At 47.8% G+C, this 128584-nt stretch overlaps 1 protein-coding gene across 1 annotated transcript; it reads left to right on the forward strand.

The window, feature by feature from the left end:
• Positions 1-38659: 38659 nt before the first annotated feature.
• Positions 38660-116604, forward strand: slc6a7 (solute carrier family 6 member 7). Its single transcript, XM_063054792.1, has 15 exons — positions 38660-39146; positions 78177-78405; positions 80670-80801; positions 81525-81673; positions 84590-84639; positions 85020-85158; positions 86369-86503; positions 87122-87225; positions 88093-88217; positions 89315-89427; positions 99717-99851; positions 101531-101630; positions 106200-106318; positions 114379-114552; positions 115147-116604. Exons 1-15 carry the CDS (start codon positions 39063-39065, stop codon positions 115273-115275), a joined length of 1917 nt encoding a protein of 638 aa, XP_062910862.1. The 5' UTR covers positions 38660-39062; the 3' UTR covers positions 115276-116604.
• The last annotated feature ends 11980 nt before the right edge of the window (positions 116605-128584 follow it).

Genomic DNA, 128584 nt, shown 5'->3' on the forward strand with positions numbered 1-128584 from the left:
TAACATAACTGACCCATACAGTCAAAGGTGTTGTTCCTGCAGCAGGAGTACAGTGTAATAAAATACAGAAGTGTAATACTTAAATTAAATTAAAAAAGTAATGTACACAGAAAGTAGTGAGTCATGGGTTCAATGTCCATGCAGAGATCTGATGGCAGACGGTCTGAAACTCCCGTCATTTTCTGTCCCTTCTCCCTTCAATTACCGATGAGCTGAAACAGAGCCAGCGCTGAGGGCTGGCTGCTGATCACGTTCAGAAGTGGCAGCCATGGGGTACGTTGGGTACCTGGCGCCACAGGCAATATGCTGGGGATCGAGCAGTGTCTGTGACCGGTTACACCCTTCATGATTTTATAAAGCTCCAGAAAGTCACTCTTCAGCCTCCGTGGGCACAAGCTCCATCCAGTCTCTCCTCGTAACTCAACACTTCCCGTCTCTTCCGCTATCTCCAACAGGGTCCCATCACCAAGCACATCTTTCCCTCCCCCGCCCCACTTCCTGCTTTCCGCAGGGATCGCTCCCTACGCGACTCCCTGGTCCATTCATCCCACCCCACAGATTTCCCTCCTGGCAAGCGGAACAAGTGCTATTCCTCCTTCCTCACGACCATCCAGGGCCCCAAACAGTCCTTCCAGGTGAGGCATCACTTCATCTGTGAGTCTGTTGGGGTCATATACTGTGTTCGATGTGGCCTCCTGTATATCGGAGAGACCAATGTAGATTGCTTCGCAGCGCACCCATGCTCCGTCAGCCAGAAAGAGCGGGATCTCCCAGTAGCCACCCATTTTAATTCCACTTCCCATCCCCATTCCGATATGCCCATCCATGGCCTCCTCCACTGTCGGGGCAAGGCCACACTTAGGTTGGAGGAACAACACCTTACATTCCGTTTGGGTCGCCTCCAACCTGACATCGATTTCTCGAATTTCCAGTTATGCCTCCCCTCCCCCTTTCACCATTTCCCATCCCCTTGTCCCTCTCTCATGTTAGCTCCTTGCCTGCCTATCACCTCCCTCTGGTGCTCCTCCAATCCCCCTTTTCTTTCTTCCATGTCCTTCCGTCTCTTTCACCAATCAGCTTCCTAGCTCTTTGTTTGATCCATCCCCTCCAAGTTTCACCTATCGCCCAGTAGTTCTCTCTCCTCCCCACTACCTTGCAAATCTACTCTTCAGCTTTTAATCACAGTATCGGAGTACCCCAGAGCAGACACAATCAGAGTATCGGAGTACCCCAGAGCAGACACAATCAGAGTATCAGATTACCCCAGAGTAGTCACAGAGTATCAGAGTACCCCAGAGTAGGCACAATCAGAGTATCATATGACCCCAGAGTAGACACAATCAGTGTATCGGAGTATGCCAGAGTAGACACAATCAGAGTATCAGATTACCCAAGAATAATCACAATTAGAGTATCAGATTAACTCAGGGTAGTCACAAACAGAGTATCAGATTACCCTGGAATAGACACAAACAGAGTGTCAGATTACCCCAGAGTAGTCACAATCAGAGTATCAGATTACCCCAGAGTAGATACAGTCAGAGTGTCAGATTACCCCAGAGTAGTCAAAATAAGAGTATCAGATTACCCCAGAGAATACACAATCAGAGTGTCAGAGTACCCCAGAGTAGGCACAATCAGAGTATCAGATTACCCCAGAGAATACACAATCAGAGTGTCAGAGTACCCCAGAGGAGGCACAATCAGAGTATCAGATTACCCCAGAGTAGTCACAATCAGAGTATCAGAGTACCCCAGAGTAGACACAATCAGAGTATCAGAGTACCCCAGAGCAGAAACAATCAGGGTATCAGATTACCCCAGAGTAGTCACAATCAGAGTATCAGATTAGAAACAATCGGAGTATCAGATTACCCCAGAGTAGACACAATCAGAGTATCAGATTACCCCAGAGTAGTCACAATCAGAGTGTCAGAGTACCCCAGAGTAGTCACACTCAGAATATCAGAGTACCCCAGAATAGACACAATCAAAGAATCATATTATCCCAGAGTAGACACAATCAGATTTTCGGACTACCCCAGAGTAGACACAATCTGAGTATCAGATTACCCCAGAGTAGACACAATCAGAGTATCTGATTACCCCAGAGTAGACATAATCAATCAGAGTATCAGAGTACCCCAGAGTAGACACAATCAGAGTATCAGAGTACCCCAGAGCAGACACAATCAGGGTATCAGATTACCCCAGAGTAGTCACAATCAGAGTCTCAGATTACCCCAGAGTATTCACAATCAGAGTATCAGAGTAGAAACAATCGGAGTATCAGATTACCCCAGAGTAGACACAATCAGAGTGTCAGATTACCCCACAGTACTCACAATCAGAGTGTCAGAGTACCCCAGAGTAGACACAATCAGAGTATCAGAGTACCCCATTGTATGCACAATCGGGGTATCAGATTCCCCAGAATAGTCACAATCAGAGTATCAGATTACCCCAAACAGACACAATCAGAGTATCAGATTACCCCAGAGTACTCACAATCAGAGTGTCAGAGTACCCCAGAGTAGTCACACTCAGAGTATCAGAGTACCCCAGAGTAGTCACAATCAGAGTATCAGAGTACCCCAGAGTAGACACAATCAGAGTATCAGATTACCGCAGAGTAGACACAAGCAGAGAGTCAGATTACCCCAGAGTAGGCACAATCAGAGTATCGGAGTACCCCAGAGTAGACACAATCAGAGTATCAGATTACCTCAGTGTAGTCACAATCAGAGTATTAGAGTACCCCAGAGTAGACACAATCAGAGTCTCAGATTACCCCAGAGTATTCACAATCAGAGTATCAGAGTAGAAACAATCGGAGTATCAGATTACCCCAGAGTAGACATAATCAGAGTATCAGATTACCCCACAGTACTCACAATCAGAGTGTCAGAGTACCCCAGAGTAGACACAATCAGAGTATCAGAGTACCCCATTGTATGCACAATCGGGGTATCAGATTCCCCAGAATAGTCACAATCAGAGTATCAGATTACCCCAAACAGACACAATCAGAGTATCAGATTACCCCAGAGTACTCACAATCAGAGTGTCAGAGTACCCCAGAGTAGTCACACTCAGAGTATCAGAGTACCCCAGAGTAGTCACAATCAGAGTATCAGAGTACCCCAGAGTGGACACAATCAGAGTATCAGATTACCGCAGAGTAGACACAAGCAGAGAGTCAGATTACCCCAGAGTAGGCACAATCAGAGTATCGGAGTACCCCAGAGTAGACACAATCAGAGTATCAGATTACCTCAGTGTAGTCACAATCAGAGTATTAGAGTACCCCAGAGTAGACACAATCAGAGTATCAGAGTACCCCAGAGTAGACACAATCAGAGTATCAGATTACCCCAGAGTAGTCACAATCAGAGTATCAGATTACCCCAGAGTAGTCACAGAGTATCAGATTACCTTAGAGTAGTCACAATCAGAGTATCAGAGTACCCCAGAGTAGACACAATCAGAGTATCAGATTACCTCAGAGTAGACACAATCAGAGTATCAAATTACCTCAGAGTAGACACAAGCAGAGTATCAGAGTACCCCAGAGTAGACAAAACCAGAGTATCAAATTACCTCAGAGTATTCACAATCAAATTATCAGATTATCCCAGAGTAGTCACAATCAGAATATCAGATTCCCCAGAGTAGTCACAATCAGAGTATGAGAGTACTCCAGAGTAGGCACAATCAGAGTATCAGATTACCCCAGACTAGTCACAATCAGAGATTCAGATTACCCCAGAGTAGACACAGACTATCAGATTACCCCAGAGTAGACACAATCAGAGTATCGGAGTACCCCAGAGTAGGCACAATCAGAGTATCAGATTACCCCAGTGGAGATACAATCAGAGTATCAGAGTACCCCAGAGTAGTCACAATCAGAGTATCAGAGTACCCCAGAGTAGGCATAATCAGAATATCAGATTACCCCAGAGTAGACACAATCAGAGTATCAGATTACCCCAGAGTAGGCACAATCAGAGTATCAGATTACGCCAGAGCAGACACTATCAGAGTTTCAGATTACCACAGAGTAGGCACAATCAGTGTATCAGATTACCCCAGAGTAGTCACAATCAGAGTACCCCAGAGTAGGCAGAGTATCAGAGTACCCTATAGTAGGCACTATCAGAGTATCAGATTACCCCAGAGTAGACACAATGAGAGTATCAGATTACCCCAGAGTAGACACAATCAGAGTATCAGATTACCCCAGAGTAGACACAATCAGAGTATCGGAGTACCCCAGAGTAGGCACAATCAGAGTATCAGATTACCCCAGTGGAGATACAATCAGAGTATCAGAGTACCCCAGAGTAGTCACAATCAGAGTATCAGAGTACCCCAGAGTAGGCATAATCAGAATATCAGATTACCCCAGAGTAGACACAATCAGAGTATCAGATTACCCCAGAGTAGGCACAATCAGAGTATCAGATTACGCCAGAGCAGACACTATCAGAGTTTCAGATTACCACAGAGTAGGCACAATCAGTGTATCAGATTACCCCAGAGTAGTCACAATCAGAGTACCCCAGAGTAGGCAGAGTATCAGAGTACCCTATAGTAGGCACTATCAGAGTATCAGATTACCCCAGAGTAGACACAATGAGAGTATCAGATTACCCCAGAGTAGACACAATCAGAGTATCAGATTACCCCAGAGTAGGCACAATCAGAGTATCAGAGTACCCCAGAGAAGTCACAATCAGAGTGTCAGACTACCCCAGAGTAGACACAATCAGAGTATCAGAGTACCCCAGAGTAGACACAATCAGAGTATCAGATTACCCCAGAGTAGACACAATCAGAGTATCAGAGTACCCCAGAGTAGGCACAATCAGAGTATCAGATTACCCCAGAGTAGACACAATCAGAGTGTCAGATTACCCCAGAGTTTGCACAATCAGAGTATCAGATTACCTCAGAGTCGTCAAAATCAGTGTGTCAGATTACCGTAGAGTAGATACCATCAGTGTATCAGATTACTGCAGAATAGTCACAATCAGAGTATCAGAGTACTGCATAGTAGTCACAATCAGAGTATCAGATTACCCCAGAGTAGTCACAGTCAGAGTATCAGAGTAGAAACAATCGGAGTATCAGATTACTTTAGAGTAGACACAATCAGGGTATCATATTACCTCAGAATAGGCACAATCAGAGTATCAGATTACCCCAGAGTAGACACAATCAGAGTGTCAGAGTACCCCAGAGTAGACACAATCGGAGTATCAGAGTACTGCATAGTAGTCACAATCAGAGTGTCAGAGTACCCCAGAGCAGACGTAATCAGAGTATTAGATTACCCCCATGGAGATCCAATCAGAGTATCAGAGTACCCCAGAGTAGTCATAATCAGAGTATCAGAGTACCCCAGAGAAGTCACAATCAGAGTTTCGGACTACCCCAGAGTAGTCACAATCAGAGTATCAGATTACCCCAGAGTAGACACAATCAGAGTATCGGAGTACCACAGAGTAGAAACAATCAGAGTGTCAGATTACCCCAGAGTAGGTACAATCAGAGTATCAGATACCCCAGAGTCGTCACAATCAGTGTATCAGAGTACCCCAGAGTAGGCACAATCAGAGCATCAGATTACCCCAGAGTAGTCACAATCAGAGTATCAGAGTACACCAGAGTAGACACAATCAGAGTATCAGATTACCCCAGAGTAGGCACAATCAGAGTATCAGATTACGCCAGAGCAGACACTATCAGAGTTTCAGATTACCACAGAGTAGGCACAATCAGTGTATCAGATTACCCCAGAGTCGTCACAAACAGAGTACCCCAGAGTAGGCAGAGTATCAGAGTACCCTATAGTAGGCACTATCAGAGTATCAGATTACCCCAGAGTAGACACAATGAGAGTATCAGATTACCCCAGAGTAGACTCAATCAGAGTATCAGATTACCCCAGAGTAGACAGAATCAGAGTATCAGAATACCCCAGAGTAGGCACAATCAGAGCATCAGATTACCCCAGAGTATACACAATCAGAATATCAGATTACCCCAGAGTAGGCACAATCAGAGTATCAGATTACCCCAGAGTAGACACAATCAGAGTATCGGAGTACCCCAGAGTAGACACTATCAGAGTGTCAGATTACCCCAGAGTAGGCACAATCAGAGTGTCAGATTACCCCAGAGTAGACACAATCAGAGTATCGGAGTACCCCAGAGTAGACACAATCAGAGTATCAGATTACCACAGAGTAGTCACAATCAGAGTATCAGAGTACCCCAGAGAAGACGCAGAGTATCAGATTACTCTAGAGTAGACAAATCAGAGTATCAGATTACCCCAGAGTAGACGCATCAGAGTTTCAGATTACCCCAGAGTAGACGCAATCAGAGTGTCAGATTACCCCAGAGCAGACACAATCAGAGTATCAGAGTACCCCAGAGTAGTCACAATCAGAGTATCAGATTACCCCAGAGTAGACGCATCAGAGTTTCAGATTACCCCAGAGTAGACACAATCAGAGTGTCAGATTACCCCAGAGCAGACACAATCAGAGTATCAGAGTACCCCAGAGTAGTCACAATCAGAGTATCAGATTACCCCAGAGTAGATACAATCAGAGTATCAGTGTACCCTAGAGCAGGCACAATCAGGGTATCAGATTACCCCAGAGTAGTACAATCAGGGCATTGGAGTACCCCAGAGTAGACACAATCGGAGTATCAGATTACCCCAGAGTAGTCACAATCGGAGTATCGGAGTACCCCAGAGTAGAGACAATCAGAGTATCAGATTACCCCAGAGTAGACACAATCAGAGTATCAGATTACCCCAGAGTAGACACAATCAGAGTATCAGATTACCCCAGAGTAGTCACAATCAGAGTACCCCAGAGTAGGCAGTGTATCAGAGTACCCTATAGTAGGCACAATCAGAGTATCACATTACCCCAGAGTAGTCACAATGAGAGTATCAGATTACCCCAGAGTAGACACAGAGTATCAGATTACCCCAGAGTAGACACAATCAGAGTATCAGATTACCCCAGAGCAGACACAATCAGAGTATCAGATTACCCCAGAGTAGATACAATCAGAGTATCATATTACCCCAGAGTAGGCACAATCAGAGTATCAGATTACCCCAGAGCAGAAACAATCAGAGTGTCAGATTACCACAGAGTAGGCACAATAGGTGTATCAGATTACCCCAGAGTAGTCACAATCAGAGTACCCCAGAGTAGGCAGTGTATCAGAGTACCCTATAGTAGGCACAATCAGAGTATCAGATTACCCCAGAGTAGTCAGAATCAGAGTATCATAGTACCCCATAGTAGGCACAATCAGGGTATCAGATTACCCCAGAGTAGTCACAATCAGAGTATCAGATTATCCCAGAGTAGTCACAATCAGAGTATCAGATTACACAGAGTAGACACAATCAGAATGTCAGATTACCCCAGAGTAGTCACAATCAGAGTATCAGACTACCCCAGAGTAGTCACAATCAGAGTATCAGGTTATCCCAGAGTAGACACAATCAGACGGTCAGAGTACCCCAGAGTAGTCACAATCAGAGTACCCCAGAGTAGGCAGAGTATCAGAGTACCCTATAGTAGGCACTATCAGAGCATCAGATTACACCAGAGTAGACACAATGAGAGTATCAGATTACCCCAGAGTAGTCACAATCAGAGTTTCAGAGTACCCCAGAGTAGACGCAATCAGAGTATCAGATTACCCCAGAGTAGACGCATCAGAGTTTCAGATTACCCCAGAGTAGACGCAATCAGAGTGTCAGATTACCATAGAGTAGACACAATCAGAGTATCAGATTACCACAGAGTAGTCACAATCAGAGTATCAGAGTACCCCAGAGTAGGCACAATCAGAGTATCAGATTACCCCAGAGTAGACACAATCAGAGTATCAGATTACCACAGAGTAGTCACAATCAGAGTATCAGAGTACCCCAGAGTAGGCACAATCAGAGTATCAGATTACCCCAGAGCAGACACAATCAGAGTGTCAGATTACCCCAGAGTAGTCACAATCAGAGTACCTCAGAGTAGGCAGAGTATCAGATTACCCAGAGTAGACACAATCAGAATGTCAGATTACCCCAGAGTAGACACAATCAGAGTGTCAGATTACTCCAGAGTAGTCACAATCAGAGTATCAGATTACCCCAGAGAAGATACAATCAGAGTGTCAGAGTACCCCAGAGTTGTCACAATCAGAGTGTCAGATTACCCCAGAGTAGACACAATCAGTGTATCAGATGACCTCAAAGTAGTCACAATCAGAGTATCAGAGTACCCCAGAGTAGGCACAATCAGAATATCAGATTACCCCAGAGTAGACACAATCAGAGTGTCAGATTACCACAGAGTAGGCACAATCAGAGTATCAGATTACCCCAGAGCAGACACAATCATGGTATCGGAGTACCCCAGAGTAGACACAATCAGAGTATCAGATTACCCCAGAGTAGTCGCTTTCAGAGTATCAGAGTACCCCAGAGTAGACACAACCAGAGTATCAGATTACCCTAGAGTAGACACAATCAGAGTATCAGATTACCCCAGAGTAGCCACAATCAGAGTATCAGATTACCCCAGAGTAGGCACAATCAGGGTATCAGATTACCCCAGAGTAGACAGAATCAGAATGTCAGATTACCACAGAGTAGGCACAATCAGAGTATCAGATTACCCCAGAGTAGGCACAATCAGAGTATCAGATTACCCCAGAGTAGACAGAATCAGAATGTCAGATTACCACAGAGTAGGCACAATCAAAGTATCAGAGTACCCCAGAGTAGACACAATCAGAGTATCAGATTACCACAGAGTAGGCACAATCAGGGTATCAGATTACCCCAGAGTAGTCAGAATCAGAGTATCAGATTACGCCAGAGTAGACACAATCAGAGTATCAGATTACCACAGAGTAGTCACAATCAGAGTATCAGATTACCCCAGAATAGTCACAATCAGAGTATCAGAGTACCCCAGAGTAGACACAATCAGAGTGTCAGATTACCACAAAGTAGGTACAATCAGAGTATCAGATTACCCTAGAGTAGACACAATCAGAGTATCAGATTACCACAGAGTAGTCACAATCAGAGTATCAGAGTACCCCAGAGTAGACACAACCAGAGTATCAGATTACCCTAGAGTAGACACAATCAGAGTATCAGATTACCCCAGAGTAGCCACAATCAGAGTATCAGATTACCCCAGAGTAGGCACAATCAGAGTATCAGATTACCCCAGAGTAGACAGAATCAGAATGTCAGATTACCACAGAGTAGGCACAATCAGAGTATCAGATTACCCCAGAGTAGACACAATCAGAGTATCAGATTACTCCAGAGTAGACACAGAGTATCAGATTACCCCAGAGTAGACACAATCAGAGTATCAGATTACCCCAGAGTAGACACAATGCCTTGCTTATCAGTTTATCATATTAGCCGGGGCAGTCGTGTTAGCCTCATCCATGGAGATGACAATGAACTTGAAGTTGTACACCTGCAACATAATGTACCAACTGATGTACCCACTGTCCCAACCAATGAAGGTAAGCACGCCAGGGGTGTGCACACCGGAGGTTGCAGATACTGGAACCCGCAGGATGAACTCACCACCGACAGGGGGAAATAAATTGTTGCATGTTTTGGGACCTTCACCACCACCCTGTCTACCTGTGTTGCCACTTTCAGAGAGCTGTGTTCATGCACCCCTAGGTGTCTCTGTTGTACAGCTGTCCAGTGCCGTACCATAGGACATACAACACAGAACACAGAACACTACTCCACAGTGTGGGCCCTTTGGCCCACAATGTGTCTGACCCTTTAACCTACTCGAACCCTTCCCTGCTGCAGAACCCTCCAGTTTTTGATCATCCATGAGCCTACCTAAGAGATACTTAAATGTCCCTAACGTATCTACCTCTACCACCAGCCCCGGAAGAGTGTTCCACACACCCACCATTCTCTGTGTAAAAAAGCCTACCTCTTATATCACCCCCCCCCCATACTTTGCTCCAATCACGTTAAAATTTTCCCCCTCCTGTTCTCTATTTCCGCTCAGGGAAGAGTCTCTGGATGTCTGGATGTCGCTCGATCCATGTCTCTATGGAGAGAGGGAGCAGTTTCAAGTTCCTGGGTGTCAAGATCTCTGAGGATCTAACCTGGTCCCAACATATCGATGCAGCTATAAAGAAGGCAAGACAATGGCTATACTTCATTAGGAGTTTGAAGAGAATTGGTATATCAATTAAAACATTTAAAAATTTCTATAGATGTACCATGGAGAGCATTCTGACAGGCTGCATCACTGTCTGGTATAGGGGAGGGGAGAGCCTCTGCACAGGACTGAAAGAAGCTGCAGAAGGTTGTAAATCTAGTCAACTACATCTTCGGCACGAGCCTACAAAGTACCCAGGACATCTTCAGGGAGCGGTGTCTCAGAAAGGCAGATTCCATTATTAAGGACCTCCAGCACCCAGGACATGCCCTTTTCTCACTGTTACCATCGGTGTCCCAACCAATGAAGGTAAACACTCACTCAGCAATTCAGGAACAGCTTCTTCCCCTCTGCCATCCGATTCCTAAGTGGACATTGAACCCATGAACACGGCCTCACTTTTTAAATATATATTATTTCTGTTTTTGCATGATTTAAAATCTATTCAATATACATATATTGCAATTGATTGATTGATTTATTATTTTTTTCTTCTATATTATGTATTGCATTGATCTGCTGCTGCTAAGTTAACAAATTTCATGATACCTGCCAGTGATAGTAAACCTGATTCTGATTCTGATCATCATCTTGTGCAATTATATCAAGTCACCTCTCAACCTACCTTCTCTCCGAAGAGAAAAGTCCCAGCTCACTCAATCATTCCTCAAAGGATGCGTCCTTGTTAATCTCCTCTGCACACTCTAAAGCTTCCGCATCCTTCTTATATTGAGAAGACCAGAACTGAACACAATATTCCCAGGGTCTAAACAAGAGTTTCAGCATTTCCTCACAGCTTGAACTCTATCCTCCGGCTGATGAAGGCTGACATACTATATGCCTTCTTAATAATCTTATCAAATCGAGCAGAAAATTTGAGGGATCTATAGACATGGACCCCAAGATCCCTCTGTTACTCTATGCTGCTAAGAATTTTGTCATTAACCCTGTATTCTGCCTTCAAATTCGACCTTTCTAAGTGAATCACTTCCCAGTTTTCCAGACTGAACTCTATCTGCCACTTCTCAGCCCAGCTCTGCATCCTCTCAATGTCCCGTTGTAACCTACGACAACCTTCTACACTATCAGGAACACCACCGACCTTTGTGTCATCTGTAAACTTACCAACCTATCCTTCCACTTCCTCATTCAAGTCATTTACAAGAATCACAAGGAGTAGTTACAGATCCCTGTTGACTGACTTCCACTCACCGACATCCTTGTGAATCTGCCCTGTACCCTCTCTTGCTTAATCACACTTTCCTTGAGATGTGATGACCAGAACTGCAGACAATAATCCAAGTGCAATCTCACCAACATGGTGCACACCTGTAACATAATATATTAACTCTTGTGCTCAGTGCCACAACCATTGAAGTAAAACATGCCACAGAGGTGGAAATGTCAGATACTGGAATTTGAAGGAATAGGCAGTATGAACTCAGCAGGTTGAGCACCATCGACAGGGGGAAATAAATTGTTGCATGTTTCGGGACTTACTTCACCATCTGTCTACCTGTGTTGCCACTTTCAGAGAGCTGTGTTTATGCACCTGTAGGTTTCTGGATCATTGGGACCTCTTCTGGGCCAGGTGGGACCTGTACAAAAGGGACGGGTTGCACTTGAATCTGAGTGGGACCAATATTGCTGTGGGCAGATTTACTGGAGCTATTCGGAGTGGTTTACGGCGGGGGGACAGGAACCAGGTTGATAGAGCTGAGGATGAGCCAGCGGGTTCACAAGTAGATGAAGGGTGTAACATGAATGTAAGGAAGGACAAGCCAATGATTGGGTACAAATACAGACAGAGTGAACAGTTAAATTGTACCATAAAGACAAAATTCAAAAGCGCAAAGAATGCAGGACTGAATGTGCTGTATTTAAATGCATGTAGCATTCGGAATAAGGTGGACAAACTCGTGGTATTTGAGATTGGTCGGTATGACGTTGTGGGGCAACAAACAGTCGTGGCTGAAGGAAGGATGTAGTTAGGATCTTAACGTCAAAGGATGTACTTTGTATCACAAGGATAGACAAGAAGGCACCGGCAGTGACTCTGTTGGTAAGAGAAAGAATTGCAATCTTTAGAAAAAGGAGATATAGGGTCAGAGAATGTCGAATCTTTGTGGGTGGAGTTAAGAAATTGCAAGGGTAAAAAAACTATTATGAGAACCATATATAGGCCTCCAAATAGTAGCCAAGATGTGGGGTTGAGATTGCAAAGGGAGCTGGTAAAGGCGTGTAATAAGGATGATGACACAATTGTCATGGGGGACTTCAATATCAGAATCAGAATCAGGTTCATTATCACTGGCATGTGACATGAAATTTGTTAACTTAGCAGCAGCAGTACAATGCAATACATAATCCAGCAGAGAAAATTTTTTAAAAATTAAAAAATAATAATAAATAAACAAGTAAATTAATTATGTATGTTGGATAGATTTTTTAAACGTGCAAAAACAGAAATACAGTATATTAAAAAAAAAGTGAGGTAGTGTCCAAAGCTTCAAAGTCCATTTAGGAATCGGATGGCAGAGAGGAAGAAGCTGTTCCTGAATCGCTGAGTGTGTGTCTTCGGGCTTCTGTACCTCCTACCTGATGGTAACAGTGAGAAAAGGGCATGTCCTGGGTGCTCATGGTCCTTAATAATGGACGCTGCCTTTCTGAGACACCGCTCCCTAAAGGTGTCCTGGGTACTTTGTAGGCTAGTGCCCAAGATGGAGCTGACTAGATTTACAACCTTCTGCAGCTTCTTTGTGTCCTGTGCAGTAGCCCCTCCATACCAGACAGTGATGCAGCCTGTCAGAATGCTCTCCATGGTACAACTATAGAAGTTTTTGAGTGTATTTGTTGACATATCAAATCTCTTCAAACTTCTAATAAAGTATAGCCGCTGTCTTGCCTTCTTTATAACTGCATCGATATGTTGGGACCAGGTTAGATCCTCAGAGATCTTGACACCCAGAAACTTGAAGCTGCTCACTCTCTCCACTTCTGATCCCTCTATGAGGATTGGTATGTGTTCCTTCGTCTTACCCTTCCTGAAGTACATAATCAGCTCTTTCGTCTTACTGATGTTGAGTGCCAGGCTGTTGCTGTGGTACCATTCCACTAGTTGGCATACCTCACTCCTGTACGCCCTCTCGTCACCACCTGAGATTCTACCAACAATGGTTGTATCATCAGCAAATTTATACATGGTATTTGAGCTATGCCTAGCCATACAGTTATGGGTATAGAGAGAGTAGAGCAGTGGGCTAAGCACACACCCCTGAGGTGCACCAGTGTTGATCATCGGGAAGAAGGAGATGTTATCACCAATCTGCACAAATTGTAGTCTTCTGGTTAGGAAGCTGAGGGTCCAATTGCAGAGGGAGGTACTGAGGCCCAGGTTCTGCAACTTCTCAATCAGGATTGTGGGAATGATAATAGTAATATGCAAGGAGATTGGGAAAATCATGTTGGTACCAGATCACAAAAGAGGGAATTTGTTGAATGCCTACGAGATGGCTTTTTAGAGTTTGTGCTTGAGTCTACCAGGGAAAGGCTATCTTAGATTGGGTGTTGTGTAATAACCCTGATCTTATAAGGGATCTTAACGTAAAGGAACCCTTATGAAGCAGCGATCATAATATGATTGAATTCATACTGCAGTTTGAGAGGGAGTAGCATAACTCACATGTATCTGTATCACAGTGGAATAAAGGGAATTACAGAGGCATGAGAGAGAAGCTTACCCAGGTGGATTGGAGGAGGATACTGGCAGGGATGACGGCAGAGCAGAGATGGCTGAAGTTTCTGGGAATAGCTCACAAGGGGCAGGATAGATATGTCCCACAGTGGAAGAAGTTCTCAAATGGCAGGAGTAGATAACCGTGGCTGACAAGGGAAGTGTCATGGTGCGGTCCGTAGTCCACATTCCGGTCCATTGTTCCTTATTCCAGGTTTTCCGGTTTTCCCTTACTCTGTTGGGTGCTCTAATTGAGGCACCTGATTCTCATTTTGGGTTGGCTACGTACATAGCTCCTTGGTTCAGCTTCATTTGCTGGCTGGTGGCTGAGAAAGGTATACGATTGCGGTGAAATTGAGCAAGGTGGTGTTAGTTGGAACTGCTGTGGTGACTGGAAAATGGTGGAGAGAGAGAGAACATCAAGGAAAGAGCCAAGCTGTGAAGGAAGTTTTTGGCGAGAGTGGAAGTTATTACAAGGATACAAAAGGAAAAGGAATTTGTTGCAAAATGAACTATCTACATTCAGATTACAAAATGAAAACATGGAAGTAAATGAAGAGGAACTCTGAGGTCTCAGTAAACAACTGCAGGCTATGATCCAAGAAAAGGAAAACATGAAAAAGCAGATTAAGCATTCATGGGGAATTGCAACTACTGAGTGATGCTAATAGAGAACTGCAGGCTGAACTAGATTGTCTGAAGTAGAGAACTCCAGGACATATTTGGTTGGAACACCACAGTCTAGCAGGTGGTGGTAATGCACTGAAAACTGGTTGCCAACCGCCATAAAACAAAAAAGAAGAAGCATCATTTGCTAAATTGAGGAGAGGTCTGCTAGGTATAATTTTTCTTTGGCCCATTGGGATGAGTACCAGGAGAAAGCTGTGGATATAATAGAAGAGATTAATAGCGAGGGCTCCATAGACGATTGGAATGAATCCCTCTGTTCTATAATTCATAAAGTTGCTCAGTTGACTATTCCGCTACGGAATGTACTTAAGGCTCGAGCATTAGTTCCGTGGTGGAATAAAAATTGTGATATAGCAGTAAGAAACAGAAATAGAGCTTACAGGAAATTAAGAAAGTACCCAGTGTTAGGTAATGTTATGGAGTATAAAAAGGAAAGAGCAGTAGTAAGGAGAGTAATTAAAAATGCAAAGAGGGATAGTTGGAGAAGATTTTGTGGAACCCTGGGCCCTGAGACACCTATAAAGCAGCTATGAACGATCATTCACAGAATGTCAGGGATATACAGGAAACCATCTATCCCAGCTTTGCTGGAAGGGGATATTGAAGCTGTAACCAATAAGGAAAAGGCTGATATGTTTGTTGAGGTGTTCCAAGTGTTACACAGTTCTGGACAGTTAGGTGACTTGAGAAAGGAAATTATGTTAAAGGATAGTTAGAAATTGGACACGAGTTTAGAACCATAGAACCATAGAAACTACAACACAGAAACAGGCCTTTTGGCCCTTCTTGGCTGTGCCGAACCATTTTCTGCCTAGTCCCACTGACCTGCACACGGACCATATCCCTCCATACACCTCCCATCCATGTATCTGTCCAATTTATTCTTAAATGTTAAAAAAGAACCCGCATTTACCACCTCATCCGGCAGCTCATTCCATACTCCCACCACTCTCTGTGTGAAGAAGCCCCCCCATAATGTTCCCTTTAAACTTTTGCCCCCTCACCCTTAACCCATGTCCTCTGGTTTTTTTCTCCCCTTGCCTCAGTGGAAAAAGCCTGCTTGCATTCACTCTATCTATACCCATCATAATTTTATATACCTCTATCAAATCTTCCCTCATTCTTCTACGCTCCAGGGAATAAAGTCCTAACCTATTCAACCTTTCTCTGTAACTGAGTTTCTCAAGTCCCGGCAACATCCTTGTAAACCTTCTCTGCACTCTTTCAACCTTATTTATATCCTTCCTGTAATTTGGTGACCAAAACTGAACACAATACTCCAGATTCGGCCTCACCAATGCCTTATACAACCTCATCATAACATTCCAGCTCTTATACTCAATACTTCGATTAATAAAGGCCAATGTACCAAAAGCTCTCTTTACGACCCTATCTACCTGTGATGACACTTTTAGGGAATTTTGTATCTGTATTCCCAGATCCCTCTGTTCCACTGCACTCCTCAGTGCCTTACCATTAACCCTGTATGTTCTACGTTGGTTTGTCCTTCCAACGTGCAATACCTCACACTTGTCAGTATTAAACTCCATCTGCCATTTTTCAGACCATTTTTCCAGATGGTCTAAGTCCCTCTGCAGGCTCTGAAAACCTTCCTCACTGTCTACAACACCTCCAATCTTTGTATCATCAGCAAACTTGCTGATCCAATTTACCACATTATCATCCAGATCATTGATATAGATGACAAATAACGATGGACCCAGCACTGATCCCTGTGGCACACCACTAGTCACAGGCCTCCACTCAGAGAAGCAATTCTCTACCACCACTCTCTGGTTTCTTCCATCGAGCCAATGTCCAATCCAATTTACCACCTCTCCATGTATACCTAGCGACTGAATTTTCTTAACTAACCTCCCATGCGGGATCCTGTCAAAGGCCTTACTGAAGTCCATGTAGACAACATCCACTGCCTTCCCTTCATCCACTTTCCTGGTAACCTCCTCGAAAAACTCCAACAGATTGGTCAAACATGACCTACCACGCACAAAGCCATGTTGACTCTCCCTAATAAGCCCCTGTCTATCCAAATGCTTGTAGATTCTGTCTCTTAGTACTCCCTCCAATAACTTACCTACTACTGACGTTAAACTCACCGGCCTATAATTTCCCAGATTACTTTTCGATCCTTTTTTAAACAACAGAACAACATGAGCCACTCTCCAATCCTCCGGCACTTCACCCGTAGACAGCGACATTTTAAATATTTCTGCCAGGGTCCCAGCAATTTCAACACTAGTCTCCTTCAAGGTCCGAGGGAACACTCTGTCAGGTCCCGGGGATTTATCCACTTTAATTTTCCTCAAGACAGCAAGCACCTCCTCCTTTTCAATCTGTACAGTTTCCATGGTCTCACTACTTGATTCCCTCAATTCCATAGATTTCATGCCAGCTTCCTTAGTAAATACAGACGCAAAAAACCTATTTAAGATCTCCCCCATTTCCCTTGGTTCTGCACAAAGCCGACCACTCTGATCTTCAAGAGGACCAATTTTATCCCTTACAATCCTTTTGCTCTTAATATACTTGTAAAAGCTCTTTGGATTATCCTTCACTTTGACTGCCAAGGCAACCTCATGTCTTCTGTTAGCCCTCCTGATTTCTTTCTTAAGTATTTTCTTGCACTTCTTACACTCCTCAAGCACCTGATTTACCCCCTGTTTTCTATACATTTCATACAACTCCCTCTTCTTCTTTATCAGAGTTGCAATATCCCTTGAGAACCAAGGTTCCTTATTCCAATTCAATTTGCCTTTAATCCTGACAGGAACATACAAACTCTGCACTCTCAAGATTTCCCCTTTGAAGGCTCCCCACCTACCAATCACATCTTTGCCAGAGAACAACCTGTCCCAATCCACGCTTTTTAGATCCTTTCTCATTTCTTCAAATTTGGCCTTCTTCCAGTTCAGAACCTCAACCCTAGAACCAGATCTATCCTTGTCCATGATCAAATTGAAACTAATGGTGTTATGATCACTGGAACCAAAGTGCTCCCCTACACAGACTTCTGTCACTTGCCCTAATCCGTTACCTAACAGGAGATCCAATATTGCATCCCCTCTAGTTGGTCCCTCTATATATTGATTTAGAAAACTTTCCTGAACACATTTTACAAACTCTAAACCATCTAGACCCCTAACAGTATGGGAGTCCCAATCAATGTACGGAAAATTAAAATCCCCTACCACCACAACTTTATGTTTCCTGCAGTTGCCTGCTATCTCTCTGCAGATTTGCTCTTCCAAGTCTCGTTGACTATTGGGTGGTCTGTAATACAATCCCACTAATGTGGCCATACCTTTCCTGTTTCTCAGCTCCACCCACAAAGACTCAGTAGACAAGCCCTCTAATCTGTCCTGCCTGAGCACTGCTGTAATATTTTCCCTAACAAGCAATGCTACTCCCCCACCTTTCATTCCTCTGCCTGGAAGGACTGTCTGGGGCCCTGAATGGTGGTAAGGGAGGAAGTGTAAGGGCATGTGTAGCACTTGTTCTGCTTACAAGGATAAGTGTCAGGAGGGAGACTGGTGGAAAGGGATGGGGGGGACGAATGGACAAGGGAGTCGCGTAGGGAGCGATCTCTGCGGAAAGTGGTGAGTGGGGGAGGGAAAGATGTGCTTAGTGGTGGGATCCCGTTGGAGGTGGCGGAAGTTACGGAGAATAATATGTTGGACCCGGAGGCTGGTGGGATGGTAGGTGAGAACCAGGGGAACCCTATTCCTAGTGGGGTGGTGGGAGGATGGAGTGAGAGCAGATGTGCATGAAATGGGGGAGATGCATTTAAGAGCAGAGTTGATAGTGGAGGAAGGGAAGCCCCTTTCTTTAAAAAAGGAGGATATACTGCGAGTCCTTCCAGGTGAGGTAACGCATCACCTGTGAGTCGGCTGGGGTGATATACTGCGTCCGGTGCTCCCGATGTGGCCTTCTATATATTGGCAAGACCCGACGCAGGCTGGGAGTCCGTTTTGCTGAACCCCTACGCTCTGTCCGCCAGAGAAAGCAGGATCTCCCAGTGGCCACACATTTTAATTCCACATCCCATTCCCATTCTGACATGTCTATCCACGGCCTCCTCTACTGTAAAGATGAAGCTACACTCAGGTTGGAGGAACAACACCTTATATTCCGTCTGGGTAGCCTCCAACCTGATGGCATGAACATTGACTTCTCTAACTTCCGCTAATGCCCCACCTCCCCCTCGTACCCCATCCGGTATTTATTTATATACACACATTCTTTTTTCTCCCTCTGTCCCTCTGACTATACCCCTTGCCCATCCTCTAGGTTCCCCCCGCCCACTTGTCTTTCTTCCCGGACCTACTGTCTCATGATCCTCTCATATCCCTTTTGCCAATCACCTGTCCAGCTCTTGGCTCCATCCCTCCCCCTCCTGTCTTCTCCTATCATTTTGGATCTCCCCCTCCCCCTCCCACTTTCAAATCTCTTACTAGCTCTTCCTTCAGTTAGTCCTGACGAAGGGTCTCGGCCTGAAACGTTGACTGTACCTCTTCCTAGAGATGCTGCCTGGCCTGCTGCATTCACCAGCAACTTTGATGTGTGTTGCTTGAATTTCCAGCATCTGCAGATTTCCTCTTGTTTGCAAATTAGTGCAATGTGACTTCTCAATCACAAAGTCTGCAGATTAGCCGAAATTAGCCCTTGTATTTCCAAACACAAGTAGATTCTTGTCTCTCATAAACCCCACCGGCAAGTTACCCACCACTGGTGTAAGATTCCTCAGCTTGCAGCCCCCAGATTTTGTGTGTTGCTCTTCTTAAATAAAGGTTTAGTATTATCCACCCTCCAGTCTTCCAGTACCTCATGACTGGCTAAAGGAAGATACAAAGGCTGTGGTCAGATCCTGAGGAAGTCACACATTTAGGTATCTCAAGATCATAGACACATCCACCTTTTTGATTAACAGTGATGTGTTTCAGGACTTCCCTGTTCCCTACCATGTATTAATTAGCTTCCATGTTCTTCTTCATGATAAATACATGGGGAGGTTTTCATTTAAGTCCTCACACACCTCCTGTGGCTCCACATGTAGATGACTACACTGGTCCTCGAAGGGGACACGTTCTCTCCCTGGTCACCCTTTTGTTTTTAATCTACTAATAGAACCACTTGGGGTTCTCCTTTATCTTGTCTGCCAAGGATGTCTCATGTCCGTTTTTGTCCTTCTGTTTTTCTTCCTAAGCTTGCTCTTACATTCCTTGTACTTCTCAAAGGATTCACTTGATCCTATTGGCCTGCACCTGTTCCATTCTTCCTCCTCCTTCCTGACACAGCCTCAATATCTGCAATCAGAATCAGGTTTATTATCACCGGCATGTGTCGTGAAATGTGTCAACTTAGCAACAGCAGTTCAATGCGATACATGATAATATAATATGCAATACATGATAACACGAGAGGGCACTGTTTTAAGGTGCTGGGGAGTAGGTACAGAGGAGATGTTAGGGGTAAGTTTTTTACTCAGAGAGTGGTGAGTGCGTGGAATGGGCTGCCAGTGACGGTGATGGAGGCGGATACATAGAAACATAGAAACATAGAAAATAGGTGCAGGAGTAGGCCATTCGGCCCTTCGAGCCTGCACCGCCATTTATTATGATCATGGCTGATCATCCAACTCAGAACCCAGCCTTCCCTCCATACCCCCTGACCCCTGTAGCCACAAGGGCCATATCTAACTTCCTTTTAAACATAGCTAATGAACTGGCCTCAACAGTTTGCTGTGGCAGAGAATTCCACAGATTCACCACTCTCTGTGTGAAGAAGTTTTTCCTAACCTCGGTCCTAAAAGGCTTCCCCTCTATCCTCAAACTGTGACCCCTCGTTCTAGACCTCCCCAACATCGGGAACAATCTTCCCGCATCTAGCCTGTCCAATCCCTTTAGGATCTTGTACGTTTCAATCAGATCCCCCCTCAATCTTCTAAATTCCAACGAGTACAAGCCCAGTTCATCCAGTCTTTCTTCATATGAAAGACCTGCCATCCCAGGAATCAATCTGGTGAACCTTCTTTGTACTCCCTCTATGGCAAGGATGTCTTTCCTCAGATTAGGGGACCAAAACTGCACACAATACTCCAGGTGTGGTCTCACCAAGGCCTTGTACAACTGCAGTAGTACCTCCCTGCTCCTGTACTCGAATCCTCTCGCTATAAATGCCAGCATACCGTTCGCCTTTTTCACCGCCTGCTGTACCTGCATGCCCACTTTCAATGACTGGTGTATAATGACACCCAGGTCTCGTTGCACCTCCCCTTTTCCTAATCGGCCACCATTCAGATAATAATCTGTTTTCCTATTTTTGCCACCAAAGTGGATAACTTCACATTTATCCACATTAAATTGCATCTGCCATGAGTTTGCCCACTCACCCAACCTATCCAAGTCACCCTGCATCCTCTTAGCATCCTCCTCACTGCTAACACTGCCACCCAGCTTCGTGTCATCCGCAAACTTGGAGATGCTGCATTTAATTCCCTCATCCAAGTCATTAATATATATTGTAAACAACTGGGGTCCCAGCACTGAGCCTTGCGGTACCCCACTAGTCACCGCCTGCCATTCTGAAAAGGTCCCGTTTATTCCCACTCTTTGCTTCCTGTCTGCTAACCAATTCTCCACCCACACCAATACCTTACCCCCAATACCGTGTGCTTTAAGTTTGCACACTAATCTCCTGTGTGGGACCTTGTCAAAAGCCTTTTGAAAATCCAAATATACCACATCCACTGGTTCTCCCCTATCCACTCTACTAGTTACATCCTCAAAAAATTCTATGAGATTCGTCAGACATGATTTTCCTTTCACAAATCCATGCTGACTTTGTCCGATCATTTCACCGCTTTCCAAATGTGCTGTTATCACATCCTTGATAACTGACTCCAGCAGTTTCCCCACCACCGACGTTAGGCTAACCGGCCTATAATTCCCCGGTTTCTCTCTCCCTCCTTTTTTAAAAAGTGGGGTTACATTAGCCACCCTCCAATCCTCAGGAACTAGTCCAGAATCTAACGAGTTTTGAAAAATTATCACTAATGCATCCACTATTTCTTGGGCCACTTCCTTAAGCACTCTGGGATGCAGACCATCTGGCCCTGGGGATTTATCTGCCTTCAATCCCTTCAATTTACCTAACACCACTTCCCTACTAACATGTATTTCGCTCAGTTCCTCCATCTCACTGGACCCTCTGTCCCTTACTATTTCTGGAAGATTATTTATGTCCTCCTTAGTGAAGACAAAACCAAAGTAATTATTCAATTGGTCTGCCATGTCCTTGCTCCCCATAATCAATTCACCTGTTTCTGTTTGCAGGGGACCTACATTTGTCTTTATCAGTCTTTTCCTTTTTACATATCTATAAAAGCTTTTACAGTCCGTTTTTATGTTCTCTGCCAGTTTTCTCTCATAATCTTTTTTCCCCTTCCTAATTAAGCCCTTTGTCCTCCTCTGCTGAACTCTGAATTTCTCCCAGTCCTCAGGTGAGCCACTTTCTCTGGCTAATTTGTATGCTACTTCTTTGGAATTGATACTATCCCTAATTTCTCTTGTCAGCCACGGGTGCACTACCTTCCTTGATTTATTCTTTTGCCAAACTGGGATGAACAATTGTTGTAGTTCATCCATGCAACCTTTAAATGCCTGCCATTGCATATCCACCGTTAATCCTTGAAGTGTCATTTGCCAGTCTATCTTAGCTAATTCACGTCTCATACCTTCAAAGTTACCCCTCTTTAAGTTCAGAACCTTTGTTTCTGAATTAACTACATCACTCTCCATGTTAATGAAGGGACAATAGGGTCTTTTAAGAGACTACTGGATAGGTACATGGAGCTTAGAAAAATAGAGGGCTATGGGTAACCCTAGGTCATTTCTAAAGTAAGTACATGTTCAGCACAGCATTGTGGGCCAAAGGACCTGTATTGTGCTGTAGTTTTTCTGCGTTTCTGTGTTTCTATGTTTCTACAGAAAAAAAAATCAGGGAGTCAATTACAGTAAATATATTTATGTCTATTAAATAGTTAAATTAAAAATAGTGTAAAAACCAAAATAGTGAGGTAGTGTTCACAGATTCAATATCCATTTAGGAATCAGATGGCAGAGGGGAAGGAGCTGTTCCTGAATCGCTGAATTTGTGATTTCAGGCTTCTGTACCTCCTTTCTGGCGGTAACAATGAGAAGAGGGCATGTTTTGGGAGATGAGGGTCCTTAAACCACCTTTCTGAGGCACGACTCCCTTGAAGATACTACAGAGGCTAGTACCATGATGGAGCGGACTAACTTTACAATTTTCTGTAATCTTCTGATCCTGTGCAGTAGCAACACCTCCTACCTCCCCCCCCAACCAATACCAACCAGTGATGCAGCCTGTCAGAATAATCTCCACTGTACATATATAGAACTTCTTGAGTGTTCTAGGTAACATACCCTAATCTCCTCAAACTCCGACTGAAATATAGCCACTGTCTTGCATTGACATGTTGGGACCAGGTTAGATCCTCAGATCTAGACACCCAGGAACTTCATTCACAAGCATTTTTGCACATTCATGTACATATTTGCATTGATGTAATAAAGTTGAAATGAAAGATAGCGGATGGAATACAGTTTCGGGAAGTCTATGGTCATGTTCAAAGTTCAAAAGTAAATGTTATTATCAAAGTACATATAGGTCACCACCATTCGTTTTGCTGTGGGCATCCTTAGCAAATCCATAGCCTAGTAACAATGACAGGATCATTGAAAGATCAACCAGAGTGCAGAAGACAACAAACTGCAAATGCAAATATAAATAAATAACCATAAATAATGAGAACGTGAAATAACAAGATAAAATGTCCTTAAAGTGAGATCATTGGTTGTGGGAACATTTCAACCCGAGTGAAGTTATCCCCCTTTATTCAAGAGCCTGATGGTTGAGGGGTAGTAACTATTCCTGAACCTGGTCGTGTAGGACCTGATGGTTGAGGGGTAATAACTGTTCCTGAACCTGGTGGTGTGGGACCTGATGCTTGAGGGGTAATAATTGTTCCTGAACCTGGTGGTGTGGGACCTGATGGTTGAGGGTAATAACTATTCCTGAACCTGGTGGTGTGGGACCTGATGGTTGAGGGTAATAACTGTTCCTGAACCTGGTGGTGTGGGACCTGATGGTTGAGGGTAATAACTATTCCTGAACCTGGTCGTGTAGGACCTGATGGTTGAGGGGTAATAACTGTTCCTGAACCTGGTGGTGTGGGACCTGATGGTTGAGGGGTTATAACTGTTCCTGAACCTGGTGGTGAGATACATGAGACTTTTGTTCCTTCTTCCTGATGGTAACAGCGAGAAAAGAGCATGGCCTGGGTGGTGAGAATCTCTGATGATGGTTGCTGCTTCTCTGAGACAGTGTTTTGTGTAGATGTGTTTAATGGTGGGTTGGGCTTTACCCGTGATGGACTGGGCCAAATCCACTACTTTTTGTGGGAATTTTTTGTTCGAAGGCATTGCTGCAGCCCATCAATATACTCTCCACCACACATCTGTAGCATTTTGTCAAGTTTTCAATGTTATGCTAAATTTACGCAGACTCCTAAGGATTCCTAAGCACTGTTGTGCTTTTGGTGCAATTGCATTTACATGCTGGGTCCAGGACTGGTCCTCTGACATCTGAGATGCAGAGGGACTTGGGAGTTCTCGTGCAGAACACCCTAAAGGTTAACTTGCAGGTTGAGTCAGTGGTGAGGAAGGCAAATGCAATGTTAGCATTCATTTCAAGAGGTCTAGAATACAAGAGCAGGAATGTGATGCTGAGGCTTTATAAAGCACTGGTGAGGCCTCACCTTGAGTATTGTGAACAGTTTTGGGCCCCTCATCTTAGAAAAGATTTGCTGACATTAGAGAGGGTTCAGAGGAAGTTCACAAAGATGACTCCAGGAATGAAAGGGTTATCATACGAGGAACGTTGATGGCTCTGGGTCTGTGATCACTGGAATGTAGAAGGATGAGGGGGAATCTCATTGAAACCTTTCAAACGTTGAATGGCCTAGACAGAGTAGATATGGAAAGGGTGTTTCCCATGGTGGGGGAGTCTAGGACAAGAGGGCACAGCCTCAAGATAGAAGGGCGTCCATTCAAAACAGATGCAGGAACACTTCTTTAGCCAGAGGGTGGTGAATTTGTGGAATTTGTTACCACAGACAGCTGTGGAGACCAGGTCATTCGGTGTATTTAAGGCAGAGATTGATAGGTTTTTGATTGGCCACAGCATCAAAGGTTACAGGGGAAATGCCAGGGAGTGGGGATGAGGAGGGGGAGAAAGGATTGGCCATGATCGAATAGTGGAGCAGACTCGATAGGTCAAATGGCCTAATTCTGCTCCGATGTCTTGTGGTCTTCTGGTCTTACGGAAGTACTAACACCCAGGAATTTAAAGTTGTTAACCCTCTCCACCTTTGATCCCCCAATAAGGACTGGCTCATAGACATCAGGTTTCCCTCTCCTAAGGACTACAATCAGTCCCTTGATCTTGCTGAGTGAGAGGCTGTTATTATGACAACACTCAGCCAAATTTTTAATCTCCCTCTTGTTGGCTGATTCATCGCCCCCTTTAGATAACAGCCCACAACAGTGGTGTCATCAGCAAACTTGAATATGGTGTTGGAGCTGTGCTTAGCCACATAGTCATAGGTGTAAAGTGAGTAGAGTGGGGGGATAAGCACACATCCCTGTGGTGCTCCTGTGCTGATGGAGATTGTGGAGGAGATGTTTTTGCCAATCTGAACTGACTGGAAACTACAAGTCAGGAAATCCAGGATCCAGTTGCCCAGGGAGGTATTGAGGCCAAGTCTTGGAGCATATTGATTAGTTTTGAGGGGAAGATGGTATTGAATGTTGAGCTGTAATCAATAAAGAGTATCCTGATATATACACCTTTGCTGTCCAAATGTTCCAGGGTTGTGTGAAGAGCCAAGGAGATGGCAGCTACTGTGGAGCTGTTGCTCCGGTAGGCTAACTGGAGCAGATCTAAGTTCCTCTCAGTCAGGAGTTGATATGTTTCATCACCAACCCCTCAAAACACTTCATCACTGCGGATATTAGTGCACTGGGCAATATTGACTGAGGCAGGTCACCATGCTCTTGGGCACCGGTATAATTGAAGCCTGTTTGAAGCAGTGGGTACCACACGCTGCTGCAGCGAGAGGTTAACGATCTCAGTGAACACACCAGCCAGTTGGTCAGCATGGGACTTTAATACACGGCCAGGTACCTCATCTGAGCATTGAAGGCATTGAGTTCATACAGAAGCAAAGCCCTGATGTCTCCATGCCCTTTAATTTAACATTGTTGTTAATTCCAGTTTGGTCTGGAATCTCCACTTTGCCAGTAAATTGGTTTTCTGGACATCATACCTGCTCTTTGTACTTTGGTAGAAGGAATAAAGGCATAGACAATTTTCTAAAGGGGGAGAAAATGCAAAAATCAGGAGTGCAGAGGGACTTGGAAGTCCTTGTGCAGAATTTGCTAAAGGTTAATTTGCAGGTTGAGTCAAATACAATGTTGGCATTAATTTCGAAAGGACTAGAACATAAAAGCAAGGATGTAATGTTGAGGCTTTTTAAGGCGTTGGTCAGACTACACTTGGAGTATTGTGAGAAGTTTTGGGCCCGTGATCTAAGGAAAGATGTGCTAGCATTGGAGAGGGTTCAAAAGAAGTTCATGAGAATGATCCTTGGAATGAAAGGGTTAACATATGAGGAACGTTTGTTGACTCTGTGCCTGTGCTTTCTGGAGTTTAGAAAAATGAGAGGGGGACCTCATTGAAACCTATCAAATATTGTAAGGCCTAGATAGAGTGGATGTGGAGAGGATGTTTTCTAGAGTGGGGGTGAGGACACAGCCTCAGAATAGAGGGACGCCCATTTAGAACAGAAATAAGGAAGAGTTTCTTCAGCCAGAGTGTGGTGAATCTGTGAAATTCATTGCCACACACAATTGTGGATGCCAATTCATTACGTATATCTAAAGTGAAAGTTGATAGGTTCTTGATTAGTCAGGATGTCAAAGGTTACGGGGAGAAGGCAGGAGAATGGGGTTGAGAGGGATAATAAATCAGCCACGATGGAAAGGAAGCATAGACATGATGGGCCAAATGGCCTAATTCTGCTCCTATGTCTTATTGTCTTATGGTCTTAGGCAAAGAGTTGTGGTTGGGTTTGAATTAACTAGTAGTCGTGTGGTTATTTTTCTAACCTAAGTTAGTTGACCGAGGTAAGAGTCAACACTTAGCTTTCACCCCAGCAGGAACATATTCAAAGTTTAAAGTTCAAAGCCAATTTATTATCAAAGTACATATGTATATGTCACCATATACAACCCTGAGATTTGTTTTTTTTGTGGGCATTCACAGTAAATACAAAGAAATGTAATAGAATCAATGAAAAACTGCACCCAACAGGATGGACAAACAATGTGCAAAAGGCAACAAACTGTAAAATACAAAAAGAAAGAAAAATAAATAGTATTAATAATCAATAGGAGGTAAATATCTAGAACATGAGATGAAGAGTTCTTGAAAGTGAGTCCATAGTTTGCAGGAACAGTTCATTGCTGGGACGAGTTAGCTTATCCACTCTGGTTCAAGAGCCTGATGGTTGAGGCATCGCAGAGGATGTAAATGCTACTGAATGATAGTCATCGAGGCAGGTTACCATATTCCTCTTAGGCACTGGTGAAATTGAAGCCTGCGCGAGGCGGGTGGGTACCTCAGACTGCTGAAGTGAGAGGTTAAAGATCCAGCCATTTGATCAGCACAGGTCTTTACCTTAAGACCAAAAGAGATAGGAGCAGAATTAGGCCATTTGGTCCATCAAGTCTGCCCTGCTATCAATCATGGCTGATCCTTTATTTCCCCTCCTCTACCCCATTCTCCAGCCTTTCCCCCATAACTTTTGATGCCGTGTCCAATCAAGAACCTATCAATCTCTGCCTTAAATACACCCAATGACCTGGCCTCCACAGCTGCCTGTGGTAACAAATTCCACAAATTCATCATCCTCTGGCTAAAGAAATTTCTCAGCATCTCTGTTTAAAATGGACACCTCTCTATCCTGAGGTTGTGCTCTTTTGTCCTAGACTCCTCCACATGGGAAACATCCTTTCCACATCTACTCTGTCTAGGCCTTTCAACATCCGAAAGGTTTCAATGAGATCCCCCCTCATCCTTCTGAATTCCAGCGAGTACAGACCCAAAGCTATCAAACATTCCTCTTATGATAACCCTTTCATTCCCAGAATCATCCTTGTGAACCTCCTCTGAACCCTGTCCAATGCCAGCACATCTTTTCTTAGATGAAGAGCCCAAAACTGTTCACAATATTCAAGGTGAGGCCTCACCAGTGCCTTATAAAGCCTCAGCATCACATCCCTGCTTTTATATTCTAGACCTCTTGAAATGAATGCTAACAATGGAATTTGCCTTCCTCACCACTGACTCTACTTGGAAGTTAACCTTCAGGTGTTCTGCATAAGGACTCTCAAGTCCCCTTGCATCTCAGATTCCTGGATTTTCTCCCCGTTTAGAAAATAGTCTGCTCATTTATTTCTACTATCAAAGTGCATAACAATGCATTTTCCAACATTGTATTTCATTTGCCACTTTCTTGCCCATTCTCCTAATCTGTCTAAGCCCTTCTGCAGTCTACGTGTTTCCCCAACACTACCTGCCCCTCCACCAATCTTCATATCATCTGCAAACTTGGCAACTTATTCCATCATCTAAATCATTTATATACAGCATAAAAAGAAGTGGTCCCAACACCAACCCCTGCAGAACACCACTAGTCACTGGCAGCCAACCAGAAAAGGATCCTTTTATACCCACTCACTGCCTCCTTCCAATCAGCCAATGCTCTAAACATCTTAGTAACTTCCCTGTAATACCATGGGCTCTTAACATGGTAAGCAGCCTCATGTGTGGCATCCTTAACAATTGACTCCAACATCTTCCCAACCACTGAGGTCAGGCTAACTGGTCTATAATTTCCTTTCTGCTGCTTCCTCCTTTCTTAAAGAGTGGAGTGACATTTGCAATTTTCCAGTCCTCTGGCACCATGCCGGAGTCCAATTTTTGGAAAGATCATTTCTAATGCCACCACAATCTCTAACACTACCTCTTTCAGAACCCTAGGGTGCAGTTCCTCTGGTCCGGGTGACTTATGTACCCTCAGGTCTTTCAGCTTTTTGAGCACCTTCTCCTTTGTAGTAGTAACTGCACTCACTCCTCTTCCCTTGTACCCTTCAGCATCTGGCACACTGCTTGTGTCTTCCACAGTGAAGACTGATGCAAAATTCTTTAGTACTTGGCCAGGTAGTGTTTGCACGTTCAGCCTCCTGAAGGTTACTCTCACATCGGTCTCAGAGACTGAAATCACAGTGTCCTGACTTCTCCCTATGTCACTTTTAAAAAGCCTCCCATTTGCGATGCATCTATTTATCTGCAAACAGACACCCACCCCCCCATTGAACTTAGCAAGGTTCTGTTCAACACCATCAAAATTACTCTTAGCTGAGAACTTTGATCAGAAAGTTAAAGAAAGGGAATGGGGACAGAGACGGCTGGTGGATTAGTAGGAAGTGAGGGTGAAATGTAGAGGCAAAGTGTTTAACAAGACTGAGTGAGAGGGACAATTCTAAGGAAGAGGTACTTTAAGGCACACGACAAAATAGGCTGAAGTCAGCATGGTTTCCTTAAGGGGAAATCTTGCCTGACCAATCTGTTGGAATTCTTAGGTACTTGATTAGCAAAGGTGTCAAAGGAGAAGGCTGGGTTGAAGGGTAAAATAAATAGTCATAATCAAATAGTGGAGCAGACTCGATGGGCTGAATGGCCTAATTCTGCTTCTACGTCTCATGGTCTTATGGATGATCCAGGATTGTACGGAGGGTATTAACCTGAAAAAGGTAACAGATAAAGAGGCGTAAGTTACTGGTAGACCTTGTCTAATCCAGCCAAGAATATGATAGATACTGAGTCCAGCAAAGGAGGACAGAGAGGATAGCAAAGCAAGTTCAAACGAACTGGGGATTTAAACACAAGAATTCCATTCAGTGTGCAGCAAGGTGAGAGAGAGCTCCAATTAACTCAGGTCTTTTGAAGAATGAAGGTGAGAAACCAGGTAGTTCAACAGATACCGTCCATCACTCTTTATGGTAGAAGATAAGTAAATATTTCTTTTGTACTGATGAAAGGGTCAGAGTTCAAAGGTCAAGGTAAAATTATAATCCAAGTATGTATATGTTACCATCTACTACCCTGAGGTTCATTTTTAACCTATCATGTTTAACCTATCCCTCAATGTCAGCAAGACGAAGGAATTGGTTGTTGACTTCAGAAGGAGTAGCAGACCGCACGACCCAATTTACATCGGTGGTGGGCAAGTGTAACAGGTCAAAAGCTTTAAGTTCCTTGGGGACAATATCAAAAATGACCTGACTTGGTCCAACCAAGCAGAGTCCACTGCCAAGAAGGCCCCCCAGCGCCTTTACTTCCTGAGAAAACTAAAGAAATTTGGCCTGTCCCCTATAACCCTCACTAATTTTTATAGATGCACTGTAGAAAGCATTCTTCCAGGGTGCATCACAACCTGGTATGGAAGTTGTCCTGTCCAAGACCGAAAGAAGCTGCAGAAGATCGTGAACACGGCGCAGCACATCACACAAACCAATCTTCCATCCTTGGACTCACTTTACATCGCACGCTGTCGGAGCAGTGCTGCCAGGATAATCACGGACACGACCCACCCAGCCAACACACTTTTCGTCCCTCTTCCCTCCGGGAGAAGGCTCAGGAGCTTGAAGACTCGTACGGCCAGATTTGGGAACAGCTTCTTTCCAACTGTGATAAGACTGCTGAACGGATCCTGACCCGGATCTGGGCCGTACCCTCCAAATATCCGGACCTGCCTCTCGGTTTTTTTGCACTACCTTACTTTCCATTTTTCTATTTTCTACTTATGATTTATAACCTAAATTTTTAATATTTACTAATTTTTACTACTTTTAATAAAAAAATATTTGTAATCCAGGGAGCGAAAGCGCAGAATCAAATATCACTGTGATGATTGTACGTTCTAGTATCAATTGTTTGGCGACAATAAAGTATAAAGTATTTTCTTGCAGACATTTACAAAAAAGAAATACAATAGAATTTCTGGAAAACTATCCACGGATAACCGAAGTACAAAAGAAGTCAAACCATGCAAATGAATGAACAACACAAAGAATATAAGCTGCAAAGATTCCTTGTGCGGCTGCAGGTTGTGGAATCAGTTCATTGTTGACGTGAGTGGAGTTATGCACGCTGGGTCAGGTGCCTGATGGTTGTAGGGTAACAACTGTTCCTGAACCTGGTGGTGTGGGGCCTAGGTCTCCTGCACCTCCTGCCTGACGGTAGCAGTGAGAAGAGAGCCCGGACTGAAGGTGGGGGCCCCTGATAATGCATGCTCCTTTCTCGTGGTTGTGCAGCTTGTAAATATGCTCAGTGGTGGGAAGAGTTTTGTCTGTGATGGACTGGGCTGTTATCACCACTTTCTGAAGATATTTCTGTTCCTGGGTATTGGTATTTCCATACTAGGCTGTGATACAACCGGTTAGTATACTTTCCCTTGTACATTTATAGCAGTTCGCCGAAGTTTTCAGTGACATGTTGAATCTAAACAAACTTCAAAGAAAGTAGAGGTGCTGCCCTCCCTTCTTTGTGATGTCATTTAGACATTTGTCTCAGGACAGAACCTTTGACATGATAACACCAAGAAAATTAAAGCTACTGATCCTCACAAATGCATTAAGTTACCAGGGCAACATGGTCTGTTGAAGATGGCCTCTCCCACAGTGTGACCCTCCCTCAGTACCATCCCTCCCACAGTGTGACCCTCCCTCACTACCACATCTCCCACAGTGTGACTCTCCCTCAGTACCACCCCTCCCACAGTGTGACCTTCCCTCAGTACCACCCCTCCCAGAGTTACCCTCCCTCAGTATCACTCCTCCCTCAGTGTGACCTTCCCTCGGTACCACCCGTATCTCAGTGTGACCCTCCCTCAGTACCACTCCACCCACAATGTGACCCTCTCTCGGAACCACCCCTCCCACAGTGTGAGTATCCCTCAGTACCACCCCTCCCACAGTGTGACCCTCCCTCAGTACCACCCCTCCCACAGTGTGAGTCTCCCTCAATACCATCCCTCCCACAGTGTGACCCTCCCTCAGTACCACCCCTCCCACAGTGTGACCCTCCCTCAGTACCACCCCTCCCACAGTGTGACCCTCCGTTGTTACAGCCCCTCCCACAGTGTGACCCTCCTTCAGTACCACCCATCCTGCAGTGTGACCCTCCCTCAGTACCACCCCTCCCACAGTGTGACCCTCCCTCAGTACCACCCCTCCCACAGTGTGACCTTCCCTCAGTACGACCCCCCACAGTGTGACCCTCCCTCAGTTCCACCCCTCCCACAGTGTGACCCTCCCTCAGTACCACCCCTCCCACAGTGTGACCCTCCGTTGTTACAGCCCCTCCCACAGTGTGACCCTCCCTCAGGACCACCCCTCCCACAGTGTGACCCTCCCTCAGTACCACCCCTCCCACAGTGTGACCCTCCGTTGTTACAGCCCCTCCCACGGTGTGACCCTCCCTCAGGACCACCCCTCCCACAGTGTGACTATCCCTCAGTACCAGTGTGACCCTCCCTCAGTACCACCCCTCCCACAGTGTGACACTCCCTCAATACCATCCCTCCCACAGTGTGACCCTCCCTCAGTACCACCCCTCCCACAGTGTGACCCTCCCTCAGTACCACCCCTCCCACAGTGTGACCCTCCCTCAGTACCACCCCCCCACAGTGTGATCCTCCCTCAGTACCACCCCCCCACAGTGTGACCCTCCTTCAGTACCACCCATCCCGCAGTGTGACCCTCCCTCAGTACCACCCCTCCCACAGTGTGACCCTCCCTCAGTACCACCCCTCCCACAGTGTGAGTCTCTCTCAGTTCCGCCCCTCCCACAGTGTGACCCTCCCTCAGTACCATCCCCCCCACAGCGTGACTCTCCCTCAGTACCACCCCTCCCACAGTGTGACCCTCCCTCAGTACCACCCCTCCCACAGTGTGACCCTCCCTCAGTACCGCCCCTCCCACAGTGTGAGTCTCTCTCAGTTCCGCCCCTCCCACAGTGTGACCCTCCTTCAGTACCATCCCCCCCACAGCGTGACTCTCCCTCAGTACCACCCCTCCCACAGTGTGACCCTCCCTCAGTACCGCCCCTCCCACAGTGTGACCCTCCCTCAGTACCCCTCCCACAGTGTGACCCTCCTTCAGTACCACCCATCCCACAGTGTGACCCTCCCTCAGTACCACCCTTCCCACAGTGTGACCCTCCCTCAGTACCACCCCTCCCACTGTGTGACCCTCCTTCAGTACCACCCATCCCACAGTGTGACCCTCCCTCAGTACCACCCTTCCCACAGTGTGACCCTCCCTCAGTACCACCCCCCACAGTGTGACCCTCCCTCAGTACCACCCCTCCCACAGTGTGAACCTCCCTCAGTACCACCCCTCCCACAGTGTGACCCTCCCTCAGTACCACCCCCCCACAGTGTGATCCTCCCTCAGTACCACCCCTCCCACAGTGTGACCCTCCCTCAGTTCCACCCCTCCCACAGTGTGACCATCCCTCAGTACAACCCCCCCACAGTGTGACCGTCCCTCAGTTCCACCCCTCCCACAGTGTGAGTCTCCCTCAGTTCCGTCCCTCCCACAGTGTGACCGTCCCTCAGGACCACCCCCCACAGTGTGACCCTCCCTCAGTACCACCCCTCCCACAGTGTGACCCTCCCTCAGTACCACCCCTCCCACAGTGTGACCATCCCTCAGTACCGCCCCTCCCACAGTGTGAGTCTCTCTCAGTTCCGCCCCTCCCACAGTGTGACCCTCCTTCAGTACCATCCCCCCCACAGCGTGACTCTCCCTCAGTACCACCCCTCCCACAGTGTGACCCTCCCTCAGTACCACCCCTCCCACAGTGTGACCCTCCCTCAGTACCGCCCCTCCCACAGTGTGACCCTCCATCAGTACCACCCCCCCACAGTGTGACCCTCCCTCAGTACCACCCTTCCCACAGTGTGACCCTCCCTCAGTACCACCCCCCACAGTGTGACCCTCCCTCAGAACCACCCCTCCCACAGTGTGACCCTCCCTCAGTACCACCCCTCCCACAGTGTGACCCTCCCTCAATACCATCCTTCCCACAGTGTGATCCTCCCTCAGTACCACCCCTCCCACAGTGTGACCCTCCCTCAGTTCCACCCCTCCCACAGTGTGAGTCTCCCTCAGTACCGTCCCTCCCACAGTGTGACCCTCCCTCAGTACCACCCCTCCCACAGTGTGAGTCTCCCTCAGTATCACCCCTCCCACAGTGTGACACTCCCTCCATACCACCCCCCCACAGTGTGACCCTCCCTCAGTACCACTCCTCCCACAGTGTGACCCTCCGTTGTTACAGCCCCTCCCACAGTGTGACCCTCCTTCAGTACCACCCCTCCCACAGTGTGACCCTCCCTCAGTTCCACCCCTCCCACAGTGTGACCATCCCTCAGTACAACCCCCCCACAGTGTGACCGTCCCTCAGTTCCACCCCTCCCACAGTGTGAGTCTCCCTCAGTTCCGCCCCTCCCACAGTGTGACCGTCCCTCAGGACCACCCCCCACAGTGTGACCCTCCCTCGATACCGCCCCTCCCACAGTGACCCTCCACAGTACCACCCCTCCCACAGTGTGATCCTCCCTCAGTTCCACCCCTCCCACAATGTGACCCTCCCTCAGTACCACCCCTCCCACAGTGTGACCCTCCCTCGATACCACCCCTCCCACAGTGTGACCCTCCTCAGTACCACCCCTCCCACAGTGTGACCCTCCCTCAGTACCACCCCCCCACAGTGTGACCCCCCCCTCAGTACCACCCCTCCCACAGTATGACCCTCCCTCGGTATCACCCCTCCCACAGTGTGTGTCTCCCTCAGTTCCGCCCCTCCCACAGTGTGACCCTCCCTCAGGACCACCCCTCCCACAGTGTGACCCTCCTCAGTACCACCCCTCAAACAGTGTGACCCTACCTCAGTACCACCCCCCACAGTGTGACCCTCCCTCAGTACCACCCCTCCCACAGTGTGACCCTTCCTCAGTAGCACCCCCCCCACAGTGTGACCCCCCCATCAGTACCACCCCTCCCGCAGTGTGACCCTCCCTCAGTACCACCCCTCCCACAGTATGACCCTCCCTCGGTATCACCCCTCCCACAGTGTGAGTCTCCCTCAGTTCCGCCCCTCCCACAGTGTGACCCTCCCTCAGTACCACTCCTCCCACAGTGTGACCCTCCCTCAGTTCCACCCCTCACACAGTGTGACACTCCCTCAATACCATCCCTCCCACAGTGTGATCCTCCCTCAGTACCACCCCTCCCACAGTGTGACCCTCCCTCTGTACTCCCCTCCCACAGTGTGACCCTCCCTCAATACCACCCACCCCCACAGTGTGACCCTCCCTCAGTACCACCCCCCCACAGTGTGACCCTCCCTCAGTACCACCCCTCCCACAGTGTGACCCTCCTTCAGTACCACCCCTCCCACAGTGTGACCCTCCCTCAGTACCACCCCCCCCACAGTGTGATCCTCCCTCAGTACCACCTCTCCGACAGTGTGACCCTCCCTCAGTTCCACCCCTCGCACAGTGTGACCCTCCTTCAGTACCACCCATCCCGCAGTGTGACCCTCCCTCAGTACCACCCCCCCCCACAGTGTGACCCTCCCTCAGTACCACCCCTCCCACAGTGTGACCCTCCCTCAGTACCGCCCCTCCCACAGTGTGACCCTCCCTCAGTACCACCCCCCCACAGTGTGACCCTCCCACAGTACCACCCCTCCCACTGTGTGACCCTCCTTCAGTACCACCCATCCCGCAGTGTGACCCTCCCTCAGTACCACCCTTCCCACAGTGTGACCCTCCCTCAGTACCACCCCTCCCACAGTGTGACCCTCCCTCAGTACCACCCCCCCACAGTGTGATCCTCCCTCAGTACCACACCCCCACAGTGTGACCCTCCCTCAGTTCCACCCCTCCCACAGTGTGATACTCCCTCAATACCATCCTTCCCACAGTGTGATCCTCCCTCAGTACCACCCCTCCCACAGTGTGACCCTCCCTCAGTACCACCCCTCCCACAGTGTGAGTCTCCCTCAGTATCACCCCTCCCACAGTGTGACAGTCCCTCCATACCACCCCCCCCCACAGTGTGACCCTCCCTCAGTACCACTCCTCCCACAGTGTGACCCTCCGTTGTTACAGCCCCTCCCACAGTGTGACCCTCCTTCAGTACCACCCCTCCCACAGTGTGACCCTCCCTCAGTTCCACCCCTCCCACAGTGCGACCCTCCCTCGATACCACCCCTCCGACAGTGTGATCCTCCCTCAGTTCCACCCCTCCCACAGTGTGACCCTCCCTCAGTACCACCCCTCCCACAGTGTGACCCTCCCTCACTATCACCCCTCCCACAGTGTGACCCTCCCTCGATACCACCCCTCCCACAGTGTGACCCTCCTCAGTACCACCCCTCCCACAGTGTGACCCTCCCTCAGTACCACCCCCCCCACAGTGTGACCCCCCCAGTACCACCCCTCCCGCAGTGTGCCCCTCCCTCAGTACCACCCCTCCCACAGTATGACCCTCCCTCGGTATCACCCCTCCCACAGTGTGAGTCTCCCTCAGTTCCGCCCCTCCCACAGTGTGACCCTCCCTCAGGACCACCCCTCCCACAGTGTGACCCTCCTCAGTACCACCCCTTCCACAGTGTGACCCTCCCTCAGTACCACCCCCCCACAGTGTGACCCTCCCTCAGTACCACCCCTCCCACAGTGTGACCCTCCCTCAGTAGCACCCCCCCACAGTGTGACCCCCCCTATCAGTACCACCCCTCCCGCAGTGTGACCCTCCCTCAGTACCACCCCTCCCACAGTATGACCCTCCCTCGGTATCACCCCTCCCACAGTGTGAGTCTCCTTCAGTTCCGCCCCTCCCACAGTGTGACCCTCCTCAGTATCACCCCTCCCACAGCGTGATCCTCCCTCGATACCACCCCTCCCACAGTGTGACCCTCCTTAGTACCACCCCTCCCACAGTGTGACCCTCCCTCAGTACCACCCCCCCACAGTGTGACCCCCCCTCAGTACCACCCCTCCCGCAGTGTGCCCCTCCCTCAGTACCACCCCTCCCACAGTATGACCCTCCCTCGGTATCACCCCTCCCACAGTGTGAGTCTCCCTCAGTTCCGCCCCTCCCACAGTGTGACCCTCCCTCAGTACCACCCCTCCCGCAGTGTGACCCTCCCTCAGTACCACCCCTCCCACAGTGTGACCCTCCCTCAGCACCAGCCCTCCCCACAGTGTGACCCTCCCTCAGTACCACCCCTCCCACAGCGTGACCCTCCCTCGATACCACCCCTCCCACAGTGTGACCCTCCCTCAGTACCACCCCTCCCACAGTGTGACCCTGCGCAGTACCACCCCCCCACAGTGTGACCCTCCCTCAGTACCACCCCTCCCACAGTGTAACCCTCCCTCAGTACCACCCCTCCCACAGTGTGACCCTGCGCAGTACCACCCCCCCCACAGTGTGACCCTCCCTCAGTACCACCCCTCCCACAGAGTGACCCTCCCTCGGTACCACCCCCCCACAGTGTAACCCTCCCTCAGTACCACCCCTCCCCACAGTGTGACCCTCCCTCAGTACCACCCCTCCCACAGTGAGACTCTCCCTCGGTACCACCCTTCCCACAGTGTGACCCTCCCTCGGTACCACCCCTCACACAGTGTGACCCTCCCTCAGTTCCACCCCTCCCACAGTGTGACCCTCCCTCAGTACCACCCCTCCCACAGTGTGACCCTCCCTCGGTACCACCCCTCACACAGTGTGACCCTCCCTCAGTTCCACCCCTCCCACAGTGTGACCCTCCCTCAGTACCATCCCTCCCCACAGTGTGACCCTCCCTCAGCACCACCCCTCCCACAGTGTGACCCTCCCTCGGTACCACCCCTCACACAGTGTGACCCTCCCTCAGTTCCACCCCCCACCCCTCCCACAGTGTGACCCTCCCTCGGTACCATCCCCCCACAGTGTGACCCTCCCTCGGTACCACCCCTCACACAGTGTGACCCTCCCTCAGTACCATCCCCCCACAGTGTGACCCTCCCTCGGTACCACCCCTCCCACAGTGTGACCCTCCCTCAGTACCACCCCATTTTTTTTTACAAAACTACAAAAGTTTATTTACAACACGTACAGAAGGTATAGAGATTCAATATTTACAAGACGGTAAGTATAGTCAAATTAAAAAATGGTCACTACTATCTATAAAGCAGTCAGCACCCTGCAGGACCCATCGCTCATGTAAGTCCCCCACTGTACCCATCGCGACCGCATGCTCCCTCTCCGAGGACAGACGGGCACCGACGTATCCTCAGAAGAGGGGCAGGCGGTCGTCCCGGGCAGCAGCCTCCACTTTCCGCCACCGAGACCCATGAATGGTCATCTTGGCCAGACCCAGGACCAAGCCCACCAGGAGATCCTCCTCACGACCTGTCCCCTTCTGTACTGGGTGCCCGTATACAAGGAGCAAAGGACTAAAGTGCAGCCAGAACCTCAGCAGCACCCTGAGAAACTCAAACAGGGGCTGAAACCTCTCACGTTCTGTGTACGCATGGTACACTGACTCCTGGCCACAGAATGGACAGGTGGACGGGGTGTCAGTGAACCTGCTCAGGAACCCGTTGTACAGTGCCCCACTCTCCCACAGTGTGACCCTCCCTCAGTGCCGATTCTCTCACACAGCAACACTTCCTCTTTCTCACAGAAGGTGTGTCAGTCCGGTCTTTCACCTCTGCCCTGTGCCTGGGCGGCCCTCCTGTTGCTGTGTGAGCCCTGGCTGTGTTGGGACCTGTTTTGTTTTCTTTCCCCCCCCGCCTCTCAATTCTGATGTTCTGCCGACACCAAACGCAGAGCTGAGCCAGCAGAGTGTGCGTGAGAATAGCACTTTCCCTCCCTCCGCATTGTTCCTGATGTGATAAACATAGTGGCCTCCAGGTATTTCCTTCTGGTATCCCTGGCGACGAGCGAGAGATCCAGGTGAGCCACTCGTCTCGGGCCGCTGCCGCTGCCGCTGCCGGCTGGGTGACAGCTTCCTCTGTCTCGCTGCCGCCGGACTCCCCCCTCGCCTCAGTCCCTGTCCTGGATGAGACCAGCAGCACCCTCCTGCCCTGCTAAATGGGAGTCTTCGAAAAAGGGGCCAGTTCTATGAAGAGAACAGACGGCACCGACCAGGAGGGGAAGACATCCGAGGCTCCTCAGGTGAGGAAAATTTCCATTTTCTCCAAAAACCTGCTTTAAACAGTAAATAAGTAACGCTGAGAACGAGTTGTAAAGTCCTTGAAGGTGAGTCTATAAGTTGAAGAATCCGTTCAGTATTGAGACTGTAAGACATAGGATCAGAATGAGGCCATTCAGCCCATCGAGTCTGCTCCACCATTCCATCATGGCTGATTTACTATCCCTCTCAACTGAGTGAGGTTCAGGAGCCTGGCGAACAAGAATGGAATTGGGTGTTCAGACCATGTGCTGGGACTGGGACTAGGACTGAGTGCTGGGACAGGGTCTGGGTGCTGGGACTGGGTACCGGATCAGGGTCTGGGTGGCGGGAATAACTGGGTGCTGGGACTGGGTGCCGTGCCGGGACAGGGTCTGGGTGCCGGGACTGACTGGGTCTGGGTGCTGGGACGGGGGTCTGGGTGCTGGAACTGACTGGGACTGGGTGCTGGGTGTTGGGAATAACAGGGTGCTGAGACAGAGTCTGGGTGCTGGGACTGGGTGCCGGATCAGGGTCTGGGTGCTGGGACTGACTGGGTCTGGGTGCTGGGTCAGGGTCTGGGTGCTGGGACAGGGTCTGGGTGTTGGGAATAATGGGGTGCTGAGACAGAGTCGGGGTGCTGGGACTGGGTGCCAGATCAGGGTCTGGGTGCTGGGACTGACTGGGTCTGGGTGCCGGGACAGGGTCTGGGTGCTGGGACTGGGACTGCGTGCTGGGACAGAGTCTGGGTGCTGGGACTGGGTGCCGGATCAGGGTCTGGGTGCTGGGACTGACTGGGTCTGGGTGCTGGGTCAGGGTCTGGGTGCTGGGTCAGGGTCTGGGTGCTGGGACAGGGTCTGGGTGTTGGGAATAACGGGGTGCTGAGACAGAGTCGGGGTGCTGGGACTGGGTGCCAGATCAGGGTCTGGGTGCTGGGACTGACTGGGTCTGGGTGCCGGGACTGACTGGGTCTGGGTGCTGGGACAGGGTCTGGGTGCTGGGACTGGGACTGCGTGCTGGGACAGAGTCTGGGTGCTGGGACTGGGTGCCGGATCAGGGTCTGGGTGCTGGGACTGACTGGGTCTGGGTGCTGGGTCAGGGTCTGGGTGCTGGGTCAGGGTCTGGGTGCTGGGACAGGGTCTGGGTGTTGGGAATAACGGGGTGCTGAGACAGAGTCGGGGTGCTGGGACTGGGTGCCAGATCAGGGTCTGGGTGCTGGGACTGACTGGGTCTGGGTGCCGGGACTGACTGGGTCTGGGTGCTGGGACAGGGTCTGGGTGCTGGGTCAGGGTCTGGGTGCTGGGTCAGGGTCTGGGTGTTGGGAATAACGGGGTGCTGGGACAGAGTCTGGGTGCTGGGACTGGGTGCCAGATCAGGGTCTGGGTGCTGGGACTGACTGGGTCTGGGTGCCGGGACAGGGTCTGGGTGCTGGGACAGAGTCTGGGTGCTGGGACTGGATGCCGATCCTGTGCTGGGTCTGGAGGGGCCTACACTGAATCTTGTTGTCTGAGGGATGATGTCCCTCTGCTGCAGCCTCTGTCAATCTGAGAGCTGGGCGTCACTCACGTAACTGCAGAAGATGCTGAAAATCTTCACCAAGAAGGCAGCCCCTGGGGAGGACTGATAATTCGCCACAAAAATCTTTGACCATTGATATTGGATTCCCGGTCCCTACTGTCCTGCCTTGGTGAAATATAAGTAGAGGCTTCCTCTCAAAGCCATGCCGGGAGGAATGGCTTTGGTCATTTCTCCAGGGACACAGGTGAAAACTGCTCGGGAGCTGCTGTGACTTCTGAGAGCAGCCAGGAGCCCGGGCAGCTGCCACAAATGTTCTGAATCCAGACAGAAAGCTGGACAACTCTCGGGGAAACAGAGATGAGGCGGGAGGGCAGAGATGAAATTTGTGCTTCTGAATTAAAGTTTGGAATATAACAATACGTTGTATTTAGATGTCACAGTTCTCTGTCGAGTACAGAATCCGATAGTTTATCACCGGCATACTGTATGTAACCAAATTTGATGTTTCGTGGCAGCAGTGCTGTGCAGGTCATATAAGTTACTATAGGTTGTAATAAAATATATTTAAAAATAAATAGATAAGTAGAGCGAAAAAGAGAGCTAGCTGGCGAGGTAGTGTTGATGGGTTCATTGTCCATTCAGAAGCCTGGTGGTGGAGGGGAAGGAGTTGTTGAGTGTGTGCCTTGGTTACTGCGATGGGAAATGGCCACGTCCTGGACGGTGAGGGTCCTTAATGATGGATGACAGCTCTCTGAGGCCTCACCTTTTGAAGATGCCCTCATGCTGGGGAAGCTGGTGCCCATGATGGAGCTGGCTGAGTTTACAGCTTCCTGCAGCCCTTTCTCATCCTGTGCAGTGACATCAGCGACCCCCCCCCAATACCACAGTGCTGCTCTCCAATCAGAATGCCTTCACAACATACAGCATATTGGTGATAACAAATCTGATTCCAAACGATCGTACTGATTCCTCAGCTGGATGGCTATGAATGGCTGCTGGCGCTAAGGGTGGGGTCGCAGGAAGTGGTTAGAGAACTTGACTCGATTCTCATTGGTGGCCAAGACAGACGTCAGTGTAATTGTGGGGGTAAACCAGTTGAACCACTGGCTGGTTCCTGTTTGTGTGCCTGTGGGTGGGTCTGACATCAACTGCAAGACCTGTACAAGCCCATCTGTCGTGACGAGTAGCAACAGGCTGAACTCAGTACATCGGCAGATGTCTCAGGGTCAGATTTGTTCCAAATCCTTGCAACAGTTGTTCAGTCACTCAGTGGAACATTCAGCCCCTCTGCCTCTGTGGGGTCTGTGCTAAATTTTCAAGAATGCTCCAATCAGTCTCTCTTCCGACAGCTCTTTCACACCTGCTTGCAAATATTTCCTGCTCAATGACTTGCCAACCAGCTCTTGCCAGGTGAAGGACTCCCATCGCAGCAGAGATAGGAGAGCACGTTTGTGCTCTCTGCTTCACCCTGTAAAAACACCAGGGCATCTCAGTTCCCCACCCACACCACCAACACTGACTCGATACAGTCAATTTTACAGATTCCTCTCAGACACAGATTCCTAAAAATGTATTCCAGAGAACTTTATCAGAATCAGATTTATTGTCACCAACAAAAGGCAAGAACTCCTGGTGTCAACCACTTCAATTCCGCTTTCCATTTCCATTCTGACATGAGGTTCTGGTGCTTTTCTGGCATATATGACCAATAAACTCTTCTCGGGTCTCTGGCCAGCTACAGGTACCTGCTACCCTGCGCCCAGCTGGGAGCCCGAGAAGAGCTTATTCACCATTCCGACATGTCAGAATTAGAAACGAGAGGAAAATCTGCCGATGTTGGGAATCGGAGCAACAGACACAAAATACTGGGGGAACTCAGCGTCCATGGAAAAGAGTAAACAGTTGATGTTTCAGGGCGAGACCCTTCATCAGGACTGGAGAAAAAAGATGAGAGGTCAGAGCAAGAAGGTGGGGGAGGGGAGAAATAAGTACAAGCTAGTAGGTGATAGGTGAAACCGGGAGAGCGGGAGGGATGGAATAAAGAGCTGGGAAGTTGATTGGTGAAGGAGATGAAGGGCTGAGAAGGGGGAACCAGATAGGAGAGGACAGAAGGCCATGGAATAAAGGGAAGTTGGAGGAGGACCAGAGGGAGGTGATGGGCAGGAAAGGAGATAAGATGAGAGCGGGAAAAGGGGATGGGGAATGTGAAGGGGTGGGGGGCAATTACCTGAAGCTTGAGAAATCGATGTTCATGCCATCAGGTCGGAGGCTACCCAACAAAATATAAGGTGTTGTTCCTCCAACCTGAGTGTGGCCTAATCACAGTATTAGAGGAGACCATGGACTGACATATTGGAATGCGAATGGGAAGTAGAATTAAAATGGGTGGCCACTGGGAGATCTTGCTTTTTCTGGGCAGATGGAGATGGAGAAGTGGTCTCCCAACCAACTTCACCCTCCCCATGGAAAGTGGAAAATGGTGGGGTGGTGGCGGGAGGGAAAGATGTTCTTGGTGGTGGGATCCCATTGGAGATGGCGGAAGTCCTGGATGCAGAGGCTGGTGGGGTGGGAGGTGAGGACCAGAGGAACCATATTACTGGTGGGGGGGGAGGGGTGGAAGGGGTGAGGGAAGACATGCACGAAATGGAAGAGATGCGGTTGACGGCAGCATTGGTGGTGGAGGAAGGAAAGCTCCTTTCTTTGAAGAAGGGGAACATCTCCTTAGTTCTGGAATAAAAAGCCTCATCCTGAGAGCAGATGCAGCAGAGAGGGAGGAATTGAGAGAAGGAGATGGCATTTTTCCAAGAAACAGAGTGGGAAGAGGTATAATCCAGGTAGCTGTGAGAGTCCGTGTGTTTATAAAAGATATTAGCAGATAAGCTCTCTACAGAGATAGAACGTAGAACATAGAAATCTACAGCACATTACAGGCCCTTCGGCCCACAATGTTGTGCCAAGCATGTAACCTACTCTAAAAACTGCCTAGAATTTCCCTACCGCATAGCCCTCTATTTTTCTAAGCACCTTGCACCTATCTAAGATTCTCTTAAAAGACCCTATTGTATCCGCTTCCACCACCGCTGCCAGCAGTGTATTCCACGCACCCACCACTCTCTCCCTCTGAAAAACTTTCTCCTGACATCCCCTCAGTACCTTCTTTCAAGCACCTTAAAACTATGCCCCCTTGTGTTAGCCATTTCAGCCCTGGGAAAAAGCATCTGGCTATCCATGCGATCAATGCCTCTCATCATCTTATACACCTCTGTCAGGTTGCCTCCCATCCTCCGTCGCTCCAAGGAGAAAAGGCCAAGTTCACTCAACCTATTCTCATAAGGTACACCCTCCGATCCAGGCAACATCCTTATAAATCTCCTCTGAACTCTTTATATAGTATCCACATCCTTCCTGTAGTGAGGTAACCAGAACTGAACACAGTACTCCAAGTGGGGTCTGACCAAGGTCTTATATAGCTGTAACATTACCTCACAGACCTTGAACTCAATCCCACGGTTGGTGAAGGCCAACACACTATAAACCTTCTTAACAACACTGTCAACCTGTGCAGCAGCTTTGAGTGTCCTCTGGACCCGGACCCCAAGATCCCTCTGATCTTCCACACTGCCAAGAGTCTTACCATTAATACTATATTCTGCCATAATATTTGAGCTACCAGAATGAACCACCTCACACTTATCTGGGTCGAACTCCATCTGCCACTTCTCAGCCCAGTTTTGCATCCTATCAATGTCCCACTGTAACCTCTGACAACCTTCCAGACTATCCACAACACCCCCAACCTTTGTGTCATCAGCAAACTTACTAACCCATCCTCCAACGTCTATATCCAGGTCATTTATAAAAATCACAAAGAGGAGGGGTCCCAGAACAGATCCCTGCAGAACACCACTGGTCACTGACCTCCATGTAGAATACGAACCATCTACAACCACTCTTTGCCTTCTGTGGGCAAGCCAATTCTGGATCCACAAGGCAAGGTCTCCTTGAATCCCATGTCTCCTTTCTTTTTGAAGGAGCCTCACATGGGGAACCTTATCAAATGCCTTACTGAAATCCATATGCACCACATCTACTGCTCTACCTTCATCAATGTGTTTTGTTACATCCTCAGAGAATTCAATCAGGTTTGTAAGGCATGCCCTACCCTTGACAAAGCCATGCTGACTACCCCTAATCAGATTATGTGTCTCCAAAGGCTCATAAATCCTGTTTCTCAGGATCTTACCCAATAACTTGCCCACCACTGAAGTAAGACTCATGGGTCTCTAAATTCCTAGGTTATCTCGACTCCCTTTCTTGAACAAGGGAACAACATTTGCAACCCTCCAATCCTCTGGTACTTCTCCTGTCCCTATTGATGATGCAAAGATCATCGCCAGAGGCTCAGCAATCTCCTGCCTCGCTTCCCACAGTAGCCTGGGGCATATCTCATCTGGTCCCAGTGACTTATCTAACTTAATGCTTTTCAAAAGCTACAGCACGTCCTCTTTCTTAATAACTATATGCTCAAGCATCTCAGTCCAGTGTAAGTCATCCCTACAATTGCCGAAGTCTTTTTCCCTGGTGAATACTGAAGCAAAGTATTCATTAAGTACCTCCGCTACCCCCTCTGACTCCATGCACTCATCTCCACTGTAGCACCTGAGTGGTCCTATTCTCACATGGCACATCCTCTTTGCTCTTAACATACTTGTAGAATATAGGGATCTTGGGTTTGGGGTTGGGGTGTTCCTTAACCAGGTTCATTTCTCAATACCAGATCAAGTACAGCTTACCAAAGCCTTCTCGTGGCACCTTGTGGCTCACTTAATTCCATTCTTAAGCTCCTTCCTAGCAACCTTGTCATTTTCTAGAGCTCTAATAGTACCTAGTTTCTTGAACCTTTTGTAAGCTTTTCTTTTCCTCTTAACTAGATTTTCTACATCCTTTGTACACCATGGTTCTTTTGCCCTAACATCCTTCCCCTGCCTCAATGAAACACACCTATGCAGAGCGTCATGCAAATATTCCCTGAACATTGCCATATTTCTGCCGTACATTTCCCTAAGAACATCTACTCCCAATTTATGCTCCCAAATTCTTGCCTAATAGCATCATATTTCCCCCTACCCCAATTACTTTTTTTCCCAAATTGTCTGCTCCTATCCCTCTCCAGCGCTATGGTGAAGGAGATAGAATTGTGATCACTATCTCCAAAATGCTCTCCCACCGAGAGATCTGACACCTGACCAGGTTCATTTCCCAATACCAGATCAAGTACAGCCTCTCCTGTAGTTGGCTTATCTACATATTGTGTCAGTAAACCTTCCTGAACACACCTAACAAACTCCACCCCATCTAAATTCCTTGTGCTATTGAGATGCCAATCAATATTAGGAAAGTTAGAATCTCCCATCACAGCAGCAACTCTATTATTATTGCACAGATAGAGACAGAGAGATTGAGAAAGGGGAGGGAAGTGCCGGAAATGGATCATGTAAATTTGAAGGTTGGGTGAGATTTGGAGGTAAAGTTGAAGGAGTCGATGAGCTCAGCCTGGGTGCAGGAAGCAGCACCAATGCAGTCGTTGATATGGCGTAGGCAAAGTTGGGGCGTGATTACAGTGTAGGCTGCATTCGATCCGGTTTGTTATCACTGACAAAAAGTCAGATTTTCTGATAGTCACCCACTTAAATTTGATTTCCCTTTCCCATTCTGACATATCAGAATCAGGTTCATTATCACTGAAATATTTCATGAAATTTATTTTTTGTGGCAGTAGTATTAGTAACAAGATTCACTGTTTTTTGAACACAAACACACAGCTGACACTAATTAGAAACTGTTCAGCAAGTCTCGTCCCAATTAACCAGCATAGTGTCCCAAATAAACAAAGGAAATCCCGGCTATCTTAATTATTTGATTTTGTCCCAAATAAGCGGCTTCTCCAATTAACCAGAATCCACTGTATAAATAAGGTTTAAAAATATATTTTATCATCAAAGTACAAATATGTCACCATATACAACCATGAGATTCATTTTCTTGTGGGCATACTCAACAGATCTATAGAATATTACCCAAAACAGAATCAATGAAAGACTGCCCAACTAGGGAGTCCAACTGGAGTGCAGAAGACAACACACTGTGCAAACACAAAATAAGAAACAATAATAATAAATAAACAAGCAATAAATATCGAGAACATAAGATGAAGAGTCCTTGAAAGTTGAGCCCATTGGTTGTGGGAACATTCAGTGATGGGTCAAATGAAGTTGAGGGGAGTTATGCCCTTTGGGTCAGGAGCTTGATGGTCGAGGGGAAGTAACTGTTCCTGAACCTGATGCTGTGGGTTCTGCGGCACCTCTACCTTCTTCCTGTGAGAAGAGAGCGGAACACAGCCTCAGAATTGAGGGGCATCAATTTAGAATGGAGATGAAGAGGAATTTTTTTTAGCCAGAGAGCAGTGAATCTGTGGAATTTGTTGTCACAGGCAGCTGTGGAGAGCACGTCTTTATATGTACTTAAGGCAGAGGTTGATAGATTCTTGATTGGTCGGGGCATGAAGGGATACGAGGGAGAAGACAGGAGATTGGGGCTGAGAGGAAAATTGGATCAGCCTTGATGAAATGGCAGAGCAGACTCGATGGGCCAAATGGCCTAATTCTGCTCCTACACCGTATGGTCTTATGGCCCTGGGTGGTGGGGCACCCTGATTTCCCGGGACAGCACTTCATGTGGGGAGGGGAGGGCATTACCCATGATGGATTGGGACATGCCCACTACACTTTGTAGGATTTTCCATCCAAGGACTAAAATACGTAGCAGGTAAGTAATAAATAAAAATTAAATTAGTGCATAAAGAGAGTGAAATCCCTGCTAGCAAGGGAGATGCTACGCTTGGCTCTCACCTCCATTCAGGGCCTCAGACACTTCCCCTGGGTGAGGCAACACTGGACCTGAAAATCTGCAAAATTGTATCTGGGGCTCCCGCTACGGCCTCCTCTTCATTGGTGAGACCCAACGTAAATTAGGTAAATGGTTTGTCAAGCACCTCTGTTCCATCTGCTAAAAATGGAATTTCCTGGTGGCTAGACATCTTAATTCCTATCCCCAATCCTGTTCCAACATATTGGTCTAGAAACATAGAAACATAGAAAATAGGTGCAGGAGTAGGCCATTTGGCCCTTCGAGCCTGCACCGCCATTTATTATGATCATGGCTGATCATCCAACTCAGAACCCTGTACCTGCTTTCTCTCCATACCCCCTGATCCCTTTAGCCACAAGGGCCATATCTAACTCCCTCTTAAATATAGCCAATGAACTGGTCTCAACAGTTTCCTGTGGCAGAGAATTCCACAGATTCACCACTCTCTGTGTGAAGAGCTTTTTCCCAATCTCGGTCCTAAAAGGCTTCCCCTTTATCCTCAAACTGTGACCCCTCATTCTGGAAGAGGGCTTCCTCTTGTGCCATGTTGAGGCCACCCTCAGGGTGGAGGAGCAACACCTCACATTCCATCTGGGAAGCCTCCAGCCTGATGGCATGAACATCGATTTCTCCTTATGGTAAATTATTTTCCCTTCCCTCTTCTTCTTTTCCCTTCTATGGCCTGTTACCCCTTCTGCTCACCTGCCTGTCACCTCTCCTTCGTGCCTCCTTCTTCCCTTTATCCCATGGTCCACACTGCTCTCCTGTCAGATTCCTTCTTCCCCAGCCCTTTACCTTTCTCAACTCCCTGGCTTCACCTATCACATTCTAGCTATCCTCCTTCCTCGCCCCCCCCACCTTTTTATTCTGCCGGTTTCCCTTTTACTTTGCAGTCCTGAAGAAGGGTCTCAGCACTCCTCCACAGATGCTGCCTGACCTGCTGAGTGCCTCCAGCAATTTGTGTGTGTTTCTCTGGATTTCCAGCATCTACAGAATCTCTTTTGTTTTATGAAGACAGTGAGGTAGTGTCCATAGGTTCATGGTCCGGTCACAAATCTGATGGAAGAAGGGAAGAAACTATTCCTAAAACAGTAGGGGTCTTTGGTGTGGTTATACATATTCTGATCGTTATTGCTGTGATCTGCAGTCTGTAATTTCCCTTTAAGAAATATACTTTCGATCCGTCTGAACGCACTAGTGATTTTATAATCTCCTGAAAGATTTGGCGAACTTGACTGTCAGGAATGCAAGTACTGTACCGTACCTTGAAGGCTGGCCATTGCTGAAAGAAAGGGTGCCAGGCTGGATTTCAAAGCCTGGTTTAATATCACTGGCATATGTCGTGAAATTTGCTCCAAATTACCTCTCTGTAGCATATTGCTGGCTAATACAGCCACTGGAGGGCAAGATAGAGGAGCAAAAGGCAAGATGGCTGTATTGGAGGGAAATGAGGGATTGCTGTATTCTGCGTTTCACGGAGAGATTGATCATTCCAGACACACCTGATATGGCAATCCAGCCCAACAGGTTCTCAATTGAACTACAGAACATTTGGGGAAGGCAAGAGGTGTGGGGCTATGCTTCATAATAAACTCTTCACGGAGTCAGATGTAGTGCCCACCATTCTGCTTACCGAGAGAGTTCTCCTCTGTGATCCTGACGGCAGTTGATGGACCACTAAAGGCTGATGTCCACGAGGCATTTGATGCACTGAGTGCCACGATTACCAAACAAGAAACTGCCTACCCTAAAGTCTTCCCATTTACCATCAGCACACCCACTAAGCACCAGAGGATCTGTGAAAGCACCTAATCACTACTATATGACCATCAGGAATGTGTACCAGACCATAACCGGACCAGGTTTTGGGAAATCTGATCATCTGGCTGCCTTTCTCCTAGCTGCATATAGGCAGACACTAAAGAGCAAGCCTCTGGAGGTACAGATAACAGAGATGGCTGTGCAAGGCAGAGGAGTGACTACGGGATTGCTTTCAGTTGGTGGACAGGGCCATGTTCATCAGAGGATCTGAACGAATATGTCCTAAGACCATAAGACACAGGAGCAGAATTAGGCCATTTGGCCCATCAAGTCTGCTCCGCCGTTCAATCATGGCTGATCCTTTTTCCCTCCTCTGCTCCACTCCCCAGCCTTCTCCCCATAACCTTTGATTCTGTGGCCAATCAAGAACCAGTCAATGTCTGCCTTAAATACATCCAACGACCTGGCCTCCACAGCAGCCTGTGGTAACAAATTCCACAATTTCACCATACTCTGAATCTCCGCATCTCTGTTTTGAATGAATGCCCCTCTAACCTGAGGCTGTACCCTCTTGTCCTAGACTCTCCCACCATGGGAAACATCCTTTCCATATCTACTCTTTCTAGGCCTTTCAACATCCGAAAGGTTTCAATAAGATCCCTCCTCATCCTCCTAAATTCCAGTGGGTACAGACCCAGAGCCATCAAAGGTTCCTTGTATGATAAACCTTTCATTCCCGGAATCATCCTTGTGAACCTCCTCTGAACCCTCTCCAATGCCAGCACATCTTTTCTTAGATGAAGAGCCCCGAACTGTTCACAACACTCAAGGTGAGGCCTCACCAGTGCCTTATAAAGCCTCAGTATCACATCAATGCTCTTGTATTCTAGACCTCTTGAAATGAATGCTAACATGGCATTTGCCTTCCTCACCACCGACTCCACCTGCAAGTTAAGCTTTAAGGTGTTCTGCAAAAGGGCTCCCAAGTCCCTTTGCATCTCAGATCTTTGGATTTCCTCCCTGTTTAGAAAATAGTCTGCACGTGTATTTCTACTACCAAAGTGCATGACCATGCATTTTCCAACATTGTATTTCATTTGCTAACTTCTTGTCCATTCTCCTAATCTGTCTAAGTCCTTCTGCATCCTACTTGTTTCCTCAACACTACCTGCCTCTCCACCAATCCTTATATCATCTGTAAACCTGGCAACAAAGCCATCTATTCCATCATCTAAATCATTGATATACAGCACAAAAAAAAGTGGTCCCAACACCATCCCCTGTGGAACACCACTAGTCACTGGCAGCCAACCAGAAAAGGATCCTTTTATACCCACTCATTGCCTCCTACCAATCAGCCAATGCCCTAACCATGCCAGTAACTTTCCTGTAATACCATGGGCTCTTAATGTGGTAAGCAGCCTCATGTGCGGCACCTTGTCAAAGGCCTTCTGAAAGTCCAAATATACAACATCCACTACATCCCCTTTATCCATCCTACTTGTAATCTCCTCAAAGAATTCCAACAGGTTTGTCAGGCAGGGTTTTCCCTTAATAATCATACTGACTTTGTCTTATCTTGTCCTGTGTCAGCAAGTACTCCATCATCTCATCCTTAACAATTGACTCCAACATCTTCCCAACCACTGAGGTCAGGCTAACTGGTCTATAATTTCCTTTCTGCTGCCTTCCTCCCTTCTTAAAGAGTGGAGTAACATTTGCCATTTTCCAGTCATCTGGCACCATTCCAGAGTCCAATGATTTTTGAAAGAATATTTCCAATGCCTCCACAACTTCTAATGATATCTCTTTCAGAACCCTAGGGTGCAGTTCATCTGGTCCGGGTGACTTATGCACCCTTATGTCTTTCAACTTTTTCAGCACCTTCTCCCTTGTAATAGTAACTGCACTCACTTCTCTTCCCTCACACCCTTCAACATCTGGCACTGCTAGTGTCTTCCACAGTGAAAAGTGATGCAAAATACTCATTTAGTTCATTTGCCATCACCTTGTTCTCCATTATTATTTCTCCTGCCTCCTTTTCTAGTGGCCCTATATCCACTTTCATACCTCTTTTATTTTTTACTTGCCTGAAAAAGATTTTACTATCCACTTTGTTATTTTTATTAGTTGCTAGCTTGCTTTCATATTTCATCTTTTTCCTTCTGACGATTCTTTTAGTTGCTCTCTGTAGATTTTTAAAAGCTTTCTAATTCTTCCGTCTTCCCGCTAATTTTTGCTTTGTTGTATGCCCTCTCTTTTGTTTTTACATTAGCTTTGACTTCCCTTGTCAGTTATGGTTGTACTATTTTGCCATTTGAGTATTTCTTCATATTTGGAATACAGATGTCCTGCACCTTCCTCATTTTATCCGGAAACACACACCATTGCTGCTCTGCTGACGTCCCTGCCAGCAGCTCCTTCCAATTTACTTTGGCCAACTCCTCTGTCATACCACTGCAATTTCCCTTACTCCACTGAAATACTGTACATCAGACTTTACTTTCTCCCTATCAAATTTCAAGTTGAAGTCAATCACATTATGATCACTGTCCTCTAAGGGTTCTTTTACCTTAAGCTCCCTTATCGCCTCTGGTTCTTTACATAACACCCAATCCATTATAGCTGATCCCGTAATCAGCTCAATAACAACAGCTCTAAAAAGCCATCTCATAGGCACTCAACAAACTCACTCTCTTGAGATCCATTGCCAAACTGATTTCCCCAATCAACCTGCATGTTAAAATCTCCCATGACTACCACTTCAGGAGGACACGGAGTGACCACTCTCCACTGAACATCGACGACTCCTCCGTACAGATCGTTAACAGCACCAATTTTTCTTGGTGTTCACCTGGCGGAGAATCTCACCTGGTCCCTCAACACCAGCTCCATAGCAAAGAAAGCCCAGCAGTGTCTCTACTTTCTGCGAAGGCTGAGAAAAGTCCATCTCCCACCCCCCATCCTCACCACATACTACAGAGGTTGTATTGAGAGCATCCTGAGCAGCTTCACCACTGCCTGGTTCGGAAATTACACCATCTCGGATCGCAAGACACTGCAGCGGATAGTGAGGTCAGCTGAGAAGATCATCGGGGTCTCTCTTCCCGCCATTACAGACATTTACACCACACGCTGCATCCGTAAAGCAAACAGCATTATGAAGGACCCCACGCACCCCACATACAAACTCTTCTCCCTCCTGCCATCTGGCAAAAGGCACCGAAGCACTCGGGCTCTCACGACCAGACTATGTAACAGTTTCTTCCCCCAAGCCATCAGACTCCTCAATACCCAGAGCCTGGACTGACACCAACCTACTGCCCTCTACTGTGCCTATTCTCTTGTTTATTATTTATTGTAATGCCTGCACTATTTTGTGCACTTTATGCAGTCCTGGATAGGTCTGTAGTCTAGTGTAGTTTTTGTGTTGCTTTACGTAGTTCAGTGTAGTTTTTGTATTGTTTCACCATAGTCCTGAAAAACGTTGTCTCGTTTTTACTGTGTACTGTACCAGCAGTTACGGTCAAAATGGCAATAAAAAGTGACTTGACTTGACTTGATTGCCCTTTTGACACGTCTTTTCTAATCTATGGTCCACATCCCAGCCACTATTGGGGGGCCTGTATATAACTGCCACCAAGGTCCTTTTACCCTTGCAGTTTCTTAACTCACCCAGAGGGATTCAACATCTTCTGATCCTATGTCACATCTTCCCCACTAATTTGATGCCATTCTTTACCAGCAGAGCCACACCACCCCCTCTGCCTACCTTCCTGTCCCTCCGATATAATGTGTAACCTTGGACATCCAGCTCCCAACTACAACCATCCTTCAGCCACGATTCAGTGATGGCCACAACATCATACCTGGCAATCTGTAATAGTGCAACAAGATCATCCACCTTATTTCTTATACTCCGTGCATTCAGATATAACACTTTGAGTACTGTATTTGCTACCCTTTCTGATTCTGCATCCCTAATACACCAATACTCACCCTGCTGGCTGCAATTTTGTCCTATCATCTGCCTGCCCTTCCTGACAGTCTGATTCCATGGTATCTTTGATTTTTTTACCATCCATCCTATCCTGAGTCCCTTTGTTCTGGTTCCCATCCTCCTGCCAAATTAGTTTAAACCCTCCTCAATAGCTCTAACAAACCTGCCCGTGAGAATATTGGTCCCCTTGGGCTCAGGTGCAACCCATCACTTTTGTACAGGTCATAAGTCTCCCAGTAGAGATCCCAATGACTGAAGACCATGAAGCCCTGCCCTCTGCACCAGCTTCTCAGCACTCTCTAAATTCTCTCTTCAGGACCTCATTGCTTTTCCTTCCTATGTCATTGGTACCAATATGTTCTCCCTCCCTCTTTAAAATGCTGTGGATGCGATCCGAGACATCCCTGACCCTGGCACTTGAGAGGCAACATGCCATCCGGGTGTCCTGTTCACGCCCACAGAATCTCCTGTCTGTTCCCTGACTATTGAGTCCCCTATCACTACCACTCCCCTCTTCTCCCTCTTTCCCTTCTGCACCACGGACCCACGCTCAGTGCCGGTAACCTGGTCTCCGTGGCATTCCCCTGAGAGGTCACCCCCACAACAGTAACCAGAGCGGTATATTGAGGGGAATTGCTACAGGGATGCTCTGCTCTAACTGCCTATTCACATTTCCATTTCTCCTGACAGTCACCCAGCTACTCGCCTCCTGCAGTTTCGGGGTGACTACCTCCCTGTAACTCTGATCAATTATCTCCTCACTGTCCCGTACAAGCCGAAGGTCATCCAGCTGCTGCTCCAGATCCCTAACACGGTCTCCAAGGAGCTGCAGCCGGATGCACTTCACGCAGATGTAGCTCCCCGGGAGACTCTGGGTCTCCCAGGACTCCAACATCCAGCATGAAGAACACATGATGTCCATTTACTACAGTAGGAATTGTAAGAGAGACAAAAGGGAACCTTAACAGAAAATTACCCAGAGCCAACACCTCCTTCGTGCTGAAGCCTCCTTTGAGCCTAAGCCTGACCCTCCTACTCTCACCATTTACCTACTCCCAACAATGGCTATCCGGACAATACCACCTTGCTTGTCCCTTCTGTTCTTTTATTTATTTTGCTGTGCCCTGCTCCCACCGCTGATTGGGCCTCCGGAACGTCCAAATGCTTGCGACGCTCTGCTTTTAAACAAATGCCGCTGACCCGTGTGAATTCTCATTGTTGAATATCGTGGCTGGATCATGGGAAAGCAGGTCATGGTTGTGATGGACTTCATAAAGACCCTTGTGGATGAGTGTGTCCCCACAAAATCACTCAGAGTCTTCCCCAAACGTAAGCCCTGGATGAACCATGAGATGCCAATCTGCTGAGGGCAGATCAGAGGCGTTCTGGTCTGGTGAGCAAGTTAGATACAAGAGGTGCAATCTCTGAAAAGCCATTTTACAGGTGAAATGGCGATTCAGGACCAAACGTGAATTGACTGCTCTGGCAAGACTTGAATGCTATCACCTGCCACAAAGTGAAACCAAACAACATAGGTACAGTAACGTTTCACTCCCAGATGAGCTCAATGCCTTTTGCGTTCACTTTGACTGACAAAACATGGAAGCAACTTCACAAACTCCCACATCCCCTGATGACCCTGTGATTTCAGTCTCTGAGGCTGACATGAGAGAATCCTTCAGGAGGGTGAACCCAGGGAGATCACCTGGCCCAGACAGGGCACTTAGCTGAGTTCTGAAGACCTGAGCTGCTCAGCTGGCCGACGTGTTTAATGACATGTTCAGCCTCTCACTTCAGCAATGAGATACCCACCTGCTTCCAGCAGGCTTCAGTCATATCAATGCCCAAAACGAATGAGCTAACCTACCTCAATGTCTATTCCCCGGGAGCACTTACTTCAGTTGTGATGAAATACTTCGAGACGTTGGTCATGAAGCTTATCAATTCCTGCCTCAGGAGAGACTCGAATTTGCCAACCATCACAACAGGTCAATATTTCATAGGCTCTTCACTCAGCTCTGGAACTTCTGCGCAGTGAAGATGCATATCTGGATGCTCTTCATTGACTAAAGTAAAGGCATCCATTAGTCTTGTGAGACCATGGATCTGTGCCTGGAAAGTCTTCACTCTGGGCAAGATTGTATGGAAGACCAGCAGTTGCCCATGCTGCAAGTCTCCCCTCTCCACGACACCGATGTTGTCCAAGGGAAGGGCATTAGGACCCATACAGCTTGGCACCAGTGTCATCGCAGAGCAATGTGTGATTAAGTGCCTTGCTCAAGGACACAACACATCACCTCAGCTGGGGCTCGAACTCACAACCTTCAGATCACTAGTCCAATGCCTTAACCACTTGGCCACTTGCCCTTATTGACTACAGCTCAGCATTCAACACTATGGTCTGAACTGTGTGCAATACTCCAGGTGTGGCCTAACAGGAGTTCTGTAAAGTTGCAACATAACCTCTTGACTTTTGAACTCAACTCCGTGACTAACAAAAGCAAACATTCCACAAACCTTTTGAACCGCTCTATCGACCTGTGTAGCCACTTTCAAGCAGCCACAGTTTTCGGTGAGATACCAAAGCTCCTCAGTGTGCCGATGAAATACATCTGCTGGCATGTCTTCTTGGTAAATACATCGATGTGTTGGGCCCAGGGTAGATCCTCAAAGATGATGACACCCAGGAACTTGAGGCTGATTACTCTTCCCTCGAAGAGGACAGTTGGGTGTTTCCTCAACTTCCCCTTCCTGAACTCCTTGGTTTAACAGACTTAACTGGTAGTCGAAGGGCAGATGATTTCGGCCTATATAAGACCATAAACTATAGGAGCAGATTTAGGCCATTTGGCCCATCAAGTGTGCTCCGCAATTTCATCCTGACTGACCCACTTTCCCTCTCAGCCGCAATCTCTTGCCTTCTCCCCACATCCCTTCATAGAAATATAGAAAACCTACAGCACAATACAGGCCCTTTGGCCGATAATGCTGTTCCGAACATGTCCTTACCTTAGAAATTACTGAGAGTTACCCATAGCCCTCTATTTTTCTAAGCTCCATGTACCTGTCCAGGAGTCTCTTAAAAGACCCCATCGTATCCGCCTCCACCACCGTCACCAGCAGCCTGTTCCATGCACTCACTACACTCTGCATAAAAAAATGTGCCCCTGACATCTCCTCTGTACCTACTTCTAAGCACCTTAAAACTGTGCCCTCTCATGCTAGCCGTTTCAGCCTCTGACTATCCACGTGATCAATGCCTCTCATCATCTTATCTCTCTATCAGGTCAACTCTCATCCTCCATCGCTCCAAGGAGAAAAGGCCGAGTTCACTCAACCTATTCTCATAAGGCATGATCCCCAATTCAGGCAACGTCCTTGTAAATCTCCTCTGCACCCTTTCTATGGTTTCCACATCCTTGTATAGTGAGGTGACCAGAACTGAGCACAGTACTCCAAGTGGGATCTGACCAGGGTCCTATATAGCTGCAACATTACCTCTTGGCTCTTGAACTCAATCCCACGATTGATGAAGGCCAATGCACCGTATGTCTTCTTAACCACGGAGTCAACCTGTGTAGCAGCTTTGAGTGTCCTATTGACTCGGACCCCAAGACCCTCTGATCCTCTACACTGCCAAGAGTCTAACCATTAATACTATATTCTGCCATCATATTTGATCTACCAAACTGAACCACATCACATTTATCTGGGATGAACTCCATTTGCCACTTCTCAGCCCAGTTTTGCATCCTATCAATGTCCCACTGTGACCTCTGACAGCCCTCCACACTATCCACAACACCCCCAACCTTTGTGTCATCAGCAAATTTACTAGCCCATTCCTCCACTTCCTCATTCAGGTCTGTTATAAAAATCACGAAGAGTAGGGGTCCCAGAAAAGATCCCTGAGGCACACCACTGGTCACTGACCTCCATGCAGAATATGACCCGTCTACAACCACTCTTTGCCTTCTGTGGGCAAGCCAGTTCTGGATCCACGAAACAATCTCCCCTTGGATCCCATGCCTCCTTACTTTCTCAATAAGCCTTGCATGGGGTATGTTATCAACTGCCTTGCTGAAATTCATATACACTACATCTACTGCTCTACCTTCATCAATGTGTTTAGTCACATCCTCAAAAAATTCAATCAGGCTCGTAAGGCATGACCTGCCTTTCACAAAGCCATGTTGACTATTCCTAATCATATTATGCCTCTCCAAATGTTCATAAATCCTGCCTCTCAGGATCTTCTCCATCAACTTACCAACCACTGAGGTAAGACTCACTGGTCTATAATTTCCTGGACTATCTCTACTCCCTTTCTTGAATCAGGGAACAACATCTGCAAACTTCCAATCCTCCGGAACCTCTCCCGTCCTCATTGATGATGCAAAGGTCATTGCCAGAGAAGCAACAATCTCCTCCCTCACTTCCCACAGTAGTCTGGGGTACATCCCATCCGGTCCCGGTGACTTATCCAACTTGATGCTTTCCAAAAGCTCCAGCACATCCTCTTTCTTAATATCTACATGCTCAAGCTTTTCAGTCTGCCTTAAGACATTCCTACAATTGCCAAGATCCTTTTCTGTAGTGAATACTGAAGCAAAGTTTTCAATAAGCACCTCATTAATTCAGGCCCTGACCAATCAAGAATCTATCAACCTCTGCCCTAAATATACATAAAGACTTGGAGTCCACAGCTGCTTCGGGCAAAGAATTCCACAGATTTACCACTTCTGGCTGAAGAAATTCTTCCTTATCTCTGTTCTAAAAGGACACCCCTGTATTCTGAGGCTGTATCCTTGGTCTTAGTCTCTCCCACCATAGGAAACATCCTCTCCTCACCCACTCTATCGAGGCCTTTCATCCTTTGATAGGTTTCAATGAGGACACCGCTTATTCTTCTGAATTCTAGTGAATACAGGCCCAGATCCATCAAATGCTCTGCATGTGACAAACCATTCAATCCTGGAATCATTTTCGTGAGCCTCCTTCGAACCCTCTCCAATGTCAGCACATCCTTTCTAAGATAAAGGGCCCAAAACTGCTCACAATGCTCTCAGTGAGGCCTCACCAGTGCTTTATAACGCCTCAACATTACATCTTTACTTTTATATTCTTGGCCTATAATTGATAAATAGAGAGTAGAAATCTTGAGGTGGTGATCATGCGTTCATTGTCTGTTCGGAAATCTGATGGTGGAGTGTTTCTAAAACACTGAATGTTTGTCTTCGGGCTCCTGTACCCCCTCCCTGATAGAAGTGATGAGAAAAGGGTGTCTGCTGGATGGTGAGGTTCCTTCGTGATAGATGCCGCCTTGTCGAGGCACCTTCTTTCGAAGGTGTCCTTGATTCTGGGAGGCCGGGAGCCAGCTGAGTTAACAACTCTCTGCAGGTTTTTCTGGTCCTGTGTAGTGACCCCCTCCCGCCCCACACCAGATGCAACGAGTTCCAATGTTCCATGTTACATCTACATCCCCATGGAATGGAAGTTCTTCACTGGGTGGTGATGTCAGTGATCCCGAACAAGAAATTAAGCAGACGACACGCTGCTGTGGAAAGAATTAAAAATAACTCACGGTGCTGCCTTCTTTGGAGCACTTTGATGCTGTCACAGATTTCTCTTGAACCGGTTATTCTCCATTCCAAACAGATTACGAGGCCGACTTTGCACATTGAGAACATTGGAAGTCTCCAACTCAAAGTGCCAGAACTTAGTGTTCTACTCCAGAAGCTAGGGTCCTAAAACAGGCCTACTGTATTACACTGCACTGAGGGAGGGTGATATTGTGGGGGTGGGGGCAGTACTGAGGGATGGGAACCTTGAAAGGAATTGAGGAGAGGACAGATGATGCAAGAAGGGAAGATAAAAATTGCGGTCAGTGTAGTGCAGAAATGACAAAAATAGAGTCGATGCAGACAAAATTGATGGCATTGAGGGCAGGTAGCATTTGCAGAGGGACAGCCAGAACTCTTGGAGCTTAGAGAATGACGGCTCCAGAGTGGCTGCTGGACATTGCGAGGGGCTGGACACTGAGGAAGGAGAGGGGGATTTGCAAAGGAGCTGGGACAGCTCTGCTGGTGGATACGGTGGTCAAGGCGATGGTGAGGATTGATCTTGCTCTGAGAGTGCCAGTGTAGAATTGGGATCAATTTGGGCACAGTGAGGATGTTTCCCATTGTCTGAGGATTCCAGGACTAGGGATCTATGCCTCGGGATATGTGGAACAAGGTTTAGACGCAGGATCAGGAGGAATTTCCCAGGGGGGATGAAACTGTGGAATTCTCTCCCACACAAGGTAGCAGCAAGTATCACTGACTCTGTCGCACGTAGAGGAAGGTGCATTTCCCATGGTCAGAAGGATGAAGGGAGAGGGGAAGAAGGAGGGAGCAAGAGACTGGAGTAGTTGGTCAACCAGGAGGGTCTTCCTGCTGCCTTCTGTCTTTTAATGAGTCGTTAAAAATAGCAAAGGACAGGAAGTATTGATGGGGATTCATTACAAGCCACTAAATTGTAACGGTAAGCACATGAGAGACTGCAGTTGCTGGCAGTCTTGCTGAGGTGAGGCCACACTCAGGCTGGAGGAGCAACACCTCATATTCCATCTGGGTAGCCTCCAACCTGATGGCACGAGCATGGGTTTCTGGAAGTTATGGTAAATTTTTACCGCCTCTAACCTTCTATCTTCATTGTCCATTCTGGTTCCCATCCCCACTCCTCTTCTCATCTGCCCAGCATTTCCCGCTGGGTCCCCCCCCCCTTCCCTTTCTCCCATGGTCCATTGTCCTCTCCTATCAGATTCCTTCCTCTTCAGCCCTCTGCTTCTTCCACCTATCACCTGCCAGCTTCTTCCTTCATCCTCCTTCCTCCCCCACCCATCTTCTCCCTCAGCTGGTCTCACCTATCACCTGCCAGCTTGTCCTCCTTCCCTCCCTCCAGTTCTCATTCCAGCTTCCTTCCCCTTCCTTTCCAGTCCAGACGAAGGGTTTCGGCCCAAAACATCCACTATTCATTCCACTCCATAGATGCCAAGTTCCTCCAGCATTTTGAGAAAATTTTAATGGTATTAATGGGGCCAGCATAAATGAAGGATTTAGGGTGTGCAGAACAGATAATGTGGTAATCAACCTCTGAATTCAAAATTACTGCTATAAGCTGGAGGAGGAAAATGAAATGTGTTCAAGAGACTTTTCTGCATCAGTAGGTTGAGGAATAAAAGATAGGGTAAATGAAAGTGGGGTTTTTCCAGGTGAAATATTGTTTTAAACATTTTGAAAGTGAAATATTAAATGGGAAGCTGAAATGAACCTTCTTCTCTCTGAAGGTGGTGAGTGTGGAATGAGCTACCAGCAGAAGTGGTGCATGAGGGTTGGATTGCAACATTAAAAGAAATTTGGAGAAGTACAAGAAAAGTGGGGAGGGTATGAAGAGCTATGGTCTATGTGCAGGTCAATGGGACTTGCCAGAATAACAGTACAGCACAGACTAGATGGGCAGAAAGGCCCGTTTCTGTGTTGTAAATGACTCTACAAATCAGTTAGAGAGAGTTGATTTAGATCTTGTTTGTACAGCAAGAATTGAATCAAGGTCTTGTTGTCAAGGCCTTAGACAGAGAAGAACCATTTAAGGGTATGCTTTTGTATTGGGTTTCAAAGCGATGTGATTCAATGCAAAACTGGGATCTTAAATCTAAAGAGCGAACTTTGAAGAGAAGAGGGGAGTTTTGGCTGAGGTTAAATGGGAGAGCACTTGGTGACAAGTAAAGATTAGCCACTGAGGAAATTATCCGCTGGTTGAAGGAAATATGATCCTTTAAGCATGAGAACATTAAAGGAAAAGAGATTCATCATGACTGGCTAGAGAAATTAATAACAATATTAAATCAAAAGATGTATGAAGTTGCCAGAAATAGGAATAGAACACAACATTTATAAACTCATAAACAAGAGATTCTGCAGATGCTGGAAATTCAGAGCAACACACTCAAAATGCTGGAGAAACTCAGCAGGTCAGGCAGCATCTCTGGAGAGGAATAACCAGTCGACATTTTGGGCTGAGACCCTTCATCGGGACTGGAAAGGAAGGGGGAAGAAACTCCATCCAGAGATATCCAACCTGATTGCATGAATGTCAACTTCTCCAACATTTGGTAACTTAGCAATCCTCCCCCTTCTCGTTTTCCCATTCCCCATTCTGGTTCCCTGTTACCCCTCCTCTTTTCCTCACCCGCCCATCACCTCCCTCTGGTTTCCCACCTCCTTCCCGTTCTCCCATGGGTCCACTGTCCTCTCTAATCAGATTCCTTCTTCAGCCCCCACTTCTTCTACCTACTACCTCCCAGCTTCTCACTTCATTCTCCCTTCCCCCCACCCATCCACCTTACCCCCTCCCTGGGTCTCACCCTTCACCTTCTTGCTTGTACTTCTCTCCCTCCCTCCACCTTCTTATCCTGGCTTCCTCCCCCTTCCTTTCCAGGCCCGATGAAGGATTTCAGCCCGAAATATCGACTCTTTATTCCCCTTCTTAGAAGCTGCCACACCTACGTCCTCCAGAATTGTGTGTATGTGTTGCTCTGGATTTCCAGCATCTGCAGAATCTCTTGTGTTCAAAGCCTGCCTTATATGTCAAAAACTCACAGGTCCAGGGAGAATAAAGGACTTCAGTGTTCATGAAAAACCATACCAGGGAAGTTAGAGAGGCAGTACATCCTAAGGAAGGAGGTGATCTGCATCCCAGAGCTGTGAAGGAGGTGGCTCTGGAGAAAGTGAGTGCTCAGAATCAGAACCAGGTTTATTATCATTGACATAGGAGCAGAATTAGGCCATTTGGCCCATCGAGTCCACTCCACCATTTCATCATGGCTGATCCAATTTTCCTCTCAGCCCCAATCTTCTGCCTTCTCGCCATATCACTTCATGCCCTGACTGATCAACTTCTGCCTTAAGTATACATAAAGGCTTGGCCTCCACTTATCTTTCTAAGATAATGGGCCCAGACCTGCTCACAATACTCGAAATGAGGCCTCACCAGTGCTTTGTAAAGTCAACATGACATTCTTGCTTTTATATTCTAGTCCTCTTGAAATTTGCCTTCCTCACCACTCAGCCTGCAAATTAACCTTTAGGGAATCCCGCACAAAGACTCCCAAGTTCCTTTGTCCCTCACTTTTTAGTATTTTCTCTCCATTTAGAAAATAGTCAATTTTCATGTTTGCACTTTATCCCATTGTAAAGCTCTTTGAACTACATTGTTTGTGTGAAAAGTGCTCGATAAATGGTTATATTTATTGGTGTGTGCATATATATAAAATATGAAAGAGAGCAAATATAGAAAACAGAATATTTAGGTAGTGTACATGGGTTCATGGACCGCTCAGAAATCTGGTGGTGGAGGGGAAGAAGCAGTTCCTGAAACATTGAGTGTGTGTCTTCAGGCTCCTGGACCCTTCTCCCTGATGGTAGCAATGAGAAGAGGGCACGTCCTGGGCCGGCTTGTCTGTGAGTCTGGGGACAATGACTACATGTGAGTGGGTGGGAAAGGGCTTGTTCTGCTGTTGTTTCCTGGTTTTGTTGTAGTTCTGCTCAACACTATCAACATATCCTGGTGGTGCCGGAATGTGTGACGACACTGGTGGGCATCCTTTGGAGCGTGGGGTAACACTGACATCACACTTCACTGTATGCTTTACTTTACTTTATCCTTTATTGTCACCAAACAATTGGTACTAGAACGTACAATCATCACAGTGATATTTGATTCTGTGCTTCCCGCTCCCTGGATTACAAATATTAAACATTAAAGATATTAAAAACAGTTAAAATTAGTTTTAGGGGACAGGCCAAATTTCTTTAGCTTTCTCAGGAAGTAAAGGCGCTGGTGGGCCTTCTTGGCAGTGAACTCTGCTTGGTTGGACCGAGTCAGGTCATTTGTGATATGGACCCTGAGGAACTTAAGGCTTTTGACCTGTTCCACTTGCGCACCACCGATGTAAATTGGGTCGTGCGGTCCGCTACTCCTTCTGAAGTCAACAACCAATTCCTTCATCTTGCTGACGTTGAGGGATAGGTTATTGTCTTCGCACCATGCCACCAAGTTCTTAATTTCCTCTCTGTACTCAAACTCATCATTACCCGAGATACATGTACATTGATAATATGGCCTGGATGACAGGGGTCCTTAGTGATAGACGCCACTTGCTTTGAAGAATCGCCCTTCAAAGGTGTCCATTTGTCGCCATCCAGACGGTCCAGGTGAAGGGTCTCAACCCGAAACATTGACTATCTATTTCCCTGACCCGCTGGGTCCACCCGGTGCCAATGAAGTGGGTTCATTGTGTTGAAATGGCTAACCCATCTTGCTGGGAATGTTGGAAACGCTCCACAAGTCAGGCAGCGTCTGTGGGGGAGAAGCATTTTGTGCGTCTGGCCGGGGAGACTGGACAGGGAAAAAAAGACGGGCTTTAGATTGCAGGGAGGGATGGAGAGGATGGGGTGGAGCTCCCTGATATGTCAAACTTGAAAGCAGAGTACAAGGCTAATGGATTAAACTTGAACCCTGATTCCTAGCAGAGTGGATCTTGGGGTCCACGCCCACTGAAAGTCAAAGTTGGTTACAATGAGCCACTGGCAGGATGCAGAGCTGGGCTGACAGGTGACAAATACAGTAGAGTCAACCTGGAAAAGCGCGATGTGATTCACTTTGGAATGTCAAATCTGAAGGCAGAATTCAGGGTTAATGACAGAAATGGAGAAACAGAGGGATTTGGGGGTCTATGTCCACAGATTCCCCCAGAGTTGACGTTCAGGTTGATAGGGTGGTTAAGATGGTGTAATTCAGGGGATTGAATTCAAGAGCCGTGAGGTAATGTCACAGCTCTCTAAAACTCTGGTTAGACCACACTTGGAATATTGTGTTCAGTTCTGGTCACCCCATTATAGGAAGGATGTGGAAGCTTTAGAGAGGGTGCAGGGGAGATTTGCCAGGATGCTGCCTGGATTAGAGAGAATGTGTTTTGAGGAGAGGTTGAGCGAGCTGGGGCTTTTCTCTTTGGAGTGAAGGAGGATGAGAGGTGACTTGATGGAGGCGTACGGAATGATAAGAAGCATAGATCAAGTGGACAGCCAGAGACTTACCCAGGGCGGAAAGTTTAGAGGGGTGGAATTCAGAGGTAGTTCTTTACACAGAGAGTGGTGGGAGTGTGGAATGCCCTGCTGGGGTGGTGGTAAAGGCAAATGCATCAGGGACATTTAAGAGACCCTTAGATAGGCACATGGATGATAGAGAAATGGAGGATATGTGGGAGGGAAGAGTTCGATTGATCTTTAAGTAGGTTAGATGGTTGGCACAAAATCGTGGGGGCCTGCGTTGTGCCGTACTGTTCTATGTGAGACTGTTGCTGTGGGGATGATCTGTGATGAAGGCATGGATCCACCGGGGCAGTAGTGGTTTTGGAATGTCCCAGTTGCTAAAACACGGGTCACCGTTGACGTCACCTGGAGAACTGGTTACACATACCGCACGTAAAGGGCAACAGAAGTTTAGCTAAATTTAGAAACCTGTCAGAGAGGCACCCCTCCCTGATGCAGGACCAGTTACAGGGTAGGGTGTATGGCTCAGTCACAGAGAATCAGACTCCTAGAGTCATACAGCATCAAAACAGGCCCTTCAGCCCAACTAGTCCATGCTGAACTGATATTCTGCCTAGTCCCATCAACCTGCACCGGGACATTGCTGTCCATAACCCTCCCATCCATGTACCTATCCAAACTTCCTTTAAATGATACAATTGAACCTGAATTCACACTTCCGCTAGAAACTCGTTCTATACTCTCACTACCTCACCTTCCCCTCAAATATTTCACCTTTCACCCTTAAGCTATGACCTCTATGTACTGTGAGACTGTTGCTGTGGGGATGCACTGTGACGAATGCACTGATCCACTGGGGCAACAGTGGTTTCGGAATTGACGTCACCATTGACGTCATCTGGAGAAATGGTTACACACAATTGATCTATATCAATGATCTGGATGATAATGTGGTTAACTGGATCAGCAAATCGGCAGATAACACCATGATTGGGGATGCAGTGAACAGTGAGGAAGGCTATCATGGCTTGCAGAGGGATCTTGATCAGCTGGAAAAATGGGCTGAAAAATATCAGATGGAATTTAATGCGAGGAGTTGCACTTCAGTGGGACCAACCAGAGTAAGTCTTACACAGTGAATGGGAGGGCACTGAAGAAACACAGAAAAAACATAGAGAATATACAGCACAACACAGGCCCTTCGGCCCACTAATTTGTGCTGAACATGTCCCTACCTTAGAAATTACTAGACTTACCTATAGCCCTCTATTTTTCTAAGCTCCATGTACCTATCCAAAAGACCCTACCATATCCGCCTCCACCACCATTGCCGGCAGCTCATTCCACACACTCACCACTCTCTGAGTAAAAAACTTACCCCTGACATCTCCTCTGTACCTACCCCCCAGCACGTTAAACCTGTGTCCTCTTGTGGCAGCCATTTCAGCCCTGGGGAAAAGCTTCTGACTATCCACACGATCAATGCCTCTCATCTTACACACCTCTATCAGGTCACCTCTCATCCTCCATCACTCCAAGGAGAAAAGGCAGAGCTCACTCAACCTATTCTCATAGGGCATACTCCCCAATCCAGGCAACATCCTTGTAAATCTCCTCTGCACCCTTTCTATGGTTTCCACAACCTTCCTGTAGTGAGGCGACCAGAACTGAGCACAGTACTCCAAGTGGGGTCTGACCAGGGTCCTATATAGCTGTAACATTACCTCTTGGCTCCTAAACTCAATCCCACGATTGATGAAGGCCAATACACCGTATGCCTTCTTAACCACAGAGTCAACCTGTGCAGCTGCTGTGAGTGTCCTATGGACTCGGACCCCAAGATCCCTTTGATCCTCCACACTGCCAAGAATCTTACCATTAATACTATATTCTGTCATATTTGACCTACCAAAATGAACCACCTCACACTTACCTGGGTTGAACTCCATCTGCCACTTCTCAGCCCAGTTTTGCATCCTATCAATGTCCCGCTGTAACCTCTGACAGCCCTCCACACTGTCCACAACACCTCCAACCTTTGTGTCATCAGCAAATTTACTAACCCATCCCTCCACTTCTTCATCCAGGTCATTTATAAAAATCATGAAGAGTAGGGGTCCCAGAACAGATCCCTGAGGCACACCACTGGTCACCAACCTCCATGCAGAATATGACCTGCCTACAACCACTTTTTGCCTTCTGTGGGCAAGCCAGTTCTGGATCCACAAAGCAATGTCCCATAGTCATAGTCATACTTTATTGATCCCAGGGGGAAAGTGGTTAAATTGATCCCCTTCGATCCCATGCCTCCTTACTTTCTCAATAAGCCTTGCTTGGGGTACCTTATCAAATGCCTTGCTGAAATCCATATACATTACATCTACTGCTCTTCCTTCATCAATGTGTTTAGTCACATCCTCAGAAAATTCAATCAGGCTCGTAAGGCATGACCTGCCCTTGACAAGGCCATGCTGACTATTCCTAATCATATTATACCTCTCCAAATGTTCATAAATCCTGCCTCTCAGGATCTTCTCCATCAACTTACCAACCACTGAAGTAAAACTCACTGGTCTATAATTTCCTGGGCTATGTCTACTCCCTTTCTTGACTAAAGGAACAACATCTGCAACCCTCCAATCCTCTGGAACCTCTCCTGTCCCCATTGATGATGCAAAGATCATTGCTAGAGGCTCAGCAATCTCCTCCCTCGCCTCCCACAGTAGCCTGGGGTACATCTCATCCGGTCCTGGTGACTTATCCAAAAGCTCCAGCACATTCTCTTTCTTAATATCTACATGCTCAAGCTTTTCAGTCCGCTACAAGTCATCACTACAATCACCAAGATTCTTTTCCATAGTGAATACTGAAGTAAAGTATTCATTAAGTACCTCTGCTATTTCCTCCGGTTCCATACACACTTTCCCACTGTCACACTTGATAGGTGCTATTCTTTCACGTCTTATCCTGTTACTCTTCACATACTTGTAGAATGCCTTGGGGTTTTCCTTAATCCTGTCCGCCAAGGCCTTCTCATGGCCCCTTCTGGCTCTCCTGATTTCCTTCTTAAACTCCTTCCTGTTAGCCTTATAATCTCCTAGATCTCTAACATTACCTAGCTCTCTGAACCTTTTGTAAGCTTTTCTTTTCTTCGTGACTAGATTTATTACAGGCTTTGTTCAGCACGGTTCCTGTACCCTACCATAACTTCCCTGTCCCATTGGAATGTACTTATGCAGAACTCCACACAAATATCCCCTGAACATTTGCCATATTTCTTCTGTACTTTTCCCTGAGAACATCAGTTCCCAACTTAAGCTTCCAATTTCCTGCCTGATAGCCTCATATTTCCCCTTACTCCAATTAAACTCTTTTCTAACTTGTATGTTTCTATCTCTCTCCAATGCTATTGTAAAAGAGATAGAATTATGATCACTATCTCCAAAATGCTCTCCCACTGAGAGATCTGACACCTGACCAGGTTCATTTCCCAATACCAGATCAAGTACAGCCTCTCCTCTTGTAGGCTTATCTACATATTGTGTCAGGAAACTTTCCTGAACACACCTAACAAACTCCACCCCATCTAAACCCCTTGCTCTAGGGAGATGCCAATCGATGTTTGGGAAATTAAAATCTTTCATCACGACAACTCTGTTATTATTACACCTTTCCAGGATCTGTTTCCCTATCTGCTCCTCGATATCCCTGTTACTATTGGGTGGCATATAAAAAACACCCAGTAGAGTTATTGACCCCTTCCTGTTCCTAACCTCCACCCACAGAGACTCTGTAGACAATCCCTCCAGGAGTGTGGTGGAACAGAGGGATCTGGGAATACAGGTACATAATTCATTGAAAGCGGTGTCATGGGTAAAATGGTGTTAGGGTTGTAAAGAAAGCTTTTGACACATTGGCCTTCATAAATCGAGTTATTGAATACAGATTGTGGGATGTTATTTTGAAGTTGTATAAGACATTGGTGAGGTCAAATTTGGAATATTGTGTGTAGTCTTGGTCACATACATACAGGAAAGATGTAAACAAGGTTGAAAGAGTGCAGAGAAAATTTACAAGGATATTGCCAGGTCTGGAGGACCTGAGTTATAAGGAAAGATTGAATGGGTTGTGACAGTTTTCTTCAGAACATAGAAGATTGAGAGGAGATTTGAAAGAGGTATACAAAATTATAAGGGGTATAGATTGGGTAATTGCAAGCAGGCTTTTTACACTGATGTTGGGTGGGAAAACCAGAGGTCATGGGTTAAGGGTGAAAGGTGAAGGTTAAGAGGAACATGAGGGGAAAATTCTTCACTCAGAGTAGTGAGAATTTGGAACAAGCTGCCAGCACAGGGTGGTGCATGTGAGCTGGATTTCAACGTTTGAGAGAAGTTTGGATAGGTAGGGGTGTGGAGGGCTGGGGTCCCAGAGCAGGCCGATGGGAGTAGGCAGTTTAAATGGCTTCTACATGGACTAGATGGGCCAAAGGGCCTGCTTCTGTACTGTACTTCTCTAAGACTCTAGTTCTAGTTTTCACCCAACTGAGGGGAAAAGCCTGCATGTATCTACCCAATCTGATAATTCACAACCCAAAGGGAGACTGTTTGGCTCGGCTCGTCTGTGCTAGTCAAAAAATGAAAATCTGAATCGGAATCTGGTTTATCATCACTGACGTACATATGTCATGACATTTGCTGTTTTGTGGCAGCAGTGCAGTGTGATGTATAAAAAATTACCCACAAGTTACATGAATTAATACATTAAAAGTACATAAGCAGAGCCAGAAGACAGCAGCATTGTGACATTGTGTTCGTGGGTTGATGAACCATTTAGAAAGCTGATGGAGGAGGGGAAGAAGCTGTTCCTGACCTGCCGGGCGTGTGTCTTCAGGCTCCTGTACCTCCTCTCTGTCGGCAGTAATGAGACTGAGGAATTTGAGGTGTGACGTAAGTGTGGTGTGAGACCGGTTGACAGACTGCATGTAGTGCAGGAACAGGCTCTTCAGACCATCACATCCATACTATCTCTCGAGGCTCTGGCAGACTGGGGAAGGTCTGACCTTCACAGGCCTACACCTGAACCCAAGGGGCTGAGGATGGGGCAGTTAGTTTACAGTACTTACTAAGCTGGTTTACCTGTACTGGGACTCCGAGCAAGGAGAGGCTGATGATAGGGAACACTTGCAGTCAACAGGATGAGTTGTAAAAGGTGGACAAAATCAAAAAGGGTGAATACAGGACTGAAGGTGTTATATCTGAATGTGCTCAGTATACGGTATAAGACTGATGAACTTGCAGCACATTTGCAGATTGGCATGTATGATGCTGTGGATATCACTGAATCATGAAGGTTATATTTGGAAGCTTATCATCCAAGGATACAGCGCATCGAAAGGAGAGGCAGGATGACATGGCTCTGTTGGTAAAAAATGAAATCAGATCCTTTGAAGGAGTTGCCATAGGATCGGAAGATATAGAATCCTTATGGGTTGAGTTAGAAACTGCAAGGGTAAAAAGACCCTGATGGGAGTTATATACAGGCCTCCGAAAAGTAGCAAAGATGTGAACTACAAATTACAATGAGGGATAGAAAATGCATGTCAAAAGGGCAATGTTTCGATAGCCATAGGGGATTTCAAATTGCAGGTAGATTGGGAAGATCAGGTTGGTGTTGGATCCCGAGAGGGGGGATTTGTTGAGTGCCAATAACATTAAACAAGATACAAAATGTTTTTCTCAGATATACTGTATAAGGAGTAAGAAAGAGACAAAGTGTAGATATCAAACTGCTAGAAAGTGATAGAATGAGGACAAAGAAAGAGCGAACATACTTTCTAAGTATTTTGCATGACTCTTCACTGTGGAATACACTAGCAAAAATGGGAGAGTGTTGGGACAGAAGTGAGTTGTATTGCTATTACTAAGGAGAAGCTGCGTGGGAAACTGAAAAGTGAAGGTAGATAAGTATCTGAGGCCAAATAGACTGTTTACTTAATTAAGAGTTTGAGTAGGTTCGACATGTTAATTAAAACTTTGACCAACATCTACAGGTGTGAGGTAGAGAGTATATCGACTGGTTGCATCACAGCCTGGTATGGAAACACCAATGCCCCTGAAAGGAAAATTCTACAGAAAGTGGTGGATATGGCCCAGTCCATCACGGGCAAAGCCCTCCCCAGCACTGAGCACATCTACATGGAGTGTTATTGCATGAAGGCAGTATCCATCGTCAGGGTACTGGAGCGTCAGGACCCAGGAACAGTTATAACTGCTCAACCATCAGGCTCTCAAACCAAACTTCAGTCACCGGTTCACTGAGCTGTCCTCACAACCTGTGGACTCACTTTCAAGGACTCTTCATCTCATGTTTTCAGTATTTATTTCTTTATCTATCTCTTTATTCTTTTGTATTTGCACTGATAATTGTTCTTGGACATTGATTGTTTGTCCATCCTGTTGGGTGCAGTATTTAATCGATTCTATTATGTTTCTACTGTGAATGCACGCAAGAAAATAAATCTCAAGGTTGTATTATGGTGATAAGTATGCTATTTGATAATAAATTTACTTTGTACACCTCAGGGTTCTGAAAGAGGGGACTGAAAAGAGTGGGGAGGCACTAGTAACTATCTTTCAAGAATCACTAGATTCTGGGATGATTTCGGAGGACTGGAAGATTGTAAGTGTCACTTCACTTTATAGGAGGGAGAGAGGCAAAGGAGAGGAAGTTACAGGCCAGTTAGCCTGACTTCAGTGGTTGGAAGGATGTTACAGTCTATTCGTAAGGACGAGGTTTTGGGGTGCTTGGAGGCACATGACGAAACAGGCAGCCTGGTTTCCTTGAGGGAAACCTTGCCAGACAAATGTGTTAGAATTGTTTGAGGAAATAACATGTAGGATAGACAAAGGAAAGTCAGTGGATGTTGTGTACCTGGTTTCTTAGAAGGCCTTTGACATGGTGCTGCACATGAGGCTAACGAACAAGATCAGAACCCATAGTGTCACAGGAGAGATGCCAGCATGGCTGGAGATTGCTGATTGGCAGGAGGCAAAGAGTGGGAATAGAGGGAGTCTTTTCTGGTTGGCTGCCACAGGGGCTGGTGTTGCGATTGTTTCTTTTTATGTTATATGTCAATGATTTGGGTGAAGGAATTGATGGCTTCATGGCCAATTTTGTGGACGATACAAAGATACTGTAGGTGGAGGGGCAGGTAGTGCTGAGGAAGCAGGGAGTCTGCAGAACGACTTGGACAGATTGGGAGTATGGACAATGAGGGAGCAGATGGAATATAGTGTTGGGAAGTGCATGGTCATGCACTGTGGTAGAAGAAATAAAAGCATACACTGTTTTCTAAATGGGGAATAAATTCAAAAATCTGAGGGGCAAAGGGACTTGGGAATCTTTGTGCAGGATTCCTTAAAGGTTAGCTTGCAGGCTGAGTTGGTGGTGAGGAAGGCAACTGCAATGTTAGTATTTATTTTGAGGGGACTGGAATACAAAAGCAAGGATGTAATGTTGAGGCTTGATAAGGTATTGATCAGTCCATACTTGAAGCATTGCGAGCAGTTTTGGACCCTTTATTTAAGAAAAGGTGCTGTGGCAATGGAGAAGGTCCAGAGGAGATTTACATAAATGATCCTGAGAATGAAAGGTTAACATACAAGGAGCACTTGATGGCTCTGGGCCTGTACTCACTGGAGCTTAAAAGAATGAGGTGGGGATCTCATTGAGACCAATCAAATATTGAAAGATCTGGACAGAGAGAGGAATGGGGAGGATGTTTCCTACAGTAGGGAGTCGAGGACCAGAGGGCATGGCTTCAGAATACAGGAAAGTCCATTAAGAACAGAGGCGAGGAAAACTTTCTTTAGCCAGAGGGTGGTGAATCTGTGGAAGTTATTACCGCAGATGACTGCAGAGGCTAAGGACCCTCACCACCAGGTTCAGGAGCAGATATTACCTGTCAACCATCAGGATCCTGAACCTGATGGGGTAACTTCACTCAACTTGACTTGCCCCATCACTGAAATGTTTCTACAACCTATGGACTCACTTTCAAGGATTCTTCATCTCCTGTTCTCAATATTTATTGCTTATTTATTTATTATTATCTATCTATATACTACTAAAACTCTAGTGCTCTGTCTGTCTGTCTGTTTGTGACCTCCAATTAGCGCAAACAGTGCATTACAGTGGCACTTCTTTTGGCTAAATTTAATTAAAACACGCTAACTTACAGAATGCAGGCAAAGTTCAGGGTTATATATTCGTATAAAATTGCTCATTTGCCAAAAACCTACAGACTGGTTTTCACCCAAGAACCGATCCACCATCATGGAAATTGGGACGCGACCGCCCGACACATGCACACGGCCAGCCTCAGCAGCGACACCTAGTGGAGCAAAAGGGCTGGGCAGCTCTATTTCGAGGGGTCACATTCTGCTAATCAACATCAGCATGTGCAGGATTGGGACAGATCTAACTGCCACCCATCAATAAGCGATAATTAAATCTTATTGTAATGATGTACTTCAAGACACCCATAAAACCCTTTGCTACAGTCAAAGGACAGTGGTGACTATATCACATCCATTTAGGCAAGCGCCAACCATATCATCAAGAATAATCAGCATCCTTTGGTGTTACTGCTTCATATCTTCTATCCAGCATTAGGGTAAAAAAAATGGTCAGCCTAATTATGCCGCGTGGAAAGGGAAGGGGGACGTTATGGTCAAGGGATGATGCCAAATGTCGTCGGGAAGCGGCAAGGAGAGGGAGAGAACAAGAATCGGATGAGGCCAGGGCCGTACGACTCCAGGATCAAAGAGTCAGGACAAAAAAAGATGAGAGAAGAAGAGACAGAGGAGGAGAGGCATGCACGTCTCCAGGATCAGAGACAAAGAACAAAAAGCAGAAGAGCTGAAGAGATGGGGGATGAAAAGGCTGCATATCTCCAGAATGACAACGAGAGGCACAAGGGTGGCAGATAAACCAGAAGTGATGCCACCAAAAGTGTCCTTCGTTAAATGACGAACAGCTATATTTGCTTTGCTACACGTCGTTCTTCTTTAATAAACTGAGGTTTTCTACTTCAGTTTCCAAAGCAAAGCAATACCAATAGCATTCAAGAAAATTTAATGTTCATTCTGGTCACATCAGACTGCGCTACCCTTCTCTCAAAGGGTCACCCCGCTGTCTAGTTATTACTATTTCTTTCTATTTTATTTGCAGTTTGTTACCTTTTGCACACTGGTCATTTGTTCCTCATGGTGGGGGTGGTCTTTCATTGATTCTATTATTTTCCTTGGATTTACTGAGTATGCCCGCAAGAAAACAAATGTCAGGGTTGTATGTGGTGACGTATATGTACTGTACTTTGATAATACATTTTCTATAAATTTTGAAAGTTACAAACTTATCCAGTTCTATCATGGGCAGTACCCTCTCCAGCTTGAAGATATCTTCAAAAGGCGATGTCTCAGAAAGGCAGCGTGCAATATTAAGGTCCCCAATCACCCAGGACGTGCCCTCTCCTCATTGCTACCATCAAGGGGGAGGTACAGGAGCCTGAAGACACACACTCCACATTTCAGGAACAGCTTCTTCCCCTCCGCATCAGATTTCTGAATGGACAATGAACCCATGTACACTACCTCATGATTTTGTTTTTTTGGGGGGTTTTTTTGCATTACTTATTTATCTTTTCTATACTATTATATTGTAAGTTATGTATTGCAGTGCACTGCTGCTGCAAAATAACAAATCTCACGACATATGCCAGTGATATTAAATCTGATTCCGATTCAAAGAGGCAGGTCATACCTCACGAGCCTGACTGAATTCTTTCAAATTTCAAAGTTGAAAGTAAATTTTATTATCAAAGTACATATATGTCAGACTGTACAGCACTGAGGTTCATTTTCTTGGAGGCATACTCCATAAATCCAATGACCATAATACAATCAACGAAAGCCAGCACCAAGAGGGTGGACAGCCAATATACAAAAGACAACAAACTCTGCAAATACAAGAAGAAAAATAAAGAAATAATATTGAATAAATGCATTAAAGGAGCATTAAATATTGAGAACATGAGATGAAGAGTCCTTGAAAGCGAGCCCATGGGTTGTGGGAGCATTTCAGTGATGGAGTAAGTGAGGATGAGTGATGTTAAGCCCTCTTGTTCAGGAACCTGATGGTTGAGGGGGTAATAACTGTTCCTGAACCTGGTGATATGGCTCCTGAGGCTCCTGTACCTTCTCCTCCTTCCTGATGGCAGCAGTGCGAAGAGAGCAGGTACTGAGTGGTGGGGGCATTGATGATGGATGCTGCGTTCCTTCAACAACGTTCTAAGTAGATGTGCTTAATGGTGGGGAGGGCTTTACCCGTGATGGACTGGGCCGTATCCACCACCTTTTGTTGGATTTTCCATCCGGGGCATTGGTGTTTCCATCCCAGGCTGTGATGCAGCCGGTCAGTATCCTCTCCGTCACACATCTAAGGATGTAGCAAAACACAATTGATGAAGGTAGAGCAGTGGATGAAATGCACATGGATTTTGGATTTGTTTGAACCACGACCTCCATGGTGTGGCTGATGGAAGATGACGACACACACCATGGCAGTGCAGGGAGAGTCCCCAGTCCACTGGTCCCTGACCCTGATCTCTCAAGGATCACATGGTGGCGGCCTGTGCGTCAGCCTCCCCAAATTAAACTCAGTCGCGCACAGACACTGAGATGATCTCCTTTGGGAGAACATCATTCTACACTCTCTAACAATATGGATTTTTAGTAAGGTGTTGGTCAAGGTTCCCCACGATAGGTTCATTCAGAAAGTCAGGAGGCATGGCATCCAGGGATGCCATCTTGGCTGTGTGGATCAGAATTGGCTTGCCCACAGAAGACAGAGGGTGGTTTTAGGTGGAATGCATTCTGCCTGGAGTTCGGTGACCAGTGGTGCTCCTGGGGAGCTGTTCTGGGACCCCTGTTCCTTGTCATTTTTATATAACTGACTTGGATTAGGAAATGGGAAATGAGAGAATCTGCAGATAACACACATAAAAATTGCTGGTGAACGCAGCAGGCCAGGCAGCATCTCTAGGAAGAGGTGCAGTCGACGTTTCAGGCCGAGACCCTTCGTGTGGGTCCTGACGAAGGGTCTCGGCCTGAAACGTCGACTGCACCTCTTCCTAGAGATGCTGCCTGGCCTGCTGCGTTCACCAGCAACTTTTATGTGTGTTGCTTGAATTTCCAGCATCTGCAGAATTCCTGTTGTTTGAGAATCTGCAGATGCTGGAAATCCGAGCAACACTCACAAAATGCTGGAGGAACTCAGCAGGTCGGGCAGCGTCTAGGAAAAGAGTAGAGTTGATGTTTCAGCTGAAACCCTTCGATTAGGAAATGTTAGGTGGGTTTGTATGTTTGCAGGTGACATGAAGGCTGGTGGTGTTGAAGATTGTCGAGGGTTACAATGGGACATTAACAGGATGGAGCGATGAGCTGAGAATTGGCAGATGGAATTCAACCCAGGAAAGTGTGCAGTGATTCATTTTTGAAGGTTGAAACTGAAGGCAGAGTTTTTAAGTTGTGAAGATAGAGTCTGGAACGAAGACCCAAAGACAGAATGGTTAAATGATGAAAAGCTGCTGGAACTTACAGTAAGAGAGGAAGATTTATAAAGATGATGAGGAACACATTCTACACAGTCGGGAAGGTTCACCAATGCCTCTACGTTCTGAGGAAGCTGAAGAGAGCTGGACTATGAACTCACATCACTTTACAGACGTGCAGTAGCGAGCATCGGAACAAGCTGCATCACTGCATGGTACGGAAACTGCACTGCGACAGACAGGGAGCCTCTACAACGGACAGTCAAAACTGCCCAACACATCACCGACACCAGCCTACCCGCTATCAAGGACGTATATACAGAAAAGGGCCAGTAACATCATGAAGGATCCCACCCACCCTGCTCATGGACTGTTTGTCCCACTCCCATCAGGGAGGAGGCTATGTCACATCCACACCAGGACCACCAGACTCAAAAACAGAAGCGTTCCCCAAGCAGTGAGGCTGATCAACACCTCCGCCCACCACCACTATTCATCATTTCCTGTCAGAATCACTTTATGTACAGACACTCCATAAGACCATAAGATATAGGAGCAGAATGAGGCCATTTGGCCCATCGAGTCTGCTCCACCATTTCATCATGGCTGATCCATTTTCCTCTCAGCCTCAATCTCCTCTCTTCTCCCCGTATCCCTTCATGCCCTGACCAATCAAGAATCTATCAACCTCTGCCTTAAATATACATAAAGACTTGGCTCCACAGCTACCTGTGGCAAAGAATCCCAGAGATTCACAATTCTTTGGCTAAAGAAATTCCTCATCTCCATTCTAAAATTATGCCCCTCACTTTATAGACATACAATCTCTGTGTATAAGCTATCTTATGTATTTAAATTTATTGCTTTTTTATTGTTGTGTTCTTATCTTATTGTTTTTTTGTGCTACATCGGATCTGGAGTAACAATTATTTCATTCTCCTTTACACTTATGTACTGGAAATGACATTCAACAACGTTGAATTGAATCTTGCATTACATCGAAGCATGCAGTGAAAGGTGTGATTTATGTCAATGGTGAACACAGTCCGAGGGTGTGCTGGGGGCAGCCCGCAAGTGAACACACACTTCCAGTGCCAACACAGCTCGCCCATGACTCACTGACCCTAACCTGTACGTCTTTGGAAAGTGGGAGGGAAACGGAGCACGCGGAAGAGAAACCTGCTGTCACAGGGCGAACGGACAAACTCCTTACAGACAGCGGCGGAAATTGAACCCGGGTCACTGGTGCAGTACAGCGTCGTGCTGACAACGAGCTGTACAAGACCCATGTTAGGTCATTGGCTGATGTGAAATCTGTTGTTTTGCATTAGCAGTACAGTGCAATGCATTAAAAATGCGCTAAGTTATAAAGAGAAGTATAACAATATAAACAAGTAGCGGAAAAAGAGCAAAACAGTGTGGCAGGGATCGTGGTCTGTTCTGAAATCTGATGGCGGAGGGGAAGAAGTTGTTCATAAAAAGATTAAGTTTGTGTCTTCAGGCTCCTTGAGTAGTGAGAAGAGGATGATGGATGGCTCTGTTCGAAGATGTCCTCGATGCTGACAGTCTAGTACTAATGATGGAGCTGGCCGAGTGTGCAAATTTTCTGCACCTCAATTTCCTTCCACCTCCATGTGCCTATCTGAGAGTCTCTATCACGGCAGTGCACCACCAGCCCCGAGGGTCTCTATCACGGCAGTGTACCACCAGCCCCGAGGGTCTCTGTCACGGCAGTGTACCACCAGCCCCGAGGGTCTCTGTCACGGCAGTGCACCACCAGCCCCGAGGGTCTCTGTCACGGCAGTGCACCACCAGCCCCGAGGGTCTCTGTCACGGCAGTGCACCACCAGCCCCGAGGGTCTCTATCACGGCAGTGTACCACCAGCCCAAGCAGCCGTCACTCTCTCTGCAAGGACTTACACCTTATTGTTACCCTTTTGGTCGTGTTACACTTGATTCTGTATGGTTATTGGCTTACCATGTCCCGCCTCGAGGCACTGTGTAGTGATCTGATCAGGATGAACGGAACGCAAGACCAGCTTTTCACAGTATCCTGATACAATAATAACCAGTATCACAATAGTCACATTGACCAATTCCTGCTTCTTGTCCATCTTCTCCCCAGACACAGGCTTCCTGGACACTGAGCAATGGGACCGTGGAGAACAGTGTAGGGGCCCAGGATGGGAATGAAGCCTTGCCGCAGGCTCAGCCTCCAGCACCCGGTCCCGAGGCCCCCGACAGCCGGGGCAGCTGGGGGGGCAAACACGAGTTTCTGCTGAGCTGCGTCGGGTATTGCGTAGGGCTGGGCAACGTTTGGCGTTTTCCCTACCTCTGCTACCGCAATGGAGGAGGTGAGCTCCTGTTACCCACCCCGTCAGCCTCTGCGTTTACAATGGCGTCCCTGACCCTGTTCCCTGTGTGTGTTTCTGACCCTGTTCTGTACATGTGTATGCGTGTGTGTGTGTGTGTGTGTGTGACCATGTTCTCTGTGTGTCTGTGTGTGTGTCTGACCCTGCTCTGTGTGTGTGTGTGTGTGTGTGTGTGTGTGTGACCATGTTCTGTGTGTGTGTGTGTCTGACCCTGCTGTGTGTGTGTGTCTGTGTGTCTGACCCTGCTGTGTGTGTGTGTGACCATGTTCTCTGTGTCTGTGTGTGTGTGACCCTGTTCTCTGTGTGTGTGTGTGTGTGTGTGTGTGTGTGTGTGTGTGACCATGTTCTCTGTGTCTGTGTGTGTCTGTGTCTGTGTGTCTGACCCTGCTCTGTGTGTGTGTGTGTGTGTGTGTGACCATGTTCTCTGTGTCTGTGTGTGTGTGTGTGACCTTGCTCTGTGTGTGTGTGTGTGTGTGTGACCCTGCTGTGTGTGTGTGTGTGTGTGTGTGTGTGACCATGTTCTGTGTGTGTGTGTGTGTGTCTGTGTGTGTCTGACCCTGCTCTGTGTGTATGTGTGTGTGTGTGTGTGTGTGTGACCATGTTCTGTGTGTGTGTGTGTCTGACCCTGCTGTGTGTGTGTCTGTGTGTCTGACCCTGCTGTGTGTGTGTGACCCTGTTCTGTGTGTGTGTGTGTGTGTGTGTGTGTGTGACCATGTTCTCTGTGTCTGTGTGTGTCTGTGTCTGTGTGTCTGACCCTGCTCTGTGTGTGTGTGTGTGTGTGTGTGTGTGTGACCATGTTCTCTGTGTCTGTGTGTGTGTGTGTGACCCTGCTCTGTGAGTGTGTGTGTGTGTGTGTGTGTGTGTGTGTGACCCTGCTCTGTGTGTGTGTGTGTGTGTGTGTGTGTGTGACCATGTTCTGTGTGTGTGTGTGTGACCATGTTCTCTGTGTGTGTGATGTGTGTGTGACCATGTTCTGTGTGTGTGTGTGTCTGACCCTGCTGTGTGTGTGTCTGTGTGTCTGACCCTGCTGTGTGTGTGTGACCCTGTTCTGTGTGTGTGTGTGTGTGTGTGTGACCATGTTCTCTGTGTCTGTGTGTGTCTGTGTCTGTGTGTCTGACCCTGCTCTGTGTGTGTGTGTGTGTGTGTGTGTGTGTGTGACCATGTTCTCTGTGTCTGTGTGTGTGTGTGTGACCCTGCTCTGTGAGTGTGTGTGTGTGTGTGTGTGTGTGTGTGTGTGACCCTGCTCTGTGTGTGTGTGTGTGTGTGTGTGTGTGTGTGTGACCATGTTCTGTGTGTGTGTGTGTGTGTGACCATGTTCTCTGTGTGTGTGTGTGTGTGTGACCATGTTCTGTGTGTGTGTGTGTCTGACCCTGCTGTGTGTGTGTATCTGTGTGTCTGACCCTGCTGTGTGTGTGTGTGACCATGTTCTCTGTGTCTGTGTGTGTGTGACCCTGTTCTCTGTGTGTGTGTGTGTGTGTGTGTGTGTGTGTGTGTGACCATGTTCTCTGTGTCTGTGTGTGTCTGTGTCTGTGTGTCTGACCCTGCTCTGTGTGTGTGTGTGTGTGTGTGTGTGTGACCATGTTCTCTGTGTCTGTGTGTGTGTGTGTGTGACCTTGCTCTGTGTGTGTGTGTGTGTGTGTGTGACCCTGCTGTGTGTGTGTGTGTGTGTGTGTGTGTGTGTGTGACCATGTTCTGTGTGTGTGTCTGTGTGTCTGTGTGTGTCTGACCCTGCTCTGTGTGTATGTGTGTGTGTGTGTGTGTGTGTGTGTGTGACCATGTTCTGTGTGTGTGTGTGTCTGACCCTGCTGTGTGTGTGTGTCTGTGTGTCTGACCCTGCTGTGTGTGTGTGACCATGTTCTCTGTGTCTGTGTGTGTGTGACCCTGTTCTGTGTGTGTGTGTGTGTGTGTGTGTGACCATGTTCTCTGTGTCTGTGTGTGTCTGTGTCTGTGTGTCTGACCCTGCTCTGTGTGTGTGTGTGTGTGTGTGTGTGTGTGACCATGTTCTCTGTGTCTGTGTGTGTGTGTGTGACCTTGCTCTGTGTGTGTGTGTGTGTGTGTGACCCTGCTCTGTGTGTGTGTGTGTGTGTGTGTGTGTGTGTGTGTGTGTGTGTGTGTGTGTGTGTGAGAGAGACCCTGTTCTCTCTGGGCGTCTGTCTCTGACCCTGTTTCTCTCTGTGTTTGTGTCAGTGTGTGTCTGACCCTGTTCTGTGTGTCTGTCTCTGACCCTGTTTCTCTCTGTCTTTCAGGCGTGTTTCTCATCCCGTACCTCATCATGATGCTGGTGACGGGCCTGCCGCTTTTCCTCATGGAGCTCAGCCTGGGACAATACGGCGGGGCCGGTCCCATCACTGTGTGGAAGTGCTGCCCCCTGCTGAAAGGTCCGTACATTGCGCCGCCCGTGGCAACAACACTGGTGACCACGGTCAGATGGGCACTGGAAGTGAGGAAGGTGGAAGGACTTGGCCCGAAGGCCAGTAGGCAGAAGCAATGAGTTTAGTTGGCAATTTGGGTTGGCACAGTTCTGTGCTGGACAGTTCTATGTTCAAAATTACAATAAGAATGCATACAAAAATGTGCAAAATAGAGCAAAATATTGAGGTAGTGTTCATGGACCATTCAGAAATCTGATGGTTGAGGGAAAGAGGTTTTCCTAAATTGATGAGTGTGTGTCTTCCAGCTACTGTACCTCCTCGATGGTAGAAATGAGAAGTTACAGTAACTAATTATTTTTACAGTACAAACTTTTAGTATCGTGAGCTGAAACATTGACAATTCCATCCCCTACTCCACTGACAGACCTCAAGCCTCTGAGTTCCTCCAGCACGTTGTTCGTTGATGTAGATTCCAGCAGGTGGTGCCCATGTCAGATGTCCAGATCTGCACCCAATGCTCACATCTCTCTGAATGAGCCCATCCCACCGATAAACCATCTGTTGTCTCTGATGTCCAGTCTGTCACGCTGAGCCTACACCCTCAGGATCAGTTTGAGCTCTGTGCTGTCCCTGTGTGCGATGTGCAGGGCTGCTGGTGATTGGGACTGTAATCAGCTCCCAGCCTTGCTGTACCTCTGACTGACAACCCTCTTCTTCCTGCTTTGCCAGGGATTGGAATCGGGATGCTGGTGGTGGCCTCCTTGGTCTCACTTTACTACAATGTCATTATTGCTTGGACCTTCTACTACCTGGGCAGTTCCTTCCAGAACCCCCTGCCCTGGTCGTGTGAGGCCCCGGCCAACATTCAGTTGTGCCAGGTAGGTGGTCCTTCCCTCCCCATGGGGGCGATGGGAATTCCCGAGGAGAGTGAGCGAGGACATAGAGTGGGATTTCTGAGCGGGACAGGAGGGTGGGATCGCAAGGGGTATGAGCAGGGTTGGGTGGGTAGGATTTGTGAGGGGAATGAGTGGGAACAGGAGGGTGGGATTCCCAAGAGGAACGAATGGGAATTGGAGGGTGGGATTCCTGAGGGCAACAAGTAGGGATGGGAGTGAGAGATTCCCGATGGGAACAGAAGGGTGGGATTCTTAAGGGGAGTGAGTGGGGATGGCAGGATATCTGGGAGAGAAACACTGGGAGGACATCTCAGGTGCCAGACCAGAGGACAGAGGGATGGACACAGGCCAGGAACAAAACTCTGGCCGAGAGAATACAGAGGGGTTTTAGAATCGGAATCAGAATCAGGTTGAATATCACAGACATATGTCTTGAAACTTGTTATTTTGTGGGACCAGTATAGTGCAAGAAATAAAATAATTACCATAAGGTACAGTACAACAAAACATAAAAATATAAAACGTGGAAAAATAGAGGAAAAATGGTGAGGTAGTGTTCATGGGTTCATTGTTCATTCAGCAGTCAGATGGCAGAGGGGGAGAAGCTGTTCCTGAATCGTTGAGTGTGTGTCTTCAGGCTCCTGTACCTCCTCCCTGATGGTAGCGATGGGAAGAGGACATGTTCCAGCTGCTGAGAGCATGGCTTGGATTGCGGGATTTCAGTTACAGCAGGAGATTGGGAGATTGGACAGGCTGGGTGTACTGTATCCGGTGCTCCCTTTGCAGCCTCCAGTACACTGGTGAGGTCCAACGTAGACTGCAGGACCACTCTGTTTAGCACCTCAGCTCCATCAGCCAAAAGCAAAACTACCTGGTGCCAACCATTTTAATTCCAATCCACATTCCCAGCTCACATCCTCCACTTCTGCCACAACGAGGCAACTCACAGGTCGGAGTAACAACACCTTGTATTCTGTCAGGGTAGCCTCCAACCTGATGGCATGAACATCGACTTCTCCAACTTCTGGTAATTTCTCCCCTTCCCCCTCCCCCTCTTCCCCCGCCCCCACTTGAATTCCCCACTCTGGCCTCTTGCTGCTTCTCCCCACCTGTCCATCACCTCCCACCTGTCCATCACCATCACCTCCCCCCGTCCATCACCTCCTCCCTGTCCATCACCTCCTCCCTGTCCATCACCTCCCCCCCGTCCATCACCTCCCCACTGTCCATCACCTCCCACCTGTCCATCACCATCACCTCCCACCTGTCCATCACCTCCCACCCGTCCATCACCTTCCACCTGTCCATCACCTCCCACCTGTCCATCACCTCCCACCGGTCTCTCACCTTCCACCTGTCCATCACCTCCTACCTGTCCATCACCTTCCTCCTGTCTATCACCATCACCTCCCACCTGTCCATCACCTCCCACCTGTCCATCACCTTTCTCCTGTCCATCACCATCACCTCCCACCTGTCCATCACCTCACACCTGTCCATCACCTCCCACCTGCCCATCACCTCCCACCTGTCCATCACCATCACCTCCTACCTGTCCATCACCTCGCACCTGTCCATCACCATCACCTCCCACCTGTCCATCACCTCCCACCTGTCTATCACCTTCCTCTTGTCCATCACCATCACCTCCCAGCTTTTTATGTTCTCTCCCGCTTACTCACCTGGCTTCACCTATCACCCTCGAGCTTTTCCTCCTCTCACAGCCCTCATCTTCTTATTTCCGGCATCTTCCCCCTTCCTTTCAGGTCCCGATGGCGGATCTTGGCCCAAAACAACGATTGCCTGACCTGCTGGGTTCCTCCAGCGTTTCGTGTGTGTTGCTCTGGATTTCCTGCATCTGCAGAATCTCTTGTATTTGAAGGTGACAGTGTGTCAGGAAGAAGGACTCAGGAGAGACGTGATGGAAATTTATGAGAGTCTTAAACTGGCTCGACAGTCAGAGCCTTTAATTCCAGGTGGAAACGTGGAACTGGAGGACGTGCTTCAAGAGTGTGAGGGGGGAAGTTTACAAGAGATGTGCGGCTCAAGTTTTTGAAACCAACAGTTGTGGAATAGCTGCCAGGGAAAGTCAAATTGGTAAATTGGTTCACTATTGTTACCCATACAATGGAAACCTTTGATTGCCAAGCCATCCTGACAGGTCACATCATGACATCAATGTGGATTGATGTGGGGCAGGGCAAACAATAACAGGCGCAGAATACAGTGCAGTGAGATTAGGTCACTGATAACGCGGTCGAAAGTCCGCATTGTCCATTCAGTAGTCTAACAGCAGTGGGGTAGAAGCTGTGCTTTAGCTCGCTGAAGCGGATATGACAGAAGGATTTCAGAGGCTGTTAGACAACGTGCACAATTTGTCTTTTATATATTGGTTGCTTGGCAGCCTTCGTAGTTTGTCATAAATTATTTATTTTCCTGTAAATGCCTGCACGGAAATGAATGGAGAACATTCCAGCTGGCTGCATCACTGTCTGTATGGGGGTGGTGGGCACAGGACTGACGAAGGGTCTCGGCCTGAAACGTCGACCGTACCTCTTCCTGTAGATGCTGCCTGGCCTGCTGCGTTCACCAGCATTTTGTGTGTGTTGCTTAGATTTCCCGACATGCCGGTGATATGAAACCTGATTCTGATTCGGATCTCTAGGTAGTATCTGGTAACTGAGAATAATTCGTCTTGGACGGGAAGGGAACGGAATGACGTGGACCATGTCCAGGCGGACGGGATTAGTCACTTTGACATCGTGCTCAGTACAGAGGTGACGGGCTGTGTTCAACGTTGGGTGTGTGGCGATGAATGAGCTGAATTGCTGGTGAGGGAGTGAGGGGACGTGAACCCGGAGGGGCTGTGTTTGGTGACAGTTCTCACATTCCTCACAGAACCTAACGTCTAACCAGAGTGATCTGAGTGCCAGTGAAGTCTTCTGGAAGTAAGTCCTCCCTGCTTTACCGCTTTACTCAATGGGAGCCTCGTCTCACTAGCTCCAAAAGCCTCTCGCTGTAGGATTATGGACTCACTGAGTATGGAAATAGGCCAACTGGTCAATGCCGAACAACGTGCCCAACTCCCTCTGAACGTTTCCTATCCATGGACCTGTCCAACGGTTGTGTAACAGTATTACGGCCCCAGCGACCCAGGTTCAACTTCCAGTGCTGTCTGTAAGGAGTTTCTACGAGCCGGGTGCTCTGCTTTCCTCCCACAGTCCAAAGACCTATCAGTTAGTAGTTCAGTGCGTTGTGGGCATGCTCAGGGGAGGGGGTTTGGGGTTTGTGCCCCCCGGCTGTGACACTTTGTCCGGTATCTCGGCAGTGAGCAGGTCCTGGGACTGACCGGAAGCACGGGTCTCGGAGACCCCGGCCCGGTTCGATGGCAGCTGGCCATCTGCCTCCTAGCAGCCTGGGTCTTCATCTTCCTCTGCTGCCTGAAAGGGATCCGCAGCTCTGGCAAGGTGAGTCCGTGATGGGGGGGGGGGGCAACACAGGTCAAAGATGTAGTAATGACGGGAAGAAGGATGGGGGAGTGGGGACTGAGGAGGAGGTGGGGGGGACAGGGGGAATGGGGGCCAGTGATGGGGGAAGGAGGGATGTGGCGGGTGGGTAAAAGCAGACAATGAGGTCGAAGATGAGAATGAGGGGGTGTGAAGGCGGGTCAGTGATGGGGCAAAGTCGGTCTGCGACGAGGTTGAGGTATCTGAGTGGCCCCTGCCTCCCCACCCCCTCTCCCATTCCCCCTCTCCCATTCCCCCTCTCCCACTCCCCCTCTCCCATTCCCCCTCTCCCATCACCCCTGGCAGGGTGTTCCACACACCCGCCACTCTCTGTGTAAAAAATCTGTCTCTGAAGGGCCTGTAATGTGCTGCAGACTGCTATGTTCACTCGATGTTTTTCAAATGAAAAGTGATATGGATCATGTGCAGGCAGAAGAGATTTGTTTAATTTGGCACTGTGCCATGTACAGACACTGAGGGCCTGGTCCATGTACAGACACTGAGGGCCTGGTCCATGTACAGACACTGAGGGGCCTGGTCCATGTACAGACACTGAGGGGCCTGGTCCGTGTACAGACACTGAGGGGCCTGGTTTGTGTAGAGACACTGAGGGGCCTGGTTCGTGTACAGACACTGAGGGGCCTGGTTTGCGTACAGACACTGAGGGGCCTGGTCCGTGTACAGACACTGAGGGCCTGGTCCATGTACAGACACTGAGGGGCCTGGTCCATGTACAGACACTGAGGGGCCTGGTCCGTGTAGAGACACTGAGGGGCCTGGTCCGTGTACAGACACTGAGGGGCCTGGTTTGTGTAGAGACACTGAGGGGCCTGGTTCGTGTACAGACACTGAGGGGCCTGGTTTGCGTACAGACACTGAGGGGCCTGGTCCGTGTACAGACATTGAGGGGCCTGGTTCGTGTACAGACACTGAGGGGCCTGGTTTGCATACAGACACTGAGGGGCCTGGTTTGCGTACAGACACTGAGGGGCCTGGTTTGTGTAGAGACACTGAGGGGCCTGGTTCATGTACAGACACTGAGGGACCTGGTTCGTGTAGAGACATTGAGGGGCCTGGTTCGTGTAGAGACACTGAGGGCAGAGGGCCTGGTCTGAGAGGTTGCAGATGGCCTGTTACCACCTCACTGCTGGGGGCTGTTTCCCTGTTTCAGATTGTGTACATCACCGCTACGTTCCCCTACCTGGTGTTGATTGTACTGATCATCCGCGGAGCCACACTGCAGGGTTCCCTCCGCGGAGTCCAGTTCTACCTCAGTACCAACTGGCAGCGCCTGGGCAGTGCGCAGGTAGGGAGCGGCTCGTACACTCTCACACACCACACCCAGGGGCCAGGGGTCAGGGCGGAGGGCAGGAGAGGAGGGACGGACGCTGGGTATGCGAGTCACGGCAAGATTCCCCCCTCACTGCCGGGTCAGGAGAGATCGGCCGCTGGGGTTGGGGGGTCGCAGCCCGTCTCCAACCGCTGGGGACACTCCGCAAAGTTTATACAGAGAGAGAGCAGTGGGAGGAGAGGGGAAAGAGGGGGAAGGAGGGAGGGAGAGGGTGAGGAGGAGCAGGAGAGGGAGGGAGAGAGGGGAAGTGAGGAGAGAGAGAGGGAGGGGAGAGTGGAGGGGAAGAGAGAGGCAAATAAGAAGGAAGAGGGTGAGGGGGAGAAAGAAAGAGACACAGTGAGAGAGAGAGTGAGTATGAGGGAGAGATGGGTAGAATGTGAGAAAGAAAGGAAAGAGAGAAAGAAGGGGAGAGAGTGTGTGAATGTGAGCCATTCTGAACCCTTGACTCTCTCACCTACTGCCCTGATGTCATGATGCCGCCCCACCCCTCATGCCCTTCCCCTTCCTGTCCGACTCCCTCCCCACCCCCAGCCGATGTCGCCATGTCACTCAGCTTCCCGTCGTTTCCCTCAGGTGTGGAACGACGCTGCTTCCCAGATCTTCTACTCGCTGGGCATCGGATTTGGGGGCCTGCTGTCGATGGCTTCTTACAACAAGTTTGACAACAATGTGGTCAGGTGAGAAACATCCCATCAGCCTTGGGTGGAGATCCTTCACAAGTCAGAGATCCCTCACAGAGTGGAGATTCTTCACAGAGTGGAGATTCTTCACAAGGTGGAGATCCCTCACAGGGTGGAGACCCCTCACAAGTCAGAGATCCCTCACAAGTCGGAGATCCTTCACAGAGTGGAGACCCTTCACAGGGTGGAACTCCCTCACAGGGTAGAGATTCTTTACAGGGTGGAGATCCCTCACAGGGTGGAACTCCCTCACAGGCTGGAACTCCCTCACATGTCAGAGATCCCTCACAGGGTGGAGATTCTTCACAGGGTGGAGATCCCCTGCAGGGAGGAACTCTCTCACAGGGTGGAGATCCCTCACAGGGTGGAGATCCCTCACAGGGAGGAGATTCCTCACAGAGCAGAGATCCTCACAGGGTTGAAATCCCTCATGCTGGAACTCCCTTGCAGTGGAGCATAAGGTAGGGTCTCCAGTGTGCGGTCCCTTGAGGTGGAGATCCATCAAAGTGGGGATCCCTTTCCTGAAATCCCCATGTGGTATAACTCCTCTGCATGGGAGATCCCCCCAGTGCTTCCCACAGCCAGACCAGCCATGATGTTATCGACTGGTGGAGCCAGCTCGACAGGCCAGATGACCAATTCCTGCTCCCAGTTCTGATGTTATGAAGAACTTGAAGCTCTCAGTCCTCTTGCCCTTAGCACCGTTGGTGTAGACAGGAGCATATGCACCATGCCCTCTCTCTGAGATCAATGGGCACCAATACCTCAGTATCTCTGACAATTGTCAGTGACATCTCATGGTTGGACAGTGGGAAGAGCTGACTGCTGGCCAGATCCATTAGTAACCTGGGTCATCTCTGCCAGGGACACACTGGTCATCGTTACCGGCAACTGTATCACGAGCTTTTTCGCTGGATTTGCCATTTTCTCCATCCTGGGACACATGGCGTGGAAGAAGGGCGTGGAGGTGAGCGACGTGGCAGACACAGGTAAGATAGTGATTGTTGTCAGTCTTCAATGGAGAATCTGTGAGCTTCCTCCTCACCGTCCCACCACATACACCCAGGGTCAGACACAGAGTGAAACTCCCTCCACACCGTCCCACCACATACACCCAGGGTCAGACACAGAGTGAAACTCCCTCCTCACCGTCCCACCACATACACCCAGGGTCAGACACAGAGTGAAACTCCCTCCTCACCGTCCCACCACATACACCCAGGGTCAGACACAGAGTGAAACTCCCTCCTCACCGTCCCACCACACATACCCAGGGTCAGACACAGAGTGAAACTCCCTCCACACCGTCCCACCACATACACCCGGGGTCAGACACAGAGTGAAACTCCCTCCTCACCGTCCCACCACATACACCCAGGGTCAGACACAGAGTGAAACTCCCTCCACACCGTCCCACCACACATACCCAGGGTCAGACACAGAGTGAAACTCCCTCTCCACCGTCCCATCACACACTCCCGGGGTCAGACACAGAGTGAAACTCCCTCCACATCGTCCCACCACACACTCCCAGGGTCAGACACAGAGTGAAGCTCTCTCCACACCGTCCCATCACACACTCCTGGGGTCAGACACAGAGTGAAACTCCCTCCACACCGTCCCACCACACGTACCCAGGGTCAGACACAGAGTGAAACTCCCTCTCCACCGTCCCATCACACACTCCCGGGGTCAGACACAGAGTGAAGCTCTCTTCACACCGTCCCACCACACATACCCAGGGTCAGACACAGAGTGAAACTCCCTCTCCACCGTCCCATCACACACTCCCGGGGTCAGACACAGAGTGAAACTCCCTCTACACTGTCCTATCACACACTCCCAGGGTCAGACACAGAGTGAAGCTCCCTCTGCACTGTCCTGTCACACACTCCCGGGGTCAGACACGGAGCGAAGCTCCCTCTCTCCTGCTCCCTTTCTCCCATCCTGTTGATGTCTGAGCTGTCAAGGGAACATGGCCACGGATGGGCAGGGGCCTGGGGTGTGTGAAATGATCGGCAGTGTGGACTGTGTGTGCTGTCTGTGTCCCAGACACGTTTTCATCCGCTCTCTTTGTCCACCTCAGGTCCCGGCCTGGCATTTGTGGCGTACCCAGAGGCCCTCGCTCTCTTGCCTGGCTCCTTCATTTGGTCGATCCTATTCTTCCTAATGCTCTTCACTCTCGGCATCGATACTCTGGTAATAAACACCATCACTTCCTGTGGATAAACACCTATGGACCAGCACTGGACTTCTCAGTCTGGTCCTGTCGGTCTGCCTCTCTCCACTCTTGCCTCCATGGGGGAAATTGCCGAGACCCTTCTTGAGATATTTGCTCTGTCGTTAGCCACTGGCAAATTTCCGGAAGACTGAAGAGTGGCTAATATTGTTCCATTGTTCAATAAGGGTCCCTTTATGGCAGGGAAAAGATGGTTGGGTGAAGGAATCACGGTTGACAAGAAATGTGGAACATCTAGTCAAGAGGAAGTAAGAAGCCTACTTAAGGTTTAGGAAGCAGCGATCAGACAGGGATCCAGAGAGTTACATGGTACCCAGGACAGAGCTTAAGAATGCATGTAGGAGAGTTGGTGGAGGGTGGGCTGGGGGAGTCATGAGAAGGTCTTGGTGCTCCGGATTATGGAAAACAAGCAAAGTTTTCTGGAGGTATGTATAGACTAGAGTGAATGTAGGAGAGACCAGGGGTAGAAGGAAAACCCCTGCCTGGAGGAGGTAGAGGAGGTTATTAATGAATACTTTGCTTCAGTATTCACCAGTTAAGTCACAGTCATAGTCATACTTTATTGATCCCGGGGGAAACTGGTTTTCGTTACAGTTGCACCATAAATAATAAATAGTAATAAAACCATAAATAGTTAAATAGTAATATGCAAATTATGCCAGGAAATAAGTCCAGGACCAGCCTATTGGCTCAGGGTGTCTGACCCTCCAAGGGAGGAGTTGTAAAGTTTGATGGCCACAGGCAGGAATGACTTCCTATGACGCTCTGTGTTACATCTCGGTGGAATGAGTCTCTGGCTGAATGTACTCCTGTGCCCAACCAGTACATTATGTAGTGGATGGGAGACATTGTCCAAGATGGCATGCAACTTGGACAGCATCCTCTTTTCAGACACCACCGTCAGAGAGTCCAGTTCCATCCCCACAACATCACTGGCCTTGATGATTGTGAGGACAGCATAGATCACACTGATTTGGTAAAACATATTGATGTTAAGAAAGATGATGTGCTGGAACTTCTGAAAAACATTGGGATATCCAAGATCTCAGGGCCGAATGGGATATACCCCAGGTTACTATGGGAAGTGAAGGAAGAGATTGCTGCTGGCAATGATCTTCACATCCTCACTGGTGACAGGAATAGCATCAGATGACTGGATGTGGAAAATGTTATTCGTTTTCAAGAAAGGCAGTAGGGATAATCCTGGGAATTACAGACCAGTGAGTCTTAGCTCTATGGTGACTCACAGACAGACACATAGATGATATAAAAATACTGTAAGACTGTAAGAATTGGAGCAGAATTAGGCTATTTAGTCTATTGAGTCTGCTTTGCCACTTTATCATGGCTGACTCATTTTTCCTCTCAGCCCCAGTCGCCTGCCTTCTCCCCGTATTTGTTCATGCAACTATTCTAGAATCTAATAGAGGGTTATGTAGGAGGGAAGGGTTAGATTGATCTTGGAGTGGGTTAAAAGGTTGGCACAACATTGTGGGCCGAAGGGCCTGTACTGTTCTATGTTCTAAGTGCAGAAGTGTTCCGTTGTTTAAAAAAGGATTGAAAAGTAATCCGGAAAATTATAGGCCGGTGAGTTTAACGTCAGTAGTAGGTAAGTTATTGGAGGGAGTACTAAGAGACAGAATCTACAAGCATTTGGATAGACAGGGGCTTATTAGGGAGAGTCAACATGGCTTTGTGCGTGGTAGGTCATGTTTGACCAATCTGTTGGAGTTTTTCGAGGAGGTTACCAGGAGAGTGGATGAAGGGAAGGCAGTGGATATTGTCTACATGGACTTCAGTAAGGCCTTTGACAAGGTCCCGCATGGGAGGTTAGTTAGGAAAATTCAGTCGCTAGGTATACGTGGAGAGGTGGTAAATTGGATTGGATATTGGCTCGATGGAAGAAGCCAGAGAGTGGTGGTAGAAAATTGCTTCTCTGAGTGGAGGCCTGTGACTAGTGGTGTGCCACAGGGATCAGTGCTGGGTCCATTGTTATTTGTCATCTATATCAAGGATCTGGATGATAATGTGGTAAATTGGATCAGCAAGTTTGCTGATGATACAAAGATTGGAGGTGTAGTAGACAGTGAGGAAGGTTTTCAGAGCCGGCAGAGGGACTTGGACCATCTGGAAAAATGGGCTGAAAAATGGCAGATGGAGTTTAATACTGACAAGTGTGAGGTATTGCACGTTGGAAGGACAAACCAACTTAGAACATACAGGGTTAATGGTAAGGCACTGAGGAGTGCAGTGGAACAGAGGGATCTGGGAATACAGATACAAAATTCCCTAAAAGTGTCGTCACAGGTAGATAGGGTCGTAAAGAGAGCTTTTGGTACATTGGCCTTTATTAATGGAAGTATTGAGTATAAGAGCTGGAATGTTATGATGAGATTGTATAAGGCATTGGTGAGGCCGAATCTGGAGTATTGTGTTCAGTTTTGGTCACCAAATTACAGGAAGGATATAAATAAGGTTGAAAGAGTGCAGAGAAGGTTTACAAGGATATTGCCGGGACTTGAGAAACTCAGTTACAGAGAAAGGTTGAATAGGTTAGGACTTTATTCCCTGGAGCGTAGAAGAATGAGGGGAGATTTGATAGAGGTATATAAAATTATGATGGGTATAGATAGAGTGAATGCAAGCAGGCTTTTTCCACTGAGGCAAGGGGAGAAAAAAACCAGAGGACATGGGTTAAGGGTGAGGGGGGAAAAGTTTAAAGGGAGTATTAGGGGGGGCTTCTTCACACAGAGAGTGGTGGGAGTATGGAATGAGCTGCCAGACGAGGTGGTAAATGCAGGTTCTTTTTTAACATTTAAGAATAAATTGGACAGATACATGGATGGGAGGTGTATGGAGGGATATGGTCCGTGTGCAGGTCAGTGGGACTAGGCAGAAAATGGTTCGGCACAGCCAAGAAGGGCCAAAGGGCCTGTTTCTGTGCTGTAGTTTCTATGGTTTCTATGGATAGACAAGCTGTTGCAAATGCAGAACGACTCCCATGGGTGATTTTAATTTTCATGTGGATTTCACAGAGTTGACCAGCTCACATTGGAAGAGAAATGAAATTTCCAGAGTGAGTCAGAATAGTTTGCAGTAAACTGAGTGATGAGACTGAGTTGTGAGTCAGTGGATGGGCTGAACTCACCCCCCCCCCGCCCCCCATATGCAGTAAGTGCGGCAATATCAAAAGTTCATCTTTATTGTACAGGAGGTAAATTGGTTTATTAGTTTATTCCTGTCCCATGTATCAAGAGAACTTCGTCTCAGTCTGGAGACCTTTGTCCGGGTCTGGAGATCCTCATCTCAGTCAGGAGACCTTTGTCCGGGTCTGGAGATCCTCATCTCAGTCAGGAGACCTTTGTCCGGGTCTGGAGATCCTCATCTCAGTCAGGAGACCTTTGTCCGGGTCTGGAGACCCTCGTCTCAGTCAGGAGACCTTTGTCCGGGTCTGGAGACCTAATCTCAGGCAGGAGACCTTTGTCCGGGTCTGGAGACCCTCATCTCAGTCAGGAGACCTTTGTCCGGGTCTGGAGACCCTCGTCTCAGTCAGGAGACCTTTGTCCGGGTCTGGAGACCTAATCTCAGGCAGGAGACCTTTGTCCGGGTCTGGAGACCCTCATCTCAGTCTGGAGACCTTTGTCAGGGTCTGGAAACCCTCGTCTCAGTCTGGAGACCCTCGTCTCAGTCTGGAGAACACATTTCAGGAAGGCTGCATTGGTTTATTGGTTTATTCCTGTCCCATGTACCGAGAGACACTGAAACACTTGTCTTGCATATTGGTCACACAGTGTATTGAGGTAGAACAAGGTAAAACAATAACAATGCAGAATAAATCGATGCAGTTACAGTGTAAGTGCAGTGTAGGTAGACAATAGGGTGCAAAACTATAATGAGGTAGGTAGTCAGGTCACCACTCCATACTATGGACCCTTCAATAGTCTTATAACAGCAGGGAAGAAGCTGCCCTGAGCCTGGTGGTATGTGCTTTCAGGTATGTATGTATCTTCTGCCCATTGGGAGGCCTAGATAGAGTAGATGTGGAGAGGATGTTTCCTATAGTGGGTGAGTCTAGGACCAGAGGGCACAGCCTCAGAATAGAGAGATGCCCATTTAGAACGGAGATGTGCAGGAATTTCTTTAGCCAGAGGGTGGTGAATCTGTGGAATTCATTGCTACGATCGGCTGTAGAGGCCGCGTCATTGGGTATATTTAAGATGGAGGTTGATAGGTTCTTGAAAAGTCAGGGGTCAAAGGTTACAGAGAGAAGGCAGGAGAACGGGGTCAGGGGGATAATAAATCAGACATGATGGAATGGCAGAACAGATACGATGGGCCGAAAGGCCTAATTCTGCTCCTATGTCTGATGATTTTATGGCCTTATTGTCACAGGGTGAACATACAAACTTCCACAGGCAGCAGTGAGAATTGAACCCGGTTACAGGTTCTGTGATAGCGTTATGCTAACCGCTACACTCCCGTAATTACACGGGTTGTTTTGCTGAGGTTGAACTCAGAGGGACAAACATTCACAACTGCCAGGCCAGAGACAATTTGTCCGTGTCCGCCTGAGGCCCTGGATTTCCTGTCAGCGGCTGGTGTGCTGCAGTTGCCTGTGTGTCCACCAGGTGGTAGCAGTGCTCCCCTCCACGCTCTGCCCCGAAAGTATGAACTGATGGATCACCTCCACTCCATCGGCCAAAAGCCAGATTTCCCAGTGGGCAACCACTTTAAATCCTATCCCCATTCCTGTTCCAACGTGTTGGTCCATGGCCTCCCCTCACATCACGACGAGGCCACTCTCAGCGTGGAGGAACAACACCTCACGTTCCATCTGAGTAGCCTCCAACCTGGTAGCATGAATATCAATTTTCTGCTTCCAGTAAAATGCTTTTCCCTCCCCCTCCTCTCTTCTTCTATTCCCCACTCTGGCCTCTTACCTCTTCTCCTCACCAGCCTATCTCATCCCCCTCCTGCCCCTCCTACTTCTTCCCTTTCATGGTCCACTCACTTCTCCTGAAAGACTCCTTTCCCTCCAGCCCTTTACCCTTCCCACTCAGCTGGCTTCACCTATCACCTTCCAGCTTTTCCTCTTGCCCCTCCCTCACTTCTTTATTCCAGTGTCTTTCCCCTTCCCTTTGACCTGCTGTAGGGTCTCAATGCGAAACGTCAACTGTTTATTCATTTCCGTAGATGCTGCCTGGCCTGCTGAGTTCCTCCAGCATTTTGTGTGTGTTGCTCTGGATTTCCAGCGACTGCAGAATCTCCTGTCTTTACTATTAACTGAGTGATTCTAGGGGCATGTTATCTCCCTGAACACCCTGACACTCGTGAAATGGCCAGAGGGAAGGGGGGCATTGTATGCAGAAAGACCAGTGGTATCCAGGCCTACAGCCCTGCCTGAGGTAGAGAGGGTCGGGCTGCGGAACAAGCCGGCCATGACTGTCCAATACTCCTATATCCTTGATATAGGCAATGAGTAAAATCCCTGTAGGCTACAGCCACGGTGAGGGGGTGGTGTGGTGAAGGGGCATTTACAGAGATTCACTCTGGTGAAAATCGCACAGAGTTCCAGGGTTCCATTCCAGAAAATGGTCGTGTCAACGCCTGTCACTGGAACCCTGTCAGTCCCCGCGAAATTTGGAGTCACCGAGCACTACAGCACAGAAACAGGCCCTTCAGCCCATCTAGTCCATGTCAAACCATAATTCTACCTAGTCTCATTGACCAACACCTGGACCAGAGCCTCCGTACCCCTCCCATCCATGTACCTCTCCAATTCTCTCTTAAATGTTGAACTCAAAACTGACACCGAAATCCCATTCCACACTCTCACCACCCTCTGAGTGAAGAAGTTCCCCTTAAATGTTTCATGTTTCACCCTCAACCAATGACCTCTAGTTTTAGTCTCACCTAACCTCAGTAGAAAAAGCCTACTTTGCATTTACCTCTATCAAATCTCCTCTCAATCTACTACTCTCTAGCCTATTCAATCTTCCCCTGCAATTCAGGTCCTCAAGTCCCGACAACATCCTTGTCAATTTTCTCTGACACCATTCAACCTTGTTTATATATTTCCTGTGACCAAACTATACACAATATTCCAATTTAAGCCTCACCAATGTCTTACACATTTTCAACATAACATCCCATCCCCTGTACTTAGTACATTGATTTATGAAGGTCAATGTGCCAAAAACTTTCTTTACGACCCTACCTACCTGTGACACCACTTTCAATGAATTATAGACCTGTATTCCCAGATCCCTTTACTCTACCACATCCCTCAGTGCCCTACCGTTCACTGTGTGAGACCTACCCTGGTTAGTCTGACCGAAATGCAAAACCTTGCACTTGTCTGCATTAAATTCCATCTGCCATTTTTCAGCCCATTTTTCCAGCTGGTCCAGATCCATCTGCAAGCCATGATCACCTTCCTCACTGTCTATTACACCCTCAATATATGTGTCATCTGCAGTTGGCCGCATTATCAACCAGATCATTGATATAAATGACAAACAACAACAGACCCAACTCCGATCCCTGCAGCACTCCAGTAGTCACGGGCCTCCAGTCAGAGAGGCAACCATCTACTACCACTCCCTGGCTTCTCCTGTGAAGTCAGTGTCTAAACCAATTTACTATCTCATCTTCAATGCCAAGCAATTGAACCTTCTTGAAAACCTCCCATGCGGGACCTTGTCAAATGCCTTGCTAACGTCCATGTAGACAACATCCATTGCCTTGCCTTCTTCAACTTTCCTGGTAACCTCCTCGAAAAGCTCTATAGGATTGGTTAGACACGACCTACCACACACAAAGCCTTGTCGACTATCCTTAATCAGTCCCTGTCTATCCAAATACTTGTGTATCTGGTCTCTTAGAATACCTCCCAATAACTTTCCCATTACTGATGTCAGGCCCACTGGCCGGTAATTTCCTGGCTTATTCTTAGAGCTTTTCTCAAACTACGGAACAACATTAGCTGTCCTCCAATCCTCCAGCACCTCACCTCTGGCTACGAGTGTCTTAAATATCTCAGCTAGGGCCCCTGAAATTTATACACCAACCTCCCACAGTGCCTAAGGGAACACTTTGTCAGGTCCTGGGGATTTAATCACCCTAATTTGCCTCAAGACAGCAAACATCTCCTCCTCTGTAATCTGTATTGGGTCCATGACCTTGCTGTTGCTTTGCCTCACTTCGATAGACTCTGTGTCCCTCTCCCGAGTAAATACAGATGCAGAAAATCCATTTAAGATCTCCCCCATCTCCTTCGGCTCCATATACGGATTACCGTTCTGATCTTCCAGAGGACCAGTTTTGTCCTTTGCAATCCTTTTGCTCTTAACAAATCTGTAGAATCCCTGAGGATTCTCCTTCACCTTGTCCGCTAGGAAACGTCGTGCCTTCTTTTAACCCTCCGGATTTTCTTCTTAAGTGTTTCCTTCTCTTTCATTTCTTACACTTCATCAGCACCTGATTTGTTCCTGCCTGCCTATACCTGCTATGCACCTCCCTCTTTTTTCTTAACCAGGGCCTCAATATCTGTCAGACGCCAAGGTTCCATAACCCTGTTATCTTTGCCTTTTATTTGACAGGAACACACGAACTCTGTGCACGTAAAATTTCACTTTCGAAGGGCTCTCACTGACCAGATACACCTTTGCCAGAAATCAGCATTCAGACTCAGTAAATCCAAGGAACACAATAGAATCAATGAAAAACCACACCCAACACAACAAACAGACAACCAATGTACAAAAGACAACAAACTGCAAATACAAAAGAAATAATAATGAAAATAAATAAAAAAGCAAGAGATATCAAGAACATGAGACCAAGTCTCACTATGTCATAGTTCCACATACTGATCCATGCTCTAAGCTCATCCACCTTTCCTACAATACTCCTTGCATTGAAATATACACACTCAGAACATTAGTCCCACCATTTCTTCCCGTCAATGAAACATTACTGAACAGTACAAACCCTTCGGCCCACAATGTTGTTCTGACCAATCTAACCCTTCCCTTCATTTTTCTATCATCCGTGTTCCTGAATAAGAGTCTTTTAAATCTCCTTAATGTATCTGCCTCCACCACCACCCCTGTCAGCACATTCCACACACCCAGCACTCTCTGAGTAAAAATAACTACCTACTTTCCTCCAGTCATCTTAAAATTATGCCTGCTTGTTTTAGCCATTTTCGCCCTGGGAAAAAGTCTCTGACTGCCCACTCTTTCGATGTCTCTTATCATCTTGTATACATCAATCAAGTCACCTCTCATCCTCCTTCACTCCAAAAAGAAAAGTCCCAGCTCGCTCAACCTCTCCTCATAAGGCATGCTCTCAAATCCAGGCAGTGTCCTGGTAAATCTCCTCTGCACCCTCTCTAAAACCTCCACATCCTTCCTCTAAATGAGGCGACCAGAACTTTGAGAGTGGATTTTGTGGGTTGGGGAGATTGTCTGTGGGCTGTGGGAGGGAATTCAGTGGGTGGGGAGAGTCAGTGATGGGGGTGAGTGTCTGTGATTGTGGGAGAGGATTCAGTGGGTGGGGAGAGTGGGTGATGAGGGTGAGTGTCTGTGGGCTGTGGGAGGGGATTCAATGGGTGGGGAGAGTCAGTGATGGGGGTGAGTGTCTGTGGGCTGTAAGAGGGGTTCAGTGGGGAGGTGGGAGTGTCATGTACCCTGTGACAGGTTAGTGAACCAGCAGAAATGGAAAACACTTTGGAGTCCAGTATTGCTATTAACTAATAATATTTATTAGTAACTAGGCAATACAGTAATATAAAATCAGATATATAAAACAGGTTAGCAATGATTAGAGATGTATAAGTGTGGAAATATATGAAAACCAAGCTTCTTCAAGTCAAGGGGTAAACAGGTAGTCTTATGGTGATAAGTAAAGTTCAGATCAGTTCGTGGTATTGAGTAGTGATGGAGAGAGAGAGACGGAGAGATTTGAGTCTTCAGGTGAGCTGACGCCGTTGATTTTCCTGTTGTCCTCCAAAATCCTTCAGAAGTCACCGACTGTGACCACAACAAAGGGGACCGTTCTTCTGTGGTGGAGTTATCAACCCAGGTGAGGGTTGTCCACATGACTAACTCCCCACCGGTCACACCCTTTTCACACTGTGAGAGCCACTGATCGATCCGCCTGATCGATCCTCCAAAACCCACCTTTCCTGAGGGCACAACAAAGCTCATCCAGTGTCCAAAACCATGTGTCTGTCAGTCTGTCAGCTGACCTTCTATTTATCTCACCACACTGAACACCAGCTGTCTATCAAGTAGCTCCTCCCTTCTCTCCCTGTAAGAACACAGAAGCTGCCAGTGTCCTTGTAGAAGTGTAAACATGCTGCAGAGAGACCATAACACCATCTCCAAGCAGTCTTCGCCGCTCTCTCTCTTAGTAACAAGGTGTTTGGTGTTGAACAACTCTCTCTCTCTCTCTCTCTCTTTTCAAAAGCACAGTTCATAGGGGTAATTCAGGACCCCGTCACAGGAGAATCCGCCATTTGGGAACGTGGGTGGGGAGAGAATCGGTGATGGGGGAGAGTGTCCATGGGGTGTGGGAGAGATTCAGTGGGGGGGGGAGATTCAGTGTTGGGGGAGAGTACTCATGCGGTGTGGGAGGGATTCAGTGGGGGAGGGGAAGATTCAGTGTTGGGGGAGAGTACCCATGCGGTGTGGGAGGGATTCAGTGGTTTGGGGGGGGAGATTTGGTGTTGGGGGAGAGTGTCCATGGGGTGTGGGAGGGATTCAGTGGGGGGGGGTCAGTGATGGGGAGAGTGTCCATGGGGTGTGGGAGGGATTCAGTGGGGGGGGGTCAGTGATGGGGAGAGTGTCCATGCGGTGTGGGAGGGATTCAGTGGTTTGGGGGGGGAGATTTGGTGTTGGGGGAGAGTGTCCATGGGGTGTGGGAGGGATTCAGTGGGGGGGGAGTCAGTGATGGGGAGAGTGTCCATGGGGTGTGGGAGGGATTCAGTGGGGGGGAGATTCAGTGTTGGGGGAGAGTACCCATGGGGTGTGGGAGGGATTCGGTGGGGGGGGGGAGTCAGTGATGGGGAGAGTGTCCTTGGGGTGTGGGAGGGTTCAGTGGGGGGGGCAGAGAATCCGCTATCTGGGAACATGAACATGGATTGATGGTTCACATTGGGGGTTTGGGGGTGAGAGGATGGAACAAGTTTGCAAAGCTGCCCTCACTGACTTACCTTCCTGTTGTTTCCTCTTGTTCTTCATAGTTTGGGAACTTGGAAGGAATTACCACTGCCTTTCTAGATGAGTTTCCGGTGCTCCGGGAAAGGAAATGGAAGACTATATTCCTGGCCGTTCTCTGTTTCTCCTTCTACCTCCTGGGGCTGCTGCTCATCACTGAGGTCAGAGCCATCCCAATACTGCGTCCCGTAGCAACACTAGACAGCCTCGTCATAGCAACCAATGTGATAGGGCTAATACCATCATAACAACCCGTTGGAAAACAGAATCAACACCACAGCAACTCATGGGAAGGTGGGGTCAACACCATCATAGCAACCAATGGGAAGGTGGGGTCAACACCATCATAGCAACCAATGGGAAGGCGGGGTCAACACCATCATAGCAACCAATGGGAAGGCGGGGTTACCCTCCAACATGTAAACCAATAGAAACAAGTTCACTCATGGCCAATGCATGACTGTCCAACAATAGGGCTCAGGGACTACAGCATCATAGCGACCAGTAGAGATACAGAGTCAACTGAATCTTAGCAACCAATAGGAATGCAGAGTCAATCACATCAAAGCAACTAATGAGAAATCAGGATTATTGCAGGGCTTGGGAACCAATGGGAAGACAGGATCACCTCTGTATAGGAGCTGTTACGTACCCCGTAACTGGGTTGCCAAACCAGCAGAAATGGATCACTCAGTTGGAGTCTGGAGTACTAGAACTAAGAAAGTTTTATTAAAGAAACAAGCAACACAGTAATCGAAAGGATAATAAATGCAACAGTTCAGTGATGATAAACACACATGTGCACAGAATTAAGATAACAGCATCAATCAAGCTCTATCGTTGTCTAGGGGTAAATGACCAATTTCAAAATGACTCAAAGTTCAGTTCGCAGTAATCGTTGCCATGGCGATGGACAAGGTGGGGGAAGAGAGACAGAATAGGAACAACTGATCATTCAGAACACTGCTTCACTCACAGACCAGCGAGATGGCTCACAAACAGCTTTTGGGCGGGTCCTTGGTGATGTCACCTGAGGTCACCGACTGTGACCCCTCCTCCAGATGCGGTCGATCCTCTGCAGTGAACCCGGCACCCAGGCAAGGGCGGACACACACCGGGTTCCCGCTGATCGTACCTTTCCACCCTTGTCGTTGTCCGGTACTTCTCACCCACTCGTGAGAAGCGCACCGCTTCCAGGGTCTCGTTACCTCGGGTGGCGTGTGTGTCTGTCTTAGCGAACCTGTCCCTTTTTATCCCCCTGCTGGGATATCGCCTGTCCATCACTTCAAACAGTTCAGGGTTCAAAGGGGGGAGCCGCTCCAGACAGCTCTTCCTCCCACATCCCTTCATTACACATCTCCAGACGCTGCTCCAGTGTTCCTTATCTCTCCTTCCCCTGAGGGCAGGTGGCAGACCAACTGCTGATGCCACTGATGCTAGCCCAGGCCAGCAAACATCTTAATTTTATGTGTATTCTCGTAACAGAGCCAATAGGGATGCAGGGTCAATCTCATCATTGGAATGAAGAGGAATCTCAAATCTCCATAGGGACCCACAGATCGATATCAAGACCATAACAAATAACATCACAAGCCAATGCCAGGGTAGTATTGAAAGGAATTTAGGAGGTAACCCTAGACAGGAGACATAAGCAGGCCTTGACATCTACAAGACATAAGGGGGAGACATTTGAATCAGGCATCTTGAACTTAGTGACCCATGGAATTCCCGGGAATATCCTCAACAAAATGACTGGTGGTTGTGGTGGCTGGGGGTTCCTTCGCCAAATGGGACTTGTGTTGGTGTGGGTGAAAGCTCCGTTTCTTATCTCTCCACACAGGGAGGCATCTACTGGTTCACATTAATAGACGCCTACAGCACCAGCTTCGGTCTCATCATTATAACCCTCTTCATGTGCCTGGGCATCGCCTTCTTCTACGGTAGGCTCTGCTGTGGTCTCTCACCTCAGGGCAGGCAGACTTCACCCGGTGAAGATTTGGGTAACAAGGGGCAAATGGTTAATCAGTTCTGAGGGAGGGTCATTGACTGGCACTCTCTTCTCAGATGCTGCCTGACCTGCTGAGTCTCACCAGCACTCATATTTATGTTTCCGATTCCAGCCTCGGTTCCCCGGATCTGGGAGATGTTCACTGAAGCAGCATTAGGGCAGATTTAACAAGTGTTGCCGTGGAACATCAACAGGCAAAGGCTGTGAGTCTGAATTAAAGGCAGGGAAACACTCAGCAGGTCAGGCAGCAACTACGGGGAAGGAACCAGGGTGATTACGATCATTCCTGGTGACACTGGTGAGGGCACTCCTGGAGCATTGTGTTCAGTTTTGGTCACCCTACTAGAGGAAGGATGCCATTGAACTGGAAAGAGTGCAGGGGATATTTACAAGGATGTCACCAGGACTTGAGGGACTGAGGTATGGAGAGAGGTTGGGCAGGTTGGGGCTTTATTCACTGGAGCACAGGAGACGGAGGGGTGACCATACAGAAGTGTATAAATGGTGAGTGCACACACTATGTTGGGGAACAAAGAACTAGAGAGCATAGGTTTTAGCTGAGAGGGGAGAGTTCAGGATATAGAACATAGAACATTATGGCACAGTACAAGCCATTCAGCCCACAATGTTGTGCTAACCCATTAATCTACTCCTAGATCAATCTCACCATTCTCTCCTACATAACTTAACATTTTTGTAATGCCATGTGTCTATCTAAGAGTCCCTTAAATGTCCCTAAGCCCCTCTACCATCACCTCTGGCAGGATGTTCCATCACTCAGCACTCTCTGACATCGCCCTATACGTTTTCACCCCGGAGTAGTGGGTGTCAGGGGAAGTGTGAGGCAAGTACAATAACATTTGGACAGATACCTGGGTAGGAAAGGTCTAAAGGGATATGGGTCAGAGAGGGCTTGGGTGGCCATCTTGGTCAGTGTGGACGCGTTGGGCCGAAGGACGATGACCATGGCCATAACCTCAGATAATCATTGAGTCATAGAACACCACAGCATGAAAACAAGCCCTTCAGCCCATCTATCTGTGCTGAGTATTAATCTGTCTAGTCCCATCGGCCTGCATCTGGACTATAGCTCTCCAGACCCCTCCCATCCCTGTACCTGTCCAAACTTCTCTTAAATGTTGAAATGGAAGCCACGTCCATCACTTCCACTGGCAGCTTGTTCTACACTCTCACCACTCTCTGAGAGAAGAAGTTCCCTCCTAGGTTCCCCTTAAATATTTCACCTTTCACCCTTAACCCGTGACCTCTAATTCTAGCGTCACTCAACCTCAGTGGAAAAAGTCTGCTTGCATCTACCCTATCTGTACCCTTCATGATTTTATATACCTCTGTCAAATCTCCCCTCCTTCTATGCCCTGTGACATGTGTGGGGTGAACACACCAGATCCTGAATGACTCTCTATAACAGAGTTTATATTTTGGGTCATTAACAACTAATAATAACCATAGGCAATAATAATAATGATCTAATGTATTGATCAGACAAAAATAGGGTATCAAATTGGAGACAACCAAACAAGTTATACTTTGACACACCGTCTAGATATGGATGATTTGAAATGATACATTAATTCATCAGTAAAACTAAAGTAATTAATTCCGATAGTAGAACTATTCTCTAAAGATAGAAACACGAACTTTGGACGCGATAAGTGCAGAACATTAAACTTAAAGAAAGGTGCAGTAGAGCGAGTAGAATGTAAAACCGAGCAGCAGGAGTCCTGAAGAAAGGTCTCAGCTGAAACATCGACTGTTCATTCATCTCCATAGATGCTGCCTGATTGCTGAGTTCCTCCAGCATCTTGTGTGTGTTACTCTGGATTTCCGGCATCTGCAGACTTTCTAGTGGACACAATACAACTGACGGATGAATATGAAACATATAAGAACAGAAGGAGGAAGAGGAAAAACACGTAAAACATTTACACAGTCAGATAAAACGCTTAAGGATATATTTTCATCAACAAAAACAGGATTCAGCACTCCATGTGAGCATGTGCAATTCTGATACGAAGTACACACCACTAAACTTAGATAAAAGCACAACCCAGAAAAGTGCAGAAATGGTCACTGCTGAAGAAAAGTTAATCAGAGGAAGAGCGCGACCCTCCATGGGAGACAGTGCCACGATCTGGGCAGACTAGGAAGTGTCAAATGCCTGGCTCAGAGTTGGAAACCTTTTCCCATAAACAGAAGAGTTCCTGGTGGAAATATAGAACCAGGTGGCTCACACAAAAAAATGATCAAAATACATAATAAAATACCAGCAAGTTCAAGACGATAAATGGGAAAATGCCACGGGAAACCAGGACCAATCCAACACATTACAAGATCCTGCAGCACACACAAAATGCTGGAGGACCTCAGCAGGTCAGGCAGCGTCTGTGGAAGTGAATAAACAGGATCCTGCGGCAGTTTAACTCAATCTGATTACTTACACAAACACAGTCAAGTGGCAAATGTCATTCACCAAAATCTTGGTTTAAAATACAAACTCATAAAAGACACCAGACCTTACAATAAATACAAGCCTAATTCAGTCTTAGAGTAAGAGTCCTATAAATTATATTACAACGAGTCCATTATTATATAACCATCTATATTATCTGTTAACCATCCAGATATAATATTACAGGATAAACAAGCACAAACAACTTATTTAATAGACACATATATATCACAGTATACAACTATAAGATTCGTTTTCTTGTGGGCATTCACAGTAAATCCAAGAAACACAATAGAATCAGTGAAAGACCACACCCACCAGGACAGACAAACAATGAGTTTGCAAAATGTGCACAAATACAAAAGAAAAAAATAATAATGATAAATAAATAAACAACAAATATCAAGAACATGAAGAGTTCTTGGAAGTGAGTCTATAGGTTGTGGGAACAGTTCAATGATGAGGTGAGTGAAGTTATCCCCTCTGGTTCAAGAGTCTGATGGGTTGAGGGTAATAACTGTCCCTGAACCTGGTGGTGTGAGTCCTGAGGCTCCTGTACCTTCTTCCTGCTGGCAGCAGTGAGAAGAGAGTGTGTCCTGGGTGGTGGAGGTCCCTGATGAAGGATGCTGCTTTCCTACGACAATGCTTCGTGTAGATCTTCTCAATGGTGGGGAGGGTTTTCCCCAGGGTGGAATGTCGTTCAATACACCAGGAGACAATACAGGGATGGGCCAAGGTGTAAGAACATGAGAAGGCGATTAATTGGTGGCATAACTAAGAGCAGCAATTTCTGGTCTATGGCACTGTCTGTGTGGAGATTGCATGTTCTCCTTTTGGCCGAATGGGTTTCTCCTGGGTGCTCTGGTTTCCTCCCACCTCCCAATGTGAAGGTCAGTGGGTTACTTGGCTGTTGTAAATTGCCCCCAGTATGTGGGTGAGGGTGGAATTGCCCCCGGTACGGGGGTGAGGGTGGAATTGACCCGGTATGTGGGTGAGGGGTGGAATTGCCCCGGTATGTGGGTGAGGGTGGAATTGACCCGGTATGTGGGTGAGGGGTGGAATTGACCTGGTATGTGGGTGAGGGTGGAATTGCCCCCGGTATGTGGGTGAGGGGTGGAATTGCCCCAGTATGTGGGTGAGGGGTGGAATTGCCCCGGTATGTGGGTGAGGGGTGGAATTGACCCGGTATGTGGGTGAGGGGTGGAATTGACCTGGTATGTGGGTGAGGGTGGAATTGCCCCCGGTATGTGGGTGAGGGGTGGAATTGCCCCGGTATGTGGGTGAGGGGTGGAATTGACCCGGTATGTGGGTGAGGGGTGGAATTGCCCCGGTATGTGGGTGAGGGGTGGAATTGACCTGGTATGTGGGTGAGGGGTGGAATTGCCCCGGTATGTGGGTGAGGGTGGAATTGACCCGGTATGTGGGTGAGGGGTGGAATTGCCCCGGTATGTGGGTGTGGGTGGAATTGACCCGGTATGTGGGTGAGGGGTGGAATTGCCCCGGTATGTGGGTGAGGGTGGAATTGACCCGGTATGTGGGTGAGGGGTGGAATTGACCTGGTATGTGGGTGAGGGTGGAATTGCCCCCGGTATGTGGGTGAGGGGTGGAATTGCCCCGGTATGTGGGTGAGGGGTGGAATTGACCCGGTATGTGGGTGAGGGGTGGAATTGCCCCGGTATGTGGGTGAGGGTGGAATTGACCCGGTATGTGGGTGAGGGGTGGAATTGCCCCAGTATGTGGGTGAGGGGTGGAATTGCCCCGGTATGTGGGTGAGGGGTGGAATTGCCCCCGGTATGTGGGTGAGGGGTGGAATTGCCCCCGGTATGTGGGTGAGGGTGGAAATGGGGGCGTGTTAGTGACAGTGTGAGGAGAGTGAGATGGAATTGATGTACATGGACGACAGTCAGCACAAAGTCAGTCGGCCAGTGTCTGCGTGAGCAACGCATGGAGCTCAGGGGCCTGTGTGACTGAGCTGCCACACGGTGCCACAGCAATGTAACTCTGCCTCGTCCTGCCCTCCTCTTCACACAGGGGTCAACCAGTTCTGTGAGGACATTATCGATATGCTTCGTCTCTGCCCCCCCTGGTACAGCAGACTTCTGATCTACTTCAAAGCCTGCTGGGCTCTCTTCACTCCCCTCCTGCTATTGGTAAGATGCAGACCCGCTGCCCTTCTCTATCCCCCTCTCCCCTTCCCTCCTCCTCTCCTCCCCTTCCCTCCTCCTCTCCTCCCCTTCCCTCCTCCTCTCCTTCCCTCCCTTCTCCTTCCCATTCCCCTCTCCCCTTCCCCCTCACCTCCCCCTATCTCTGCCACCCCTCCCCATCTCTCCGCACCACCGTTCCTCATTGTGTTGGTGGGTTAACTGACTGTGATGTTAACCCCTAAGTGTGTGGGTGAGGGGTAGTGTCGGGAGTGGAGATGGGAATACGGGGAATGGAATGGGGTTGGTGTGAATGGGTAGCTGGTGAAAGGACTGTGTTTCTGCAATACAACTACTCAGGACATCGTAGTTCGAGGATTCGGGGAGGGGCGGCTAAAGTCACAGAATAGTAGAACCCTTTGGCCCTTCTCCCGAACTTCATCCCATCTCCTGTACTCAACACCGTGAAGCCAGTGTTCTACAACATGCTGCATGAAAAGGTGGCAGCTCTTGATGTCTTATCACGTAAGGGTAGAGTAGTCTGCCCGGGCTGGTGTTGGAGGGAGCAGGTGTTGAGACCCTGATGGAGATGTTAACATTGTCACTGTTCACAGGGGAGGGCTGGCGGTCCGGAGAACAGCACATATTCCAGGAGGGAACGGGGGTAAGGCAGATCAGTGGGAATGGTTGGGAATTCTCAGAAAAGATTCTGAGGGCCAGGATTAATCTGTACTTGGGATAGTTCGCACGGATGTGTTAGAGTGGAATCCAAGGAAATTCCCAGACCCCCACCACCAGAAACAAGATCTGCCCTGTTCAAGTCATGTATGGGTACAGTCAGACCACACAGCATGGAAATGGGCCCTTCAGTCCGACACATCCATCCCAATCATCCGTCCGACACATCCATCCCAATCATCCCTTTGACCATCCGTCCAACACCTCCATCCCGATCATCCGTCCGACATATCCATCCCAATCATCCGTACGACACATCCATCCCAATCGTCCGTCCGACACATCCATCCCAATCATCCCTTTGACCATCCGTCCAACACCTCCATCCCGATCATCCGTCCGACATATCCATCCCAATCATCCATCCGACACATCCATCCCAATCATCCGTCCGACACATCCATCCCAATCGTCCGTCCGACACATCCATCCCAATCATCCGTCCGACACATCCATCCCAATCGTCCGTCCGACACATCCATCCCAATCGTCCGTCCGACACATCCATCCCAATCATCCGTCCGACACATCCATCCCAATCATCCCTTTGACCATCCGTCCAACACCTCCATCCCGATCATCCGTCCGACATATCCATCCCAATCATCCGTCCGACACATCCATCCCAATCGTCCGTCCGACACATCCATCCCAATCATCCCTTTGACCATCCGTCCAACACCTCCATCCCGATCATCCGTCCGACATATCCATCCCGATCGTCCGTCCGACACATCCGTCCTGACCATCTGTCCAATACGTCCATGATCCATCCGATACATCCATCCCGATCATCCCTTTGATCATCCGTCCGACACATCCATCCCAATCGTCCGTCCGACACATCCATCCCGATCGTCCATCCATGCCGATGATGGTGCCTTCTGCATCCAGTCCCATGTTCCTGTGTTTGACCCATACCCCCCTCAGCCTTTCCCGTCAGGAACCTGTCTGAGTGCCTCAGGTTTATCATCACTGTCAGGTGTCATGAAATTTGTTGTTTTGAGGCAACAGCAGAGTGCAATAGATTAATCACTGTAAATTATAATAAGAATATATTTTGAAATAGTGAAAAAGAGAGCAGAATGGTGTTTCTGGGTTTGGGGATCATTCAGTAATCAGATGGTGGAGGGGAAGAAGACCTCCAGAAGTGTGACTTCAGGCTCCTGTACCTCCTCCCGGACGGCAGTGATGAGAAGAGGGCATGCCCTGGGGTGCTGGGGTCCTGGGTGATGGATGCCACCTTTCTGAGACTTGAGCCCAACGTTATGTCAACCAGGATTCCCATTCATTCACACCACCCTGAATCTTCCCTGTCCATGCAGATGGCCAGTGTCTTTAGAACATTATAATTGTAACCACCTCCACCATTTCCAATGGCAGCTCGTTCCAAACACTTACCACTCCCTGGGTGGAAAAAACTGACCCTCAGGTTCCCTTTAACCTTTCCCCTCTTCCCCTCACCCTCTCTGACTGAAAAACAGAGCTGTACGAAATTCTCCAGGTGCAGTCTCACCAATATCTCATAGACCATGATATACCGGCTCCTGTACTCAGTTCTTTAGCCCACTTGCATAGTTCATCAAGGTCCTGTTGTAACCTTCCAGAACCTTCTTTGCCATCCACCACAGCACCACCCTTGGTGCTGCCGTCAAGTTTACCAACCCTGCCACCTGAGTTATAGGAAAAGGGTGAATAAGTTAGGACTTTATTTCTGGAATGCAGAGATTGAGAGATTTGATAGAGGTATACAAAATTATGAGGGGTATAGATAGGGTAAATGCAAGCAGGCTTTTTCCACTAAGACTACAACGAGAGGTCATTGGTGAAAGGTGAAATGTTGAAGGGGAACATGATCTCTGAGGATCTAACCTGGGCCCAACATATCAGTGCAGTTACAAAGAAAGAACAACAGCTGTTACAATTCCATTAGGAGTTTGAGGAGATTTGGCACGTCACCAAAGACACTCGCAACTTTCTAAAGATGTACCGTGCAGAGCATTCTAACAGGCTCCATCACCGTCTGGAACGGGGTGGGTCACTGCACAGGATGGAAATAAGCTGCAGAGTTGTGACCTCAGTCAGCTCCATCGTGGACACAAGTCTCTGCAGCATCCAGGACATTTTCAAGGAGGAACACCTCAAAAAGACGACATCCATCATTAAGGACCCCCATCACCCACAACATGCCTTTCTCTTTACTATCATCGAGGCATCAGAAGAATGAGGGATGACCTCATTGAAACCTATCGAATGGTGAAAGGCCTTGACAGAGTCGATGCGGAGAGGTTGTTTTCTCTGGTGGGAGAGTCTAAGACTAGACACAGCCTCAGAATAGAGGGGTGTCCTTTTAGAACCAAGATGAGGAGGAATTTGTTTAGCCAGAGAGTGGTGAATCTGTGGAATTCCTTGTCACAGGCAGCTGCGGAGGCCAAGTCTTTATGTACAGTGCCTATAGGAATTGTTCCTCCCCCTTGGAAGCTTTCATATTTTATTGTTTTACAACGTTGAATCACAATGGATTGAATTTGGCTTTTTTTGACACCGATCAACTGAAAAATACTCTTTCATGTCAAAGTGAAAACAGATCTCTACAAAGTGATCTAAATTAATTACAAATATAAAACACAAAATAATTGTTGCATAAGTATTCACCCCCTTTAATATGACACACCAAACCATCAGTGGTGCAGCCAAATGGTTTTATAAGTTACATCATTAATTAAATGGAGATCACTGTGTGCAGTCAAGGTGTTTCAGTTGATCATAGTAAAAATACACCTGTATCTGGAAGGTCCAACTGCTGGTGAGTCAGTATCCTGGCAAAAACTACACCGTGAAGACAAACGAACACTCCAAGCAACTCTGTGAAAAGGTCATTGAAAAGCACAAGTGAGGAGATGGATACAAGGAAATTTCCAAGTCACTGAATATCCCTTGGAGTACAGCTGAGTCAATCATCAAGAAATGGAAAGAATATGCACAGCTGTAGATCTGCCTAGAGCAGACGGTCCTCAAAAACTGAGTGACTGTGCAAGAAGGGGACTAGTGAAGGTGGCCACCAAGAGACGTATGACAACCCTGGAGGAGTTACAAGCTTCAGTGGCTGAGATGGGAGAGTTTACGCATATAGCAGACTGTTGTCCTGGTGTTTCACCAGTCACAGCTTTATGGGAGAGTGACAAAGAGTGGCACTGTTGAAAAAAACACATGAAATCTCGGCTACGCAAACACGAGGAATTCTGCAGATGCTGGAAATTCAAGCAACACACATCAAAATTGTTGGTGAACACAGCAGGCCAGGCAGCATCTCTAGGAAGAGGTACAGTCGACGTTTCAGGCCGAGATGCTTTGTCCTGACGAAGGGTCTTGGCCTGAAACATTGACTGTACCTCTTCCTAGAGATGCTGCCTGGCCTGCTGCGTTCACCAGCAACTTTGATGTGTGTTGCTTGAAATCTCGGCTAGAATTTACCAGAAGATATGTGGGAGACTCTGAAGTCAGCTGGAAGAAGTCTATGATCTGATGAAACCAAAATTGAGCTTTTTGGCCATTAGATGAAACGCTATGTTTGGTGTAAGCCAAACAGTGTACGTCATCAAAAACACACCATCCCTACCACCAGACAGTCAGCCATTCTTGTCTGGCGTGTGGTGTCAGGATTGGTCTCCTTTCGGATTAACCGGGTCACGATATGGACGTTCCTGACTTGACCTTTATTCTTTACGAGGCCGAGTGGTTAGCTCGACTCTCGAGCCGGCACGGATGGAAAGCATGCTCGGGCGGGGGCCCGACTTGGATTCGAACTCAGGAGCCTTTGCTCCGGAGTCCGGCACTGATGCCATTGTGCCACCAGCTGGCCACCATCCCTACTGTGAAACATGGTGCTGGCTGCATCATGCTGTGGGGATGCTTCACTGCAGCAGGCCCGGGAAGGCTTGTGAAGCTAGAGGGTAAAATGAATGCAGCAAAATACAGGGAAATCCTGGATGAAAACCTGATGCAGTCTGTAACTTGGGAGAAGATTTGTTTTCCAGCAAGACAGTAACCCCAAGCATAAAGCCAAAGCTACACAGGAAAGGCTTAAAAACAACAAAGTCCTGGAGTGGCCAAGTCAGAGTCCAGACCTCAATCCAATTGAGAATCTGTGGTTGAACTTGAAAAGAGCTGTTCACTGAGAATCCCCACGCAATCTGACATTGCTTGAGTAGTTTTGTGAAGAAGAATGGGGAAAAACTGCAGTGTCCAGATGTAGAAAGCTGATAGAGACCTAATCACACAGACTCAAGGCTGTAATTGCTCCCAAAGGTGCATCTGCAAAATACTGACTTGAATGGGGTGAATACATATGCGATCATATTTTGTGTTTTATAATTGTAATAAATTTAGACCAATTTGTAGAAATTTGTTTTCACTTTGACACGGAAGAGTCTTTTCTGATCAGTGCCAAAAAAACCAAATGAAATCCACTGTGATTCAAAGTTGTAAAACAATAAAACATGAAAACTTCCAAGGGTGGTGAATATTTTTTATAGGCAGTGTATATTGAAGGCAGAGGTTGATGGATTCGTGATTGGTCAGGGCATGAAGGGATACGGGGAGAAGGCAGGAGATTGAAGCTGAGAGGGAAATGGATCAGACATGATGAAATGGTGGAGCAGACTCGATGGGCCAAATGGCCTAATACTAATCCTTAAACACCAGCTTAAATGCCTACTTATTTAACATTGCTTTTAATGAACAACTTTTTGTCTTATTTTCACGTTAATTTTTATTTTTGATTTTATTTTCATGTTTGTACTTTTATTCCATTGTAAAGCAAATGTTGCATTTCACTGTGTTCGGATGTACAGGAGCGAAGCAGAGTGAGGGGTGATCTTGTTGAGGAGTGATGGAGTGATGACACAGTAGCACAGCATTTAGTGTAACAATGACAATGCCAGTGACTTGGGTTCAATTCCTGCTGCAGGCTTTAAAGAGTTTGTATGTTCTCACCATGACCACATGCTCCACTTTCCTCCCACACTCCAAGGAAGTATAGGTTAGAGTTTGTGAGTTTGGGTCACGCTATATCGGTGCCTGACGTGGTGACAATTGTGGGCTGTCCATTGCTCGTGGTTAGACTCTGTTCACCATTGACACACAACAATTCATTGTGTGTTTTGATGTACGTGTGACAAATCAAACTATTTACTGCATAAGACCATACGACATAGGAGCAGAATTAGGCCATTCAGCCCATTGATTCTGCTCCACCATTCCATCATGGCTGATCCCGGATCCCACTCAGCTCCATACACCTCCTCCTCGCCATATCCTTCGATGCTCTGACTGATCAGGAAACCATCAACTGGCGCCTTAAATATACTCACGGACTTGGCCTCTACAGCAGTCTGTGGCAGAGCATTCCACAGATTCACTACTCTGGCTAAAACGATTCCTCCTTACCTCTGTTCTAAAGGGGCCCCTCAATTTTGAGGCTGTGCCCTCTAGTTCTGGATACCCCCACCAGAGGAAACATTCTCTCCACATCCACCCTATCTAGTCCTTTCAACATTTGGTAGGTTTCAATGAGATCCCCCTGCATTCTTCTAAATTCCAGTCAGTACAGGCCCAAAGCTGTCAAACGCTCCTCATACATTAACCCCTTCATTCCTGGAATCACCATCGTGAACCTCCTCTGGACTCTCTCCAATGACAACACATCCTTTCTGAGCTATAGGGCCTAAAACTGTTGACAATACTCCAACTGTGGCCTGACTGGAGTCTTATAAAGGTTCAGCATTATCTCCTTGCTTTTATATTCTATTCCCCTTGAAATAAATGCTAACATCCCATTTGCCTTCTTTACCACAGACTCCACCTGTAAATTAACCTTCTGGGAGTCTTGGACACAAGGACCTCTAAGTCCCTCTACACCTCTGATGTTTGAACCTTTTCCTCATTTAGATAATAGTCTGCACTATTGTTCCTCTTACCAAAATGCATTATCATACATTTCCCAACACTGTATTCCATCTGCCACTTCTTTGCCCATTCTTCCAATTTGTCTAAGTCCTGCTGCGATCACATTGCTTCCTCAGCATTACTTACCCCTCCACCTATCTTTGTATCATCCACAAACTTTGCCACAAAGACATCAATTCCATCATCCAAATCATTGACAAACAATGTGAAAAGTAGCGGTCACAATACTGACCCCTGAGGAGCACCACTAGTCACTGGCAGCCAACCAGAAAAGGCCCCTTTTATTCCCACTCACAGCCTCCTGCCTGACACCCATTCCTCTATCCATGCCAGTATCTTTCCTGTAACACCACAGGATTTTATCTTGTTAAGCAGCCTCATGTGAGGCACCTTATCAAACGCCTTCTGAAAATCCAGGTAAATGACATCCACGGCCTCTCCTTTGTCCACCCTGCTTGTTACTTCCTCGAAGAATTCTAACAGATTTGTCAGGCAAGATTTCCCTTTACAGAAACCATGCTGACTTTGACTTATTTTATCATTAGTCTCTAAGTATCCTGAAACCTCATCCTTAATAATAGACTCCAACACTTTCCCAACCACTGAGGTTAGGCTAACTGGCCTATAATTTCCTTTCCTTTGCCTTCTTAAAGAGGGGAGTGACATTTGCAATCCTCCAGTCCTCCGAGACCATGACCGATCACATGATTCTTGAAAGATCATGATCATTGCATCCATTATCTCTTCAGCAACCTCTCTCAGGACTCTGGGATGTAGTCACTATGGCCTAATTGACTTATCCACCTTAAGACCTTTCAATCTGCCTGGCACTTTTTCCTTTGTAATAACAATGTCACTCACTCCTGCTCCCTGACACTCACTGATCTCTGGCCAGCTAGTGTCTTCCACAGTGAAGACTGATGCAAAGTACTCATTAAGTTCATCTGCCATTTCTTTGTCCCCCATTACTACCTCACCAGCATCATTTTCCAGTGGTCCAATATCAACGCTCACCTCCCTTTTACTCTATGTAACTGAAAACACTTCTAGTAACCTGCTTTATGTTATTGGCCAGTTTGCCCTTGTATTTCATCTTTCCCCTTCATATAACTCTAAGCTGTCAATGTGACACCTTGTCAGAGACCTTGTAAAAGTTCACATAGACAACATCTACCACCTTGGCCTCATTAATTCACTTGGTTATATCTTCAGAAAACTCAACCACGCTGGTGGGGGCACGGCTTTCCGCACCCAGAGACCTGTGGGCTGTGATAAGAGTTCTGTGGGTGTGATATGCTGTGTATTGTATTGAGTGGGTTTCCAGTGTAAAACCACCTTTATCTAACTCCATCTCTCTGTTACAGTTTATTTTGATGTACATCTTCATTGAGATGTACAACACAAGCCTGCACTACGGAACCTACGACTACCCGGTGTGGGGGAAGGCACTCGGCGTGTGCCTGGGGGTTATCTGCTGCGCACAGATCCCTCTCTGGGCTGTAGCTGCAGTGGTGAAGGAGTCGGGAACACTACGAGATGTAAGAATGACTTCTCAAATCTGCCTTTTCCCTCCAGCAGACCATAATAACAGATCATTCCAGAGAAATGGATGCTGGCTTTCAAACTGCCCCTAAGGGGCCCATGGGCACTAATGAAGGGGTCACGAAGGAAGGCTTCACCCTCACTGTAGATTGCGTCACTGCCTAAGAGAAGAAACTTCTGAACCTTAGCACTGCCCCTCCCACTGAGTGACCCTCCCTCAGTACCACCCCTCCCACAGTGTGACCCCCCTCAGTACCACCCCTCCCACAGTGTGACCCTCCCTCAGTACCACCCCTCCCACAGTGTGACCCCCCTCAGTACCACCCCTCCCACAGTGTGATCCTCCCTCAGTACCACCCCTCCCACAGTGTGGCCTTCTCTCCCTCACTACTACCCCTCCCTGCATCTCTTGGATTTGACCTCAGGACCTGGAGTGTGTACAACTAACCAATGGTCAGTGAGACCTGTGACCTGTGCCCTGTACCTGGTCCTTGCTGCTGTCCAGCAAAGGGTCCGGCCAGGCCTAGCCTCTGGCCATTGGAGTGGGACCAAGCTACTGACGTCTGATATCAGTTCTCCTCTTTCCGCAGCGCTTTCAGAAAGCTATCCGGCCCCTGAACTCCTGGAAAGTGACCGGCGGAGACCGGACCTTCACCCTGGAAACCATCGACGTTCCCTTCTCTGTGACGCTGACCGACCATGACTTTACGGAAGTGTGAGGTGCCACTCTCACTGGCGGCAGAGGGAACCTCGCTGGGTGAGGGTGTGGACTCCCTCAAGCCCTAGGCCCAGCAGGGACAGAACTAGTAGCTGCTCACGCGGTGACGGAGCAGCTGTGCGGTCCTGGAGTGACCTCTCCAGTCCGACTGGTCACCGCACGCTCCTACCTACACCTGAAAATGACAACCGTGCTCCAGCAAGTCCAACTTCTGTCCTGCGCTCGCTGACACTAGACCAGCAGGTCACTGCTTTGGAAAAGATTTGGCATTGGATGGGATTATTATTGTCACATGAACCGAGATACAGAGAAAACTCGCCTCTCGTGCTGTTAATTTATTGTTTTTATGAGATACAGTTTGGAACAGGGCCCTTCTGGCCCAAAGAGCCACAGCACCCAGCAGCCGGCGTATTTAACCCTGGTCCAATCACAGGACAACTTACAAGGGTCAGTATACCGTTGGACTGGGGGGCAGTCATCAAACAGTACAAGGGAAAGCCATAACGGATTGTACTACAAGGTGCAGTGCAGGGAGGGCAATAAAACCATCAGACACAGGCCACTCGGTCCATCGAGCTGCTCTGCCATTCCGTCACGGCTGATTTAAGACTTCAAGACTTAGGAGCAGATTTATTTTCCTTCTCGACCCCCTCTCCGCTTAATCTTTGACATTGCAGACTAACCAAGAACCTATCAACCTTCACTTTAAATCTACCTAATAAATGGCTTCCACAGCTGTCTGTGGCAATGAATTCACCACCCTCGGTTGTCACCCTCCCTCAGAACGGCCCCTCCCACAGTGTGGCACTCTCTCAATACTGCCCCCCAATACAGTCAACCCCCCCAAAATCTGACACTCTCTCAGTACTGTCACCCCCAACAGTGTGACCTCCCCCCCAGTACTGTCACCTCCCACAGTGTGACCCCTCCCTCAGTACTGTCACCCCCCACAGTGTGACCCCCTCCCTCAGTACTGTCACCCCCTCACGGTGTGACCCTCTCTCCATAGTGCCCCTCCCGCCGTTCTCCCTGTGTCTGTCAGTCGATACCCCTGCCCCTGCCCGTGCCCCCACCCTCTCCCCAGACTCTGGTGTTGCCAGCTGATCCCATCCAGCCGCTGGGCAAAGGGCACCGAGCCTGGTGAAGCTGGTGATGGGTTATCGAGGTGCTGTGCTCCCTGCGATCGGCCCGCTACCCGGTGCACTGAGGCAGTCCGAGGGTTAACAACAGGGTGCAGAATGAAGTGTCGCAGTTACGGAGAGAGAGTGCAGTGCAGGTCGATTGCAGACTGGGGGACCGGGCGTCTCCTGCTCCGGTAGCTGGAAATGTGGGCTGGGGAGTGTCCGATGGTGCGATGGTGTGTGGGGAGATGGAGGGCAGGGGGAGGGGTGGAGGGAGAGGCAGGGGACGGTGGACGGGGGAGGGTCTCGGTGGGCGGGTAGGGTAGCAGGGGCAAGCCGATAACGATATTCCGCGGCGGCTGCCGTCTACCGGGGAACGACCGCGGTTTGGGGTCAACACTGCGGAAACGGGATTGGGTGGGAATGGGCCGCGTTGATCGGCAGAATGGTCTGCGGGCTCCTTGCATACTCACCCCCACCCAGCCAAATTCTGCCTCCACCCCCCACCCCCACGACACACACAAACCCAGAGCCTGACTTCTGCATCTCTTGTATTTGTAGCAAAGATTTTCCATCCAGATTTCGGCAGTCTTCATTTCTCCCACCCCCGGGGAGCCCCGCTCCCAAGGCGAGGCATTGGCAACAACATCTGCCAAGCATCATGAAAAACAATTAAAGGAAAGGCTGTTCCCCTCGGGAGGGTGACGGACGCGAGGGGTTGGCCTCGCCCTGCTCCCCGCTACACCTTGCTGCTACACCGACTGCCTCTGCCGGAGATAACCTCCAGTTCAGTTTACTGTCATCAACCATGCACTGTATACCAGCAAACAAAACAATGTTCCCCCCACCCCCAGACCAGGGTGCACAACACGGTACATGTAACTCACACACAACACATAAAGCAATGCTGACGGAACTCAGCAGTATCTGTGGAAATGAATAAAGAGTTAATGTTTTGGGTTGAAACTCTTCATCAGGTTGCATAAAGCAATATTACCACAAATAAATAACAAACAATAAGGTGATATATGAACGTAAACCAGCAACTTTGAGGTGATATACGACACAAGTGAAAAAGTAGACAATATGATAGCACTGCTGCTTTATGTGTGGGGAGACCCGGGTGGTGTCAGGGAGCTCAGTAGTCGTGGCCTGGGGGAAGAAGTTGTTTCCCATGCTAACGGTCCCTGCAGCCTGACGGTAGGGGTGAGAGAGATTGCTGGATGGATGGTGGTGGGGGATGACTGGCAATGCTGAGGACCCTGCGGACACGGCACTCCTGCAAAGTATCTCTGACGGACGGAGAGAGGCCCCGAGGATGTTGTCGGCAGAGCTGGCTCGCTGGTTGGCAGAGAGGGTGCGGTGGGGGAGGCGGGGGACACAGTAAAGAGGAATTGCCTGAGGAGGGGCAGTGCTGTGTCCTGTTTGGTTCGGGCTGGTCACTGAGATGCAGGGAGGAGAGTGGTGGGTTGGAGGGACATTGTTCAGCAGGTTTAAATGTGCCCCCACCCCACAGCCGTTCCCCCACCACTGATGGTCATTGTGCTTACAGTGGCCTTGGCAATGCCCTAGGTTTGAGGGGTAGCTTCAAATGGTGTACAGAGTTGTGAACACAGTTCAACACATCAGAAACCAACTCTGTCTCGACTTCTCATTAAAGCAAACAGCCCCATTCTCTCTCCTAGCCTCTCCTCTCTCCCACCAACTTCCTGCCTGCACCGCTCTTTCTGTAACCGTAACGCTTTATTTTGCACTCTTGTTGTTCTACTGTATTCCTCCCTGGTGCGCTCTGTGATGATCTGATCTGTATGAACAGTTTGCAACACAAGCTTTTCACTGTATCACATTTCCACAGTGATAGATTCATAGAGAGACAAGCCCTTCAGCCCATCTAGTCTATGCTGACCTAGTATTCTCCCTGGTCCCACCTACTTGCACCCAGACCATACCTGCATGCCCGGCTCATCCATGTACTTATCCAAAAGTCTCTTAATCGAACTTGCATCCACCATTCCTATGGCAGAAATTCCACACTCTCACCACCCTCTGAGTGAAGAAGTGCTCCCTCATGTTCCCCTTAAACATTTCACCTTTCACCCTTAACCCATGACTGCTAGCTGTTCATAATCCCAACCCACCTCAGCAGAAAAAGCCTGCTTGCATTTATCCTGTCTGTTCCCCTCATAATTTTGTATACCTCTATCAAATCTCCCGTCAATCTTCAATGTTCCAGGGAATGAACTCCTAACCTATTCAACCTTTCCTTATAACTCAGGTCCTCAAATCCCAGCAACATCCTCGTAAATTTTTCTCTGCAACTCTTTAAATCTTATTTACATCTTTCCTGTAGATAGATGATTAAAACTGCACACAGTTTGTACTCCAAGTTAGCCACACCATCATCTTGTACAACTTCAACATCACATTACACTACTTTACTCAACAGCAACTCACACAAAATGCTGGAGGAGCTCAGCAGGCCAGGCAGCATCTATGGAAAAGAGTACAGTCGACGTTTCAGGCCGAGACCCTTCCTCAGGACTGGAGAAAAAAGATGAGTCAGTGTAAGAAGGTGGAGGGTTGGGAGGGAGAGACACAATGGGTGAAACGGGGGGGTGGAGAGGGGTGAAGTAAAGAGCTGGGAAGTTGATTGGTGAAAGAGAGACAGGGGTGGAGAAGGGGGAATCTAACAGGAGAGGACAGAAGGCCATGGAAGAAAGAAAAGGGGGAGATGCATCAGAGGGAGGTGATGGGCAGGTAAAGAGACAAGGTGAGAGAGAGAAATGGGAATGGGAAATTGTGACGGGGTCATTACCAGAGGTTCGAGAAATTGTCGTTCATAGTCATAGTCATAGTCATACTTTATTGATCCCGGGGGAAATTGGTTTTCGTTACAGTTGCACCATAAATAATTAAATAGTAATAAAACCATAAATAATTAAATAGTAATATGCAAATTATGCCAGGAAATAAGTCCAGGACCAGCCTATTGGCTCAGGGTGTCTGACCCTCCAAGGGAGGAGTTGTAAAGTTTGATGGCCACAGGCAGGAATGACTTCCTATGACGCTCTGTGCTGCATCTCAGTGGAATGAGTCTGCCATCAGGTTGGAGGCTACCGAGACAGAATATAAGCTGTTGCTCCTCCAACCTGAGTGACACTTCATCACGACAGTGGAGGAGGCCATGGACTGACATGTTGGAATGGGAATGGGAATTGGAAATAAAATGGGTGGCCACTGGGAGATCCCGTTTGTTCTGGTCAGGTGGAACACAGGTGCTCGGTGAAGCTGTCTCCTAGTCTATGTCAGGTCTCACTGATATGCAGGAGGCCACCCCGGGAGCACTGCATACAGTAGATCACCCCAACAGACTCACAGGTGAAGTGTCCTCTCACCTGGAAGGACTGTTTGGGGCCTTGAATGGCAGTGAGGGAGGAGGTGTGGGGGCAGGTGTAGCACTTGTTCCGCTTGCAAGGATAAGTGCCAGGAGGGAGATCAGTGGGGAGGCATGAATGGACAAGGGAGTCATGTAGGAAGCGATCCCTGCCGAAAGCAGCAAGTTGGGGTGGGAGATTGGGAAAGATGTGCTTGGTGGTGGGATCCCATTGAAGATGGCGGAAATTGTGGAGAATTATGTGCTAGATGTGGAGGCTGGTGGGGTGTTAGGTGAGGACAAGAGGAACCCTATCCCTGGTAGGGTGGCGGGAGGATGAGGTAAGAGCAGACGTGTGTGAAATGGAAGAGATGCGATTGAGGGCAGCGTTGATGGTGGAGGAAGGGAAGCCCCTTTCTTTGAAGAAGGAGGACATCTCCTTAGGTCTGGAATGAAAAGCCTCATCCTGAGACCAAGGAATTGAGAGAAGGGGATGGCGTTTTCACAAATAACAGTGTGGGAAGAGGTATAGCCCAGGTAGCTGTATGCTTATAATAGACATCAGTAGATAAGCTGTCTCCAGAAATAGAGACAGTGAGATCGAGAAAGGGGAGAGAGGTGTTGGAAATGGACCAGGTAAATTTGAGGGCAAGGTGGAAGTTGGAAGTAAAGTTGATGAAGTTGACGAGCTTGGCACGGGTGCAGGAAGCAGCACCAATGCAGCTGTCGATGTAGCGTAGGAAAAGCGCAGGACGGTCACCAGTGTAGGCTGAGAACATAGACTGTTCCATGTGGCTGACAAACAGGTAGGTGTAGCTGAGACCCATATGAGTGCCCATGGCTACACCTTTTGTTTGAAGGAAGTGGGAGGAGCCAAAGGAGAAATTATTTAGAGTGAGGACACGTTCTGCTAGTCGGGGGAGAGTAGTGTTGGAGTGGAACCAGTTGGGTCTGGTGTCCAGAAAGAAACAGAGAGCTTTGAGGCCTTTCTGGTGGGGGATGGAGGTGTATAGGGACTGGACGTCCATAGTGAAAATAAGATGATTAGGGCCAGGGAACTTGAAATCATTGAAAGGATCAATGATTCAATACATTGTACAACAATACATTGATTTATGTAGGCCAATCTGCCAAAAGCTTCCTTTCTGACCCCATCTATCTGTGATGCCATTTTCAATTAATTACAGACCTGTATTCCCAGATCCCTCTGTTCTATCACATTCCTCACCATGTAAGACTGGCTGGTCCTTCCGAAGTGCAACACATCACACTTGTCTGCATTAAATTCCAGCTGCCATCTTTTCAGCTACAGTACTCCAGATCCCAGTCTTCCTCGCTCTCCACTATCCAATCTTTGTGTCATACATAAATTTTTGGATCCAGTTAACCACATTATCATCCAGATCATTGATACAGATGACAAGCAATAGACCCAGCACTGATCTTTGCAGCACCAAGCTACTCACAGGCCTCCATTCAGTGAAACAACCATCTACTACCACACTCTGGCTCCTCCCGTGAAGCGCATGTTGGATCCAGTGTACTAACTCATCTTGAAGTTCAAGTTTATTGTCATTTAACTGTATCCAGTGCATATATACTGCAAAACAATGTTCCTTCAGACAAGGTGCACAACACAGTGCATGTAAATCACACACAACACAAAAGTAATATGATCGCAAATAAACTAACAAATAATAACGTCAAAAAGTAAACAAGTGTAACACTGCTGGTACTTCATATGTGATCAGACCTGGGTGGCGAGGAATGCCAAATGATGGAACCTTCTTGGCCAGCCTCCCATGCAGGACTTTGTCAAAGGCCTTGCTAAAGCATTCTGTCTGCTTTAAATCCCACCTGCCATTTTCAGCCCATTTCCCCAGCTAGTCAACTCCAATCCCAATTCCAATTCCAATCCTAGTCCCAATTTCAATACAAATCCCAGTTCTAGTTCCAGTTTCAATAATAATCCCAACACCAAATTCCAAACCCAATTCCAATCCAAATTCAAATTCCAATCCCAATCCCAATCCCAATTCCAAACCCAATCCCACTTCCAAACCCATTTCCAATTCCAATTCCAATCCCAATCCAAAATCCAGTCCCAAAGCCAGTTCCAATTTCAATCCCAATACTAATCCCAATTCTAGTTCAAATTTCCAATCCCAATTCCATTTCCAACCTCAGTTTCAAACCTAATCCCAATTCCAGTCCCAATACCAATTGAAATTCAAATTCCAATTCCAATCCCATAAGAGCCAGAGAAGGCTACTCTGCCTTATAACAACTGATACTAATCATTACCACATTCTTACTGATTCCAGTAACGTCCCTGTCCTCATTTACCAGAGATCTCCCCCCTCCCCGACTCAAAAGATCCACAGTCCCTTGAATCACTTGCCTTTGAGGAAGAGTGTTCTAAAGACTGGGAATGTGGGAGAGAACAGATTACAGGGAGGTCAGTGTGCGAATGAGATGGCATGTGTTGGGACATGGAGAGAGGATCCAGTTGCTTGAGGAAGCCAGCAGGTTGAGCAGTGGCTGTGAAGGCAGAGACATGGTCCACACTTTCGATTGAACACCTGGATCAAAGCTGGGTGGGAGTGGGAGTGGAACAGACAATGGGCTGAATGGCCTCTTTTTTGTCATACAAAAGTATGTAAATAAATACAGATTTCTGAGAGGAATAATTTCATTGTATGATTCTTTAAACACTTGCTCCAAGCTCCAGGGAAGGCACAAGAGGACATATTTAAGAGGTATATAAAACTATGAGGGGTATAAATGGAGTAAATGCAAGCAGGTTTTTCCCACTGAGATTGGGAGAGACTGCAACGAGAAGTCATGGGTAAGGGAGAAAGATAAAATGTTTATGGGGAGCATGAGGGTGAATTTCTTCACTCAGAGGGTGGTGAGAGTGTGGACAAGTGCTGGATGCAGGTTCAATTTCATCACTTTGGAGAAATTTGGCTAGATACATGGGTGGGAGGAGAGTAGAAAGCTATGGTCTGGATACAGGTTGATGGGATGAGGCAGAATAACATTTTGGCATGGACTAGATGGGCTGAAGGGCCTGTTTCTGTACTGTAGTAATCAATGACAGATTGTTTATTGGCCTGGTTTCTGGGCTCTCCTGTGAGGAGACCTCTCCAAGTCCATCGTGAGTGTTTCCTCCGGGTGCTCTGGTTTCCTCCCACAGTACGAAGACATACCGGTTAGTATGTGAATCGGTCATTGTAAATTGTCCCGTAATTAGGCTAGGGTTAAATAGGTGGGTTTGCTGGGTGGTGCTTCTCGATGGGCCAGAAGTGCCCGTTACGTGCTGTATCTCTAAAATAAACAGAGAGGTGGAAATGTGTCAGTCTACACGGGGAGATCAGTCACCGGGAATATCCACGGGACTCAGTCCAATACAATAGACAATAGACAATAGGTGCAGGAGTAGGCCATTTGGCCCTTCGAGCCAGCACCACCATTCACTGTGATCATGGCTGATCATCCACAATCAGTACCCTTCTCCTGCCTTCTCCCCATATCCCTTGACTCCGCTATCTTTAAGAGCTCTATCTAACTCTTTTTTTGAAAGAATCCAGAGAATTGGCCTCACTGCCTTCTGAGGCAGAGCATTCCACAGATCCACAATGCTCTGTGTGAAAAAGTTTTTCCTCAACTCCGTTCTAGATTGTCTACCCCTTATTCTTAAACTGTGGCCTCTGGTTCTGGACTCCCCCAACATCGGGAACATGTTTCCTGCCTCCAGCGTGTCCAATCCCTTAATAATCTTATATGTTTCAATCAAATCCCCTCTCATCCTTCTAAATTCCAGCATATACAACCCCAGTCGCTCTAATCTTTCAACATGTGATAGTCCCACCATCCTGGGAATTAACCTCGTGAACCTACGCTGCACTCCCTCAATAACTAGAATGTCCTTCCTCAAATTTGGAGACCAAAACTGTACACAATACTCCAGGTGTGGTCTCACCAGGGCCCCGTACAACTGCAGAAGGACCTCTTTGCTCTTGTACTCAATTCCCCTTGTTATGAAGGCCAGCATGCCATTAGCTTTCTTCACTGCCTGCTATACTTGCATGCTTGCTTTCAGTAACTGATGAACAAGGACACCTAGATCTCGTTGTACTTCCCCTTTCCCTAACTTGATACCATTCAGATAGTAATCTGCCTTCCTGTTCTTATCACCAAAGTGGATAACCTCACATTTATCCACATTAAACTGCATCTGCCATGTATCTGCCCACTCACCCAACCTGTCCAAGTCACACTGCATTCTCATAACATCCTCCTCACATTTCACACTGCCACCCAGCTTTGTGTCATCTGCAAATTTTCTAATGTTACTTTTAATCCCTTCATCTCAATCATTAATGTATATTGTAAATAGCTGCGGTCCCAGCACCGAGCCTTGCGGTACCCCACTAGTCACTGCCTGCCATTCTGAAAAGGACCCATTAATCCCTACTCTTTGTTTCCTGTCTGCCAACCAATTTTCTATCCATGTCAGTACCCTGCCCCCAATACCATGTGCCCTAATTTTGCCCACTAACCTCCTATGTGGGACCTTATCAAAGGCTTTCTGAAAGTCCAGGTACACTACATCCACTGGCTTTCCCATGTCCATTTTCATAGTTACATCCTCAAAAAATTCCATACATCATGGACACATCCCTGCCCATCGGGAATATCTACAGGACTCAGTCCATCCGGACATATCCCTCCCCATCGGGAATATCCACAGGAATCAGTCCATCCGGACACATCCCTCCCCATCGGGAATATCCACAGGAATCAGTCCAATACATCACGGACACATCCCTCCCCATCGGGAATATCCACAGGACTCAGTCCATCCGGACACATCCCTCCCCATCGGGAATATCCACAGGACTCAGTCCATCCGGACACATCCCTCCCCAGCATCTACAGAAGGTGCTGTCTTTGGAAATCAAAGATCCCCCCCTGGGCCGGGCTATTGTCACTGGCCAGCAGGTAAAGAAGTCCCACACCACCAGGTCCAGCAACAGTTATTTACCTTCAGCCATTCAGTTCTTGAAGCAACCGACACATCCCTAATCACTAATTTCAGCTCTGACCACGTTAGACTATAATGGTCTTTGTTCCTCACCTGGAAGGACTGTTAATTATCAATTATACACAATCTTTACAAGGAAGAATTGTGTTCTTTCTTGTAAACATTATGGACAAATTACATTTAACAGTTCTTCCAGATTTGGCAACACTTCACCAGTGAGTCTGTTGGGGTCATCTACTGTAACTGGTGCTTTATGTAGCCTTTATGTAGCAGAAGAAATGTTACAAAGACGGCCTGAAAGCGTCCCTCAAAGGCCTGGGTGTTGACATCAACATGTGGGAGACACTTGCCCTCGACCGTCCAGCTTGGCGCAGCAAGATCACCACAGGAGTCCGTGTAGCTGAAGTCAGGCGCATCATCGAGGCGCAACGAAGGCGTGCTGTGCGCAAGGCCCGAGCAGCATCCACTGCCACGACAGCACCCACCCACTTGTGTCCCACATGTGGGCTCATCAGCCACCTCCGGACCCACAGCCACCAATCTCCCATTTGACTTTGAAGCCATGGTCATCTTCGACTACGAAGGACGAACAACAACAACAACAACAACATGTAGCCTCCTCTAGATGAGATAGACCCAGCGTCGACTGGATCAGAGAGACCCATTGTAGACTGGTGAACCACTTGGTCCAGCTCTTTGGCTCTCTCACAAAAAGCAGAATTTTTCAGTGGCTATCCATTTCAATTCAACTTCCCATTCCCAGTCCGACATGTCCGTATCTGGCCTGTTCTACCGCCTTGATGAGGCCAATCTCACGTTGGACAAGCAAAACCTGATGTTTCATCTGGGTAGCCTCTAACCTGACTGCATGAACATCGATTTCTCCAACTTCCAGTCATTTTTCCATCTGCTGTCCTATCGGATTTCTTCTTCTCCAGCCCTGTATCTTTTCCACCAATCACCTCCCAGCTTCTTACTCCACTCCCCCCCCACCCACCTGGCTTCACCTGTCACCTTCTAGTTTGCCCTCCTTCCCCTCGCCAACCTTTTAATTCTGGCTTCCTGCCCCTTCCTTTCCAGTCCTGATGAAGGGTGTCAGCCTGAAATGTTGACGTTCATTCCTCTCCACGGATGCTGCCTGACCTGCTGAGTTTCTTCAGCATTTTGTGTGTGTTACTTGTGTTTATATCTCATTATGTGTTTTTTTTCCTGTGACTGCTGTGTATCTGACACTCTGTGACCGTGTTGCTGCTGTGAGTGAGGTTTTCATTGCAGCTGTGCACTTGTGCAGATGACAATAAACTCGACTTTGACTTTGGCGATACACCATTTGAGCTGTAAATCCTCAGAAGGCCATGCAGCAACAATGGTGAGAGGAACTGACAGGGCCAGTTTGTGTCTTTACAGCTTCACAGAATGTCCTGCCTTGTTATTCAATACATTGCCTGCCACAACACGGCAGCTGAAAATAATGTTTGACTGAAAAAAACATGTTTATATGTTTTGATCTCAGAGGGAAAGCAGTATCCCTGCAGTGCACAAGCATGTGGCAGATCTCAGTGCAGAGCTGTCGTCAGGCAAGGCCTAGTAAAGTGAGCTCAGCCATGCAGCCTGGCTCGCTGAGGCGTGACAGACTGTTAGTGGAGCCACCCCACTGTGGGTGGGCTGGGGGAGATCACGCGGAAAAGGACAGAAGAGGGAGGAGGGAATAACAAGACAGAACAGTCCCCTAAACATCAACTGTCCATTTTGTGGACACAGTTCAGTTCATCATGGGAACTAGTCTCCCCTCCACGGACTCTGTCCACACTTCTCACTGCCTCAGTAAAGCAGCCAGCAAAACCAAAGCCCCCACCCACCCCGGACATTCTCTTGTCCCCCCTCTCCCATCCGGCAGAAGATACAAAGGCCTGAAAGAACCATGTGTCCCAGCAGGCACAAGGACAGATTCTACCCCGATGTTGAATGGTCCCCGAGTATGATAAGACGGACTCTGGAGGTCACAATCTATCTTGCACCTTGTGATTTGCCTGCATTGCATTTTCTCCGGAAATGTAACACTGCTCATTGATGTAGGACAAGGTAAAGCAATAACAGAACGCAGAACAGTCATCTGATCTGTATGGATGTGTACAAGACAAGTTTTTCACTGGATCTCGTACGTTTGACACTGGTGAACCAATTCCGGTTTCCTCGGCAGATGCTGCCTGACCTGCTGAGTTCCGGCAGCTGCTGATTTGTAAGAAAAAGTAATGACTTCCCCAGCCCTGCCCACTCTGATCCCTGCTTTCTGCTCAACGACGAGAGCCCTCTCACAGCCTCCCCACCCCCCTTTATACCTCCTTCCCCAGCCCTGCCCGCTCTGATCCCTGCTTTCTGCTCAACGACGAGAGCCCTCTCACAGCCTCCCCACCCCCCTTTATACCTCCTTCCCCAGCCCTGCCCGCTCTGATCCCTGCTTTCTGCTCAACGACACGAGCCCTCTCACAGCCTCCCCACCCCGCTTTATACCTCCTTCCCCAGCCCTGCCACCCAGGTGGTGCAGCCAAGAAAATGATGGGAAACAGTCACCAAGGTTCAAAAGTTCCAAGTAAATGTATTGTCAAAGTACAGCTTGCAAACCCTTCAGTAGTTGCATAGATACCTGAAGAGCAGACTATCTGTTGGATGGAAGCGACCAACAACTCTGATAGAGGCAGATGCCAAGTTTTTAAACTCACCAGTGGGAGGTGGTGCTTTAGCACTGCTGGCCCACCACCTCGAGGGAGTCTTGATCATAAACGGCCGACTCTCCTGAAGACAGGTGGCATATCAACTGATGATCCCACTGGTGATAGCACAGGACAGTTAACATCTTAGTCCACGTGTATTTTGTAACTCTGTGTCAGCATATACAACCCTGGGATTCATTTTCTTGTGGGATACTCAATAAAACTATGGAACAATAACTAGAACAGAATCAGTGGAAAACTTGGGCATTCAAGACAACAAACTATGGAAATAAAAGAGAAATTAATAATAATAATAGTCAAAGTCATACTTTATTGATCCCGGGGGAAACTGGTTTTCATTACAGTTACACCATAGATAATAAATAGTAATAAAACCATAAATATTTAAATAGTAATATGTAAATTATGCCAGGAAATAAGTCCAGGACCAGCCTATTGGCTCAGGGTATCTGACCCTCCAAGGGAGGAGTTGTAAAGTTTGATGGCCACAGGCAGGAATGACTTCCTATGACACTCTGTGTTGCATCTCGGAGGAATGAGTCTCTGGCTGAATGTACTCCTGTGCCCACCCAGTACATTATGTAGTGGATGGGAGACATTGTCCAAGATGGCATGCAACTTAGACAGCATCCTCTTTTCAGACACCACCGTCAGAGAGTCCAGTTCCATCCCCACAACATCACTGGCCTTACGAATGAGTTTGTTGATTCTGTTGGTGTCTGCTACCCTCAGCCTTATTAATAATAATAATAATATAAATAATAAATGAAGGCATTCATTAGTCTTGCGAGACCATGGATCTGCGCCTGGAAAGTCTTCACTCTCCACGGCGCAGGCCTGGGCAAGGTTGTATGGAAGACCAGCAGTTGCCCATGCTGCAAGTCTCCCCTCTCCACAACACCAATGTTGTCCAAGAGAAGGGCATTAGGACCCATACAGCTTGGCACCGGTGTCATCGCAGAGCACTGTGTGGTTAAGTGCCTTGCTCAGGGACACACACGCTGCCTCGGTTGGGGCTCGAACTCACGACCTTC

This window comes from Mobula hypostoma, chromosome 7, assembly GCF_963921235.1.
Source record: "Mobula hypostoma chromosome 7, sMobHyp1.1, whole genome shotgun sequence".
Taxonomy (NCBI): Eukaryota; Metazoa; Chordata; class Chondrichthyes; order Myliobatiformes; family Myliobatidae; genus Mobula; species Mobula hypostoma.

Excerpts from the sequence above, each read along its gene's own strand:
- slc6a7 (XM_063054792.1), top strand. The coding sequence starts at position 39,063 with ATGGGAGTCTTCGAAAAAGGGGCCAGTTCTATGAAGAGAACAGACGGC. Across the intron at positions 106,319-114,378 it reads TCACTCCCCTCCTGCTATTG|TTTATTTTGATGTACATCTT; the intron begins GTAAGATGCAGA and ends TCTCTGTTACAG. Across the intron at positions 114,553-115,146 it reads AGTCGGGAACACTACGAGAT|CGCTTTCAGAAAGCTATCCG; the intron begins GTAAGAATGACT and ends CTCTTTCCGCAG.